The sequence below is a fragment of the Pan paniscus genome, chromosome 22, assembly GCF_029289425.2.
Source record: "Pan paniscus chromosome 22, NHGRI_mPanPan1-v2.0_pri, whole genome shotgun sequence".
NCBI classification, from domain to species: Eukaryota; Metazoa; Chordata; class Mammalia; order Primates; family Hominidae; genus Pan; species Pan paniscus.
The window spans coordinates 9,895,797-10,039,975 of NC_073271.2; the positions used below are offsets into that span (position 1 = coordinate 9,895,797).

The following is a 144,179-nucleotide window of genomic DNA, read 5'->3' on the forward strand; positions in this document are numbered from 1 at the left end:
ATATGGAACAATTCGAGATAGACATGGAAGTAAAGCATAATGAACTTTGGGAGGCCGAGGTGGGCAGATCATGAGCTCAGGAGATCAAGACCATTCTGGCTAACACGGTGAAACCCCGTCTCTACTAAAAATATAAAAAATTAGCTGGGCGTGGTGGCGGGCGCCTATAGTCCCAGCTACTCGGGAGGCTGAGGCAGGAGAATGGCGTGAACCTGGGAGGCGGAGCTTGCAGTGAGCCGAGATCGCGCCACGGCACTCCAGCCTGGGCTACAGAGCCAGACTCCTCCGTCTCAAAAAAAAAAACAAAAAACAAAAAAACAAAAAACAGAAGTAAAGCATAATGAAATAAACATGTGATCTCTGTAGCTCATGGTGTTGTTGGCGTGGTGCTTAGCAACAGGGATTTTCCTACACTACACTCCAGTACAGAGCACAGAGCAGAAACTTTATCGCTAAATTTACCGCACAGCAGAGGCAGAACAGAATTCATTTTCACTGCAGGCTGGGACATCCTAAAGAGAAAAAACGTGGAATGGGTGATATGAGCTACCCTAGTTTATTTCTTTCTTCCAATATCTCCAGTCACCTCCACTATTGATCTAGTGAACACAGGCGCAGGAACAGTGCCCTAAACCACATTCGATGTCCTTCAATATCTTTGTCAGTCGAAATTCAAAGGAAATATTTTAACTCAAGTAAAAAGAAGACTACAAAAGAAAGATAACCCACATGGGGATAGCAGAATTTTTTGTTTTTGTTTTAAAATCTCTTGTTTTGGCCACAGGCACTCTGAGCTAGAAGAAAATATTTAGGAGAAGGATGAGAAATCCTTCTGTATTGAATAAGGGAATTACTTCCAGATGGCAGTGGTATAAATCTACCATGATAACAACTATATATATATATATATATATATATATATGTATATATATATATAAAATGAAATATGTTTATAGAAAATGTCTGGAATCTTTTTATAGTCTACAGTCCTTCTCAATGGCCTTAATTTGCACAAATAGCCTCAAACTATTTTATTTAATTAAAAACTGCAAGAGATTAACATTTTCTCCTCATAAGGTCCAGTCAAGTATTTTTCTTTTGAATGAAGAAAAGAATAATACATTGCCTGTAAAAAATTAATTCTTTGATTTAGTAGTTAGCAGTGAACAGTTGATATGGTTTGGATGTTTTATCCCCTCCAAGTCTCATATTAAAATGTGACCTGTATTGTCGGATATGGGGCCTAGTGGGAGGTATTAGGTCATGGGGGCAAATCCCTCATGAATGGTTTGGTTCCCTCCCCTGGGTAATGAGTGGTAAAGAGTTTACAGGAGATCTAGTTGTTTAAAAGAGTGTGGCACCTTCCCTCTCTCTCTTGCTCCCTCTCGTGCCCTATGACACGCTGGCTCCCCTTCAAATTCTGCCATGATTGTAATCTTCCTGAGGGCCTCACCACAAGCAGATGCTGACACTATGCATTGTGTACAATCTGCAGAACCAAGGGCCAAATAAATCTATTTTCTTTATAAATGACCCAGTCTTAGGTATTTGTTTTACAACAACACAAACACACTAACACGCTGGTGAAAATCAACTTAAATACTTAAATACAGATAATAATATAAATTTAAAATGCAAACTAAGAGTTGTAAAATTTATATTTCCCCTTCAAAAATTAGCATTCTAAATTCTCTCCTTACTACTTGTTTTGCTTTATACACTTCCAACTTCCTATGCTCAAGTTTTCAGAAGACATTGAAGAACATCACATCATTAGAGAGAAGAAAAGGAAAAATTGGCTACAAAAATTAACCATACAATATATTGAATTAATAGAGTTTTGCTGAACAATTTTTGTTAATGGAGTTTATATTTTTAGGTATAAATATTTTTCTGCATGATATATTTAGACAAAGTTTTTTTTTAATATAGGATATTTGCAGCAAATGGTCCAAAGGAGCCCAATTATTAAACAAAACACAAATATAAATTGATTACAATATATCAAATATGCCTTAATAATTATTTTGGGTAGCTATAAAAAGTAGAGTTACAAGATTGAGAGGTACTTTGTCTTCTGTGAAGGCTTTAAAAACATGAAGCTACATTTCCCACCATCAAAGATTTACGTGTAAGAGATTTGTCTTCATTTTGTTTTAATTAGACCAAACGATTTGCCCATGGGGCATCTAAACTCAGAATGAGTTTGACATCACAACACAGTCTATATTCTCTGAGGAAAAATGAAAGGAAACTAAAGGATTTTATTTTTCAGACATCAAATCACAAAACAAAACAGTCCAATTTTCTTTGGGTTCTCCGTGGTACATTTATGTCTTCAGGGTTTTAAAAAACCACACCGTTTTGCATGCTTAAAAATAAAAGATTCGGTTCAAGAGTTCATGTTTGTAACATCTTGGCAATTTTTCTTTAAATCTCTAGGTCTAAAACTTTGCTAAAATAAAAAATATTTAGTGAAAAACAAGTTTACATGTGTTGCTTGCTGAAAGAAACTGCTAAAGGGAATGCATTAAGATATGGAACACAATTATGCAAAGTAAATACTCAATTGAACATGCCAGAAGCTTCCTAAATTTAAATTGTTAAATGGCCATCGTGGAAGAATCATTTTAGTTTTAAATTCTATAATAAGCAAAATAACTTTCTTATATAGAAACATTTGTTCCTTTATGTATGAACCAAATCAAATATCATATATAAATTATACATAAGATATGAATCATATATAATGTAGCTTATCCAAACACATTTTAGATGAACCTGTCGGTATTTTTTACGTTATCAACATAGAACTGTTATAAGATAAATAAATCATTTATTCATTTTTCATCTCAATCAATATTTATAAGAGATGACATGTTAGATGATTCAGCTAATCTACACTGAAAGCAGTGGATAAGTCAATTACAGTTTTTGCTCAAATATGGAAAAAATCTGACTGATTATAATCAAAACCATTAACTGTCATTTACTTTTCCTGAAAGCTCTTTATTTAATATAAAATCTAGACATAAAGAAACTAATTTATCCTCTTAAGCGCTATAAACACTTTCTCTCATTTCATTATTTTTTTAGTTGTCAATTTTGCTAGTGTTCAACTAGAAGTCGCCAATAGGCAATCCACTAACATAGGTTCACAGTTCTCATATATTTTTGAAACACTGAAATCAACCTGTCCCCAACTCCACTCCAGAGGCTAATGTTGAAATATCTGCCGAAAGCAATGCCAAACCAATATCTCTGAAATATAGAGAAAGTTGGCTATTATAATTCTCTTCATGATTATATTTATAATTTTATGTATACATGAGAGACAGAGCAAATATTACACATGAAAAATAATACATTTTACTTAAAAACATGCTAAGGTCGGCCGGGCGTGGTGGCTCACGTCTGTAATCCCAGCACTTTGGGAGGCCGAGGCAGGTGGATCACGAGGTCAGGAGATCGAGACCATCCTGGATAATATGGTGAAACCCTGTCTCTACTAAAAACACAAAAAAATTAGCTGAGAGTGGTGGTGGACACCTGTAGTCCCAGCTACTTGGGAGGCTGAGGCAGGAGAATGGCGTGAACCCAGGAGGCAGAGCTTGCAGTGAGCCGAGATCCTGCCACTGCACTCCAGCCTGGGCAACAGAGTGAGATGCCATCTCAAAACGAACAAACAAACAATCAAACCATGTTAAGGTCTACAAGGTCTACAACGTAGTCATTTCTTAACTATACAACGTTGGGTGGGCCACTTACTTAGTTTCTCATTACTTTGGTTTTCTTTCTTGAAAAGTGAAGAATTGTTTTCTTCACAATTATCTCATAATTGTTTTCTAAAAACATAAAACACTAGAAACATTGCCTGGCATTGAGTAAATTATTAGTTTTTAGTATTAGTACTGATTCACATTTTTCCTACTGAAAATTAGATAATGACTCCTCATATTCTGCATGATTTTATAGGATATAAATTTAGATACAAATCACGACATATTTGAAATAACGTTCTATACATTCAACCTCATATTTAGTGGATGAAACCCCACATTTCTCTCTATTTGATAGCGTAGGTGACATTCACATCCTATTTTGCCTCATTATTGAACACTGTCTTACCTAATTTTCTAGATGTCTTAATTTATTTACTGTTGTCTCGTTTTCATGGTGGTGTGTATACTGCATATTTTGAGACACAGTACATTTAATTGAGTTATTTTCTCGCTCAAAAATAAAACTAGTTCCACATCCATTGAATCTTCAGTTTAAACTTAGAATCTAAAATAAAAAAACTCTTCTATGGCAATGATCATAAACTGGCAAACTGATATCTCATGGGTTGGATTAAGGCTGATTGACAGAATGACCTTGCAGGGCCATGTGTGTGCATGTTTACTCACCTTAAAACAAAAGAATTTTCTGTATGGGTTTATTTTACTAAGATTAGTGAGCCTTTTAAATGAGTCAGGTGCTTCTGATTCATCATCTACGTCCCTGCCCAGTCTCTCTGTACTCACAAATCAGTCTGAGTGATGTAATATCGTTTGAAGGTAGACTGTGATAAGTTAAAGCTGCATATTATGAACTATGAAGTAACTACCAAAATAAAAAGTTACAACTAAAACTTAATAAAGAAAAAAATAGGATCATAAAAATCAACATAAAGCAGAAAAAAATATGCACCAGAAAAGCATATGATAAAATAGAAAAGAAATAGTGAGATGTTAGATTTAAAACCAACAATACAATAATTATTTTGGAAGAGTAGATGAAATATAAATTTGAGGCTACCAATTTATTAAGTGGATTTTGAGGACAGTCACTGTATTCTTAAGAAAGTTCTATTAATTTTGCAAATACTTTGAGGGGTATAAAATATGGATATAATAAACTGTACACTAAAGACAATAAGTGATGATTAAGTACTTTATCACAGATGCTACATATTTCCCAAATCCAGTAGAAATGTAATCAATTTGTTTGACAGAATTTTAGTCTTTCTATTAACAGTCTTTCAGATCAAAATTAAAGAAAATCATATTGTGTACTTGAGCGATGTCCTTTATAGAGTCTTCATGCTCGGTCATAGGCTCAATTGCATGTGTCTGATAAGAATTATAAATAATATGACAGTTATTTCAGTTAATATGTTCTGTTAATCTATTTCAATTCAGAAAAAAACTAACCTATTTAGTTTAGGATCTAATATATGTGAACAAATTTGGGAGGATTTCTTTAATAATCTATATGCATTCTTTGTTTTACATTCTTTCAAGCCAACATATGACATGGACAAATATGTGCAAACAGAAAATCACTGCAGTATATTAGAGTGGAAATGCAATGGCAGAATTATTTTTCAGTAAGTTATTGGGTAAAATATTTGAGTCATGCTGAGTACAAAATATTTTGTTAAGGCTAATTAGGTTGCAGATTATAAAATGCCCTAATAGTACCGATAAACTAGACTCACCTTTCTCAAAAGAAAGTGACTAATAATATTTTGTTGCTGAGTTAAACAGAATAAATGTCTAAGAACTTAGCCATAAGGCTGAGATCTTAATTATATATTAAGGTGTTCAGGTTAATGTAAATCAGATTTGCCTTTCTAGATAAAGAATCCAGATTGACAGTGGCATTAACATTGTCATTAAATCTTAAATAAACACTAATTTCCCATTGCTTGCAAGAATCTGACCTGGGAAAAGATGAAAAAAAGGAAATACTATAGAGTTTTTTGTTAATTATCAAGCTCTTCCTTTGTGTTTTGTTTATCAGATATATAACCTTTCAAATTGAAGCTGATAATCACATGAAATAGTTTTTAAAAACTGCTTGTTGGAGTCAAATGACTACTCTTGGCTTTTCTTTCTTTTTTTCCATTTCCATTTACAATAGCCAAAAAAAGTTTCTTGTCACTGTTTCTAAATAACACCATGACCTCCTGCTCACAAATTAAAATGTACTGCAATTTTCTAAATAAGAACAATCTACCCCTTTCTAAAATTTCAAATTAAATGTGCTTTATTTTTAGTATACTGACCTACCCTGCATGTATAAATTAAATGTAAAAAACATTTTATGTTTAGTAGGGTTGAAAATGAGACTATTTTTCCCTTATTTTTTTCTCCTTAAAACTTATTAATTCCTTTTTATATTCTAGATCTATAAATACTAAAATATTCTATTAACTGCTCTAATCTTCATGTAACAGTGTAGGTTCTACCCATGTAACAGATGAGGAAACCAAGGAGCACAGTTATTTACTAACTTGCACAAGGCAAGTTTCAAAATTGTCTTTGAAAATAATGATTGCTTTTAAGGTTTATTCTATAATGGTTTAAGATCATGGGTTACAGAAGTAGAACAACTGTGTCTAATTACTAGTTCTAATAATTCTTATGGAGATTTGTTGAGATTTTATACACACACATACATGTTTGTTTTTGTGTATAAGTATATATATAACAATGTCTTACACATATGGATTAGCTGTTTAATATGTGTGAACTATTATATTCATTACTCGGCATTAATGTTTAGGTTGTTTCAATTTTACCCTCAAAATGTAATGACTTTTTGAGAGCCTGTATCAAATTATTGGAAATACACATGTATTTTTTAAAGGCATTAGGGATTCTTAGTATTTGAATATGAATTGTGAAGATTAGTATTGAAAAAAATCTTGGTAACTTAGTGGGAGTAGTTGCAAAGGTGTTCCTTCTTTTCCTAAATGAATTATAAAGTAACAGTACTAAAGTCTACTTGTTTTTACTGCTAAAGTTATATATAATATGTATATATGTATATATATGTGTATATATGTATATATGTGTATATATGTATATATGTGTATATGTATATATACATAGATACGTGTATATACGTATACACGTATATACACGTATATACATATACACGTGTATATACGTATATACGTGTATATACGTATATATATGTATATATATGTAGAATTTGAAGTTTTAGTTCATCTAACTATGATTCCTGTATCAGAGCCTTTCCTGAGGAAATTTTTTTTTTGATGGAGAGAGTGAAAAGACTAGGTGAACAATGAGCAGCTAAAGGGAGAATTAGGGAGTTCCAATACTGTGAGAATGGGATTCCAGGTGGATTTCCTGAAAATGGCAAGATTCATCAGAAGCCTTTCCTTATTTTGGAATGTTATTTATTTATCATAATATTTAGCTTATTTCTTATTCTGCTGAAGAGTCTCTAGTAATCTGTGGTTTGTACTGACTAGAAATATATATTTCAAGGAAATTGGTGATAAAATATATATAAAGCAAAATATAAACCTTTACTTTTAAAGATTGTGCTATTTGATGCACGAAGAATGGTGCATGTGTTTTCTGAGTGAGATGAGAAACCAGAGAACAGAAGAGTCATACATTCTCACCTCCTTTTGAAAAACTGACAATGGCTCCTGGATTGAACTTAGAGCTGTCAAATCAGAAGTAAGAAAATCTAAAGGTCACTGTGAAAATATATAGTAGAGAAAGGGTGGTGGTGGCAAGAACCAGTTATTGTGGCTACATATAGTGCTAATTGAATTTCCTGTTAGATTCAATACATGGTGTAAGATAAATAGAGGAGTTGATGAAAATTCAAATGTTTTTGACTATGCTAATAGGATAGAGGCTATTTGCAAATATTTTTATATGTTCATTTTTATAAAATATGGAACCCTTGAATAAAAGCACATCTGAAGGGGGTGATCAGAGTATGAAAAGGTTAGACTGAGTTCCGATTGTGGCATATTAATTTGAGATTGTCTACCGTACTATATGTTCAAGGAAAAATGTCAAATTGTTAATTAAACTTGACTCTGGATTTTAAAATAGAGGCCATAACTGGCGATGCATTTTTTTTAATTCTCAGCATCTAAATGATATTTAAAGCCATGAGACAGGATTTAGGAACCAGGAGAGTGAATCTTGATAATAAACGCAGTGGCCTCAAATTCAGCTGTGGAACATTTCAAAGTTATTGGAGATTGGACGATGAGTTTCTGAACAAAGTAAGAAGGACCTGCAAGCAAGACATGAGAGAAGAGGGAAGGTTATGTTGTCCCTGAAATAAAGGAACAGTTTCCAGGTAAATGGTAGTAGGAAGATTCAATGCTGTAGAAAGATCAGGCAGGAAGTAAAAGTTTATATTAGATTTTCAAAGTGGATTTTATTTGTAACACTGGCAATAATAGTTTCATTTTGTTTTTTTGAAGTGTTGGAATGGAATTGATTCAAGTGAGAATGGAATGTAATAAATCAGAGCCTCATGTCCTCATCTGTAAAACTGAACAATACTAATAACTGTTTCAAAGGGTTTGTAAGAACTAAGTTAGATAATTTCATAAATTTTAAAACACATTACCAGGTATATAATAAATAATTGAAAACTGTGTTTAAGTGTTTATTATAATTATTTTTAAAATACTATTATCAAAAAAAGAATTTTAAAATAACAGTATAAAAGGATGGATATATTGCAATATCTGAATTTTTTAAAAATCTAGATAATTTTTATTATTGAAATTGCCAAACATTTTGATAGCCTATTGGAATTTTAAATGGTGTGCATAAATAATTTAGGAAAAAGAACAGAGATTGAAGTTCATTCCTAGGCTTTTGTGTAATTTCACATACTTTCAAGTTAGATATATTACATATACAAAGTAGACTTTAGATAGCTGTAATTTTATATTTAGATTGAGACAGAATTGGAAATATTTTGTAATATACATGTAGTTGGTGTAAGCCTGCTTACCTGAATCAGGGTTGTCTCTGAGAGTTGTCAGAATCACAGGATTGGCAGAGGCTGTATTGCAAATGGGTACTTTTATTTGTATTTATATCAATCCTATATTAGTCCGTTTACACACTGCTATAAAGAACTGCCAGAGACTGGTATTTTATAACAAAAAGAAGTTTAATTGACTCACAGTTCCATGAGCATGGATGCGGAGGCCTCAGGAAACTTACAATCACAGCAGAAGGGGAAGCAGTCATGTCTTACATGGCAGCAGGCAAGAGAGCAAGAATGAGAGAGAGAGAAAAAAAGAGAGAGCGCATAGGAGGAACTGTCAAACACTTATAAAACCATCAGATCTCATGAGAACTCACCCACTATCATGAGAACAGCATGGAGGAAACTGTCCCCATGATCCAATCACCTCCCACCAGGTCCTGTCCACAACAGGTAAGGATTATGGAGCTTACAATTCAAGATGAAATTTGATGGGGACACAGAGCCAAACCATATCAAATCCCCAAAAGCTAAAGCTGCGTGTGAGGGTGATGTGCTCTCTTTGGCCTAAAGCACTATATTAATATTTTCCTGCATATCTGAGTTTTCTTCCTGTATCTCAGATGAGAGTTATTCTTTATCTCGGTTTCTAACTTCCATCTCAACAAGTCCATGAATGTAATAAAAAATAAGAAAACACTTGAATTAATGCTTGGCATCTTTGACTGAAAATGAAAAACAGTTCTTGATGTAAAGAACTTTAATTGTCAGAAGTGGCTGCACGTTGGCAACGATAAGACTTTTTGTATTCACAAGAGAAACATGTTTCTCAATTTGATTTCAATCATGCAATGTATGTAATTATAAAGTAATTGAAAATACATAGCTTCAAGGGCTCCTGTTTTTAAAGAATAGATATGAGATAAGCATTTTGGACTAGACCCTTTGTAATTTCTATGACACTTTAGAAAACTAAGAATTATTCTGAAGCAAAAAATATAGATAAACTGGAAGAGAAGAGTCACAGTCATAATTTTCAATATGATTTATTCTAATTTCCATCATGCATTCATTTGCATTTTTATGAAGTAGATCTCATATCAACACATTTATTCAACAAACTATTGTTGTCATTCACTCATTTGTAAAATGACAAAGCCATAGTGACAAAAAATGTCATGGCCTCTTCCCAGAGTAACCTCTCAAGCATCATGAAAGAGTGATGTTTAATATCAAACTTTACAATGAAATAATGACATACACCTAGTATATAGTAGATTAATGAATTAACAGTCTCAGCAAAACAGGGAGGAATCTTTACGTCTATTTACTAATAGTAATAAAAAGTATTCAGTACCTGTACACATACACACACACACACACACACACAAAATGGAGATTTTTATAATCAGTATTTGGCTACCAGTTGATTATTCATGGTGAGTCAAATAGAAAAGTTTGTAACAACTCCTAGCATTCTAAATTGGACACCTTACTGCACTAACAGAATATGCAAGAATACAATTGACACTTGAACAACTCTAGAGTTGGGAGCACCATCCCTGGAGCAGTTGAAAATCCCCAAAAAGCTTTTGATTCCCCCAAAACTTAACTACTAATAGCCTGCTGTTGACCAGAAGCCTTACCAATAACATATAAAGTCAATTAGCACATATTTTGTATGATATACATATATATATATAACTGTATTTTTAACAATAAAGTAAGCTAAAGAAAACATTAAAATCATAAGGAAGAGAAAATGTATGTATTGTTCATAAAGTGGAAATGGATTATCATAAAGGTCTCAACCACATTGTCTTCACATTGAGTAGGCTAAGAGAAGCAGTTGGCCCTGCTGTCTTAGGGATGACAGAGGCTGAAGAAAATCTACTATAGTGGAGTGGTGTAGTTGAAACCCATGTTATTTAAAGATCAACTGTAATTCAACTGTAATGTATTCAGATGAAAAGCTACTTATTTATCTTCCCCCTCTAACTTTAAGTATTTATTTAGATGGCTTTACAGGTAAAACTTAAAGTGATGGAGTTTAAGCAACAAATAGTTTAGTGTACTTTGTTAGACTAAGATTTTTTTAAAGATACTGCTTTTAAAATTATTTCCTTCTTTGGTCCAAACAAAATATTAGAGAATAGTGAAGTATTTTAGTCATTTATTTGTCTCTTAATAAGTAGATAATATTTCAGTTATAATATTTATGTTAGAAATATTTTTAATCCTGCTCATTGGAATAATTTGTCCTTGATATAACTTTATATACTTTTTGAGTAGCTAAACCATTAAACAGATACCTAAATATACATGGTTATTCAGTGAAAATCATCCTCAGTCCACTCAGTACAACTATTACTCAAAATAAAATCACGTTCTTAGTTTCTTGTCAATCTTTCCAATGGTTTTAGGCATATAGAAGCAAATGTTTTTACAAATATTTTGCTTAAGTTGCAAAACTAATATCATACTATATATATATATATATCAGCACCATTCTTTATTCACATTAAATATATATTGATGATTCTTCTATAAAAAGGGCTAGCTCCTTTTTTTGCTAAATGTCATTCCATTGTACAGGTGTGCTCTAATTTATTTAGGCAGTCTTGATCTGACACTTAAGTTATGTACAACATTTCACTATGAACGGCTCTGTGACAATTCATAATAACTTTAATATACAGTTGACTCTTGAACAACACAAGTTTGAACTGAACAGGCCCACTTATATGTGATTTTTAAAAATTAAAGTTACAACAAGTGTGACTGCCTTTCCTACCTTCCCTCCACTTCATCTACCTCTTCTGCCTCTGCCACTCTTGAGACAGCAAGATCAACCCCTTTTCTTCTTCCTCCTCCTAAGCCTACTCAGCATGAAGATGAGAAAGATGAAGATCACTATGATGATCCACTTCCACTTTATGAATAGTAAATATATTTTGTATATTTTCTCCTCCCAGGTTCATGCCATTCTCCTGCCTTGGCCTCCCGAGTAGCTGGGACTACAGGCACCCGCCACCACACCTGGCTAATTTTTTTGTATTTTTATTAGAGATGGGGTTTCACCATGTTAGCCAGTATGGTCTCAATCTTCTGACCTAGAGATCCGCCTGCCTCGGCCTCCCAAAGTGCTGAGATTAAAGGCGTGAGTCACCGTGCCCGGCCTGATTTTCTTAATAACATTCTGTTATTTAGCTTAATTTTTTGTTAAGAATACAGTGTATAATACAAATTATGTACAAAATATATTTTAATTTACTGTTTATGTTGTTAGTAAGGCTTCTGGTCAGTAGTAGGCTATTAGTGATTGAGTGGTTGTGCTTAAGTAAACTTTATTTTACTTAACAGTAATCCCAAAGCTCAAGATTAATAATACTGGCATACTATCTTAATTTTTTATTGTATTATTAGTTATTGTTATCTCTGCTGTTCCTAATTTATAAATTAAGCTGTATGATAGATATGTATATATAGGAAAAAACTTAGTATACATAGGATATGTTACTACCTGCAATTCCATGCACCCCCGGGGGGTTCTTGGAACAGATCCACTGAGGATAAGGGGGAACTATTATATTAATTAATGGGGCCATTCTTCTTTGCATACCTTAGATTCCAAATGCATATATTCTTTCCACTAGAGCCACAGAGCCATCAAAGGTCTTCTGTTCAATCTATCTGCTGCATCCTAGATGATGAAACACAATTCTCAGAAAGTACTGGCTCCAAACTGACATTTTAGCTGTGCAGGCCTTTTCAACTCTCTCTCCAGCTGACAGCTTCTGGATGGGTAAGTACGTCATCTCATGATCATGGGCCCACTTGCTCTTCTCCTTTGCTATAAACTAGGTCTTGGTCTAATGTAATAATAATGTGTTTTCACGCCAGTGGAACCACGACTCTGAAAGTCCACAGATAGTAATGTTTGCTGTTGCCCTACAGGTAAGAATGGTACCCCCATACTAAGAATGTATATATGGGAGGTAAACATTGAGCACACATGGATATAAACATAGAAATAATAGACACTGTAGACTACTAGGGAAAGGGGAAAGGTGGAAGGAGGGGGACGTGGGTGAAAAAACTACCCCTTGGATGCCATGCTCATTACATGGGTCTAATATACCATGTAACATTTCTACACATATACCCCCGTATTTAAAATAAAAGCGGAATTTTTTAAAGAAAAATTGCTGTAAATAACAGAGAGAAAATGACAGAGCTAATATTTTGGGAATCTTATAAAACAATCATATTAAAATTATATAAGAATAAAGATAGGAGTTATTATCTTAGTCAGTTTTGTGCTTCTACAAAAAAAATACCTGAAATTGGGTAATTGATAAATAACAGAATGTTCTTTTCCTCACAGTTCTGGGGACTGAGAAGTTTAAGATCAAGGCATCAGCAAGTTTGGTGTCTGATAAGGACCCCACCTCTGCTTCTAAGATGCAACCTCCAGAGGGAGGGAACACTGTTCCCCACATGGCAGAACAGAGGAGCTGAAATTCATTTCTGAATGCCCTTTTCAACAGTTGTTTAACCCACCCATGTGGGCAGATCCCTCCTGGCCTAATCACCTCATAAAGGCCTCACTTCTCAATATCATTACACTGATGATTAAATATCAATGTTAAGTTTTGATATAAATATTCAAACCATGGCAGTTGTCTATTTGAATTTTACCTTCAAAAACTCTGTTCACTTACATTATCATGTGGAACACCATACTTCTTTGAGTTTGCTTTTCTTTCTTTCTCTCTCTCTCCCTCTCTGGATATGCCTTCTCAGTTCCTCTTCATTCAATTTATTCTGCCTGTTCTTTACAATATGTCTATTATTTAGAGATCAGTGACAGTTCAAATTGCTTCTTATTTGTAATGCCTTTTATCTCATTTTCATGCCTTTAATTATTATTGATGGACTGATAATTCCCAGGTCTCTTCTGCCAGCTCAGATATCACTAATCATAGCTGGATTTATATATACACTGCTTTTGAGACATCATTCAAATCATGCTTCTCAAAAGATGACCCAAGTTCTTTTATTCTTAGTTGTTGGGGTGTATGTGTGTGTATGTGTATGTGTGTGTGTGTGTGCACATATTTCTATACACAGCACTACTACAATTCACCCACACCCCAAGTCAGACACAAGTTCATTGACATTGTCACAGGCCACAGACAATGATGTCACAGAAACTCTTAGTGAAATTGTGTACTTTTCAGGGTGCGATCCCAGAATCTGAAGCCAGAATCATGCTTTTTAAAAGTAACTGCATGATCTTGGGCAATTAATGCAATAATTCTGTGCCTTAATTCCCACATCTGCCAAATTGAAATTAAAGTAGAACTCAACACAAAGGTTTTTGTGTGGGTTAAATACATTGAGATATACACAGCACCTAACTATATAAACACTCTATGTGGCAGCTACTGCTGTGTTAAGAGTATCATGATTGATAACATCTACTAAATCTCTCCCTCTTGCCTCACTGTTATTTTGCTAATTCAGAATTCTATGATTTTGAAAGTATCACTGAAAAAGCTAACTTCTCTCTGAAAAAGCTAACTTCTCTCCTCAGTGTTGTTGGTTCATAATCCTTTCTATGTATTACAGTGATTTTACTAAAATGGGAATAGGATCAAGTTGCTTCTTTAAATAAAATTCTTTAATAACGTTATACAATATTTTCCTATATGTTCATTCTTGTTCCTCCTGGCTATCCATCTGCCTTATTAGGAATTTTCTGGTTGTTTTATCTTTCTACATAAAATTTGGGCTTGACTTCACAGTGATTGCAGAAAACATTTCTATTTTACTGTTCTTTTAAATTTATATATTAATATTGACAGAATTGTCATCATTATGGTGTTGTGTTTTTATTACAAGACATTACATGCTTACTATTTGTTAACAACTTACTTTAAATCTTCCAATAGTATATAATTTTTCCCTTTAAAAATCGTACACATTGTGAGGTCTGTTTCAAGTTTTTTGCTTTGCAAAATAGGGTGTTTTCTAATTATATAATGTATACATTACAAACGATTTATTTTTGTTTTCTATTCACCTATCATAATAATTTATCATCATGTTTTAAGTCATTTTTTTCAGTCTTGGCTCCTGTATACTGAAAGTGTTGAATCATATCATCTGTAAATGATGACAATTTTGCATCTTTATTTCTCATGCCTCGTCAAATCTTAATAGCTAACACAAGGATATTTACTTCTAGCTATAGTACATGAACTTGAATATGACCATCCCTCTTGCTAGACTAATTAGTAAGGCTGGGTAAAATATGAAAGATAATGTGTTAGAGGGCACCTGAGAGCTACCAAGCAGCAGAGACTTGAGGATGCAAGACTCCAGAAAGAAGGGAAGCACACGAACATAAATTAGATGTTCTGTTCAGATTTTTGCTATGATGCATTTGCCAATTGAAAGGGGCAGAAGAAGGCATCTAAAAATCTTGAAAGTCGAGCTATCTATTCAACATTTTGGACCTGCAGTGCTAAAAAATGAACTCACATTAGATTGAAGGAAAGCATAGGGAGATGTGAATGATATGAGCTGCTGAACAAGCTGTGTCTTCAACACAATCTCCTATTAGGGCAACATTCAAATAAAATAAATATATTGAGATTATACAGAATTATGATGCTGACTGGCCATGAATTCCAGAGGACACAAAAAAAGATTTGCGGAGTCAGAGGAATTGGAAGATAAGTCTATCCGGATAGCCATATCAGGACAGACATGGCTGAGAACAAAGCATTGTCTGTAATAGAACATACAAATTCTTCCTTAGAATGTAGTAAAGGGACTCCTTTATTCATATGCAGTTCCTGCCACAACTCTGAATGCATAGATTCTTTTGACTTGACATAAATGCCACAGATTTGTTTTTATTTTAATGAAGCCCAATGACAGGAGATCCACCAATAAACTGGAGGTAGCAAGTAGCTATTGAAAGTCAAGAAGTTTTTTTTTTTTTTTTTTTTGAGACGGAGTCTCGCTCTGTCGCCCAGGCTGGAGTGCAGTGGCGCGATCTCGGCTCACTGCAAGCTCCGCCTCCCGGGTTCACGCCATTCTCCTGCCTCAGCCTCCCGAGTAGCTGGGACTACAGGTGCCCGCTACCACGCCCGGCCAATTTTTTGTATTTTTAGTAGAGACGGGGTTTCACCGTGTTAGCCAGGATGGTCTTGATCTCCTGACCTCATGATCCGCCCGCCTCGGCCTCCCAAAGTGCTGGGATTACAGGCGTGAGCCACCGCGCCCGGCCGAAAGTCAAGAAGTTTATGAAATTATTAGAAAATGCCTTATTGAAACTTTCTGTTACCCATCTCCTAGCATTCAATATCCACTCTCATCAAATTCTATTAGTAAATTTAATAATCACTTTTTGCACAATCAAATTTTTATTATGCTGGTTGTTAAGTGGGACATACACCATGGTTCCAAATTTTCTATACTTTAAAATTCATTTTCTTCATTTATACTTCATACCATTCTACTAATTTTCGTTAATTGGTTGAATTCATTGCTTCAATTTCTGATTAATTTCTCATATTATATAATCCTTAAGAGAAAATATGTCCTTCAAACTCAAATTGTTTGTTTCCAGTGACATATAGTTAAACATTTCTTTTATTCAGCATGTATTTCAACCTTCCTTGTCTCTCCATAAATCACTATCCTTTCTTCCCTTCACAATTGGTAAATATTTTATTCTGCAAAGAGGATGGTCTAATTAATTTACCAAATATAATAGTTTTGTATAGGAAAATACACTGAAATTCTAAATATCTATTCAAAATGACATATAACAAAACCAATTTTTTTCTTATCAATGGCATAACCAAACAATTTTGAAGAAAATGATGTTACTCAAAGACTTTCCATATGTAATGTTGCTTAAAGTCACAGTTGCCAAGCATTTATCAACAACATCAAGCAAGGACTTCCTGTACTTAATATACAAATAGTTTTTTTAAAAAAACAAAATGTCTCTTTCCTCTGCTGAATGCTGATTGCAGGCATTAAATCTCCAGTTGCTTGATGAATGCATATTCTTTTAAAAAACAAGCTATCATAACCTATTTTGAGTATAGCAATATTAACAATATATTTTTATCTCCTTTGTGATAGATCAGTGAAGCAAGTTTTGAAATGAAGTTAATAATTTTGAATTTAAATCTACAATTTAACTTTTTAAAAATGCTGAAATTTTATGTAATACTTTTCAAAGGTCTTTAGCATAACAAGTTGGTGAGATGAAGTGGTAAAATGTGCCAATTAGCTTCCTATCATAGTTCACTTATATATCACTTGCATTTTAATAAGTATCGTTACAGATTTCTGAAAAGACCATTATCCTTAACAAACTAACACAAGAACAGAAAAGCAAATACCACATGTTCTCATTCTCATTTATAAGTGGGTGCTAAATGATAATGTATAGACACACAGAGACCTAGGAGGGTGGGAGGAGAGAGAGGATCAGGAAAAAATAACTAATGGGTATCAGGCTTAATACCTGGGTGATGAAATAATCTGTACAATGAACCTCCATGACACAAGCTTGCCTATGTAACAAATCTGCACTTGTATCCCTGAAGTTAAAATAAAATAAAATATACAACTAGCAGAGACCAGGCATGGTGACCCAGGCCTATAATCCCAGCAATTTTGGAAGCCGAACCAGGAGGATCGCTTGAGACCAGGAGTTGGAGACCAGGAGTTGGAGACCAACCTGGGGAACATGGTGTGACCCTGTGTCTACTAACAAAAGAAAAAAAAAAAAAAACAGCCAGGAATGGTGGTGGTGCAGAACTGCAGTTCCAGCTACTTGGGAGTCTGGGGTGGGAGGATCCCTTGAGCCTGGGAAGTCTAGGCTGCAGTGAGCCAAGATCATGCCACTGCACTCCAGCAGGGGTGACAGAGTGAGACCCTGTCTCAGAAAAAAAAAGAAAAAGAAAGTGCTAATCTAATTTCCCTACTGGAATCTCCTCTTCACCTGCCCTCTCTGGAACCTCACTTGTCAGTTGTTCCTCCAACTTCCCTGTATCTTTAACCTGTCCCCCACCAATCCTTTTGGTCACTGTGGTGGCCAAAGTAATGCCCCCTACCAATTGCTCACGTCCTAGGTTACACAGCACAGTTTCAGAGGAAGGGGGATATTAAGAGTGCAGATGGAATTAATGTTACTAATCAGCTGTCCTTGAAACAAGATTATCCTGGAGTATCTGGGTGAGCCCATGTAATTACAAGGGTTCTTTAAATATGGAAGAGGGAAGCAGGAAGTTAAGAACCAGACAGAGTGAGCACAGTGGCTCATGCTTGTAATATCAATACTTTGGAAGCCCTAGGCAGGAAAATCCCTTGAGTGCAGGAGTTCAAGGCCAGCCCTGGCAACACAGCCGGGCCCCACCTCTACCGAAAAATTGAAAATTCACTGAGTGTCATGGTGCTCACCTGTAGTCACAGCTACTCGAAAGGCCATGGTAGGATTGCTAGGCTGGGGGGTTGAGGCTACAATGAGCTGTGATTGCACCACTGAACTCCATCCAGGGTGAGAGAGCAAGATCCTGTTTCTGAAGAAAAAAAAAAAAGGACATTGGAATCAGGGCTTCCTCCATCCTAAGGTGCCTACAAGGCATCCCTCTCTGAAAATGAGTAAACATCCTCTAATTCTCCGCAGAGTGGAGCAGCAGGAAAACGCACTCACCTCATTTCTGTGCTGCTTGAGAGTCCTGGACAGCCCAATAACCAGCTCATTCCTGATGAAGAAATCAGGAAATGGCTCGAGTTGAGCTACGGAGAATTTGGTTCCTTCTTTTGGTTCTCAATAGGCAGGGTGGGGGCCAGGCATAGTGGCTCATACTTGTAATTCTTGCACTTTGGGAGGCCTAGGGGAGAGGATCACATGAGGCCAAGAGTTCAAGACCAGCCTGGGAAACATAGCAAGACCCGGGTTGCATGCACCTGTGGTCCCCACTACTTGGTAGGATGAGGTGAGAGGACTGATCACTTGATCAACCCAGGAGTTTCAGGCTGCAGTGATCCATGATCACACCACTGAACTCTGGCCTGTGTGACAGAGCCAGACCATGCCTCAAAAAGTTAGAGAGAGAAAGAGAGAGAGAGAGAGAGAAAAACTATAGGCAGGCACCAGCACATTCAGCTAATTTTTAAATATTCTGTAGAGATGAGGTTTTGCTAGGTTGCCTAGGCTGGTCTAAAACTCCTGGCATCAACCGATCCTCCCACCTCAGCTTCCAATGCCCTGGGATTATATTTTTTGTTTACTATCATTGAAGACACTTGTTCTTATACTGCTTTAAGGTGTAAAAGGAAAAAAAACACAGATAATAACAAATGTTGGTGAAGGCCAGGCACGGGGCCTCAGCTTGTAATTCCAGAACTTTGGGAGGCTAAGGTGGCCAGATCATTGAGGCCAGGAGTATAAGACCAGACTGGGCAACATGGTCAAACCCCATCACTACAAAAAAAAATATATAAATTAGCCAGTCATGGTGCTGTGTACCTGTAATTCCCAGCTACTTAGGAGGCTGAGATGAGAGGATCACTTGTGCCTGGGAGTTCAAGGCTGCAGTGAACTGTAATGACATCACTGCCCTCCAGCCTGAGAGACACAGCAGGTCCCTGTCTAGAAAAAAAAATTAACGTCAGTGAAGATGCAGAGGAATTGGACCCACACACATTACTGGTGGGAACATAAAGTGCCATAACTACTTTAGGAATTTCTTTTCTTATCATTTTAATTGGATTTTTTTTGAAATCAAGACAGGGTCTCGCTATCTTGCCTAGGCTAGTCTTGAACTTGTGGGCTCAAGTCATCCTCCCAACTGAGCCTCCTAAGTAGCTGGGATTATAGGTGTGAACCATCACACCCAACTGATCTAACCACTTTAGAAAATGTCTGGCAGTTTCTCAAGAGCCTAAATGTGCAGTCATCACATAATGCAACAATTTAACTCCTAGGCATATATCCCAGAGGAAAAAAAATATATATGTCCATACAAAAACTTGTATAGGAACCTTCATAGCAGCATTATTCATAATGGCCAATACATGAGAACAACCCAAATGTGCACCAACTGATGAATGGATAAACAAAACGCAGTGTGTTTCTACCATGGAATATTATTCAGCCACAGAAGGAATGAAATACTGATACACGCTACAACACAAAGGAACTCTGAAAACATTTTACTAAGAAGGAAAGCAAGCCAGCCACAAAAGAACACATATTGTACAATTCTATTTGTCCAGATTAGGCAAATCTACAGTGACAGAAAAATCAATCAATGGTTGTCTGAGGCTGGGGGCAAAGGCAGGTGGGGGGAGTAGGAAGCAGTGGCTAAGGGGTGCGGATTTCTCTACAGGGTAAGGAAAGGTTCTAAGAGTGACTGTGGTGATCAGTGCACAACTCTGTGAATATTCTAAAACCCACTGAACTGCAGATTTCAGCAAATAAATTGAATGATATGTGAATTACATTTTAATAAAGCTGTTAAAATAATAATAATAAGGAGCTGGGCACAGGTAGTCATACCTGCCTGTAATCTCAGCACCATGGGAGGGTGAGGCAGGAGGATCGCTTGAGGTCAGGAGTTTGAGACCAGCCTGAGCAACCTAGCAAAATCGTGCCTCTACAATAAAAAACAAAAAAAAATTTAGCTGGGCATGGTGGCACACGTCTGTATTCCCAGCTGTTTGGGAGACTGAGGTGGGAGGATTGCTTGAGACTAGGAGTTTGAGGCTGCAATAAGCCATGATCATGTCACTATACTGCAGCCTGGGCGACAGAGCAAGACTCTGTCTGTAAAAGGGAAAGAAAAGGGCTGGGCGTGGTGGCTCATGCTTGTAATCTCAGCATTTTGGGAAGCCAAGGCAGGCGAATCATCTGAGGTCAGGAGTTCGAGACCAGCCTGGCCAACATGGTGAAACCCTTTCTCTACTAAAAATTACAAAAATTAGCCGGGCATGGTGGCGGATTCTAGTAAATCTACTTGTAAATCCAGACTAGCCTGGCCAACATGGTAAAAACCCGTCTCTACCAAAAACACAAAGAAGTAGCCTGGAGTGGTGGCGTGTGCTTATAATCCCAGCTACTCAGGAGGCTGATGCAGGTGAATCGCATGAACCTGGCAGGTGGAGGTTGCAGTGAGCCGAGATTGTGCCATTGTACTCCAGCCTGGGTGACAAAGTGAGACTCTGTCTCAAAAAAAAAAAATTGATCAGATAAAAAAATTATGAAATGATGGAACAAATAAGATGTTAAAATTTGTTCCAAGGAGAATTCCAAAACCCACACATATCTGAGACCATCAAGTTTGATGAAATATATTTGATTACTATATTTAAAAATAAACCGATTGTACAGTCAACAACAATTGGGCAGGGGTCTCCTCATCCACAGCCACACAAACCCGATCATGTGGCTATGCAGTTGAAAGGCCTGCATAGCCTAGATGGGACTGGTCCAACTTGAGATTTCATTTTATTTGGATTTGTATTTTGAGACGGGGTTCCACTCTGTCACCCAGGCTGGAGTACAGTGGTGTAATCATAGCTCACTGCAGCCTTGACCAACTGGCCTCAAGAGATCCTTCTGCCTCAGCCTCCCTAATACCTGGGAATGCAGGCAGGTTCCACCATGCCAGGCTATTTTTTTTTTTAATTTTTGTTGAGAAAGAAGTCTTGCTATGTTGCCCAAGCTGGCCGCAAACTCCTAGCCTCAAGAGATCTGCCCACCTCAGCCTCCAGAGTAACTGGAACCACAGGAATACACAACCATGCCTGGCTATATTTATTTTCCTAAATGTCTTTCTTCTACTTTTGTAGAGAGGAGGTCTTGCTATTATTGCCCAGGCTGCTCTCTAACTCCTGGCCTTAAAAGATACTCCCATCTCTGCCTCTCAAACTGTTAGAACTACAGGTGTGAGCCACTGCACCTGGCCTGACCTGAGATTTCTTTAATCTAGCATCCTTTACTTAGTAGGATTGGGAAAGGCAGCAGTGGTTTTTTTTAATTACTTAATAATTCAATTTGAATCAAACTCAACCTTGACCCCTGCCTTCTCTCACACCCCATGTCCAGTCTGTCAGGATCCTGTTGACAGTCTTCAACATGTCTCCAGGCTCTGACCATCTCTCACTGCCACCATGACCCTGGTCAGGACCACTATCATCTCCCACCTGGATGTGGTGACAGCTCGGCCTCCCTGCTTCTACCAAAATCTTCCTATAGTCTTTCCCAACTCAGCAGCCAGGGGTGCTTTTAAATAGGGAGACAGATGATGTCACCTGTCTGCTCAGAACCTTCCCGCAGTTCTCATCTCAGTCAGAGTAAAAGTCAAAGCCCCAGCAATAACATCCCAGGGCTTACACAATCTGTACTGATCTCAGCCCAGCTACTCCCTGGCCTCCTCCCCTGCTTCTCTTCCTCCCTCTCTCTGCTGCACCAGACTCCATCCTGAGCCTTAGACACACCAAGGAGTTCCCTCCTAACATCTTCACTCTGTTGCTTCTGCCTGCAATGCTCTTCCCTAAGCACCTTGGCCAGCTCCTTTCCCTCCTTGAAGCCTTTGCTCAATTTTCACTTATGAGGACAACCCTGAACACTCTATTTAATATTGCCATCTGTCCCCACTCCCACCATGCTCACTCATTTGTTCTTTCTTTTTTTTTTTTTTTTTGAGACAAGACCTCCCTCTGTCACCCAGGCTAGAGTGCAGTGGCACAATCACAGCTCACTGCAACTTTGAACTCATATGCTCAAGCAATCCTCCTGCTTCAGTCTCCTTACTAGCTAAAACTACAGGTATGTGCTACCAAGACTGGTTTTTTTGTAGACAGGGTCTCACTATGTTTTGCAGACTGGTTTTGAACTCCTGGGCTCAACTCATCCTCCCACCTCAGCCTCCTAAAATGCTTGGGATCACAGGCATGAGCCACTGTGCCTGGCTTTGTGTTCATTTCTTCTTGCTTCTTTTACACACTACCCTACATTGAGTGGCTTAAAACACCACAAGTCTACTATCTGACAGTTCTGAAGCTCAGAAATCCAAAATAGGCATATCAAGGCTAAAGTCAAGGGGTCAGTAGGGCTGCATTCTCCTGGAGGGCCTAGAGAGAATGTGTTTCCTTGCCTTTTCCAGCTTCATGAAGCCACCCACATTCCTTGGCTCATGGCTCCTAACTCCGTCTTCAAAGCAAGAAGTGGAGCATCTTCAAATATGCCTCTCTCACCTCTGCTTCCATCATCACATCTCGTCCAATTCTGACTCTTCTACCTCCCTCTTGCTATTATAAAGACCCTTGTTATTGCTTGGCATGGTAGCTCACACCTGTAATCCCAACACCCTGGGATGCCAAGGTGGGAGGAATGTTTGAGGCCTGGGGTTCAAGACCAGCCTGGGCAACATAGTGAGACTCCACCTCTACAGACATAGTAGTAATAATGAATATTAGCCAGTCGTTGTGATGCACACCAGTAGTCCAAGCTACATGAGAGGCTGAGATAAAAGAATTGCTTTAGCCCAGGAGTTTGAGACCGGTCTAGGCAACATAAAAAGATGGCATTTTTATAAAAAATAAAAAAAATTATCTGGGCGTAGGTGGCATGCACCTGTAGTCCTGGCTAGTCAGGAGGCTAAGGCGGGAGGATTGCTTGAGCCCAGGTTGAGGCTGCAGTGAGCTATGATCACATCACTGCACTCCAGCCTGGGTCACAGAGTGAGACACTGTCTCAAAAATAGAAAACAAAAGAAGAGAAAGACACATTTGGTCTCTGCCCCTGGTCCTGGCACAGAGCTTCTAAAGCTCTTATAAAGTCCTCAATGATAGAGGTGATAGGAGCATCTTTTGTTTCAATATTTGGTCTTAGTCCTAGGTTTCTAGCACAAGCTCCTCTTGTGGATCACCCTACCCCCTACTTCCTACCCCATCCCCTACAAAACAACCCAATTCTTCTCCTTAATGGAGCTATATTACAAAAAGTTGTACTCATTTATATTTTGAATTTCATTCATTAAAATTTTGTGGAAATTTGTTTTCTCTCTTGTTATACCTACATGCTATTCTTGGTTTTGTCTCTTAGTCTTTGAAGCCTAAAATATTTAGCATCTGGCCCTTTAATTTGTTGACCTTTGGACTAAAGGAACTGGGAGGACTTTGGACTGGAAGAAAGAACACAATATGACAACTGCTCTCAAATATTTGCTGGACTCAACAGGGAGCTGGATCCATCCATCACCAGGGAATCTTTACTACGGAACACTCTCCTACCTATGAAGAAAGAGGTAGCTCTGTCTCTACAAAAACAAACAAACAAAATTAAGCCATGCAGGGTAGTGTGCGCCTGTAAGTCCAGTGACTCAGGAGGCTGAGATGGGAGGACTGTTTGAGCTCAGGAGCTTGAGATTACAGTAAGCTATGATTGTGCCACTGCACTTCCAACCTGAACAGCACAGCAAGAGTCTGTCTCTAAAAAGAAAGAGAACAGACACTCTGCAGAGTGGGATAAAATATTTAAAAATCATATAGCTGACCAGAGTTTATTGTTTAAACTTTTAAATAGGCAAAAGACTTAAATAGTAGGCCAGGCATGGTGGCTCACACCTGTAATTCCAGCACTTTGGGAGGCCAAGGCAGGCGGATCACGAAGTCAAGAGATCAAGGCTATCCTGGCCAGCATGGGGAAACCCTGTCTCTATGAAAAATACAAAAATTAGCTGGGCATGGTGGCACGCACCTGTAGTCCCAGCTCCTCAGCAGGCTGAGGCATGAGAATCACTTGAACCCAGGAGGCGGAGGCTGCAGTGAGCAGAGATCACACCACTGCACTCCAGCCAGGTGGCAGAGCAAGACTCTGTCAAAAAAAAAAAAAAAGACTTGAATAGTAATTCCACCAAAGATATAGAAATGGCCAATAAGCACATAAGATATTCAAAATCACTAGTTATTAGGGAAAGAAAATCAGTCCTAAAATGAGATATCACATCACACCTACTAGAATGGCTATAATAATAATGAAAAGATAACAAGCACTGGTGAAGAAGTGGAGAGATTAGAACCCTTGAATATTCTCTCTAGGAATGTAAAATGGTACAGTCACTGTGAAAAAGTCTGTAAGTTCCTCAAAAAGTTAAACATAGCATTGCCATATGACTAAGCAATTCCACTCCCAGGTGTATAACCAAAAGAATTGAAAAAATGAACTCAGAAACATGCCGAGTGCTGATGTGCAAGTGTTGATGTTGGCTCGGGACAAGAGAAGAAAGGAAAGTCCAAGGACAGTATTTACTGCAGCGTTAATCACAATAACCAAAAGGTGGACAAACCCCAGGTGTCCATCCATAGGTGAAGGGATAAACAAAATGTGACATATACATGCAATGGAATATTATTCAACCACGAAAAAGAATGAAGTTCTGATCAATGCTATCAGATATATTGTTACAACCTGGCTGAACCTTGAAAACATTAGGCTAAGTGAAATAAGCCACACATAAAAGGGCAAGTATTGCATAATTCATTTTATATGAGGTACCCAAATAAGGAAATTCATAGAAACAAAAATTAGATTAAGAAGTTACCAGGGTATCAGGGAGGAGAGAATGGAAAGTTATTGCTTATTTGGTACAGAATTTGTTTGGGATGATGGAAAATTCTGGAAATACATAGTCATGATGGTTGTAAACCTTGTGAATGTAACTAAATGCCACTGAATTTTACACATTTTAAATCAATCCTTTCTAAAAACCAAAGAGAAATGGAATGGTATATATTACCTATCAAATGCTGTGCTGGATACATTATAGCCATTATCTGACTAAGCTTCATGAAAGTCTGTGAGTCATTCAAGGCCAAGTATCTTTCTCAAAGTCTCACAGCTAGGAACGGGCAGTAAATTTTTTCACTAGACAATGGGTACTTTTCTACATAAGGGTCAAGGATCATCTGCCAGGGTTATTTAATACAAAGGAGATTTTCACATTAGAAAGCAGATTATTAATACAACCAATAATAATAGTAACATGGCTTTTGCATACATTATCTCCTTAATCCTCACAAATAGGAAAGAAAGAACCTAAGACATCAGAGAGCCACTTAGGATTAAGAACGCAAGCTGCCCCCAATATGCATCCTCTGTCCTTAAAGACCTGAGCTACGAACATGGAAAAGATTGAAAAACACTGCCTTCAGGTATGAATAAACATACATTAGATCTGAGTAAGAATGCATCACTTAGGGGGAAGGGAAGCAGATGCTTATCTATTTTGTCTTATCTACTGATAACTAAATTCAGACATTGTAATAAAAGTAATACAAATGTTGTAAATATATTTTCTCTTAATTTTTAAAGAGCAACGATTACAGTCTGAAAAACTGTCATTCAGCGACTAGTGCCATACTGAGGCCAAATCTTTTTGGTTTTCAATATCCAGCTTTATCATGTCACAATTACCTTCAGATTCTTTTCCACTTATATTGTAAAAATGCACATGAACTCAAAACTCTAGGTAAATCTATAAACCTATACCTATGAATCAACCTTTAATTCAATAAAAAATACACTTTCTCTACACACACTTTCTTTCCCTTTTTTATGTGCATTATCTTATTTAATCCTCAAAGCAATCCTCTGAGTTAGGAGATTTTTTTTTTAAGGGATACATGTGCAGAACATGCAGGTTTCTTACACAGGTATACACGTGCCATGGTGGTTTGCTGCACCCATCAACCTGTCATCTACATTAGGTATTTCTCCTAATGTTATCCCTCCCGTAGCCTCCCACCTCACACAGGCCCCAGTGTGTGATGTTTCCCTCCCTGTGTCCATGTGTTCTCATTGTTCAACTCCCACCTATGTGTGAGAACATGCAGCGTTTGGTTTCCCGTTCTTGTGTTAATTTGCTGAGAATGATGGTTTCCAGCTTCATACTGCAAAGGACATGAACTCATCCTTTTTATGGCTGCATAGTATTCCATGGTGTATATGTGCCACATTTTCTGGGAGTGTAAATTAGTTATTCCTCTTTTTTTAACTTTAAAATTTGAATTTATGGAGCATTAAGTTCTTGACTGTAAAATCAAAAAGCAAAAAGAGATGTGAGGTCAAAGAAAGGAGAGACAGTGAAAAATGGGCCAGGAGTTAAAAAGTAAAATTTTTCAGTAAAGAAGAACAGTTAAGATGGTTGTTCATGTTGTTATTGAAACAAAAGAGGTTTGGTCTAGGTCCTGCTGCTCACTGCATAGAAACCCAATGACAAGTATTGCTAAGGAAGAAGGCTGTAACCCGGTGCTGCAGCCAAGGAGAGGGAAGCTCAGTCTCAAATCCATCTCCTTCACTGACTAAAACTAGGAGTCTATTTGGCAGGAAGAAATGCAACAATGTATAAGAAAACAGGAATTAGGGAGGAGCAAGGAAGCATCTGGGTACTGTGATATGGTGAATTTCAGATCTTTGATACTTTCTGAAGATCTTTTTTTGAGGAGGGAAGGCAGATAAGTATAGTTTCAAGCTTTAACAGCAGGGTTAAATTTCTACGTTTATCGTCTATGGGACTACCAGGCTAGTTTCAAATTAAGCAGTGATTCTATAGGTCCTTTTTGTTGTTTTAAAATCCGAAACAATTGAATGTATGTTATATGCTAGACCTAAAGAAAATCCATTTCATGTGCTAAAAACCAGAGTAGATCAAAGTAAAACCTGTTACAAATAGCCTATGAGTATCAAGTTTGGGAACACTATGAAAAATTCCAAAAAAGGTAATCAATTCATAAAACTTACAGATGAACAAATGAATATTTCAGAATTCTTATCAGTACTAAGTATGAACATGACCTCATCAATATTTTCATTACTAATTATACAATAAGAACCTGACTTCTGACTATTCTAAGGTATAAATGTGTACTTTACCTTAAATAGGAAAATGTGTTGTATATCCATTTTGAGATTCATTACAAGATTCACAGAAGAGAAAACTGATAGCCCTGTATCGATTAAAAGCATTTTTTTAAGACAGTTTTGCTCTTGTTGCCTGGGCTGGAGTGACATGACAAGATCTTGGCTCACTGTAACCTCCGCCTCCCAGGTTCAAGTGATTCTCCTGCCTCAGTCTCCCGAGTAGCTGGGATTACAGGTGTCTGCCACCATGCTGGGTTTTTTTTGTTTTTTGTTTTGTTTTGTTTTGTTTTTGCATTTTTAGTAGAGACGGGGTTTCACCATGTTGGCCAGGCTGGTCTTAACTCCTGACCTCAGATGATCCACCCACCTCAGCCTCCCAAGAGATGGAATATCACTATGTTGCCCAGGTTGGCCTAGAACTCCCAGGCTCAAGTGATTCTCCCACCTCAGGTTTGAGAGTGGCTGGGACAACAGGGTGCAAACCCAGATGAGGGTAATTTTTGTAACAAAGGGAGTTAGGAAACTTTCTATCAGAGAAACCTCAAGGCCCAGATGGTTTCACTGGCATATTTTACCAACTTACTAAAAAAAAGAATGTAACTAATTCCTAATGTCAAAAGCAGTCAATTACTGAAAACTGACTGCTAAAAACATGAAATTCACTTGGACATGGCCTAACATGTGTATACACATATTCACATAATTATGAGCCAGAAGGTTTACTCAAAACACTTTCAGAGTTCTCTAGACCTGATAAAGCTATCCTCTGAGAGAAAATAAACCTGTTAGGCAATTGCAAATTAAAACCACAATGAGGAACCACTGCATATCAACTTAAGAGGGTAAAAATAAGATTGACCATACAAGTATTCACAAGAATGTCAACCAAAACTCTCATACCCTGCTGACGGAAATGTAAAATAATGCAGGTGCCTTGGAAAACAGTTTGGCATTTCCTTCAAAAGTTATAGATCCCAGCTATTCCATTCCCAGATATCTACTCAAGAGAAATGAAGACCTATGTCCACACAAAAACTTGTACACAAACATTCATAGTAGCTCTACCTGCAGTAGCCCCAACCCCAAACTGGAAGAACCCAAATGGCTATCAACAAACAAAGGGATGAGCAAATTTTGACCCATGTATACAACAGCGTATTTAATCAACAACAAAATAGAATCTCCTGATACATGCAACATTGTGGATGAATTTCAAAACAATCATGTGAAGTAAAGAAGTCACAATAGTCCCTACCCCATGAAAATAGTCCACATTTAATCATATCATATGATATCATATATATGACTTTCTAGAAAATGCAAATTAAGCTAAAACGGAAAATCAGCATGTTGCCTGAATACTGGGCAGGGACATGAATTACAAGGGGACATGAGAAAACTTTTGGGGGTGTGGATATTTCATTATTTCGGTTGCAATGAAGATGGTTTATTAGGTATATACATGTCAAAACTGGATTTTATACTTCAAATGTTTAATTTATTACAATTACACATAGATAAAAAATTAAGCTGACTATATCTGCATTTGCCTAATAGGTTTATTTTGCAACACTAGAAACTGGGATTGAATTCTAAATTGTGCCACAACTTGTGCTTATACTTTTACAAACATGAATGACTATTTTACATATCCCCTGAATTGTGTGAGTTGAGCTTATATCCACATTTTTTAAATGTTTTATCCCAGTGACTTATTTACAAATATAGATGTCCATCAAGAACTAATCAATAAAATACTATTTAAGAAGTTAAAGCAACTGATAAACTTTAATTTTAACCACAAATTTTTTTAATTAAAAAATTGCATTCACCCTTATTACCTTGAATGTGATATAATCATAATCAGGATCTTCTGATTCTTCCTTTACTGTCACAGCTGCCACTTCCAGGGAAATGACTATAAAAGCAAATGAAATTATATGATTGCATGTCAGGGCTTTCAGCTAAACTGTGTAGGGAAATCCTCTCCATGCTCCCTATAAATACAGCAATGAATACCCATTTTAAATAAAGACTTTAAAAGTCTTTGAAAGGACAAAAGTTCACCAGGTAGCAGAGTGTAGGAATCACCTATAGTCCCAATTGAGACAAAGTTTTAACCATTTATTAATATTCTGCAATTATTTGCTGCCAATTTTTTTCTCCAGCAAATTCTTATCTTTAGAATTAAAGAAAATTTAGTCACAATCCATGTTCACTAAATATTAAAACTACTATTATAAACCACTGTTATATACATCAGTTTTAATAACTCAATATTCCAGAGTAAAGATGGTATAATTTTTGGCAATTTCAATAATGAGATACATTGATTTTTTTTTTCCTCCTCATAAATCTCTTCTATTAACAAGAGGACAAAGCACACCTTTCTGCATAAAGGTTTGCCCACAATTAGGACAGGTAATTTGAAGCCACCTTTGTGGCCAGATACAGAAGAGTGCATATTGGGTAATTCCTCTCATTTGAAGGTCAAAATAGACAAATGAAATCTTTGTTATTGAATATGTAGGCTGGGTGTGGTGGCTCATGCCTGCAATTCTAGTACTTTGGGAGGCCAAGGCAAGAAAATCACCTGAGGTCAGGAGTTCAAGACCAGCATGGCCAACATGGTGAAACCCCGTCTCTACAAAAAATACAAAAATGTAGCTGTGTGTGGTGGTGGGCACCTGTAGTTCCAGCTACTCGGGAGGCTGAGGCAGGAGAATGGCGTGAACCCCTAAGGCAGAGCTTGCGGTGAGCCGAGATCGCACCACTGCACTCCAGCCGGGGCGACAGAGCAAGACTGTCTCAAAAAAAAAAAACAAAAACAAAACAAAACAAAACAAAAAAAACTAAAAACATTAATGTAAGCGTAGTAAACTAAGGAATAAATTTTTGTGACAATTGACTGCAGATGAGAATGACTATAGTTAACAACAATGCATTGTACATTCCAAATTAGTTAGAAGAGAGGACTTGAAATCATAAATACTCAAGGTGATGGACACCCCAACTACTCTGACTTCATCATGACACAGATGATACAATAACAAATATCACAGTTACCCTAGAAAAACCTACAAATGTATGAACTAAAAAGGTTAAATCCAAAAAAAGTCTTGTAAGTTGCAGAAAAGTAGACTGTAGCAACTGTACGTATTTTCTTCCTTTCCTGCTATGAATGTGTTTGTATGCAGATTATGTATTTGCATATATTAACTATTCCCTTCTTCTATGCGCAGTATTTTACAGAAGTTTTATTGGAGGTTTCTTTTCCATTTGTCCATTAGACTAGAGATTACTCAAATAGGTTAGGATTGAATTTGAAGAGTAAGTGATATGCCTCATGACTAGATAGTCAGTCTCCCAGAGATGGGTGTGGCTGTTGGAACACTACGTCTCCTCATTTTGAGCAGATGGTAAAAATTGATTTATTTGTAGGAAGTTGCACTCTGTTGGATGGAACAGTTGTGTTGTTATACAGAAAGTCAAATGTGCAGGGAAGGGTGTGTATATTTCCTGAGTAGCCAAAGAGGGTAGCCAGGGCTAGCCATTAAAGCTGATGTCTCTTAGTTGCAAACCCATCCTCTGGGTTTCTGGTGAAGCTTGAGCTCTGCACAGCAACTGGCTTTGTGTGAGTCTCTACCACAAGAACACACTATGTGGAGACAATAGGCTAGAGAAGGGGAAGGGATCTGTGCCTTCTTTTTGTCTCCTTGTCTGCACCCTAATCCCATCAAGGTCACTCCTTGGTACCTTCATTCAGCCTGGTGAATGAAGGCCCTCCAATAACAAGATACATGTCTGGTTGACAATGTCTCTGACACTACCGACAGCTTCACTATGCCCCAAAGCCGCCAGTGCCAACCACACAGTATCCCACCTCCAAAGTCAAAACGAGAGTGGGTGCAGTGGCAGCCATGACCTAGATTTGTTCCTTAGACACCTTAGTGTTCTAATTTTTGGAGGAAGGCCAAGGCAGGTGGATCATTTGAGGTCAGAAGTACAAGACCAGCCTGGCCAACATGGTGAAACCCAGTAGCTACTAAAAATACAAAACTTATCTGGGCGTGGTGGCACTCACCTGTAATCCCAGCTACTCAGGAGGCTGAGGCAGGAGAATCACTTGAACCTGGGAGACGAAGGTTGCAGTGAGCTGAGATCAAACCACTGCACTCTAGCCTGGGCAACAAAGTGAGACTTCATTTCAAAACAAAACAAAAAATAATAATACTTCTATGGTTTCTTGCAGCTCTCCCAAAATACATTTACATACATAAAAGCTCATTCACATACATGCACACACACACATTATCACAGCTCTTCCCCTCTCCCCAACAATTCATTCCAGATGCCATTAGATGGTGCTAAGTGTGGCAGGTGATTGCCCCGGGAAACACAGCAAGATGAGAAGGTTTAGGAGGAGCAGGAGAAGTTGCCAAGGGCCTGGGCAGACAGAGGCAGATGAGGGGCAGGCAAGGTGGTAACAGCCCACCAAAGAGTGTCCCATGTGAGTAAAGGACATGGGCTCAGCAGCGGGAGGCTCAACGGTGGCACTAGTACACAAGATAAATACTGGGTAAATGATGAAATAAATCAATAGGCTGAGAATATCTGGGTGGCATGGTTCTATGAAAGCATTGTAAATAGGAAAAGAAACAAACAAACCAACCCAAGCTCTGGATGTTAAGAACAGAACTGAAGATACAGGTATGAGCTTTTGGCCTTCAACATGTGTAAGTACACAGACAAATACAGATGTAAATGTGTGCATGCACACGATGATTTTCCTTATTGTGCTGACTGTACTGTGGTTACACAGGCCAATGTCCTTGTTTGTAAAAATTACACATGGAAGTAGCTGAGAGATAGGGCATTGTGCTGGCAACTTACTGTCAAATAGTACAGGAAAAAGTTTATTGCACCATATACATGGATGCTTTCTGGGGTCTTTCTGTTAGCTTGAAATTGCTTCAAACTGTAACTGATTTTACAACAAAAATTTTAAAGAATTACAGTATTATTTATCTCTTCTACATCAAGCTTGTCTCTTGTAGTCTATCTTACAGGTACTTCCCTATGAATATAAACAGATCTATCATTTTGTGTTTACTGGCAACATGGATGGAATTTCCAGAATGGAACAGTAGGTTAATTATCTTTTTTATAAGGCAGCAATGGGTTAAAGAATACATGCATCTTAAAATAATAAATATTGTCAAAGTACCATGCACAAGATAGCTACAGTTTATATGCACATAAACAATGTCTTAACCTGCCTGTTTTTCCAAACCCTTTGCTAAGACTGAGCATAAGCAAAATTTACTGTCTGCCAACCTGCTAGGTGTCAAACATTTTCATTCTTAGATTGTTATCCGCACTTCTTTAACGAGATTGAGAATTTCTTGAGTCTCTGCTCATTTATTTTGTGGCTTGCTTCTTTTAAAACAACATATAGATGGGGTCTTCCTTTGTTGCCTAGGCTGGATTCAAACTCCTGAGTGCAAGCAATCCTCCCATCTTGGCCCTTCAATGACTGGGATTGCTGGTGTAAGCCACCATGCCCAGCCTGGATTCGTTCTTCGTAAATCAAACCCTTTGTCATTTTCTTGCAAATAGCCTACCCTTTCTCTTACACGTCCTTTGACACATTTTAGATGGTTTTGCCATACAAAACTTTTCGATTTTTAGTTAAAGGTAGGCTTAGGAAACATTTCAAGAAACTGAAGTGTTTCTTTTTTCACCTGCTTTTAATCTAAAGTCTTATTATATCTGGATTTTAACATTTGTTAAAAGTAATGTCAGATTATAAATGTTTGGATTTTATTCATTTTCTAAATGATTCTGACTGGTTTCCTACATATACAATCATATGACCTGCAAAACAAGATGTGCCCTTTACTTTCTAATTATTTGCAACTAATCTGTACTGGTTTATACATCTAGGAAACTGATGAGCAACTGGTGGGAGTGTGTATCTTTTTCATATGAAGCATGCTTCTAGTGGTTTACTATTAGACAATAATGGGTTGGCATTTGCAATAATATTCCAACCAATTATATTAAGGATTTCTGCTGCTTTTTCATGAGACACACAGATGATACATTATTTCTAGTTAGTTCAATAATATGAGAAAATGAATTAAGATTTTTTATAAAATTATCCTGTGTTTCTGGATAAATCCTAAATATGAAATTCACTGTAGAATATAAATTTTTATATTTTAGAGATAGAATCTTGCTCTGTTGCCCAGGCTGGAGTGCCATGGTATAATCCTAGCTCACTTCAGCCTCCAATTCCTGGACCCAAGCGACCCTCTTGCCTCAGACTCCTAAGTAGCTGAGACTACAGACATGCACCATCACACCTGTGTAATTTTTGTATTTTGATAGAGGTGGGGTTTTGCCATGTTGCCCAGGCTGGTCTCTAACTCCTTGTCTCCAGCAATCCACATGCCACAGCCTGCCAAAGTGCTGAGACTATAGGCATGAGTCATCACACTGAGCCATAAGATATTTTTTGAACTCATGTGAAAGCATAGTTAAAAGCCCCACAATGGCAGGATCTGCAACAGTGAGAATTCAGATATAATGCAACTGACAACTGGCTCCCACCCTCTGCAAGAGGTTAAGCCCAGAGACGTTGACTATTTTTCAACAATGTAAAATTGTGTTTCATATGATTAAAATTTTTGGACCCCACATATAACCTAAAGACTGGTTATATAGCTTAAAGGAACATATAAGCTATAAATCCCTTAATACTAGTACCAAACTAGTACCAGGCATGGTGATGCATGCTTGTAATCCTAGCACTTTGGGAGGCCAAGATGAGTGGACTACTTGAGCCCAAGAGTTGATTTTTGAAAAAGGTTTTATGGCAAGTAAGCAGAGAAGGAATGGTCTTTTCAACAGATGCTGCTGGTAAATCACATGCAAAATGGTGACTTTAAACTCTTACCTCACAATATGTGCAAAAAATAACTCACAATGGATCTTACCCCTAAACATAAGAGCTAAAACTATAAATTTCAGGAAGAAGATCTAAGTCTAAACCTTTGTGACCTTAGGTTGGACAAAGATTCTTTAGATACAACACCAAGAGCATAGTAATAAAAGGAAAACTTGAAAAACTGAATTTCACCAAAACAAAAGCTTTTGAGCAATAAGGGACACCACCAAGAAAATGAAACAACTAGCCAGACAGAAGCAGTATGTGCAGAATCTTACTTCTGATAAAAGACTTGTATCCAGAGCATATCGAGAACTCCTGTAACTCGTAAAAGAAGAAAAACACAATTTTTAAATGGGCAGACACTTACATAGACATGTCACCAAAAAAAAAAAAAAGTAAAACAAAATAAAATCTTCATGCCTTTGGGTTAGGCAATGGTTTCTTAAATATGAAGTCAAGGCTGGATGCAGTGGCTTATGCCTGTAATTCCACCACTTTGGGAGGCTGAGGCAGGTGGATCACGATGTCAGGAGATAGAGACCATCCTGGCTAATACAGTGAAACCCTGTCTCTACTAGAAATACAAAAACTTAGCTGGGTGTGGTGGCACGCTCCTGTAGTCCCAGCTACTCAGGAGGCTGAGGCAGGAGAATCGCTTGAACCCAGGAGGTGGAGGTTGTGGTGAGCCGAGATCATGCCACTGCACTCCAGCCTGGGTGACAGAGCGAAACTGTCTCAAAAAAAAAAAAAAAAAAAATGAAGTCAAAGGCACAAGTGCCAAGAGAATAATCTGGTTTCTGTCAAAATTAAAAACTTTCCTGCCTCAAAACGATACTACCAAGCAAGGGAGAAGACAACTTATATATTAAGAGTAATGTAGAATTATTAGAATTGGAGAAAATATTTCCAAATCCTACACTACAGCCTGCATGAAAGTGTGACATCCTGTCTCACATGCAAATTTTTTCAAAATCATCAATCAATTAGGGACTTATATTGAGGCTATGTAAAAAACTCTTATGACTCAACAAAAGACAAACCCAATTTTAAAATGGGAAGAGGATCTAAGTAGACATTACTGCAAAAAAATTTGTAAATGACCAATAAGCGCATTGAAAGATAACACAAACCTGTAATCCCAGCACTTTGGGAAGCCTAGGCAGGTGGATTGCTTGAGCCCAGGAGTTTGACACCAGCCTGGGCAATGTGAGGAAACCCCATCTCTACAAAAAAAAAAAAATCAAAAATTAGCCAGGTATGATGGTGCACACCTGTAGTCCTAGCTACTCAAGACATGAGGCAGGAGGATCACCTGAGCCAGGAAGGTTGAGGCTGCACTCAGCCCAGATCATGCCACTGGACTCTAACCTGAGTGACAGAGTGAGACCCTGTCTCAAAAAAAAAAAGTAAAAGGTAACACAACATCAATAGTCACTAGAGAAATATAAAACAAAACAAAACAAAATACCAAAATGAGATACCACTTCACACCTATTATGATGGCTAACATCAAGAAGACAGTAAGTTGGCAGCAATGTGGAGAATCTGAACCCTCATAATGTGCTACTGGAATATACAATGGTACAGCCACTTGGGAAAACAACCGGTCAGTTTCTTAAAAGTTCAGTGTAAATGTACCCTATTCCTAGTAATTATACCCCTAGGTATATATACAAGAGATACTAAGGTATATGTCCAGACAAAAACTTGCTCAAGTATGGTCACTGTAGCATTATTCATAACAGCAAAAAATGAAAACAACAGAATCATCAAGTGATGATTAAACAGTTGGTATGTTCATAGAATACTTAATGTTCAGCAATAAAAAGGAGCTACTGATCCACGCAACAAGCCCACTGAGCCTGAGGTGAATTACGCTCAGTGAAAAAAAACTAATTTCAATAGGAAACACACTATGTACTTAATTTCTATATCATAATTCAGAGATGGGGTCATAAAAGCACCCTAAAATTAGATTGTGATGATTGTTGCAAAATCATTTAAAAAAATGTAAGACTGTAAATTTACTATCAGTGAATTAAATACTTCAGACAGGTGAATTTTATGGTGCATCAATTATACTTCAATAAAGCTGCTAAAAATTAACCTTTTCACCACAATGAGAATAAAACAAAGGTTAACAGAAAACAAAATGTGTGTGTTTATGTGCATATTATTTTCCCTTTTATCCTTACATTGTGAAGAGTATTCCAATGATATTTGTTATTTCAAAAGTCTAAAAAAAAATTGACTCCAAAAGGTACCACTCTATCATTTTTTCTCTTCAAATGAAATGGTTAAACTTCCCTAAAGGAAGCTGAAATCCTTCTCATTCCCCAAGGGCTCATGTAAATGCCCTCTTCCTCATGAAATTCTTCCTGAACTATAAAGGAATCCAACCCCTAATGAACATTCGCAGCACTTTCTCTGAACCAGTCTTACAGCAGGGATGTGAGACTCTTGCCATGGCCATTTTACAAACTTTTCTCTCTTCCACGAGACTCCGAGCCCTCCAAAGCCATAATGCTTATACACAGCTGTGCATCCCCTCCCCACCCAAAGCTGTGCCCAAAAATGCCATGCCTATTCAGTGACATTAGGTCATTAATCCTACTCGTGATGCTTGGAAGTGGGCGCAGATCTATGATCTTATGTAGAAAACAAGTAGCTGATCTGAAAACAAAAAACAAGTCTCTACTTTTTCAGCTCAATGAACTTTTCTTGGATTATATAAATATCTAAGCAGCCCATAGGAAAATGTCTTACATCATATTCTCAAAGAAAATAAAAAAGAAACCATTAAAGTGTATTTAGATCTAGCAAAACGGGATTAGGAAGCCAGCCAGCGATCAAGGAAGCAAAGCAATCACTAATCTAGATGCTTCTTTGGCTCTAAGAAAGATCTGCAATAAAACAAATCTAATAAAACTACACATGAATACATAAAATTAATGACAGCATGAATTTAAATGAATTGTCTTAACCAAGAATTTTTAAACTATATTAACATAAGCTGAATATTCAAATTTATATGAATAAACCATTGATGGGCACGAAGGGAGAAAGCACTTCACCTCTTAATAATAAATGAAATCCCAGCTGTGTTCTCCAAAATCCATTTCAGGGTTGCAAGATCATAATTCTCAGGGTGTTTAAAGGCAACACCTTCTGGAAGCCCCTGTACTATCAAAGCTGACTGGTCTTGTAGCATCTTCTCATATGGTACAGGTACCTCTGTGGGTTTTTGTAAAGCTTTCCCTGGGAGAGGCAAAAAGCAGATAAATGTCATTAAATTTTAAGATTAAAGAACAAAATCATCACTACCTTATTGTGGCTTAATAAAGGCATACGTGATCTTTTGTAACATGTGGTTTTAAAATTACTTAACACTACAGCACCCTATTCACATGTAAGAAGTTCTAAACCTGACACCGATCCAAAGGGCCAAAATGTAAAGTATATTAAATATCTGACTTTAAAAACTACACAAAAGGAGAGAGAAATGTCTGATTTCTTGCATTATTGTCTTTAAGATGGTCCTACCCTGGCATATTTCTTGGGTTCCTCCTAAAAGGAAGTGGAAAGTAAGGTTATTCCTCATCCATTCAGCTTGTGAAAATGTTGTTATATGACTGTTAAGTCAATGACATAACATAGTCTACCCTTTAAAAACTCTATTATATCAGGTATCTTTTATAAAATTTAAGTGTGTTGCTTTTAAGACAGCAAAAGCAGAAACAGTCCTCAACTGTTTTTTTCCGAGTGTTGCCATTTCTACAACATCTACACTCATCTGATTCACCTGGGTTGTAGACCTTATTTTACACATCTCTGCAACCTTTTCTTCTTCTTCAACACCTGTAAAAAATATTAACGTGCATATCTATTTTCTTAATATTTATTTGGCTTTTAGTAAAAATAGTTTTTCCTGTATTCCAATATTTATGATCTGTTATACAAACAAAAAATAGGTCAAGTGAAGTGGCTCACACTTATAATCCCACCACCTTGGGAGGCTGAGGCAGAATTGCTTGAGCCCAGGATTTCAAGACCAGCTTGAGCAACATAGAAACAACCTATCCCTATAAAAAAAGATTAATAAAATTAAGTGTGGTGGTGCATATCTGTAGTCCTAGCTACTTTGGAGGCTGAAGCAAGAGGATTGCTTGAGTCCAGGAATTTAAGGTTACGATGAGCTATAATTTTACCACTACACACGAGTCTGGGTCACAAAAAGAGACCCTGTGTTTAAAAAAAAAAAGGCAGGGGGAAGATCTTAAAGGGAGCTTTTAAAATACAAACATAAAATAAGAGTAATTTATTGGCTATAAATTTAAATATGGGAAGATTATCATCAGGAAACAAATTCTAGGCTTACGAAGTCCAGCACAATAACCACTAGACATATGTAACACTTGAAATGTGGCCAGTCCAAATTCAGATGTGCTGTAGGTGAACAATACACATTGACTTTTGAAAACTCAGCACAAAAAGTATTCCAAATATCCCATTAATAATTTCTATATTGATCACACATTGAAATATTTTAAAGTATTACCACTAAATGATTTTCACTTGTTTCCCTGTATTTTTTAATGTTATAACTAGAAAGTTTTAAATCATGTGAATGACTCGCATTATATTTAGTTCTATGTAATAGCACTTCACTAAATCCTAGAAAAGGGCTCAGAATTCTCCTGAAGAATTTCTACAACTTCCTCATGAAACTATTGATTATGTTTCAGAAGAACACTATTGCAAACAAATAAAAGGTACTTGAGAATTAGGTACAAAAACCATTCTCCATGGTATCAAATTAGTAGCAATGTAAACAAACTATAAATACCAATAGGCGGGGACTACAACTCGCAACGAGGACAACTCTCCTAAGGCTTAGTTCAAATCAGTGGAGAACCATGTAAGCCACGGAGCACAGGGAGGGGAGAATAAACACAGCTGCCTGCGAGATTGTGGTATTTGTGGGTCAGAGGGCAGGTGACACACACACAATCAAAACAGCATTATTAGTATAAAGAAACACACAATCAAGGACTTAACATTTCTCAAAATTAAAATATTGGCAAAATTTAAAAAATGGGTTACTACCATAAAGCTTGGAAGATTATAACACAGGTGGTGAGGGGAGGGATACAGTGGCGAGGATAGTTTTTTTAAGAAACTAAAAATACTACTGGGAATAGGAATTAGTGAATTAGCAAAATTTTTAATTCACTAGTAATGTGCTCAATTTATCATGAATTGAATCTAATCTGACAACGCAAATTTAAGTTTAAAGCTTAGTGGCATACAGACATCTGTGGGAGATACTGTAGGTTCAATTCCAGACCCCCATAATCATGGAAGCATAAAGTGAAGTTACACAAATGTCTTCGTTTCCCAATGCATTTAAAAGTTAGTTGAATCTTTCTTTCACAAAAGATCTCTGGGAGGTATGATGCTATTGGATAGCATTTTACACACAGTGGAACTTCTTTCCAAATCGGAATCAATCCTCTGAAAGCCTGCCATTGCTTTATGAAGTAAATTTATGGAATATTCTAAATCTTTTGTCATTTCAACAATATTCACGACATCTACACCAGGAGTAGATTCCATTTCAGAGACCCCTTTCTTTGCTCATTGTAAGAAGCAACTCCTTATCTGTTCATGTTTGATCATGAAATTGCAGCAGTTCAGTCCCATCTGCAGGCTTTTTTTTTTTTTTTTTTTTTTGAGACAGAGTTTCACTCTTGTTGCCCAGGCTGGGGTGCAATGACAGGATCTCCACTCACTGCAACCTCTGCCCCCTGGGTTCAAGTAATTCTCCTGCCCCAGCCTCACAAGTAGCTGGGATTACAGGCGTGCACCACCATGCCTGGCTAATTTTGTATTTTTAGTAGAGATGGGCTTTCTCCATGTTGGTCAGGCTAGTCTCAAACTCCTGACCTCAGGTGATCCCACCTCGACCTCCCAAAGTGCTGGGATTATAGGCATGAGCCACTGTGCCCAGCCAGCAGGCTCCACTTCTAATTCTAGTTCACATGCTATTTCCACCACATCTGCAGTTCCTTCGTCCTCTAAAATCCCGAACCCCTTAAAGTCACCTATGAGAGATGGAATCAACTTCTTCCACCAGTCTTGTTAATGTTAATTTTGTTCTCTTCCCTTGAATCACAAATGTTCTTAATGGCACCTAGAACAGTAAATCTTTCCCAGAAGGTTTTTAATTTACTTTGCCCAGATCCATCAGAGGAATCACTATCTCTGGCAGCTATGGCCTTACAAAATGTAATTATTTCTTTTTTTGAGATGGAATCTTGCTCTGTTGCCAGGCTGGAGTGCAGTGGTGCGATCTTGGCTCACTGGAACCTCTGACTTCCTGGTTCAAGTGATTCTCCTGCCTCAGACACCTGAGTAGCTGGGATTACAGGCACACACCACCACGCCCAGCTAATTTTTGTGTTTTTAGTAGAGATGGGGTTGCACCATGTTGATCAGGCTGGTCTCGATCTCCTGACCTTGTGATCTGCCTGCCTTGGCCTCCCAAATCGCTGGGATTACAGGCATGAGACACCACGCCTGGCCTACAAAATATATTTCTTAAAGAATAAAACTTGAAGGTTGAGTGCAGTGGCTCACACCTGTAATCCCAAGCTCTAAAGAAGGCCAAGGTGGGCAGATTGCTTGAACCCAGAAGTTTGAAACCAGCCTAGACAACATGGAAACAAAACATCTCTACAAAAAAACCCTACAAAAATTAGCCAGGCATGCTGGTACACCACCTGTGGTCCCAGCTATTCAGCAGGCTGTAGTGGGAGGATCACCTGAGCCTCAGAAGACTGAGGCTGTAGTGAGCTGTGAATGTGCCATTACACTCAAGCCTGAACAACAGTAAGATGACCTTCTCAAAAAAGAAAATAATAATAATCATAAGACTTGAAATTACTCCTAAATCCATGGGCTGCAGAATGGATGTTGCATTAGCAGGCATTAAAATGATATTCATGTCTTTGTACAACCTCCATCAGGGCTCTCAGAGGGACTGGGTGCAGTGTTAATGAGCAGTAATATTTTGAAAGGAACTTTTTTTTCTGGGCAGTCGGTCTCAAAAGTAGGCTTAAAATATTCAGTGAACAATGCTATAAAGAGATATGCTGTCATCCAGGCTTTACTGTTCCACTGAGAGAGCACATGCAGAGCAGATTTAGCATAGCTCTTAAGGGCCCTAGAATTTTTGGAATGGTAAATGAGCACTGGCTTCAGTTAAAGTCATCAGCTGCATTAGCCCCTAACAAGAGTCTCAGCCTGCCCTTTGAAGCTTTGAAGCCAGTAATGGAATTCTCTCTAGCTAGCAAAGTCCCAGAAGGCATCTTCCAATATAAAGCTGTTTTGTCTACATTAAAAATCTGTTTTTTGAGTGTAGCCATCTTCATGAATTATCTCAGCGAGATCTTCTGAAGAACTTGCAGTTCCTACATCAAGCACTTGCTGCTTCACTTTGCACTTTTATATTATACAGACTATGTGTTTCTTTAAACCTTATGAGCCAACCTCTGCTAGATTTCAGCTTTTCTTTTGCAGCTTACTCACCTCCTCTCAGCCACCACAGAATTGAAGAGAGTTAGGGCTTTGTTCTGGATTAAGCTTTGACTTACAGGAATGTTGTGGCCAGTTTGAACTTCTATCCAGACCACTCAAAGTTTCTCCATATCAGCAATAAGGCTGTTTTGCTTTCTTATCATTTGTGGGTTCACTAGAGCAGCACTTCTCATTTCCTTCGATAACTTTTCCTGTGCATTCACCACCTGGCAAACTGTTTGGCCTAGCTTTCAGCTGCCAACATGTCTTCCTCACTAAGCTTCATCATTTTTAACTTCATTTAAAGTGAGCAGACTGCAACTCTTTCTTTTACATGAACACTTAGAGGCCACTGGAGGGCTGTTAACTGGCCTCATTTCAATATTGTGTCTCAGGGACTAGGGAGGCGTTAGGAGAGGAAGCGATGGGAAACCACCTGATTGGTGGATCAGTCAGAGCACACAACATTTGCCAATGAGGTTTGCCATCTTATATGGGTGCATTCATGGAGTCCAAAACAATTACAACAGTAACATCAACGCTCACTGATCGCAGGTCACCACAGCACATATAATAATCATGAAGAAGTTTGAAATATTCTAAGAGTAACTAAATGTGACACAGAGAACCAAAGAGAGCACATGCTGTTGGAAAAATGGCCCAAAAGACTTGCTTGACACAAGATTCCCACAAATCTTCAATTTGTAAAAACTGCAGTATCTGCAGGGTTCAAAAAAATGAGTTATGCCTGTATGTATTCTGTGCCTATAGACGCCCTGCCTTTTTTTGTTCCCTTTCAGTGTTTCACTCAGTTAACATGAAACCTATCGACAGTGTTAGGTTACATACAGATATGAAAATTGCCATACTGTGAAAGGCCATAAGTATTAACACCCTATAGTAAATTTTAATACTGTATTCCAATGTCAAATAAGCTCATTGCTCTAAACGAGGATTACAAAACCCACTGAAGATTCAGATAAGGTGATTCCACTCAGCAAGTTGAGAACTGTTTAATTCTGCATCGTGCTTAAACAAACTCCTTTGCACAGTGAATTTCTTGTTTTCAGTTCACCACCTTTATCTAGAACTCCATATCTGAGTAAGAACGTTTAATGTATTCAAAATTTCTCTCCCTTCATTATCTTCTCTCTAATGCATCTCATTAATCCAGAGTGAAGCCAAGCAAGGAGCCCTGTACAATCAACACTTGCCATTGTTCTTAACTCTTCAGTATCTACCCTGACATATCACCACTTCAGTGATTCCTTTTAAGCATTTTGAAATGTCTTCATAAACATTTCAGAAAATCATTCATAGTTTAGGCCGTGCACAGTGGCTCACACCTGTAATCCCAGCACTTTGAGAGGCCGAGGTGAGTGGATCATTTGAAGTCAGGAGTTCAGTAGCAGCTTGACCAACATGGTGAAACCCCATCTCCACTAAAAATAGAAAAAAAAAAATTAGCTGGGTGTGGTGCCACGTGCCTGTAATCCCAGCTACTCAGGAGGCTGAGGCAGGGGATTTGCTTGAACTCAGGAAGCAGAGGTGGCAGTGAGCCGAGACCTCACCACTGCACTCTGCCTAGACAACAGAATGAGACTCCACCTCAAAAAAAAATTTTTTTTTTTACAGTTTAAACCTCATTCTGCTTTAGAAGCAAATATGACTAGTGTTATCTATAAATATTTAGGTTTAAAAACAATGAAATAAAAATGATAACAATACAACGCTTACAATATTTCACAAAATCGGCTTGAAAATCCTTTCTGGTATTGAAAAAATTGTGTCCTCTGTCCTTCAGTTCTGAAGGCAAAGAGATCTGCTTTATACTCTGTGATGCAGGCCACTTTGGCCTTAAACTTGGCCAGTTCTTTAAACTATAATAAGAACAGCAAATATTATGTTAAAGGCAGACATTTAAAAGCACCATTTCTGCTAGATGAATTAAAAAATCTAACACAAGCCTGGGCACAGCACCTCATGCCTTGTAGTTTCAGCACTTTGGGAGGCCAAGGCGGGTGGATCACGAGGTCAGGAGTTTGAGAAAAGGCTGGCCAACACAGTGAAACCCCATCTGTACTAAAAATCCAAATAATAATAATGATAACAAATAAATAAATAAAAGGCTGGGTGTGGTGGCTCACGCCTGTAATCCCAGCTACTTGGGAGGCTGAGGCAGGAGAATCGCTTGAACCTGGGAGGCAGAGGTTGCAGTGAGTCGAGATCATGCCAATGCACTCCAGACTGGGCAACAGTGCAAGACTCTGTCTCAAAAAAAAAAAGAAAGAAACTAACACCATTTTTTAAAGTTACTACTCTTTCTAAATAGATTTTTGCCTGATTTTAAGCAAAAGACAACACAAAATTTATAAGAAAAAAATGCAGAAATCCCTTGTAATCTATTATAGGTCAGATTCTCCAAGAAAGAGACTGATATTTCACACAGGCTTGCTGGGGAGCACTGTCAATAACAGCACCCAGGAGGTGGGAGGCAGGCATGGCTGAACAGGCAAAGTGCTGAACAGGGATGCAGCTGCACCAAGAGCTCAGAAGCCAGTGTGGCCCTCCCCAGGGAAAAGGTGGACAAGGTGACTCGAACACTTGTAGCAGCTGGGGAAATTAGTGCCATCAGAATTGAAAGAAGGGACTGAAACCCACACTACAGTATTCAGTACATAATCCCCTCCTCCAGAAGTATTACCCCATCTACACATAGCCAGAATCACATTTAGGTGATTACTTACTGACTTTCACTAAGAATATTTCTATGAGAGTCAAATTATTTAAAAACGTTATAGAGTACATAGTATTCCATTTTATGGATACACCATAATTCATTTAGTGCTAACATCATTTCAAAGGTCAGTGATTCCAATTTTCCCTCCTAAAAATAACACTACTGTAATAACCTGGGAAGCAAATATTTATGTACATCTTCAATGACTTTCTCAAAAAAGACATGAGAGTCAAGAAAAACAACCATTAAGAGTCAATACTCCAAATACTCAAAATCTACTAAAATTTGCTTTCTAATAAGGTTCATAACATCCTAGCAAATGTTACCATGTGACTTTTCCAGAAACCTTGAAAAAGGGTATCTTAGTGTCATAAACATACTCCACTGATTGGTGTTAAAATTAAAGAGTATCATAGCATAATTCTCTGCACATTACCATATCCTTTGTCTATTTATCAAATGTGTTAGTGTATCTCCGACTGACCCATAGAGGTACATCACTTATTTTAGGCATAGAAAAGCCATTTATGGAATTAAATAATTATACAATAATTACATATATTTTGTTTTGGTTTTAAAATTTGTCCAGTATAACTATTTTTGCTCATCTAGAATTTAACTCATCACATGATGAAGACTATACATTGAAGCTTGTTTTTACCACAATTTTTACTTTTTACCAAATAGCCTATTTTCTCAGTATCATTTGTTGAAAACTGTAAGCTTTCCAGTATTTGTTTTTGATTTGTACAATAAATGCCCTCTAATTTCTTAAATGGAGATTATTTCGGCATAATATTGCTTTAAAATGTTATCTTCAGTAACTAATTTAGCAGCTAGTGAGGTGATCAGAAATCTTTTGAGCTATAATAAAGCCATGGTAGCGAACTTCTGACTTGGAGGTGGGACAACTGCCCCAGCAAGAAGAATGATGGGCCTCAGTAATTTCCTTCCATTGCACTTACATGACATGTGCTGTGGCTACTCTCCTGTAAGGAACTATTATTTACTTACCTTGTGGTAAATGAGGGTACATTCTTGCTTCAGTATCCACACTCTAAAACAATCCTGTCAACAAAGGCAATGTTTATGAAAGAGGAAGCAAGATTCATGTACTATCCGTAGATTAGATAAAAGAAGTCTACCAGCCAAGGAAGAGATAAAGTCAGCCTGGATCTGCTTAGCACTCTGACAAGCCAGTGAAAAACTCAGCAGTTTCTACAACTTTAATTATACCATGTAATATACAACTAGGAATCGGAGGAGAAATGGTCTTACTAATGCTGGGAAGGAAGACATAAAGGCTGAGAATAGTGAAATGACTATGCCAAAGATGAGGGAACTGTTAAGAAACTCTAAGGAAGTGAATGGGTCTTACGTGGCCTTATGGTATTCTTTGCAGAGATCAATATTTTAAAAAAACATTTTATTATAAACAGAACAGCATTTCATCTCTAAATTTTTATTTAACATTAAAGTCACAAATTTTGCCTGGTTTTATGATCACAAGGCAGAAACAAGTCATTCATAAAATAACAATATATAACCACCAACCATTCTAAAATTTCTTTAAGGGGATAATTTTATAAAGTTCTTAAAACATTTTTTTAAATGCGCTAAGAAAACAAAACAGATGGCCAAGCACAGTTGCTCAAGCCTGTAATCTGAGCCCTTTGGGAGGCTGAGGCAGGAAGGTCACTTGAACCCAAGAGGTCAAGGCTGCACTGAGCTATGATCATGCCACTGCCCTCCATCTTAAAAGAGTCAGATCCTGTCTCAAAAAAATGAAAAAAAAGTATCCACAAACATTGTCACACAGAGTTCTGTGAGGTTAAGCACCACCTAAATACTTTTCAACCACTTAAGAGGAGGAAAATGCATACTCCTGCTTAAAACATTTACATTTAATATGTCAGAAAACACCTAAGGCCATGCATGGTGGCTCATACCTGTAATCCCAACACTTTGGGAAGCCAAGACAGGACAATTGCTTGAACCCAGGAGTTTAAGACAAACCTGGGCAACATAAAGAAACCCTGTCTCTACAAAAAAGCTTAAAAATTAGCTAGGCCAGGAACAGTGGCTCATGCCTGTAATCTCAGGACTTTGAAAGGCAGAGGTGGAATTGATTGAGCTCCAGAGTTACAGACCAGCCTGGGCAATATATTAAGACCTCATCTCCACTAAAAAGCAAAACAAAGTAGCCAGATGTGGTAGCACATGCCTACAGTCCCAGCTACTCTGAGGCTGAGGTAGGAAGACCACTTGAACCCAGTATGTCCAGGCTGCAGTGAGCCATGATTACACCACTTCATTCCAGTCTGGACAACAGAGTAAGATCCTTTCTCAAAAAAAAAAAAAAAAAAAAGGTTAAAAAAAAAAGATAATACCTAAGTCTGATACTTTTTCTTTTTTTTTTGAGACAGAGTCTCACTCTGTCACCCAGACTGGAGTGCAGTGGCATGATCTCGGCTCACTGTAAGCTCCACCTCCTGGGTTCATGCCATTCTCCTGCCTCAGCCTCCTGAGTAGCTGGAACTACAGGCATCCGCCACCACACCCAGCTAATTTTTTTTATATTTTTAGTAGAGACGGGGTTTCACCCTGTTAGCCAGGATGGTCTCAATCTCCTGACCTCGTGATCCACCCGCCTTGGCCTCTCAAAGTGCTGTGATTACTGGCGTGAGCCACCGTGCCCAGCCACCTGATACTTTTTATAATAAATACTATTTCCAACTACATACCCATAAAAATATAAATTAATTGTATAACCACCATGATAGTAATATAAAAATACAAAACTACATAATCAGTACTCAATATTTCACTGTAATTATGCATATTATAGGCTTTATTTTTTTAAGTAAAGAGCTGGCCAGGTGTGGTGGCTCTCACCTGTAATCCCAGCAATTTGGGAGGCCAAGGCAGACAGATCACTTGAGCTCGGGAGTTTAAGACAAGCCTTGCCAACATTGTGAAACCCCATCTTTAGCAAAAATACAAAAATTAGCTGAGTGTGATGGCACATATCTGCAGTCCCAGCTACTGGAAAGGCTGTCAGGAGAATCACTTGAGCCTGGGAGTCGGAGGTTGCAGTGAGCTAAGATCGCACCACTGCACTCCACCTTGGGTGACAGAGTGAGATTCCGGAAAAAAAAAACAAAAAAAAAAACCATAAACAGCTAACACTAAACAATTTAGAAAGAGGTGGTTAATGCAATAGTGAATGTGTAAGCAGAAGAAATATAGATACACAATAGTAAAGATGCCCTCATGACCCCAAATTCTGGGAATCTTCTACATATTGATACAATAAAACTCCAGCCCCATACTCTAGTATACAAACTCATTCTGAGTAACCACAAATATTATACATAATTTCAAAATTCACACTTACAAAACAAAAGACTGCCTAAAATAATGGTAGAAAATTATTTGAGATTCAAAGTAAAAATTAAACATTCTGAAGCATGGTAATAAAATGTGATTTGAAAGGCATAACTGCTACTCAAGAAAAAAAAACTACTCCTTAAAACTAAAAAGACATAAAATTATATCTTCTACAAAAACAAATCAACCTTATCTACAGCCCAGTTCTACCCAACTATGGAATGTCAGAATAGAAGGTCTCACCATGGACTCAAGAGCTAACATGAGGAATGTCACTACCATCCTGCTGAGGACTCCTCATCTTCAACGGCCAGGGTGGACACTGTTACTTGGGCCATGATCTTTGTGCAAGACAAGTAATAAGAAAATCAGTGGTAGAAATGTGGTGTTCCAAATCCACATTTGGAGCTCTGAGGATCTCCCACTGGCTGCCTAATTTACTGTTTTCTTACCTAAGAGAAAAAACAAGACTAAAAAATTAAGTATGTGATTTGCCCAAAACGCTCATCAGATAGAGAATCTATCCCCTAACTTCCTATCTAGTGTTATTTCAATAACATTGGGTTAATATCACACCAAAAATAAATGCAGATGGCACTCAGAATCAGTGAAATTTCTCCCAAGAAGGAGGAGGAGGAGAGGTGCTTTACAACCCAGTGATGGACTACCACAGACCAATGCAGGACAGAGCTGCCAAGCTCCCTCTCTCCCCTGAACATCCTGACACAGCAAAGGGTGGGTGCAGTGGACTGAGGATGGGCAGAGAGAAGTTTCTCTTCTTACTGTGAAAACAGATCACGGGCATCAAGAAGCAAGTAAGATGATTTATATTACAGCATATTGCTCTATTTGAAAAACTTTTTATAATATTTTGGTAATAAGAAAGACCCTCAAATGAATTTCAAACACTTTAAATATTCAACACATAAACAGAAAATATTAAATGTCAGCAAGGATATCGAAAAACTGGACCCTTTATGCACTGCTTTTTGGAATGTAACTGGTGCAGCCCCTGTGGAAAATGGTTTGGCAGCCCCTTAAAATATTAAGCACAGAATTATCACATAATCCAACAACTCCCTTTCAGGGTATATACCCAAAAGCACCGAGAGCAAGGACAGGAGAGCAAACAGGTATTTGTACACTCATGTTCATAGCAACACTATTCACAATGGCCAAAAGGTACAACCAACCCTAATGCCCATCAACAGGTAAATAGATAAGCAAAATGTGATATACACACATACATGAAATATTATTCAGCTGTATAAAGAAAAAACAATTCTGGCCAGGTTCAGTGACTTACCCCTGTAATCTCAGCACTCTGGGAGGCAGAGGCAGGCAGATCACTTGAGCCCAGGAATTCCAGATCAGCCTGGGCAAAATAGCAAGACCTCATCTCTGTAAGTTTTTTCAAAAAAAAATTCTGATACTGCTATAGATGAACCTTGATAGCACTATGCAATCTATGCGTGTAACGAAATTGCACTTACACTCCACAAATGTATGTAAAGTTGTTTTAAAATGGGGAATTCATCAAGGAAGAAATGTGAACCACAGAGAGCAGAGAGGAGTGAGACAGAAAAGCCACCCACCCAGAATTGGTGTGGATCCCAGGGGGGCTCCCCACGGCAGGAAAATAGTGAGAAAGAGCCACTGGTGACTCACCCTTCTGCCATCGACTTTTGAAATCCTGGGCACAGAAAATCCCCCGACACCCTCCCCTCAGGGCTCCCCAACTGACACAGAGAGCTGCATGGAGTCTGGGCAGAGCCTCCAGTCAGGCCCACATGGAACCCTAAGGGCCTTGGACCCCTGAGCACCACAGTGCCAGCTGCTATAGCTCTGCCACCAAAAGAGGCCAGACTCTCTCACATGCCCCCAGGATAGAGGCCATATCTACAGTGCTGAGGAGGAGACAGACTCACCTCCTGTCTCTACTCTACCTCCTGTAGCGGCCTCACCTCCACTACATCTCGCCTGGTAGTGCCCACTGGCCTGGGTCCCAGTGCAGCTACTTACCCTCTGCCTGAGCACTCAGGCTAATTGCAACTCTGCAGACTGACCTCCCAGAGGTAACTGTCAGGCGTACTGTTTTTGCAACTGCCATGGTCCCTGCCTCTACCTCTCCTAGGCTAGGGAGGGACTGAAGAGCCCAAGAACTATCATAGGCTTCTTAGCACGCCACAGCTGCCTTTCAGAAAGTGGGCAAACTGTATCCACGTGGATCCCCCTCCCTGCTATGCCTCACTGGGTAGGGTCTCCTGACCTGGGCCCCCAGCACAGCCATCCTGCACCCCCACCCTGAAGGATTGCTTCAGTCAGTGGCATCTCTGCATCTCTCTGAGATAGAGCTTTCAGAGGTAATCCATGGGCTCTCTGCCATTGCCACTGTAGCAGTACCACCACTGCTGCCTTTGGCCTGGGGAAAGAATAAAGACCCTGACTGCTTTGCCAGCACCTCCAGCCACCAGATGGAGAGAAGCCCAGTTTCTCTTCTCTGTGAGCTTCCGGCAACCTGCTCTTCACCAGAGGGAGGCCCAGGTTTAAGCCCACAGTTCAGCCACCTCACCCTTGGCTGAACATTCTCATTGGCAGTGGCTCTGCGTCTCTCTGGGGTGGAGTTCCCGGAGGCAACTGAGAGCCCTTTTGCCATTACTGCTGCAGTGATACTGCCCTTGCTGCCCTCAGGCTGGGGAAGAAACAAAGTGCCTGAGTGCTTTGCTCACACCTCCAGCAGGCCACAGGCACCATATGGAGGGAAGCCCAGTCTCTTTTCCCTGTTGGCCGCAAATCCCCTGCTCTTCACTAGGCAGGGGGCCCAGCTTGGGCCCACAACGCAGCTGCTCCATTTCTGACTGATCATTCTGATTGGCAGAGCTCTGCACGTCTCTGAGGTGGTACCCCAAGAGACAAGTGAAAGGCTTTCTGCCATTGCCATTGCCAAGGTCCCCAACCCTGCTGCTCCCAAGCTGGGGAGAAAATGAAAAGCCTGAGTTCACCCCAGAGCTATGGTGCACAGGGCTATGGGATGGGAGTGCCAAGCCAAGACCTATGGCTAGTACTCAAGTGGAGGACCAGCATAAAATCACTGAAATGACAGACAGAGAATTCAGAACCTGGATGCCAATGAAGATCATCAAGATTGAGGAGAAAGCTGAAACCCATTTCAAGGAATCTAAAAAATTCAGCAAAACTATTCAAGAGATGAGAGATGAAATAGCCTTCTTAAGAAGGAACAAAACTGATCTGACAAAGCTGAAAAAGTCACAAAAAGAATTTTGTAATACAATCAGAAATATTAACACCAGATGAGACCAAGCTGAGGGAAGAATCTCAGAGCTCAAAGACTAGTTCTTTGAATTAATTCAGTCAGACAAAAATAACTGAAAAAGATTGTTTTTCATGAACAAAACCTTTGAGAAATATGGGATTATGTGAAGACGCCAAATCTACAACTCATTGGCATCTCTAAGAGAAAGGAAGACAGAATGAGTAACTTGGAAAACACTTTTTAGGATACTGTCCATAAGAATTTTCTTAACTTTCCTAGAGAGGTTGAAATTCAAATTTGGAAAATTCAGGGGACCCCTGGGAGATAGTACACGAGATAACCATCCCCAAGACATGTAGTCATCAGATTCTCCAAGATCTGTGTGAAAGAAAAAACATTAAAGGTAGCTGGAGACAAGGTGCAGGTCACTTATAAAGGGAACTCCATTAGGCTATCTGTAGACCTTCCAGCAGAAACTGTACAAGACAAAAGCAATTGGGGGGCCTATATTCAGCATTCTCAAAGAAAACAAACTCCAACCAAGAATCTAATCACACCAAACTAAACTTCATAAACAAAAGATAAAAGATATCCTTTCAGACAAGCAAATCCTAAGAGAATTCATTACCACCAAACCTGCCTTAAAAGAGATTCTTAAGGGTATGTTAAACATGGAAAAGAAAGACTATTACTGGCCACCACAAAAAACACACTGAAGTACATGCGCTATTTATACTATAATGTAAATACACAATGAAGTTTACATAACAAACAGCTAACAACACAATGTCAGGATCAAATCTGCACATATCAATATTAACCTCGAAAAAGAATGTGCTGAATACCCCACTGAAAAGGCGCAGAGTGACAAGTTAAATAAAGAAGCAAGACCCAACTGTATGCTGTCTTCAAGAGACCCATCTCACATGCAAGGACATCCACAGGCTCAAAGAAAACAGATGGAGAAAGACCTACCAAGCAAATAGAAAACAAAAAACAGCAGAAGTTACTATTCTTTTATCAGACAAAACAGACTTTAAGTTAACAATGATCAAAAAAGACAAAGAAGGGCATTTCATGATAATGGGTTCAATTCAGTAAGAAGACTTAACTATCCTAAATGTTAATTATAGGCACCCAACACTGGAGTACCTAGATTCATAAATCAAGTTCCTAGAGACTTATGAAGAGACTTAGATAACCACACGATAATACTGGGAGACTTTAAAACCCCACTGAAAGTACTAGACAGATCACCAAGGCAGAATATATTTAGGACCTAAACTTGACACTTAACCAAATGGACCTAACAGTCATCTACAGAACACTCCAGCCAGCAAAACCAGAATATATATTCTTCTCACCTGTACATGACACATACTCTACAACTGACCACCACACACTTGGCCATAAGGCAACTCACAGCATATTCTAAAGAATCAAAATCATACCAACCACACTATCTATCGGACCACAGTGCAATAAAAATAGGTATCAATACCAAGAAGATCTCTTAAAACCATACAATTTAATAAAAAATTAAATAAGCAGCTGCTGGTGACTTTTGGGTAAAGAATAAAATTAAGGCTGGAATCAATAAATTATGTGAAACTAACAGAAACAAAGATGCAACATACCTATATCACTGAGAAACTGTTTAAAAGAAGTGTTAAAGGGAAAGTTTGTAGCACTAAACACCCACATTAAAAAGTTAGAAAGATCAAATTGAGAACTTAATATTGTATCTTTTTATTTTATTTATTTTTGAGACAGAGTCTTGCCCTGTCACACAGGCTGGAGTGCAGTGGAGCAATCTCAGCTCATTGCAACCTCCATCTCCCAGGTTCAAGCAACTCTCCTGTCTCAGCCTAGCTGAGACTACAGGTGTGTGCCACCATGCCCAGCTAATTATTTTCTTTTTAGTAGACACGGGGTTTCACCATATTGGTCAGGATGGTCTCAAAACTCCTGACCTCAGATGATCCACCCACCTCGGCCTCTCAAAGTGCTGGGATTACAGGCATGAGCCACTGTGCCAGGCGATATCTAGAGGAAGTATAAATGTAACAGCAAATCAACCCCAAAGCTAGAAGACAAGAAATATCAAAGCTGAACTGAATGAAACAGAGATCAAAAAAAAAAACACTGCACAAAAATCCAGTGAAACTTATTTCTGAAAGAATAAATAAGATTGATAGACTGCTAGCTAAAGAAAAAAGATGATCTACCTAAACATGATAAAAAGTGACAAAGGAAATATTATCACTGATGCCACAGAAATACATGAAACCATTAGAGACTATCATGAACACCTTTATGCACACAAACTAGAAAACACAGAAGAAATGGATAAATACCTGGAAACATATAAACTCTCAAGACTGAATCAGGAAGAAATTAAAATCCTGAACAGACCAATACTGACTTCTAAAATTCAATCAATAATAAAAAGCTTACCAGAAAAAACTCTGGACCAGATGGATTCACAGCCAAATTCTACCACACATATAAAGAAGAGGGGGTAACAGTTTTACTGAAACTATTCCAAAAAAAGGAGGAGGAAAGACTTCTTCCTAACTCATTCTATGAGGACAGCATCATTCTGAAACCAAAACCTAGCAGATATGGGGGAAAAAAAAAAAAAGCACATTGGGCTAGGCATGGTGGCTCACGCTTATAATCCCAGCATTTTGGGAGGCAGAGGCAAGCAGATCACCTGAGGTCAGGAGTTCAAGACCAGCCCAGCTAACATGGTGAAACTCCGTTTCTACTAAAAATAGAAAAAATTAGCTGGGCTTGGTGGTACAGGGCTGTAGTCCCAGCTACTTGGGAGGCTGAGACAGGAGAATCCCTTGAACATGGGAGGTGGAGGTTACAGTGAGCTGAGATCACGCCACTGCACTCCAGCCTGGGCAACAAGAGTGAAACTCCATCTCAAAAATATATATATATTTATTTATATATTATATATATAATTTATATATATATAAAATAATTTATATATATTATATATAATATATAAATTATATATATAAATTATATATAATATATAATTTATATAATATATTTATATATAATATATAATTTATATATATTTATATATTTATATATTATATATAAGTATATAAATATATATTATTTTTATTTATATAAATATAATACATATTTATATAAGTATATATGTAAACATACATATAAATAAAAATAAAAATATACATATTTACATATAAATATAAATATATTTACCAAACTGAATCCAGCATCACATCAGAAAAGCTAATCCACCATGATCAGGTAGGCTTTATTCCTGGGATGCATAGTTAAACACCCTCAAAAACTAGGCATCAAAGGTACGTACCTCAAGATAATAACAGCCATCTATAACAAACCCACAGTCAAGATCATACTGAAAGGGCAAAAGCTTGAAACATTCCTTTTGAGAAGCAGAACAAAACAAGGATACCCACGCTCACTATTCCTATTAAATAAAATACCGGATGTCCCAGCCAAAGCCATCAGGCAGTGGAAATAAATAAAAGGCATCCAAATAGAAGAGTGGAAGTCAAATGATTTCATTTCACAAATGATATAATTCTATACTTAGAAAAGCCCACAGTCTCTGCCCAAAGGCTCCTAGATCTGAAAAAAAACTTCAGTAAAGTTTCAGCATACAAAATAAATGTATGAAAATCAGTAACATTTCTATACACCAATAACATCCAATTGAAAATACAATTCTATTCACAATAGCCACCAAAAGAATAAAATACCTGCAAACACAGCTAACCAAGAAGGCAAATGTTCTCTACAATGAGAATTATGAACCATTGTTAAAAAAAAATTAGAGATGACAAAAACAAACAGAAAAACATTCCTTGCTCTTGGATAGGAAGAATCAATACTGCTAAAATGGCCATACTACTGAAATAAATTTACTTTTGAATTCAATGTTATTCCTATTAAACTACCAACAGCATTTTTTGCAGAATTTTTTAAAAATGAAAAAACTTATTTGAAACAAAAAAAGAGCCTGAATACTCAAAGCTATTCTATGCAAAGGAACAAAGCTAGACTCATACTACCACCCAACTTCAAACCACACTACAAGACTACAATACCTAAAAGAGCATGGATACTGGTACAAAAATAGACACATAGACCAAAGGAACAGGCTAGAGAACCCAGAAATAAAGCCACACATCTAAAACCATCTAATTTTTTCACAAAGCCAAGACTAACATACAATAAGGAAAGGACTCCCCCTCAGGCACGGTGGCTCATGCCTGTAATCCCAGCACTTTCAGAGGCCAAGGCGGGTGGATCACCTGAGGTCAGGAGTTTTGAGACCAGCTTGGCCAATATGGTAAAACCCCATCTATACTAAAATTACAAAAATTAGCTGGGCGTGGTGGAGGACGCTTGTAATCTCAGCTACTCTGGAGGCTGAGGCAGGAGAATCACTTGAACCTGGGAGGTGGAGGTTGCAGTGAGCTGAGATCGTGGCACTGCACTCCAGCCTAGGCAATTACTCGAATCCATCTCAAAAAAAAAAAAAAAAAGGAAGGAAGGAAAAGACTCCCTATTCAATAAATAGTGCTGGGATAACTGGCTAGTCATATGCAGAAGATTGAAGCTGGACCACTTCATTTATACCATATACAAAAATTAACTCAAGATGGATTAAAGACTTAATATAAAACCTAAAAGTGTAAGAACCCTAGAAGAAAACCTAGGAAATACCATGCTGTACATTGGCCCTGGCAAAGACTTCAAGACTCTAAAAGCAACTGAAACACAACAAGTTGACAAATGATACCGGATTAAGCTAAAGAGCTTCAGCACAGCAAGAGAAACTATCAACAGAGTAAACACACAACCAACAGAATGAGAAAAAAAAAATTTGCAAACTGTATTTTTCATCAAAGGTTTAATATATAGAATCTATTTAAAAAAATTGTAATTCACCAAACAAAAAACAAACCTTATTAAAAATGAAAAAAGAACACAAACATACACTTCTCAAAAGAAGACAGACATGCATCCAACAAGCATATTAAAATGCTCAATATCACTAATCATTAGAAAAATGCAAATCGAAACCACTGGATACTATCTCACATCAGTCACAGTAGCCATATTAAAAAAGGCAAAGAATAATAGATGCTGGTGGGTAGTGAAGAGAAAGCTTATACACTGCTAGAGGGAATGTAAATTTTTCAGCCACTTAGAAAGTACTCTGGAGAATTCTTAAAGAATTTAAAACCAAACTACCATTTGACCCACCAATTCCATTATTTGGTATATACCCCCAAAACAGAAATCATTCAACTGTAAAGACACATGCATGCTTATGTTCATCACAGTACTATTACAATACTATTTACAATCATACTAAGTACCAGTACTATTGTACTAGTACACAGTACTATTTAAAATAGCAAAGACATGGAATCATCTGATGTCCTTCAATAAATAAATGGATTTTACAAATGTGGTGTGTGTGTATATATATATAATTTCATTGTGTATATATATATATATACACAATGTAATATATATTACACAATAATGTAAATACACAATCGTATTTCGTTGTATAGATATCTATATCTATCTATACCTATCTATAGATATAGATATCTATATCTATCTATACCTATCTATATAGATATCTATATCTATCTATACCTATCTATATAGATATCTATATCTATCTATACCTATCTATAGATATAGATATCTATATCTATCTATACCTATCTATAGATATAGATATCTATATCTATCTATACCTATCTATAGATATAGATATCTATATCTATCTATACCTATCTATAGATATAGATATCTATATCTATCTATACCTATCTATAGATATAGATATCTATATCTATCTATATCTATAGATATAGATATCTATATAGATATGTAGATATAGATATCTATATAGATATGTAGATATAGATATCTATATAGATATGTAGATATAGATATCTATATAGATATGTAGATATAGATATCTATATAGACATATAGATAGATATAGGTACATAGGTACATAGATATATATATCTATATATAGATAGATACATATATATCTATAGATATACAGATATAGATATATACAATGAAATACGATTGTGTATTTACATTATTGTGTAATATATATCTATATTACATTGTGTATATATATACAATGAAATTATATATATATATATACACACACACACCACATTTGTAAAATCCATTTGTTTATTGAAGGACATCAGATGATTCCATGTCTTTGCTATATATATATAAATATATATATGTCTATATATATCTATATCTATATAATATCTATCTATATATAGATATCTATATATAGATAGATATATACACACACACACAATGAAATAGTATTCAGCCATAAAAAGATAAAATTCCGTTCTTTGCAGCAAGAGGGATGAACCTGGAGGACACCGTGTTAAGTAAAATAAGCCAGGCATAAAAAAAAATACTGCACATTCTCACTAATATAGAGAATCTAATAAAGTTGATCTCATAGGAGTAGAGAGTAGAATGGTGGTTACTAGAAGCTAGGGTGTGCAAGAGAGTGCAAAATGAGGAGAAAATGGTCAATGGGCAATAAGTTACGGTTAATAGGAGGAATATATTCTAGTGCACAGTAGGGTGACTATGGTGAACAATTTTGTATTGAATATTTCATATGGCTAGAAAAGACAGTTTTGAATGTTCTCACCACAAAGAAATAATAAATGAGATGTTGGATATGCTAAATCCCCTAATTTGATTATTACATATATAAACACGTATCTAAAGCTCACATTGTACCCCATCTATATGTAAAATTATTGTGTCAATTAAAAACAAAATTAAAGGCTGAGTGTGGTGCTCACGCCTGTACAAATCCCAGCACTTTGGGAGGCTGAGGTGGGCTGATCACCTGAGGTCAGGAGTTCAAGAACAGCCTTGCCAACATGGTGAAACCCCGTCTCTACTAAAAACACAAAAATTAGCTGAGCATGGTGGTGGGTGCCTGCAATACCAGCTACCCAGGAGGCTGAGGCATAAGAATTGCTTGAATCCAGGAGGCGGAGGTTGCAGTGAGCCATGATCACGCCACTGCACCCCAATCTGGGCAACAGAGTGAGACTCTGTCTCAAAAAAAAAAGAATTAAAAACGGAAAAATGAGGTCATGAGCTAAACATCTGCCCCCAAACTGTATGGAAAGGTATATGAATAAAGATCATCACGACTTACCAGAAGAGAAACCGGTAAGAAAAAACTTCAGTAGCAATTAGTACTATGGTAGGAAACCTGCGCTGTAATTGAGGAATTGCTGAAGCCTGAGCATGGACAATCATGAGAGTTAAAGTCTCCGGGGAGGCCAGTCTTAGTTCCTCCTTCTCACTTTTGAGAGTTTTATTGTCAGAAGCCTTACCAGATTCTTACAGTAGAGGTAGAAAAATCTCGTGTTTCTGGCATAGGGAAAGGAAATGTACCCATTCTAAAAACCACCTAGAACATTCTATTCTTACCAAGCTCTGCCATCAGAAAACTATCTGAGCAAAGCCTAACCTACTGGGGTTTCGTCAGAGTTTATATGACCTAAGTTAAGGGAAATACCCATCACCAGACTGCTGTAGTCTTCAGCGGGGGAAGAAGAGAAATATTCAACTTCAGATCACTTGAGCCCTTCATGTGAGAGAAAACATCATATGCAACTCCCATTCCCTCTAGCCTTCCTGTTAAACCTAAGGAGGTGGGAAATGTGAAGCATTTTTTAAGATGACAAGACAGAGGCACAGACTCACTACAAGACACAAAACTCAGGGGCTGGAATGGAGATATCCTTCTGTTCTCTATAAATGCATCAGGACAAATTGATGGGAGTGGAAGCAATAAGCAACCTAGGATATCCTCCCCCTGTATCTCATGATCTGTGTCACAGACGTGTCCTCTGGAGGACAGAGCACTTCTCCTATGTAACTCTGAAAGAAGTAACATTTTTCTGACTTCCAAAATACTTTTGCTCTAGCTCAATTCAGAAAACTAAAATCCACTAAGGAACATATTTGAAGAACACTACAAATCACCTGTAGGGAACCCATAGAAACACAGTAGGAAATGTGATATTGTGTTGTGCACATTTTGAAGGCTGGATTATTGGGAGGTATATTTTGTTGAGAAGTTCTGAGAACATACAATCCATTAGGCAGAAGCTACATAGAAAAATGAGCTTTCACATTAAAAAGTTTGGAACCCAGATGGTACAATAAAAGTTTAGAAATTGTACACTCTGTGGCTGTGTTGATGTTTTATATTATTTGATGTGGAAATGAGTGAAGAGGCTAGATTATCCAGAATGTACATGAGATAATCAGAGATAACCAAGGAGAAGGTAAAATTAAAATGATCGTGGTAATTATTTGGAGCACTAAAGAACAAACATTGATAATGTGAGATCTGTTGTTTTTTCCCAGATACATGAAATACATTTCTTTTTTATTAAGATGAACATACTTTAAGCATAATGCTTCTGTTATGCTTAAAAATACCTTTTTTCAGCCAGGTGCAGTGGCTCACGCCTGTAATCCCAGCACTTTGGGAGGCCAAGGCTGGCGGATTACAAGGTCAGGAGATCGAGACCATCCTGGCTAACAGGGTGAAACTTCGTCTCTACTGAAAATACAAAAACTTAGCCGGGCATGGTGGTGGGGGCCTGTAATCCCAGCTACTCGGGACGCTGAGGCAGGAGAATGGCATGACCCCAGAAGGCAGAGCTTGCAGTGAGGTGAGATCACACCACTGCACTCCAGCCTGGGCAACAGAGCAAGACTCCGTCTCAAAAACAAAAAACAAAAAACAAAAAACCTTTTTTCCCAAGCTACCATTGGACTTTTAGCCAACACTTTTTTCCTTTTCTTCAACATCTTCATATTCCTTCAGGATCAGAAATTGAAGCCCCATGACCTCATCAGCTGTAATTCGGCCTTCATTCATGTAGTGATGTTCCTCACTGTGGTGGATGCTTGGCCTCCAGATATGCTTGAATCACTGCACTTAGGGAATGAGTTCAAATTTAAGTCCTTGTCCTACATAAATAGAGTGAGGATGGGCCTATGTATCTGTAACACATGTCTCCTGAGTATACACCAGGCCAGCACCATCAGCCCCAGCAACTTCTGTTTGGCAAGGCTTAAACAGAAATTCACAAATAACAGTATCGTGTCATCTTTTTTCTTTTTTTGTTGGTCCATCAATTTGTCTTTCAGTCATAACATAGTATTCTTTACTGTGGCTTCTTCTAATGTGACCCAGACCAGTCTACCTAAGGGCAGCAAATACTGTTCACTTTCTCCCATGAAGTCCTTCATGAGAAAAGTATTTTTTTACTCTGACATTATCCAGGGATGTCTTCATTATAGGAATTACACTGCATTCAATTGCACACATGGTGATCCTTGTGTCCAGGCATGAGAGGCAACCTCAGCACCTTCACAGCATCAGCATCTCTCCACAAGCCTTCCCAGAGAAAAGGGCTGCTCGGACCATCCCGCTGTTAGTGAGCTACTTTCTGGTCATGTGCTGGGTGGACCTCATCATCTCATCTTCTTCAACCCTGCTGTGGACGTGTAACCCAGTCTTCCTGAGTGTGCAGAATCTTGTGGGCGATGTCTATGCCACTGTTGTTCCACCGGAACAAATCAGCTCTGATAAAAATATAGTTGACATTCTCCAAAATATGCAAAGTGCTATAAAGCTTTAACAAGTTGGCGATGGAAAACATTTCTAAAAAATAGTCTTCTCCTATAGTTAAATTGTTCAAGTAGCCCTGGAGTTCTTTTTATCTTATTTAATAAAATGCATGGAATCATACTTTTATTATATTTATATGCTTTCAAAACTGATGCATCTAAGGACCATGTAATTTCTTTAATTCCAGTGTCTACCATGGGTTGACATTTCTGTATCAAGTTTCTCACATTTTTATTTTCACTTTATCTTGGTAGCAGAAAATGTTTCTCTCAAAGTATACTCTTCCTTTTTTTTTTTTTTTTTCGCTCTGTAGCTGAGGCTGGAGGGCAGTGATGAAATCTCAGCTACTGCAACCTCCACCTCCTGGGTTCAAGCAATTCTCATCCTCAGCTTCCTGAGCAGCTGGGATTATAGGCACGCACCCCCATGCCCAGCAAAGTTTTGTATTTTTAGTAGAGAAGGGATTTCACCATGTTGGTCAGGCTGGTCTTGAACTCCTGACCTCTTGATCCGCCCACCTCAGCCTCCCAAAGTGCTGGGATTACAGACGTAAGCCACCGCAACCTGCCTTGAAGTATACTCTTAACAATATTCTCTTGGTAATCAAATTTCTCAATGTTTTTACTTTTGAAAATATTTTAATTTACTCTTATTTATGAAAGGTACTTTAGCTAAATATCCAATTTTAGCTTTTATACTATGCTTGTTCGTTAGAACCTCCCTGACTGGAAATATGTCAATTTGGATTTTACATTTAATTTAGAATTTATTTTAAAGGGTTTTAAATGAAATTTACATGTAATTAGATACTATATGGTTACACAATATTTTCCCACATGTGCTATAATTGACAAATAAAAATTGCATATATTTAAGGTATACAATGTGGTTTATGTATATGTAAATATATATAATAAAATTACTACAATCAAGCTAAATAACATACTCATCACTTCCCATAGTTACTGTTGGTGTAATAAGAATATTTGAGGTCTTCTTTATTAATAAAATTTACCTATACATTAACTGTAGCCTCCATTCTGTACATTAGGTCTCCAGTACTTATTCATCTTATAAAACAGGTTTGTACCATTTGACCAATATCTCATTCCCCCAAGCCACAGCCCTTGGTCACTACCATTCTACTCTCTGTAACTATAATTCAAGCCCTTTTTTAGATTCCACATATAATTGAGATAATGCAGTGTTCATCTTTCTGTGTCTGGCTTATTTCACTTAGCATAACGCCCTCAAGATGATCCATGTGGTTGCAAATGTCAAGATTTTTTTCAAGGCCTGAATTGTGTCACACACACACACACACACACACACACATACATACAATACGTATATGTAACATTTCATTTTTCTTGTTGTTGTTAGATATAACAACAGGCTGGAGTGCAGTGGCATGATTATAGCTCACTGTAACCTCTAAATTTTGGGTATAAATTATTCTCTCACCTCAGCCTCCAAAGTAGCAAGGACCACAGCAATACACCACCATGCCTAGCTAATTTGTAGGGACATGGTCTTGCTATGTTACCCAGCCTATGGAGTTTCACTCTGTTGCCCAGGCTGGAGTGCAGTGGCAAGTTGGAGGCTCACTGCAACCTCCACCTCCCAGGTTCAGGGAATTCTCCTGCCTCAGCCTGCCGAGTAGCTGGGACTACAGGTGCCTGCTGTCACCCAGCTAATTTTTGTATTTTGAGTAGAGACAGGGTTTCACCATATTGGCCAGGCTGGTCTCAAACTCCTGACCTCGTGATCCACACACCTTGGCCTCCCAAAGTGCTGGGATTACAGGCGTGAGCCACTGCACCCGGCCCCTTATCTATAGTTAATAATGCTTCAATCAACATAGGAGTGAAAATGTCTCTTCAAGATAGTGAATTTATATTGTTTGGATATTTACTTAGATGTGAGATTGCTGAATCACATGATAGTTTTATTTTTAATTATTTGATGAACCTCCATGCCATCTTCCATAACGGCTTACCAATTTACATTCCCGGTGATAGAGTACAAAGGTCCCTTTTCTCTATATTCTTGATAACACTTGCTTTCTTTTGAATTTTTGATAAATATCACCTTAATATGTGTTTGAATGCTAACTCATTGTGGTTTTGATTTGCATTTTTCTCAGAATTTCTAATGGCTTCTTTAAAAAAAAACTAGTTTTTTTGGCTGCTTTTTAAAAGAATGTGTTACGTTTTCTCGTTATTTTTATTTTGGGGGCTTAAGTTTTATGAGTTTCTTGCAGATTTTGAACATTAATCCTTTATCTGATATTTGGCATACAGGTATTTTTCTCCAATTCTGTAGATAGCGTTTTAATGTCTCTGACGGTCTTTTGCTATGCAGTGGAAACTTTTTAGTTTGATGTAGTCCTACTTTTTTTCCTGTGCTTTTGGTGTCAAATACAAAAAAAAACTATTGCTAGGATCAATGCCAAATAATTTTGCTCAGTGTTGTCTTCTAGAAGATTTATGGTTTCAAGTCCAATGTTTAAGTCTTTAATATATTTTAAATTAATTTTATGTACGTTGTAAAGGTTGGGTGCAATTTGTTTTTGCATATGGATATCCCATTTTCCCATCACCATTTATTGAAGAGTTTATTCTTTCACCATTATGTGTTTATATGCCTTTGTTGAAAATTTGTTGACCATACACAGACGGATATATTTTATACATATCTGAGCTCTCTATTTTGTTCCATTGGCTTATGTGTTTGTGTTTATGCCAATATTTTGCAGTTTTGATGACCACAGCTTTGCTATATAGCTTGAAATTAGGCAGCATACTGCTTCTAGCTTTGTCCCTCTTGCTCAAAATTGCTTTATTTGAGATCTTTTGTAATTCCATACAAACTGTGGATTTTTTTAAATTTTTGTTGAAAATGCTATTGAAATTACAATAGAAATTGCTTTAAATATATACACCAATTTCAGTAGTATGAATGTTTTTTTCTGGTTTTGTTTTTTTGAGATGGAGTCTCACTTTACCACCTGGCTGGAGTGCAGTGGCGCAATCTCGGCTCACTGCAAACTCCGCCTCCTGGGCTCAAGCGATTCTCATGCCTCAGCCTCCTGAGTAGCTGGTATTACAGGCATGTGCCACCACACCCAGCTAATTCTTGTACTTTTAGCAGAGACAGGGTTTCACCATTTTGGCCAGGATGGTCTCGATCTCCTGACCTCATGATCCACCCGCCTCGGCCTCCCAAAGTGCTGGGATTACAGGCGTGAGCCACCATGCCTGGCCAGTATGAATGTTTTAATACTAATTTTTCTAATCCATGAACACTAAGTATTTTTAATTTGTCTTTTCTATAATTGCCTCCACTAATATTTTACAGTTTTTGTTGTACAAATCTTTCTCCTTCTTTATTATATTTATTTCTAAGTATTAGATTGGTGCAAATGTAATTGTGATTTTTGCCATTACCAACCTAATATTTTGTTATTTTAGATGTTATAGTATATGTAACTGTCTTCTTGATTTTTCCCAGATATTTGTTGTTGGGGTATAAAAATGCAATTGACTTTTTGTACATTGATATAGTATCCTGCAAACTTACTGACTTTGTTTACTAGTTCTAAAATTTTTTCATGTAATGATGAGCACACTGGCCTGTGTTTACACATTAATTGATCGTTTTTATTAACATATCACAGTGCCTAAAAGTGTGCTCTGTTGTATTTTTGCTGTGACAAATTCTATGGCATCTTTTAGTCCTAATCTTTTTTTAAAATGTTTTTGTTTGGTATTTGATAATAATGTGTCTATGGTTACTTTTCAACTGTGCAACACATTTATCTCCATGCCAAGTCAAACTTTCTAACGAAGTTAATAGTTTTATGTACATAGTTATTGTAAATCAAAACAGTAAATTGTTATGATAGTTTTAAAGTTACTAAGATTGAGAATATGTCAGTTTTTCACTGCTCATGAATCCGTGTGTTCCTTAAACAATTATACATAAGGTCTATATTTATGTGTGTGTGTGTGTGTTACGGCTTAGAATCTTGCCTAACATATTGTATGCACTAAGCAAGTACTACTAAAATTATTCATCAAATTATCATCTTCATACCTTTCTTCAAATGGCATATTGTTTGTTCTAATTAAAAACTATGTTTCTGTCTTATGTTAAGTAGTAACAAAAATTAGAAGGTCTACTTGTTCTGCCCTCTTGAGAAAATCCAAAGTTAAATGGTAGTTTTACTAATTTCCTTTAGATTCAGTACCTTATTTTCCTCACACAAAAATGTAAACATTAAGGATAACATCATATTTAAATGATTCATCCTACAATAGACAGACTTTGGGTCATTCATTGATTGGGCTGAAGTCTCACTCACTCTCTATTATTTGATTGTTTCATGTTAACAGCCTAGAAAATCTACTACACATAGAATGTTATAAATTAGAAATTAACACCTTGGATGTACAAATTATAAATGTAAACTGAAAAGTATAATATAAAATGCATATTTATATATTATGGATTGTTATTCGAGTAAAGCAAAAGCATTCATTTAAAAAATTTTCACAAAGAAACGTCCAGGGCAAAATAACCTATATAAAACATTCTACCAATATTCAATAAATAATTGATACTAATTCTTCAGCAGAAAATACTTCCAAAAAATGAAGAAGAGGGAACATTTTCCAATTCATTCTAGAGGCCAGTATTACTGTAATACTAAGACCAGACACAAGTGTAAACAGAAGGTGTGTGGGCAAATATGCCATATTCATGTAGACACATACAGCCTCAGAAAACTTTAGCACGCTAAATCCAGGCACATAAAATATGAATATACACCAAGAACAAATGTGATTGTTTTGTAAGTGTCGTTGTGACTTAGTATCTAAAATTCAATCAAGATAATGCCCAATATTAGTAAAGAACAAAAAGTGATCCTTTAAATAGGTACAGAGAAAGTTACAAATATCAAGCATCATTCCTGACAAAACCCCCAGCAAACTACTAATAGAAAAAGATTTTGAGACCCACTAAGAGGTATCTATAAAAAACCTACAGCTAACATCCATCATACTTAATGGCGACAGACTTGTGCTTCTTTACCTGAAAGTTTGAGAGACAAGAATTTCCACTTTAACCACTCTATTCAGCATTGTAGTATTAGCCAGGAAAATTCTACAACAGAAAAAAATTGTCCAGATTGTAAAATAAAAGTAGAACTGTCATTATTGCAAATGAAATAATTTTCTGTAAAAAAAAAGGATTCACTAAAATATCACTAGAATTAATACTCAATTTTATCAGGGGTTTTTAAGAACTGTACAGGGTGGGACTCTAGGTGCATAGGTTCAGTGCATAAACATACATCTTTAGGAGGCTGAGGTGGGTAGATTACCTAAGGTGAGGAGTTCGAGACCAGCCTAGCCAACATGGTGAAACCCGGTCTCTACTAATAAAAAATACAAAAAAAAAATTAGCCGGGCGAGGTGGTACACACCTGTAATCCCAGCTACTTTGGGAGGCTGAGGAGGAGAATCACTTGAACCTGGGAGCTGGAGGTTGCAGTGAGCCGAGATGGTGCCCCTGCACCTAAGCCTGGGCAAGAGTAAGATTCTGTCTTAAAAAAAAAAAAAAAAAAAGATCTAAAAGCAACTAGGGGTCACCTGTTCAAGTTTGTGCTGGTTGGAGATCTTATCTCCTTCTGATATCTGGTCAGGGATGGAGAAGCTCTGGTGCTGTTGGGCCATCTGGTTTCTTTATGCAGCTGTGCCTACAAATAAAGAAACTAAAGAAACACAGTAAGAAAAAGAACTTTCCCAGTTATTTCATTAGGGTGGCCCTGGTAATATTTTTATTAATTTTTCATTTATTTATTTATTTTTTTTTTGAAATGGTGTCTTGCTCTGTCACCCAGGCTGGAGTGCAGTGGCATGATCTCGGCTCACTGCAAGCTCTGCCTCTCAGGTTCAAGCGATTCTCCTGCCTCAGCCTCCTGAGTAGCTGGAATTACAGGTGCGTGCCACCACGCCCAGCTAATTTTTGTACTTTTAGTAGAGACAGGGTTTCACCATGTTAGCCAGGATGAGTCTTGATCTCCTGACCTCGTGATCTGCCCACCTCAGCCTCCCAAGATGTTGAAATTACAGGCATGAGCCACTGCACCCGGCCTGTTTTTAAAATCTTTATATAGCTTGGTATCCTTTCTCCTTTCCTTCCTTTTACCCTTTTATGAGTTTTATCTTAGACTAACCTCTGTAATGTTGCTATATGCCAGTATTCAGTTGCTGCATTTGATGAATCATAAAATGGTGTAAAACTTCAATTAATGTTCTTTTTATATAAAATATTTATGAATGCATCCAGCAAAATGCTTATGATTTGGGTATTCACAAAGTATTCAAGAATAGAATGTATTCTGACTTGGAATGTACATAAAATCAGCTGAGTGCAGTGGCCTATGCCTGTAATTCCAGCACTTTGGGAGGCCAACGTAGGTGGATTGCTTGAGGTCAGGAGTTTGAGACCAGCATGGCCAATATGGTGAAACCCTATCTCTAATAAAAATACAAAAGTTAGCCAGGCATGGTGGAGCATGCCTGTAATCCCAACTACTCTGGAGGCTGAGACAGGATAATCACTTGAACCCGAGAGGCAGAGGTTGCAGTTAGCTGAGATTGTGCCACTGCACTCCAGCCTGGGTGACAGAGATTCCATATCAAAATAATAATAATAATAATAATAATAAGAAGAAGAAGAAGAAGAAGAAGAAGAACTATTTCCTGTGACTCCCAAGATAAAATAGCATTACAGAATACCGAATAATCCTGAATTTGGTTTTCTTGGTTTTCTTTTGCTTTTTATTTAGTTTTGTTCACCCTGACCAGTCGGCTGGTGGTTCTTAGGTGCACCTGCGTTTTCATTGCTAGGTTCAAGATTTTCAAACTTTAATATGGTAATTTCTCTAATTTTTTTGACAGTTATTTCTCAGGTTGCAAGTTAAAATAAAATTTCCATTTTACTAAAGTCTTTGGTTTATTAATTATTTTATAATGAGTTAATACATATTTAATGAGTAATGAGGGGTACTACAAAATTTCAGAACTCAAAACTAAAGAACTTATTCATGGAACCAAACACCACCTTTTTCCAAAACACCTATTAAATAAAAAATATTAAAAAAAAATTTTTAAATAAAAACTAAAAATAAAATGAAAATGAAAAAATATATATCCAGGTTAAAAAAAAAAACTATTTCAGTTAAACAACAAACACTTTTTTGGGGGACTCTACTACAAAATTGTTTGTTATTATAATTAATAAGGCAGACGAAAAATCTAAGTTTTTTAAAATAAAAAATAGTAAGTAAAAAAAAAAGATAACAAATATTGGTATATCGGTGAAGGCTATGCTCAGTGGCTGTTTTCCAAAGTGGTTACACCAGTCGGGTTTGATGGCACACACCTGTAATCCCAGCACTTCGGGAGGCTGAAGCAGGCAGATCACTTGAGCTCAGGAGTTTGACACAGACCTGGGCTACATGTCAAAACCCAATCTCTACCAAAAAAATGTAAAAATCAGCCACACATGATGGCATTCACCTGTAAGTCCCAGCTACTTGGGAGGCTGAGGTGAGAGGATCACTTGTGCCTGGGAGATCACGGCTGCACTGGCCATGTTCATGCCACTGCACTCTAGCCTGGGCGACAGGGCAAGGTTTTGTCTCAAAAAAAAAAAAAAAAAGTTGGTGACAACGTGGAAGAATTGGAACCCACATACATTACTGGTGGGAACATAAAATGGTGTAATCAATTTGGGTGTTTCTTTTCTTGTCATTTGATTTTTTTAAAAATCAAGATATTGTCTCCCTATGTTGCCCAGGCTGGTCCTGAACTCCTGGGCTAACGCAATCCTCCAAACTCAGCCTCTCAAATACCTGAGACTAAAGGTGTGAGCCACTGTGCCTGACTGGTGTAACCACTTTGAAAAACAACATGGCCATTTTTCAAAGGCTGAATGTATAGTTATCACATAATGCAACAATTTCACTCCTGGGTGTAAATCCAAGAGAAATAAAAATATATGTTCACACTAAAACTTGCACATGATTGTTCATAGCAGCATTACTCATGATGGCCAATATGCAGAAACAACACAAATGTCCATCAACTGATGAATGGATAAACATAAGCTATTATTCAGCTACAAAAAGAAAAAAATACTGATATACACTATAACATGAAAGAAATTTGAAAACATTGTGCTAAGAGAAAAAAAAGCAAACTACAAAAGATCACATATTGTACAATTCTATTTCCATAAAAGGTCCAGATTAGGCAAAACTACAATGACAGAAAATAAATCAGTGGTCGTCTATGAAGACACAGGAATATGGAGGAAGTAGGAGGTAGCAGTTAATAAGTGAGGGTTTCTCACTCATAAGTGGGTAACTCATAAGTGAGTAATCACTTCTAAAAGTGACTGTGGTGATGGATACACAGCTCTTTGAATATTCTAAAAACCACTGAATTGTATACTTTCTTTTTTTCTTTAGTTATTTAGAGACAAAGTCTCCTTCTGTCACCCACGCTGTAGTGCAGTGGCGCCACCTGGTCTCACTGCAACCTATGCCTTCTGGGCTCAAGTGATCTTCCAGCCTCACGTCCCCGAGTAGTTGAGACTACAGGCATGAGCCACCACGCCCAGCTAATTTTTGTATTTTTAACAGAGATGCTGTTTTGCCTTGCTGCCCAGGCTAGTCTCAAACTCCTGAACTCAAGTGATCCACCTCCCTCAGCCTCCCAAAGTCTCAGCATGATAGGAATTAGCCACTGCGCCCAGCCTGAATTGCACACTTTCACAAATGAATTGTATGATATGTTAATCATGTTTCAATAAAATCATTAAAGGAGCCGGGTGCTGTGGCTCATGCCTGTAATTCCAGCACTTTGGGAGGCTGAGGCGGGCAGATCACCTGAGGTCAGGAGTTCGAGACCAGACTGGCCAACATGGCAAAACCCTGTCTCTATTAAAATACAAAAAATTAGCCAGGCATGGTGGCATGCACTTGTAATGCCAGCTATTCATGATGCTATGACAGGGGAATTGCTTGAACCAGGGAGGTGGAGTTTGCAGTGAGCCAAGATCATGCCACTGCACTCCAGCCTGGGTGACAGAGCAAGACTCTGTCTCCAAAAGAAAAAAAAAGAAAAGAAAGAAAATAGGGGTTGAACACAGGTGGCTCCCACCTGCGTATAATCCCAGCACTTTGGGAAGCTGAGGCAGAAAAAACACTTGAGGCCAGGAGTTTGACACCATCCTGGGCAACATAGTAAGATCCCATCTGTACAATAAAAAACAAAGAAGTCAGCTGGGCATAGGGGCAAATGTCTGTAGTCCCAGCTACTTGGGAGGCTGAGGTGGGAGGATTGTTTGAGCCCAGGGGTTTCCAGCTGCAGTGAGCCATGATCGCACCACTGCACTGCAGCCTGGGTGACACAGCAAGACCCTGTCTCTAGGAAGAAAAAAGAAAAAGAAATGCAAGTTTTTATCACCTTCTGAGAGTAATGGACTTTCAGGAGGAATAGAGTAAAACAAAAGACCACTGAATGGTTGAGGGTGGGTTGCTGGTTAGGCTCAGTTCCCAGCTGAGTAGTATCTGAAAAATTAGTAAAATTATGGTTCTGGCATGAGTCATGCAGTCAAATGATGAATGCTAAATCCATTGCAAATGCCCATGGTCTTTCTTTACATGAATTCCAGTGAAAAATTCCTAAGTTCCTAAATAGCAAGTGAGTAGCTAGAACTATAGGCACATGTCACTGTACCTGGCTAATTTTTACAAAAACTTTCTGTAGAGATGGGTTTTCACCATGTTGCCCAGGCTGGTCTTAAACTCCTGAACTTAAGCGATTCTCCCGCCTCAGTCTCCCAAAGTGCTGAGATTACAGACATAAGCCACTGTGCCCAGCATGTACATCTCTTTCACTGGCTGTTTCTGAGATATATCCTTTACAATGAACCAGTAATAATAAATTGGTGAGACACAGTGGCTCATGTCCACAATCCCAGCATGTTGTGGAGGTTGAGGTGGGAGGATCATGTGAGGTCAGAAATTTGAGACCAGCCTGGGCAACATAACAAGACCCCATCTCTACAAAAAATAAAAGAACATAGCCAGCTATGGTGGTGCAGTCCTATATTAGTCTCAGCTATTTGGGAGGCTGAGGTGGGAGGATCACTTAGGGCCAGGAGTTTGAGGCTACAGTGAGCTTTGATCACACCACTACATTCCAGCCTGGCAACAGAGTGAGACCCTGAATCTCAGGAAAAAAAGGAAAATAACCTGTTTTCTGAGTTCTGCAAGGTGTTTTAGCAAATGATTCAACCCAAGAAGGGGGCCATGAGACCCCGGTTTCTAACTGATTGGTCAAAAGTACATGTAACAACCCAGGGCTTGCAATTGGCATTTGAAGTGAGGGTAGTCTTGTGGGACTGAGCCCTGACCTGTGTGGTCTGCACTAACTCCAGGGAGTGTCAGAATGGAATCGTGGGATACCGAGTTGGTATCCAGATTGTCTGAAAATTGGAGTAGAAACTCTGCACACACATTTGGTTGGAAGTGTTTGACCATAACTACTATTCAAGAAAAAAAAAACTACTCATTAGAACTTAAAAACATAAAATTGTATGTTCTACAAATACAAATCAACCGTATCTACAACCAAGTCCTACTGAACTACTGAATGTTAGAACAGAAGGCCTCACCGTGGACTCAAGAGCTGACATAAGGAACGTCACCACCATCCTGCTCTCGTAGGAGTCCTCATCTTCAATGGACAGGGTAGGCACTAAAACTTGGGCCATGATCCCTGCGCAAGAGAAGTAGTAAGAAAGTGAGTGGTGGGCAGGGTGTGGTGGCTCACACCTGTAATCCTATCATTTTGGGAGGCTGAGGTGGGTGGATCACAAGGTCAGGAGTTTGAGACCAGCCTGGCCAATATGGTGAAACCCCATCTCTACTGAAAATACAAAAAAAATTAGCCGGGCATAGCAGTGCACACCTGTAGTCCCAGCTACTCAGAAGGCTGGGGCAGAAGAATCACTTGAACCCAGGAGGCAGAGGTTGCAGTGAGTGGAGATCGCACCACTGCACTCCAGCCTGGGCAACAGAATGAGACTCCATCTCAAAAACAAACAAACAAAACACACACACACAAAAAGAAAAGAACGTAAGTGGTAAAAATCCAGTGCCCTAAACCCATATCCAGAGCTGTGAGAGTTTTTCACTGGCTAATTTACAGTTTTCTTGCATCAGAGAAAAAATAAGGCTCAGAAACTAGGTATTCGATTTGCCCAAAACTCTCATCAGATAGAAAATCCATCCCCTAACTTTCTAGCTAGTATTATTTCTATAAAGTTAGATCAGTATCACTCCGAAAATAAATACACGTCACCCAGTATATTTCTCCCAAATAAAAGAGGAGGCAAGGCGCTTTACAACCCAGTGATGGGCTACCACATCAACACAGGAAAGAGGTGCCAAGCTCCTTTACTCCCGTCCATAAGCCAACACAGAAAAGAGTGGGTGCAGTGGAATGAGGCTGGGTGGAGAGAAGTTCCTCTTCTTACTGACAAAATAGATCACAGGGCATCACGTAATATGTAAAAGTCTTTATAATACAGCATATTATTTTCTTTGGAAAACCTTTTCTAATATTTTGGTATCAGTAAAAACCCTCAGATGAATTTCAAACACTATAAAAATACAATACATAAACAGAAACTATTAACTGTCAGTAAGCATATAGAGCAATTGGAACCTTTATGCATTGCTGTTTGGAATGTCAGCCCCCTGTGGGAAATGGTTTGGCATTTCCTCAAAATACTAAGCATAGACTTATCATATGATCCAACAACACCCTTTAAGGGTATATGCCCAAAAAACTGACAGCAGAGACTCAAACAGGTATTTGTACACCTGTTTAATAGCAGCATTATTCACAGTGGCCAAAAGGTAAAACCAACCCAAATGCCCATCAGTAGGTGAATGAATAAAGAAAATGTAATACATACATACACAGAATATTATTCAGCCATAAAAAGAAAAAAAATCTGGCCAGGTTTGGTGGCTTACACCTGTAATCCCAGCGCTTTGGGAGGCTAATGTGGGCAGGTCACTTGAGCCCAGAATTTTGAGACCAGGCTGGACAACATGGCAAGACCTCATCTCTACAAATATATATATATATTTTTTAAAGGAAATTCTTTTAGTGTTATAAATGAGCCTTGATAACATTATGCTAAGTGAAATAAACCAGACACAAAAGGAAAAATATTGTACAAGTCCACTTATATAAGGTATCTAAAATTGGCTGGGTGTGATGGTTTACGCCTGTAATCCCAGCACTTTGGGAGGCCAAGGCAGGGAGATCATGAGGTAAGGAGATCAAGACCATTCTGGCTAACACAGTGAAACCCCATCTCCACTAAAAAATACAAAAAATTAGCTGGGCATGGTGGTGGGCACCTGTATTCCCAGCTACTTGGGAGGCTGAGACAGGAGAATGGCGAGAACCCGAGAGGCGGAGCTTGCAGTGAGCCGAGATTGCACCATTGCACTACAGCCTGGGTGACAGAGCAAGACTCCATCTCAAAAAAAAAATAATAATAATATAATCTATAATATAGAATAAGCATACAACAGGCCGGGTGCAGTGGCTCACACCTGTAATCCCAGCACTTTGGGAGGCTGAGGTAGGCAGATCGTGAGGTCAGGAGATCGAGACCATCCTGGCCAACATGGTGAAACCCCGTCTCTACTAAAAATACAAAAATTACCTGAGTGTGGTGGCGTGTGCCTGTAATCCAAGCTACTCAGGAGACTGAGGCAGGAGAATCGCTTGAACCAAGGAGTCGGAAATTGCAGTGAGCTGAGATCATGCCATTGTTCTCCAGCGTGGTGACAGAGTAAGACTCCGTCTCAAAATAAATAAATACAAAAAATACAGTAAAATATAAAATCTCTTTTTCTCCTATCCTTCTGCTGGTACTTCAATTTCTGCTGGTACTGTTCCATCATTGCCCTCTAAATAATAATGGCTTCATAAAATGAAAATAAACAACATATAATAAACCAGTAAAAATTCACATTGAAAGAGAAAAGAGAAGCTAGGTAACAATGCAAACACTTTTAAGACATAATAAACATATAAAAAATGATCCTTTTAACTCAATCCAAACAATGTTTCTAATTCAGAAAAAATATAACAGATATTTGGAAGCTGGAAAACATTATTTTAAAACATGAATACACAGTAGACTCAAGTAGGTTTAGGGATTTAATATTAGTGTATCTACATGATAAAATTACTGGATATTGGAATCTGAAGAAGTACAATTATGGTTCAAGTACCATGCTCATCTGTCACTGACACACACACACAAACAAATTAGCATGAATGCTTGCTTTGCTCAGACAATTAACTCTCTATAAGTTCAGGGTTTGCTGTGGAATGCTTCATGTTTTCCATTTTCACTATGGTGAAAGCTATGGAAAGTCAATCCATGTAATTTAATCCAAGCTGTACATAAAGTAACTTATAAGTAAAGACTGAAGATACTACCTTTAGTGTCAAAAATATTTTAATCCCAGTAATATCTGCCTGCTTCTAAAAACTGGGATATAAAGCAATAGATTAATCAGGCAGTCACAAGGGAAACAGGCTCATCCTACTGGAGCAGAAGTTTTATTCACAAATAGGAAAGAAAGAATCTAAGATATCAGAGGGCCGGTTAGGATTAAGACCACAAGCTGCCCCCACAGGAACAAGATATATTATTTTGTTTTAAGCCATGAAAGTTTAACAGGGCAGTTTGTAATGAAGAAACAATAACAAACGATCTACCAAGCTAGAGAAAGACCCCATGCTCATTTCATTTTGTCTTACTTCACTATATTGCAAAGGGAAAGTGAGAAAGAAAAAGAAAGACAGAGAAGGAGAGAAAGAGAAAATCGAGAGAAAAAGAGAGACTCTCCAAACAAAATGATTATGCCTCAAAAGAAAATAAAATTTTTCATCTATTTGTCTAACACACACACACACACACACACACACACACACACACACACAACTCTACTGCTTGGTATCCCACCCTATTTTGTATCCCTGAGGATTTATTTGAGTCCTTGAGAAAGCCCCTTATGAACATTAGAGCTCCTCTTAGGGTTAGTGGGGAACGGGTATAACTGAGCTTTCCCTACAGACTAGAGTAAATGTGCTAAGCCAGAATGTCTTCTTCCTCCTACTCTTCCTCGTCTTTCTCCTCTCCTCCTCCTCTTCTAAATTTAAATAGTCTACATATGATTTTTATTTCTTATGTAATTGAGTTCCTAAATGTGTCCCAGGCTTAGCTTCTTCACACTCTTAAAAACCTATGCTTTCAGAAATCCTTAGGTTCTGGAGTCCCCTAGTCTTGGTTGGATATCTTCTTGTGCTATTTGCTATTTTCATGGCATTTGTCATTTACTAGCTGAATTAATTCATTTCCTCACTGCTATGAAGAAAAACCAAAAACTGGTAATTTATAAGGAAATTAGATTTAATTGACTCGTAATTCCATCGGCTGTTAAGGAAGCATGATGCTGACATCTGCTCAGCTTTTGGGGAGGCCTCAGGAAATTTACAATCATGGCAGAAGGCGAAGGGGGAACAGCCCTTCACATGGCTGCAGGAAGAGCAAGAGAGAGATGGGAAAGGTGCCACAAACTTTTAAACAACCAAATGTCATGAAAACTCAATCACAAGACAGCATCAAGGGAATGGTGCTATAGCATTCACGAGAACTCCGCCTCCATAATTTAATCACCTCCCACCAGGCCCCACTTCCAGCACTGGGGATTACAATTCAATATGAGATTTGATGGAGTTAAAGATCCAAACCATATCATTAACCTTTTCTATGAATCAGATTTAAAAAAAAATCTGTTAATAATGGCACCTATAATTTGCTGTGAGGATTTGATAAATTAAAATTATTTGTCAATAACAATGTCCATGAAAAACTTGATTGAAAGTTAAATAAGAAAATCCTTCTAAAGCTTCCAGTAAGCATCAGTTAATAATTGGTAGTTTCTGTTTCTCTTATCGTTTTTGTTAAAAACAATTATCTTCTACATGTGAGTAATGGTAAAATGGGACAACAATGTGATTTGTTTCAAATAATTTATTTTTATGCTGGTATTTCCTACTTCAGAATAAATGAAAATATAGATTATTGAATCTGACAATAAATCATATTATTTATAAATGAAAGCAGAATGGAAGATTAATTTGGATTCAGATATTAAGAAGACTGAATAACTGATATGAAATATTCCTACACACTAGTTTTAAAATTATGTTCTACAAGGCAACTTTGAGGGTTTTTTGAAATGACATGTTTATGGTAGACAAACGTATCATACGCTCTTACGAATATTCAATACATCAGCAAAAGATCCAACTCTAAATTTTCATGTTACAGTCAGCTTCCTAAGACCACTCTATGCATAACTGTGTTACACAGGTTTCCTGGAACAGACCTTGAAGTGGAGGATTGCAGGCAGAATCTTTGTTGTGGAATGCTCTTGAGATACACACCTGTAAAGAAGTGAGAAATGCAGGATTAGACAGAGGGGGAAGCTGCCAAACAATAAGGTGACAATGGAGGATTCTGCTGATTCTATAAACAGCTCTGGACTTAAAATAAGCCTTCACATTGTTCCAAATTGAGTTCTAAGAGTTCAACTTTGATATCCCCACCATAGGACAACAATGGACCTCAGGATGCATTCACACAATGGGCATACTCTTGACTATGCAGTTTCCTGTGGTTGAGAGCAATTCCTAATTGAGTGATGAAGCTGTAAATGGTTTTCCTCATAAACTGGGAAATGGTTTTCTTGGAGGCCCCGAAGAGGAAAACTGACAGAGTATCACAATAACAGCTACAATATCCCAGATCTAAAACAATTTAAAAATATTTATTAGGGTGATTCATTTCTTTATTTCTTTCAAAACATGTTTACAAAAACATGTTTTGAAAACATTAAATATCTTTGATATAGTTTAGTAGGAAAATACTCAAAATCAAAATTGTAAAAACAATGTGTTTCTTATACAATTAAACTGCATTTGAAGTAGATGGTAATGTAATACAAATCTTGAAAAGTTTTTCTTTTCTAAAACAAGGTGCCAATGATGTACTACACTGTAATTAACACTGAAATTCTGGGAACTACTTCATTTCCAGTCACTATAGTTGCAAAGCTGGGAAGTAAACATTGTGTATCAGATGATTGTTTTCCCATGGAATACAACAGGCTGAAGTTCCCTTTATTATACAAATTAATAAAATTCAAACTATATAAAATATATATTAGTCATCGATGATTAATTCACCCATATCTGGGTACCAAAGGTCTGGACTACTTAAACCATGTAGATTCAAAATTCTATATTGGGAAAAATTATAAGGAAAACCCGAAGCTTTCATATAGTGTGAAAATTATTCAGCACATATGGATAATTGTTGATTTTTGAAATAAGCAGAAAGATCTCTAATGGAGACGACTTTATGACTTTGTTTAGGAACAGCATAAAAATAAACATTTTAAAGTGCTGTTATATAAAAATAAAACAACAGTTACTTCTCTATGTTTTGAAAGCTAAAACTAAATAAATGATAGTAGGAGCAGAGGTGCTTTGTTACAAGTTCTTTTCAAGCACTTACAATTAATACCTTTAATGGCAGAGGAAAAAAAATACTGCTTCAACAATATAAAGATATAGCAGTTCACAGTGGCAACCAAGCAAGATGTTACTTTGAAATGCCCTGCTTTAACAGTATACCTGGGGACTTTGCATTCTCCTCTAAACTGGGTTTAATATAAAGCAAATCCCACCACAGCTGTCTTCAAGCTTTCTAGTAAAATGGCCCTCCAGAAAGATGATCTCTGGTGTTAACCCCTGTCAAAGTGACAGCTCGCCAAATGGAGAAGTCAAATCCCAGAAAAAAACAATAGAAAGTTTCGTAGAAGTTAGTGAGAAAAATAAAATTTTGAGTGTTAAATGATTCTTACAAATTGAATACCATTTTACTTATTTTCTCTAACAAATCCATTCACCAGTATCATTATAATTTATGACTTTTATTGTGGTACAATGCTATCCTTTCATAAATGTACTTCAATGAAGTAGGATTACTCCTGTATATTATTACTATGGATACTACAGTCATGCTTTCTTTGTGCTCAAGTTGCCATGAGCTAAAGCCTCATTAAAAAAGGTAGATCTGTTTCTAGGTGTGTCTACTCCTATATTTTATCAAGTATGTATGTATGTATGTATGTATCACAATATCTAAATATTAGCAAGCTTATGAGACAGTGATATTGATAACAATATCTTCAGTAGAATTAAGATTTATCTTCTTTGAGATCAGAAAATAAAACCATGTTAGATTTAGCTTAGAACATGCATACCTAAAAAAGATTGCTTAAATTAGCTTATAAGTGAGAACTGTGATAAGTATGTTAAGCAAACAACTTACTGGAAGTTATTTCTTCCATTCTGTATACTCTTAACTACCACATATCATAAAGTCCTAAGAATCTAGTTTGGGAAAGTATAATAGAAGACTGAAGCAATTATTTAGATCATTTAATCTAAAAAAATCCCATCATTGTGCCAATTCTTTGGTATTTCAAGGATAGTAAGATCAATGTTTTCCACGATTATTGTTAGTATTATTTTATCATTAATTTTCATTAATTTATGATTTATTTAATACTTTCTTGACAATATCGGTATATCTTAAAATCCTGCTAAATTTTACACGTGTAAATTCTGGATATTACTAAGCTGACCTAAACTACATATCTCCGAAAAGAAAAACTAAGGTGACAATACAGTTAAAACCAAATTTTAGTTTCAGATTCTAAGGAAATAATGTATAAATTTGAAAAATAGCTATGTTCTTATATAATTATAAAATAAAAATGTTATTTATATCTAAATTAAATAGACAATGTATTAATCTAGATTAATGAACATGCTCCAAATATTTTGAACCAAATTACTATTTCCCATCCATTACAACATACGATTCCCATCTATTACAACATACGATTTTTACTACTTTGTACATAAGTGTATTATTGAAATGTAACTATTATGTCTCCTTATATTTTCTTTGTAACATTTAAAACATTCTCATTGTTTTAAAAAATGTATATGCTAATACTTAGGAAAAGGCTTTTTTGTGCCTGAGATTTCTCTAACTGTGAAAAGCATAAGGGAGAATTTCTTTTCCAAAAACATAGACATTAATTAAGTTGTTTTTGAGGCCTGTTCTTCGTAACTGTTTTCTAGGTGATGGACTATTTATCAACTTGCTCCATAATCCGTTTAAAGAGGACCACAGAAACTGCACCTCCAGGTGTCACAGGTTACAAAACTAATAACTAAAACAAATTAAAAAACTTATCTCAGATTCCCTCCTGGAGTCTACTGCCTTGCTTATACAGTTGGAGGACAAAGTCAGCCGCTGCCTGAATTCATATTCTCCACTATGCGATTCAGGAAACAGTGAGTCCAAGCATTTCTTACTCTTAAAATTGTGTTCAATGTTTGCAGTCACTTTCCTATCCCTGATATTATCACGAAAGGGGCTGCAATTTCCTTTCTACTTCTCTGAGTCAACTGCAAAGTCTGAGATGTTTTCACAGTTGAGACAAGAGAACAAGAAGCACCAATGAAAACCACGGGGTTCTATGGAGGCATCATGGTGTAGTGAGTAGAAGCATGCTGCTCTAGCTGTATCTCACTGGGTTCAAATCCTGACTATACGGCATATGGTGCATTAACACCCAGCTGACCACAAGAATTTCTATGTTGGTAAAATAGGTTTATAATAATGCCCGTTAATCTAAAGATGATTTAAGTGAAGACTATTTGGTATTTTTCAAGGACTCAATAATCATTAACTGTGATCATGATCTTCCCCTTACCTACTTTCAATAAGTAAATAATTTACATTTATTAAACAAAAGAAATTTAATCTTGCTTTTCTGAAACAACACAATTCTATTTCAATTTTCTTTACATAGAGGGAGCATCTCACCGCAGATAAAGATGTATGTGTATTTTTTCTCCACTCAAAATTATGCTGAGACTCAAAAACAGAAATATCTAGTACGATATCAATTCATATATCAGTTATGTTTAGAGGGAGTTGGGCTAAACATACAGCATTCACTTAAAATGAAGGCCTCCCGTCATACTTTGCTGATGGTATTTAAGTATTGAAAGCCAACTTTTTCTACCTGCTTACTATTATGTCATAGTAGCATGATTTCCCAGACTGCAGAAACTTTCTCTTTTTGTGCATAGCTAGGCATTTGATGCTTACAACAGTGACTTCTCAATAATTATGCATTGCCAGGAAAGATAATTACTTTAAAAATTTATTTAGGAAATTATTTAGCAAATAGTAAATAAACAGTATTAGTTGGTTGCTATTATTTCTGAATATCATCAGTTTCCCTCAATTTTCTCATCTGAAAAATGGAGATATGTATTTCACAGCAGCATTGTGAGAGACAATAGAGTCAATATAGATAAAATTCTCCAAAGACCAAAACTTTATCTAGCTCATATGTTCTGCATGAGTATTCATTTTTTTAATTACTGTATCTTTTTAACTCATTATGACTAAAATTAAGTATTTTTTTATCTTTCAAGACCTTATGCTTCTCCTATGTTCCCAATATGCTGGACATCAGGTGTGGGTAATAACAGTACCATGATTTTCCTTTGGAGACTCCAAATCCTCAGTCCAAATGACTTTATTCCACCTATAACTCCATAGATGCCATGAAATCCAGACCTCAGTACAGACAGTGACTTCCATGAACTTAGCTAAAATTTTTGGACAAAGTTTACTCCCTCTGGATTCTAAATGGATAGGATAATGTTGCTGTCTCATGAAGCACCTTCTGAGCCTACTGAAGCAGGAGCCGATGCTGAGGCAGAACTGAAAGATGCAGAGGCAGAGTCCGGATAACACTGTCTGAACACCTGAAAACACGTTGAACACTGATGAATTTTACTGTTCCGTTTTAGCCCAAGGTCAGTAAGCATCTTCTGTATAGGGCTAGATTGCAAATATTTTAGGTTTTATGAAACATAAGGTTTGGGTGCAACTATTAAGCTCCAGTGATGGATATGGCTGTGTTGCAATTAAACTCGATTTACAAAAACAGATGGCAAGATCAATTTAGCCGTGGATCATAGTTTATTGATTCCTGCCTTTTCCTGACAAAGTAGAGTTTCTTTACCTGGCAACCAAAGCAGTTAGTCTTAACTAATACCCCCTGTATCAGGCACTGGATTAACACATTTTTAAGCCAAAAATTTGAAAAATAATCATTTATACCTTTTCTCTGTTCCCTTGCAGCATAAATACAACAACAGAAAGTATGTTTATCTCAAATGTTTCCTTGGTCTATTTACTCTTTCCATTCCCACCTATAACCTGTTATTTCAAATCACAATCATTTCCTGCTTAACATTCTATAAAAACTTTTTACATATTTGCTTTAGTCTAGGATTCCTTTCAATTCTTTTTCACATGGAAGGTCTTATTGTGATATCCTGCCTTGTTTTAACCTGAATTGACTCTCCCTTAGCTGAGAGAGCCACACAAACTCCAGTTTGGCTCCTTCACTTGCAGCCCCTTGCAGCCTCTTACCCACCCCCCTTCCTCAAGGACTTAACTTGTGCAGGCTGACTCCCAGCACATCAAAGAACACGATTAACTGGTAAGACACTGTGGCAAGCTATATCTGCAGTTCCCAGGAATTCCCCTGGTTGATAGGACCCAAAGCCCCCAGGGTTTGTGTCCCGTTGATAGCACCCAAAGCCCCCAGGTCTATCACCTTGTGATGGATTTAAAGCCCCTGCACCTGGAACTGTTTGTTTTCCCTTAACCATTTGTCCTTTTAACTTTTTTGCCTTTTTTACTTAGCTGATTGCTTCAGCTAAGCTCCCCCTCCCCTTTCTAAACCAAAGTATAAAAGAAAATCTAGCCCCTTCTCCGGGGCCAAGAGAATTTCGAGCACTAAGGGTCTCTCGGTTGCCGGCTAATAAAGGACTCCTGAATTCGTCTCATAGTGTGGCATTTCTCTACAACTCGCTCGGTTACAACATTATGATATTTCCACAATACATACATTGGCATGCCATGGTCATATCCAGGGGACTGTTTATGAACCTTTGACATGGATAATGTCTCCTGTCATAAAGTGCATATTATCTGACTTGTTTATTAAATTGTATCTTTTGTATCTAGAATATAAATTATGTGAGGATCAGAGCAATTTTTTTTTGTTTACAGCTTTCTTCAATTGTCTATACATGTGGTTGATATAATGTGAATAACCCATATACATTTCTAAAAAGAAGGCCAAATGACTCAGCAGGGAAAGTAAATATAAAAATAATGCATTTTTTTCTGAATCAATACAGACTTAAACCATATAATAAACTTCTGCATTTAGATAAACCATTAAGGTCTATAGCACATATTTACTATTCTATGGTAATCTCTTAGACTTATCTTGCGCCAACATACTAAAATTTTAACGGAATAAAAACAGAAAAGAGGTTTTCAAAAAATATTATTTTCATATACCTAATTTTCCAATTGTCTTTCTATTCCTGTTGGCTCTTAAAATTTACTTATTATTCAATGTCCAGTTCAAGTACAGATTCTCATTGTCTAATTTATTTCCTGCAGGGCTAGTTTGTTATTTTAGACACAGTTTCTGTATCACACATTTTTATAGTTCATATTGTATGTAAATTAAATTGTTGCAGATTCTTCCTATGTGCATGTCTTTGATGCACATGTACAATGAATGTTCCCAAAAAGTACTAATAAAGAACACATTTTAACTTCTTTTTAAATCACCAATTTCAGTACAAAGCAGTGTGCACAGAAGAGATTCACTAAATTCTTACTAAATAAGTGAATTTCATAGGAAATTGGAAAATGGATGATCATAAAATTACATCTGGAAGGAAATCATGCCCAGAAAATTTATCTGATGACTGCACACACAATTTTTGCTAACATTATGCTGAAGGAAACAAGTGTATGACAGTAACATGAAACACAACAATGGTTGGTTTACACTTCACATCATTCACTTGGTATTCTGGTGTGGAGAAATAATATTTGATCAAAACTTAATAGCATTTAAAATTGTTTATTTGATCTTTATTCTAACTAGTGATATGGATCACACAAAAGGTGTTTAGGCTCTTTCTTCTATGGCATGAGAATATTTTTAAAAATATATTTAGCTACTCAAAAAGTACAATGATATAAACAGAATATGGAAAACTCAGGAGAAAAAACAGGAATTATAATTAATAACATAATATAAACCAAAAATGAAGTGCCAATCTCAAATCATTTTTTAAAATGTGTGGTCTGAAATATTCAAAACTGACTCTAGAAGAAATCAATACTAAAATATTTGTCATACAAATAATTAATGAGAAGGTTATCAAAGAACTTCATCAAAGAATTCCTCTAATAAAGTCCCTGGGCCCAGAATTCATAGTTCAGAAAGGAAAAGAAAGAATGCATAATTTCCTTAGTATATAAATTGATTCAAAACAAAAACACAAAAAAACTAGAAATTACTCATACAAAGCTAGCATAAACTCAAAAATAAGTGTACCTGAGTGTGCTTATGCACACATATGAGGGGGCATATGTGTGCATGTGTGTGTGCACACCTCAGATGTGTATGCACTACACACACAAGGTGAATTCTATTTAAAAACATAAATGCAGTATATCTAGTAACAGAAAATAGCAGAAATTAAATCAACAAGTAATTATCTCAGGGATGTAGGATTTTCACTATTATATACATATCATAGATGTATGTGATCTGTGATCATTTGACTGGGGGCACAAAAACAAATGCTTAAATATTTCAGCATAATACAGCATTTACATATGTGTGGTATAAATAATATTGAATAATATCATTGATTTGAAAGACCAAATTTGGCCGGGCGCAGTGGCTCACACCTGTAATCCCAGCACTTTGGGAGGCCGAGACGGGTGGATCACGAGGTCAGGAGTTACCTGGCTAACACCGTGAAACCCCATCTCTACTAAAAATACAAAAAATTAGCCAGGCATGTGGCGGGCACCTGTAGTCCCAGCTGCTCAGGAGGCTGAGGCAAGAGAATGGCATGAACCCGGGGGGTGGAGCTTGCAGTGAGCCGAGATCGCGCCACTGCACCCTAGCCTGGGTGACAGAGCGAGACTCCGTCTCAAAAAAAAAAAAAAAAAAAAGAAGAAAATCCAAATTTAACAAAATCTGAGCTATAGTACATATATTTAGTCTTCCTCTTTCATTATTTAATTTTGCTATTCCATCATTATTGTCTGGTTTGAATTAACATAATTATCATGTTTAGATAAATATCGTATTTTTATAAGTGTAGGCAGGGATCCTTAAATTGGTAAACCATTTTACTCTTTTTAAATGTTTCTTTGTAATTCCCACTTCCACCCATCTAGTCTTCCATATAAACTTTAGAAAGAAATTATTAGGTTTCAAAAAGTATCCTAGATGGAACAGACTGATATTACTGTGAATTAATAGTAAAGGCCAGGCATGGAGGCTCATGCCTATGATCCCAGCAATTTGGGAGGCTGAGGCAGGTGGATCACTTGAGGTCAGAAGTTTGAAACAATCCTGGCCAAATGGTGGAACACTGTCTCTACTAAAAATACAAAAATTAGCTGGGTTTGGTGGCACGTGCCTGTAGTCTTAGCTACTCGGGAGGATGAGGCAGGAGAATCGCTTGAACCCGGGAGGCGGAGGTTGCAGTGAGCTGAGATGGTGCCACTGCAGGCTAGCCTGGCGATAACAGCGAGACCCTGTCTCAAAAAAAAAAAAAAAAAAAGAGAGAGAGACTGGAAAAAATTGAGGTCTTTAAATATTGACTTATGCCACGCATTAAAAGCAATTCTCTAATTTTTTTCTTTTACATAGTTCAGTAAATTTTAATAGATTATATTCCATATTCCAATGTATTTATTGCTAATTTATTCCTAGGCAATTTGCATGTAGACATAAATTTCCTCTGTAAAATGAATTTCTTATATAATTTTCATTTTTCTTTTGATAATGTATAAGAAAGATGTTATTTGTATTTGTTTTATGCTGACCTTACAATTAACCATGTTCTATACAATCTTATTAGTTTTTTATTTTTATTTTATTTTTTTTGAGACAGAGCCTGGCTGTCGCCCCAGCTAGAGTGCAGTGGCGCGATCTCAGCTCACTGCAACCTCTGCCTCCTGGGTCCAAGCAGTTCTCTGCCTCAGCATCCAGAGTAGCTGGGATTACAAGTACCCACCATCATGCCTGGCTAATTTTTGTATTTTTAGTAAAGACGAGGTTTCACCATCTTGGCCAGGCTAGTCTTGAACTCATGACCTCATGACCCACCAGCCTCGGCCTCCCAAAGTACTGGGATTACAGGTTTGAGCCACCATGCCTGGCCTAGTTATTTTTATCTTAACCATATCATTATGACTCCTGCAATACATAAGAATCTAGATTCTGCTTGATATTCACTCTTTCATGTATTTTCAAGTTTTATTCCTCTTATTTTATCGAAAATCACCTCAAATTTTGCATTTAAAATTAATTATAACAGGCATCCTAGTTTCCAAAATAAAAGATATCTTTCTAATGTTTTGCTTTAAACATAATATACAATATATTTCTCATAGATGTGCTCTATCCAAACAAGAACTTTCAATCTTACGGTTTCTAAGAATTATTATTAAAATTTGGAGTAAATATTTATTTTTTAGTGTATTTTTCTAAAACTGTAGAGATAACTGTATAATCCTCCTTCCTTAATCTTTTAATATGACATGTTTACATAAGTTTTTTAAAGCTGTATTATCCTTGAGTTCCTGATGTAAGTGTTTTTTAATAGAGTAAAAGCCTTACTTAATTTAAAATTTTCATTTTGGCATAATTGCCGACTTACAGAAAAGTTGACTTAATAATACCAATAATTACCATGTATCAAAAGTCCCCAACTGTAACATTGTACTATAATTGTTTATCATTGTCTTTTTCCTTAAAAGACGCAGACATTGTGTTCCTTCAAGGCATTCTCTTAGTTGTACTTGAATCAAACAAAAAATTCACAGGGAAGTTGGAAAACCTTTCATACTGAAAAATAATGATACTACTATATATCACAATTTGTGGGATGCAAACATAGCAGTATTAAAAAATATTTATAGTCTTGTGTATTGATCCTAAAAAAGATAATGCAAAATCAATTTTCTAAACATCCACGATAAGCTACAAAAACAGATTACATTAAAACTAAAGGAGGAAGAACGGCAACAGCAAATATAAAAGTAGAAATTAAGGACAGAGAAAAATACAAGGAAAAATTTGTTCTGCGAAAGACTGATATATTTGTTTGACATATGGTAAGTCTAATAACAAAACACACACACACACCCCCCCCAATATAAGGAATTTTTAAAACATTAGTTACAGAATGTACAGAGGTTTATGGTTTATTTCCCAGATAGCTTGTGTTTCTCTAAGTATCTGATTTTTATTTATTTCTAACTTAATATGCTTGTGATCAGAGAATGTACTTTCTATGATATAAAAAGTTCAAATATATTGAGACAACGTATAACTCATCATATATTCTATCTTGTTAAATGTTTGGTAATATTTACCAATGGAAAAAAATATATATATATATAGTTAATTGGTTATAAATGTCAAATATTTATTTCTGTTTTATTTTTTAACTTTTCTTTTTTCATACTGATATTCATTTGATCAAGTGGTGATGGAAAGGTGTTAAATTGTCTTTATTTTAATAGTTTTTAGGGGAAGAGGTGGTTTTTGGTTACATGATAAGTTATTTAGCAATGGTTTCTGAGATTTTGATGCACCCATCACCCAAGCAGTGTACACTGTACAGAATGTGTGGTCTCCTTCACCCTCCTACCACCCTTCCTTTCAAGTCCCCAAAGTCCATTATATCATTCTTAGGATTTTGTGTCCTCAAAGCTTAGCTCCCATTTATAACTAAGAACATGCAATGTTTGATTTTCCACTCCCGAGTTACTTCACTTAGAATAATAACCTCCAAGTCCATTCAGGTTGCTGCAAATGCCATTATTTCACGTTCTTTTCTTTTCTTTTCTTCTCTTTCTCTCTTCTCTTCTCTTCTTTTCTTTTCTTGAGCCAAAGTTTCACTCTTGTTGCCCAGGCTGGAGCACAATGGCACGATCTTGGCTCACTGCAACCTCTGCCTCCCAGGTTCAAGCAATTCTCCTGCCTCAGCCTCCCAAGTAGCTGGTCTTACACGTGTCTTCCACCACACCCAGCTAATTTTTGTATATTTAGTAGAGATGGGGTTTCACCATGTTGACCGGGCTGGTCTTGAACTCCTGACCTTAGATGATCTGCCTGCTTCGGTCTCCCAAAGTGCTGGGATTACAGGCATAAGCTACCGTGCCCGGCCTATTATTTTATTTCTTTTTATGGCTGGGTAGTATTCCATGCCACATTTTATCTATTCATTGGTTGATGGGTATTTAGACTGGTTCCATATTTTTACAATTGCAAACTGTGCTGCTATAAACATGCATGTGCATGTCTTCTTCATATAATGAAATATTTTCCTCTAGGTAGATACCCAGTAGTGGGATTGCTGAATCAAATGGAGGTTCTACTTTTAGTTCTCTAAGCAATCTCCATACTGTTTTCCACAGTGGTTATAGTAGTTTACATTCCCACCATTAATGCAAGTGTTCCCTTTTCACCACATCCATGTCAGTATCTATTATATTTTGAAAGTATGGCCATTCTTGCAAGAATAAGGTGATATCTCAGTGTGTTTTTACTTTGCATTTCCCTGATAATTAGTGATGCTGAGCATTTTTTTCATATATTTGTTGGCCATTTGTATATCTTCTTTTAAGAATTTTCTATTCATGTCCTTAGCCCACTTTTTGATGGACTTTTTTTTTTGTCTTGCTGATTTGTTTGAGTTCCTTGTGGATTCTGGATATGAGTTTTTGTCGGATGTATAGATTGCAAAGGTTTTCTCCTACTCTATGTGTTGTCTGTTTGCTGATTATTTCCTTTTGCTGTGCAGAAGCTTTTTAGTCTAATTATGTTCAATCTATTTATCTTTGTTTTTGTTGTGTTTGATTTTGGTTTCTTGGTCATGAAGAACCAAGCCGATGTTTTTAATGTTTTTTCCAATCTTATCTTGTAGAATTTTTATGGTTTATGATATTAAAGTCTTTGATCCATCTTGAGTTGATTTTTGTATAAGATGAGAGATGAGAATTCAGTTTCATTCTTCTTCATGTGGCTTTCCAAATATTCCATTCCCATTTGTTGAATAGGGTGTCTTTTCCAAACTTTATGTTTTCATTTGCTTTGATGAAGATCAGTTGGCTCTAAGTGTTTGGTTTCATTTCTGGGTTCTCTATTCTGTTTCATTGGTCTATGTACCTATTTTTATACCAGTACCATGTTGTTTCAGTAAGGATAGCCTTGTAATATAGTTTGAAGTTGGGTAATGTGATACATCCAAATTTATTATTTTTGTTTGGTCTTGCTTTGGCTAGGCAGGCTCTTGTTTTGGTTCTATATGAATTTTAGGATTGTTTTTTCTAGTTTTGTGAAGAATGATGATGGTATTTTGATGAGAATTGCACTGAATCTGTATATTGCTTTGGAGAGTATGGTCATTTTCACAATACTGATTCTACCCATCCATTAGCATGAGATGTGTTATCTATTTGTTTCTGTGGTCAATGATATCTTTCAGCAGTGTTTTGCCGTTTTCCTTGAAGAGATCTTTCACCTCCTTGGCTTTGGATGCTCCTAAGAGATACATATGTATATAATATGTATATATGTATAATACATATACTTACGTACGTATGTATAATACATATACATATGTATATAATATGTATATTATATACATATACATGTATATATTATGTATATTATAATACATATACATGTATATTATAATACATATACGTATGTATATTATAATACATATACGTATGTATATTATAATACATATACGTATGTATATTATAATACATATACGTATGTATATATGTATAATACATATACATATATGTATATTATATACATATACATATGTATATAATATGTATATTATAATACATATACATATGTATATATGTATATCATATGCATATACACATGTATATAATATGTATATCATATGCATATACACATGTATATAATATGTATATCATATGCATATACATATTATATACATATGTATATCATATGCATATACATATGTATATAATATGTATATCATATGCATATACATATGTATATAATATGTATATCATATGCATATACATATGTATATAATATGTATATCATATGCATATACATATGTATATAATATGTATATCATATGCATATACATATGTATATAATATGTATATCATATGCATATACATATGTATATAATATGTATATCATATGCATATACATATGTATATAATATGTATATCATATGCATATACATATGTATATAATATGTATATCATATGCATATACATATGTATATAATATGTATATCATATGCATATACATATGTATATAATATGTATATCATATGCATATACATATGTATATAATATGTATATCATATGCATATACATATGTATATAATATGTATATCATATGCATATACATATGTATATAATATGTATATCATATGCATATACATATGTATATAATATGTATATCATATGCATATACATATGTATATAATATGTATATCATATGCATATACATATGTATATAATATGTATATCATATGCATATACATATATTTATGTGTGTGTTTATATACATATATATGTATATTGCAGTTGTTGTAAAAGGGATTAAGTTCTTGATTTGATTCTCAGCTTGATTGTTGTTGGTGTATAGCAGTGCTAATGATTTGTATATATTGATGTTTTGTGTCCTGAAACTTAAGTGAATTTATCAGATCTAGGAGCTCTTTAGATGAGTCTTTAGAGTTATCTAGATACACAATTATATCATTGGAAATCAGTGACAGTTTGACCTCCTCTTTACTGACTTGCATGCCCTTTCTTTCTTTCATCTGACTGCTCTGGCTAGGACTTCCAGAACTATGGTTAATAGATGTGGTGAGTGGGCATCATATTCTCAGGGGGAATGCTTTTCAACTTTTCCCTGTTCAGTCTGATGTTGTCTGTGGGTTTGTTATAGATGGCTTGTATCATATGCCCCTTCTATGCCAATTTTGCTGAAGATTTTAACCATAAAGGGATTCTGAATTTTGTCAAATGCTTTTTCTGTGTCTATTGAGATGATCATATAATTTTTGTTTTTAATTATGTTTACATGATGTATCACATTTATGACTTGTATATGTTAACCCTTCCCTGCATACCTGGTATAAACCCCACTTGAAATCTTTAGATTATGAATTTGGCTGTTCATTTTTAGCTATGTAAAATTTTACTTTATATAATTTGAAGTTATATTATTAAGAGCATATGCATTTCAAATTGTTTTGTCTTTTAAATGAATCAATTATTTTATCATTATAAAATGTTTCTCTTTCACTTTTGTACTGTTTTTCCTGTGAAGTCTACTTTGGCTGGTATTCACATTAGAATTCATATGTTTTTATAACACTGGAACTTATTCCGGACACATGGCATAATAAGGACTAGGTTTGTACTCTTGCCTTAAATAAACTAAGAAAATTTTGATAAAATATACATATCAATGGTCTTCAGACAGTGAACATCAGATACTATAGGACAGTGACCTTCAGACAGGGAAAATGAAGGTATGAACTAAATCATCCATCCATCTTATTGCCTTTATTGAAAACAGAATAATTTTTCTGAGATTGGATCAATAGAAGTATAATCGCAAATACAAGCAAATGGATATAGCACATTAAAGAGGTATTAAATTTTTTATGCACAAGAAACAGTATCAAAATGAGTTAAATTTACATTCAAGTCTTTAATTCATCCTGAGTCAATTTTTTGTATATGATGTAAAGAAGGGGTCAGTTTCAATTTTCTATATGGCTAGCCTCTTATCCCAGCATCAATTACTTAATAGGGAGTCCTTTCCCCATTGCTTGATTTTGTCTGGTTTGTCAAAGATCAGACGTTTGTAGATGTATGGTCTTATTTCCGAGTTCTCTGTTCTGTTCCACTGGTTTATGTGTCTGTTCTTGTACAAATACCATGCTGTTTGGCTTACTGTAGTCCTGTAGTATAGTTTGAAGTTGGGCAGTGTGATACCTCCAGCTTTGCTCTTTTTGCTTAGGATTGCCTTGGCTATTTGGGCTCTTTTATGGTTCCATATGAATTTTAAAACAGATTTTTCTAGTTCTGCAAAGAATGTCAGTAGTAGTATAATGGGAATAGCATTTAGTCTATACATTGTTTTGGGCAGTACCGCCATTTTAACAATATTGATTCTTCTTATCCATGAACAGGGAATGTTTTTCATACTTGTTTGTGTCATCTCTGATTTCCTTGGGCAGTGGTTTGTTGACTGTAAAAACATCGGAAGACCACCTAGGCTATACCATTCAGAACATAGGCACAGGCAAACATTTCATGGTGAAGACACCAAAAGCAATTGCGACAAAAGCAAAAATTGACAAATGGGATCTAATCAAATTAAAGAGCTTCTGCACAGCAAAAAGAAAAAAATAAACTAACATGAGAACTAACAGACACCTACAGTATGGGATAAAATTTTGGCAAAATATGCATCTGACAAAAGTCTAACATCCAGCATCTACAAGGAACTTAACCAAATTTACAAGAAAAAAACAAGGCCATTAAAAAACAGGCAAAGGACGTGAACAGACACTTCTCAAAAGATGACATACATGTGGTCAACAAGCATATTAAAAAAGTTCAACATCGCTGATCATTAGAGAAATGCAAATCAAAACCACAATAAGATACCAACTCATGCCAGTAAGAAGGACCATTACTAAAAAGTTAAAAAGCAGATGCTGGTGAGATTGTGGGGAAAAGGGAACATTTTACACGGTTGGTGGGAGTGTAAATTAGTTCAACCATTGTGGAAGACAATGTGGTAATTCCTCAAAGACCTAAGGACAGAATTACCATTCGACACAGCAATCCCATTAATGTGTATATGCCTAAAGGATTATAAATTGTTCCATTGCAAAAAGACATGCATGCATATGTTCCTTGCAGCACTATTCACAATAGCAAATACGTGGAATTAATCCAAATGCCCATCAATGATAGACTGGATAAAGAAAATGTGGCACATATACACCATGGAATACCATGCAGCCACAAAAAAAAATGAGATAATGTCCTTTGCAGGGACATGGATGCAGTTGGAGGTCATTATTCTAAGCAAACTAAAGCAGGAACAGAAAACCAAATACTGCATGTTCTCACTTTTAAGCAGAAGCTAAATGATGAGAACATGGACACATAGAGAGGAACAACACGCACTGGGGCCTATCAGAGAGTGGAGGGTTGGGGGAGGGAGAGAAGCTGGAAACATAACTAACAGATACTAGGCTTAATACCTGCGTGATGCAATAATCTGTACAATCAGCCCCCATAATGCACGTTTACTTATGTAACAAACCTGCGTATCTTACACATGTACCCCAGTCAAAAAATAGAAGTTTAAAAAAGAACAAAATGAGTTAAATTATTGGAAAATTATTTCAAATCAAATTACATATAGCAACGTGTTAAGATCTGCTCACTGTAAAGAGCTCTTTTACTCATCTGACAAGCATTTAGTGTAAGTGTTCTATTCGCTAGGCAATAGGAACTAGAGGCTGGAAAAACAATGGTGAAGAAAATGCCCATGCCATTAAGAAATCTGTGTGTGTGTATATATATATATATGTATGTATTTATTAGAACAAATTAAGACATCATTGAACAATGGTGCAAACAGCAATTAACAATAACAAAAGGCTAAAATACAAAATTATTAAAATAATAATAACCCAACAATTTTTAAATTGGGAGTCAATATAAAAAGATATTGAAGGGATCCAAATGTCAAAATGTGTGTGTGTGTTAGGGGGGATAGAGTTACAGGGTAATAAATGTTTATAGCTTTTTGTTTCTCTCCTTTTTGTTCTTTGCAATCAAACTTAAGTTTTCCTCAGTTTAAAACCACTGGTTACAATGATATTCTTTAGCCTCATGGTAACTAGAAAACAAAATTCAGTAACAGACACCGTAAAAATAATAGACACCTAAAAAGCAAAGAATTAAATCACACTCCCAGAGAAAATTACCTCACTATAAATACAGACAAGAAGAAAGGGAAGGAGGGAGAAAAGGAAAGGAATAAAGAAGGAAGGAGAGAGAGAAGAGAAAGAGGAAGAAATGAGGAGAGAAATAACAAAAGAAAAAAGAGAGTAGCAAAATGACCAGAAAACAAGTAAAAGTGGCAGTAGTATGTTTTTACTTGTTAGTAATAGCCTTGAATATAAATGAATTAAATTCTCCAATTAAGACAGAGTGGCTGAATGGATTTAAAGACAAGATCCAACTATATACTGCCTACAAGAAACTCAGTTCACCTATAAAGACATACATAGACTGAAAATGAAGGGATGGTAAAAGATATCCCATACAAATGGAAACAAAAAAGCAAGAGTAGCTATACTTATATTAGATAAAATACAAAGATAATTATATAATGAGAAAGAAATCAATACAGCAATATCACAATTATAAGTGCAAATGCAACCAACACTGAAGCACCTAAACACAGAAGCAAATATTAACAGACCTTAAAGGACAGATGGACTGCAATACAATAATAGAGTACCTCAACACTCAACTATAAGCAACACCCCACTATCATCAATGAACAGATCACCCAAACGACAAAAAATCATCAGTTAAACTGTAATCTCTACTGAATGGACCTAACATTTACACAGCTTTCCACTCTGCAACTGCACAATGCACATTCTACTGAGTAGCACATGGATTATTCTCCAGGACAGACTATGTGTTAGGCCAAATAACAAGTCACAGCCCATTTTTAAACACTGAATTCATATCAAGCATCTTTTCTGATCACAGTGGAATAGTATGAGAAATCAGTAACAGGAGGACCTTTAAAAACTGTACAAACATATGGAAATTAAAATACATGTTCATGAACAATGAATAAAGAAATAAAAAAATTAAAAATTTATTGAAATAAATAAAAATAGAAACACAACATAACAAAACCTGTGGGATGCAGCAAAAGCAGTTGTAAGAGGAAAAGTGCATAGCTATAAATGCCTACATCAGAAAAGTAAAAAGATCTCAAATAGCCAACCTAACAGTACACCTCAAGTAATGAGAAAAACAAAAATATCAAATGTTAAAATTAGTAGAAAGAATATCAGAAAGATTAGAACAGAAATTTTACAAATAGAAACAAAAAATATAAAATACAAAAAAATACAAAGAGCCAATGGAACAAAGAGCTGGGGGGGGGGGGGGTTGAAAAAAAAATCAAAATTGACAAGCTTTAACTAGACTAAGGGAAAGAGAAAGAAAGCCAAAATAAAATCATAGATAAGGCTAGGCATGGTGGCTCACACCTGGCATCCTAGCACTTTGGGAGGCCGAGGCTGTTTGGATCACTCGAGGTCAGGAGTTTGAAACGAGCCTGGCCAACATGGTGAACTCTCTCTACTAAAAACACAAAAAATTACCTGGGTGTAGTGGGAGGTACCTGTAATCCAGCTACTGCGGAGGCTGAGGGGAGAGAATGGCTTGAACCCGGGAGGTGGAGGTTGCAGTGAGTCAAGATCATGCCACTGCACTCCAACCCGGATGACAGAGGGAAACTCTCTATGACATGCTTGAACTTTATGACTTGTCCTATCTTTCCCTATTTCCTAAATAATTAGTCATTCTACTTTAGGACAAGAATTTGCCATACCAGCTCCTCTCTCATGTAACATTTCTTCATAACATTTCTAACCATAAACACATCTTCATATCCACAATTTTCTTTGTATCTCTCCTCCCTACTAATTTCTTATGCCCACCCAAATCAAACAAGATCAGGTAGCAAGGCAAAACAATAGAGCCTTAGATTTTGAGAGGGACCTGTCTGCCTACAGTTCTTAGGATTCCATGAGGAAAAGAGAGGTTTCTCCTAAAAGGGGGTCTGTGGCACCTTCTGTTTTTCCCATGGATTCTCAGGCTGTCAGAAATTATCTCAGGTCCTCTCATGTGGGCGTCGAGAGTGGCAACAAGACAGACTAGGAAAGTAATTCAGACAACTAAGAAGAAAAAGAAAAACTTAGTACTACTTTCATTGTAAAGACAGATAAACTGAGGCACCATGAAGTTTAAAATTTTATGTTCACATAGTGTTAGACTCCACAGCTCTCTCTTTTAACCATCCTGTAATTCTGCTAACTCTATGTCCGTCACTAATTCACTTGTATGGTAGCTCGTGGGCCCCTTAGAGCTTGGAACCTGGGTTTCATTTCCTGCTCTACAGCTATATAATTTAACAATTTTCCTCTGGATTTGTTGGATTCTAATGCTATATATCCCAAATTTTATTAATATTACTGAATATTAACGGAGGCTGTGATATCTTTAGTCTGTAGAAATATTAAACAACCTACGAAGGACTATATGAGGTTAAATAGTATTAATATTTCTATATGCCTTAAAACATTGAGGCAATATATTGAGAAACACACCTAAGAAACAGCAACCAATCCATTCTGGACCAAAATTTAGACACTATCTCTTCAATATAAGCTATCTAGTGGCATTTTTACATATCCTTACACATATCAACAGTATTTTACATGCTCATAACCTTAAAAATAAAAAGTGTCAAAATTATAGACCTTACGCATTTCTGTGGGCTTGAAAAATGATGCAATATAGATTGTTTCTTTAAAGTAGTCAATAAAATGCATAAACTTCTAGAGTACTCACTAAAAAAAAGATTTCATACCAAAGGTAATAATACCAGAAATAAAAAAGGGCTCAACACTGCAGGTTCTTGAAGGCAAAAGTTAATAAAGACTTTGTTTTGGTTGTGAATCTTGGCCTTAAAACATTATACACATGATCCTCCCTTCCTTTTCCTGTTGCAAAGATGTGATGAACCAGATTTGCTCATGCAGATGACAATACTCTTGAAAATGGTGGCAGAGAAATAAAATGAAAGGAATACAGTTCACTTAATGATCTCATAAATTGGAACTAATTACCCCCCTGACTCTTGCATAGCTCCAGACTATGTGAGAGAGATGAAATGGCTGTTTGCTAGCAATATTTTATTTGATGCTTCATTTTTGATTCCTTGAATAACTACTTACAACACATTAACAGGATCATGAAAAGCATAGCTATTCAAGTAACCAAATAATTATGCAATCAATGTTTTTCCTCATCTCTAAAGCATAGTAATGGACTGATTATTTTAAGAATACAACTCGGTGACAAGTAGTTTATGTTTAACTCAGTTTTGGTTTGTTGTTTGTTAAGGCCATTGCTTAGGATAATGAAAACAAGAGGAGGAGAAACAAGAATATAAACAAGAAACAGAAGCAGCAGCATAAGAAAATGAAGAGGAACAAGAAGATGATGATTAGAAGAAGAAAAAACAGACTGAAAGAAAGGAAGAAGAACAGGTGTGGGAATTAGAAAGCCTATTATGATACCTTATTTCCCCTCCTGATTTATGAAATTTGAAAAAATTTCAAGACTTTTCACAACAAAACCAAGCTAAAAGATACACCAATAGTCACCCCCTAAATTTTGTTAAGAATAAGACAATGTTGCCACTCACACCTGGCCCAGGCACCAGCAGGAGGAGGGCACCTCCAGATTCTGCAAGAGAAGGAGGAGGACTCCTCCTTGCCCTGGGTGGGCCTCCACTACTGCCACCTCGGCCCATGGTACAGCACCCGCAGCTGCCTCCCCACTTCAGGCCAGGCTGGGCCCGGTGGGCTCCACAGCATTCCCACTCCCACTTCTCGGATCCCAGACTTGCTGCTGCTGCCACCACTAACACCAACACCAACATGACCACTGCTGCTGTTGCCCTCAATGCATGGGCCCACCCTACAAGCCTCCTACCACCTGGCCCCCGCAGACACTCTCCTACCACTCCACCACTCCGGTCAAGCTGCAGTCTCTGTCTCTGCCACCAACTGCAGCGAGGGGAGCCACAGAACCATGCCATCTGCAGGCTCCAGCCTCCAGCATGCAACAGATGACTCCTCCAGCTCCTGGCTCAAAGCATCTGGGTGGTAAAAGCCAGATGTGCCTAGAACAGGATGGAAGGAGAGGTAGTGTTAGAGGCTCACCTTGTCATGCTGGTCACTGGGTGGCAGGGGCTGGTTTTGGCAAAGGCACAACTGGGACCTGGGGTGGGTGTGACTGCCTTTGCTGAAACTGGCCTCTGGCTAGGTCCAGCTGGCCAGGAACTGCTGGGCCCACCCTGGCTGCACTCCTTGGTGAGCAGGAGAAGCAGAAACTCAGACCCAGCCAGCTCTCTCCAACCAAGTGCCAGTTCCTGTTTCTGATGCCTCCACCCACAGGGCCCTGTTCCCCCGTGATGCCCGCTACTCCGTGCCCAGGAGTCTCAGATTGTCTCTGCAACACAGTGAGAGGGTGCAGGCCCAGGAACCATGGCGGGTGTGGGGGCCTTACCGTGCTCGGTATTCCCAAGGAAACACTGTGCACCTGCCATGCTCCAGCACGAGCAAACAGAGGTTGCCCTCTAGAATCTAGAGTCTGGGAAGAGGAGGACGGCCCCTTCCTTGGAGGCCACAGCTATCGCTGCCACCTCCGTAGCCCATTGCCAGAAGCAGCAGTGCAGTGCAAACCCCAATAGTGCCCCCCCACTGGCATGCCACAGGGCATGTAAACCTGATAGCGCCCCCAAACTGCCCCACTGCCTCCAGCAGTGCAGCCAGGGATAGTGCCCCCAACCAGCCCTTGCTGGGGGTAGTGACAGCCCAGATAGTGCCCCCAACCTGCCCCCCTGTCATGACAGTGCAGGAGCTGATAGCACCCCTAACCCTCCCCCCAGCTGGCGGTCAGCCCCCTGTAGCACACACAACCACCCTCACCACCAGGCAGTATAGCCCCCACCAACTCCGCCAACCCACGCCCCTGATACCCTTACCGGCAATGTGACCTTGATAGTGCTCCTATCCAGGGTAGTGCATCCCTGGATAGCTCACCTACCCTGCCACCTTTCTACCATGCTGGCCAAGCTGCAACCTCCGTCACCTCCACCAACCACAGTGAGGCGAGCCTAGATGCCACAGGCTCAAGCCTCCAGCTCGGGGTATGTGGCTCCCACTTCCTGTTCTCTAAGCTGAGCTCCAAGCTTCGATTCTGATTGGATGAGAGCAAGTCTTAGGACAACCAATCACAGCATGAAAATAAAGTCCAATCAGAATAGGCCTAGAAGTTTTCTCTCATCCAATCAGAATATGTAGTCCAGGAACCTCATTTGCATAACCTCACATATAAAGGATGCAGAAGGGGAGTCAGGCCATTCCAGACTCGTGTGTGGCTGCTTGCGCAGCTGCTCCGTGCCAGGCTTGGAGGACCAGGAGAAGGGGTAGTCACTTGCCACAGCTGGAGGCTGGAGCATGTGGCACCACAGCTCGCCTCGCTGTGGCGGGTGCTGGCAACAGAGACGGCAGCTCGGCTGGACTGGTAGGAGGGGGTAAATAGTTTTTGGGTAGATGGAGGGATAAAGAGGGTGGTTAGCGGCAAAGGGAAAAGAGGATGGCAAGCAGGAGAAGGCATTGCAAAAAGACGGTGGGGAAAAGATGGTTGAAAAAAAGTTTTTGGGTAGCTGGGGGGTAAAAAAGGGTGGCATGTAGAAGGAGGAAAGAGAGGGTGGTGAGGGGGGGAAAACAGGGACAAATAGGAAGGAGAGAAGGTTTACAAAAAGACGGTGGGGAGAAACACGGTGAAGAGAACAGAAAGACATTGGGGAAAGAAAAGATGTGTAAAAAGAGGTGGTGAGTAGGAGGAAGGAGAAGGTTTTGCAAAAAGACGGTGGGAAGAAAAGACAGTGGGGAGAGAAAACTGTGGGAGAAGTTTTTGGGTAGATGGAGGAGAGAAAGGGTGGCAAGCGGGAGAGTGGAAGGACGATTGGGAAAATGACGATGGAAAAATAGTTTTGGGGTAAATGGAGGGCGACAGGAAGGTGGCATGTAAGAGGAGGGGCAGGAATGGGGAAAAGAGGGTGGTGAGCAGAAGGCTTTGCGAAGAGATGGTGAGGGGGGAAAGACAGTGAGGAAGAAAGTTTTTGGGTAGATGGAGGGGGTAAAGAGGGTGGTGAGCAGGAGGGACAAAAGAGGGTGGCAAGTAGAGGGAGACAAGGTTTTGCCAAAAGACCGTAAGGAAAAGACAGTGGGGAGAGAAAAGTTTTTCGGTACGGGGAGGGGGAAAAGAGGGTGGCAAGCAGGAGAGGGGAAGAGAGGGTGGCAAGCGGGAGAACAAAAAAGAGGATGGCGAGTGGGAGGGAGACAAGGTTTTGTGAAAAAGATGGGTAGAAAAGACAGATGATGGGGAAAGAAAAGATAGACGGTGGGTAAAATGTGGGTAGATGCAGCGGGAAAAGAGGGTGGCAATTGGGAGGATAAAAGAGGGTGGCGAGAGGGAGGAGGGAAAGAGTTGGGAAAAAGACGGTGGGGAAAATAGTTTTGGGGTAGATGGAGGGCAAAAGGAGGATGGTAAGGATAGAGGAAAGAAGAGGGCGTTTTTGGGTAGATGGAGGTTGGAAAAGCGGGTGGCGAGCAGCAGGAATGGGGAGAAGGCTTTGGGAAAATATGAGGGAAAAGTTTTTGGGTAGATGGAGGAACAAAAGAGGAATGAGAGCAGAAGGGAGAAAAAGAGGGTATCCAGTGAGGGGGGAAAAGTTTTTGGGTAGATGGAAGGCGAAAAGGGTGGTGAGCAGGAGAGTAGAGAAGGCTTTGCGAAATGACAGTGGGGAAAAATAGTGGGAAAAATGTTTTGGGGTAGATGAAGAAAAAGGGTGTCGAGAGGGAGGGGGCCAAAGGTGGTTGAGAAAAGAAGGTGGGGGACAAAGTTTTTGGGTAGAACTTTTTCTGAGTTTTAAATCAAATTATTTGTATTTTTGCTTTGAGTAGTTTTAGTTTTTTATATATTTTTTGTTGTATTAACCCCTTGCCTGATGCATAGTTTGCAAATACTTTCTTCGGTTCTCTGGATTGTTTTTTCATTCTATTGATTGCTTTCGCTACTTTGCAGAAGCGTTTAAGTTTAATGCAACTGCATTTTGTCTATTTTTGCTTTTTATTGCTTGTGTTTTTGATGTGTATTTGAAAATCCCTTGTAACCAATTTCACGAGGCATTTTCCTATGTTTTCTTCTCTAGTAGTTTAATAGTTTCATGTCCTACATTTAAATCTTTATTTTCAGTAGATGATAAGATAACAGCCTACATGTATTGTGGGTGTTGGGTTTTCCTAGCACAGTTTATTGAAGAGATTGTCCTTCCCGAATGTGTGTTTTTGGTGCCTTTGTTAAAAGAGTTGACTGTAAAAGCTTGAATTTATTTTTGAGTTCTCTATTCTGTTTGATTTGTCTATGTCTGTCAGTCATTGGTCTGTGTATCTCTGTCTCTCTCTCGCTCTGTCTGTCCCCTACCTATTTTTTTTCTTTTGCCACTACCATGCTGTTTTGGTTACTAGGTTTGTGGTATATTTTGAAATCAGGTAGTGTGATGCCGCCAGCTTTTTTCTTTTTATTCAAGATTCTTTTGTCTATCTGAGGTATTTTGCATTTCCATGTGAATTTTAGGATTTTTTTTTTTTTTTTTTGAAACGGAGTCTCGTTCTGTCACCCAGGCTGGAGTGCATTGGCGCGATCTAGGCTCACTGAAGGCACTGCTTCCTGAGTTCAGGCAATTCCCCTGCCTCAGCCTCCTGAGTAGCTGGGATTACAGGCATGCGCCACCACGCCCGGCTAATTTTTGTGTGTGTAGTAGAAACGGGGTTACACCATGTTGTTCAGGCTGGTCTCAAATTCCTGACCACGTGATCCAGGCACTTTGGCCTCCCAAAGTGCTGGGATTACAAGCGTGAGCCACCATGCTCGGCCGTTTGTTTTTTTTTTTCCTATATCTATGAAGAATCTCTTTCCTAATTTAACATGGATTCCATTTATTCTGTAGATCACATAGGGTGATACAGATATTTTAACGATATTCTTCTAGTGCTTGGACATGGGATATCTTTACATTTACTTGTGTCTGCTTTAATATCTTTCGTCTATGTTTTATAATTTTAATTGTGGGATCTTTTGCCTTTTTGTTAAGCTTATCTCTAGGTATCTTTTTTGGGGGGCATTGGGTAACTACTGCAATAAAATAGCTTTCTTGATTTCTTTCTTAGGTGTTTCACTATTGGTACATGGGTGTGCTACTCATTTTTATATATTGATATTGTATCTTGCAACTTTATGAAATGTGTTTATTATTTCTAGTAGGTTTTTTTGTGGAATCTTTAGGGTTCTGCATATGTGTATGATTATGTCACCTGCAAACAGAGACAATTTGACTCCCTTTATTTCCATTTTGGATGCCTTTTATTGCATTCTCCTATCTAATTCCTCTAGCTAGGACTTCTAGTACTGTGATGAATGAAAGTGGTAAAAGCAGCCACACTTGTTCCAGATCTTAGAAGAAGAACTTTTAACTTTTCCCCATTGATTATGATGTTAGCTGTGGATTTCTCATATATGAACTTTATTGTGCTGAGATTAGTTCTACTGTTGAGGCCCTCTCATGCATTTATCTGTTCATCAGTTGCATTTTTCAGCTTTGAGGTTTCTGTCATCTTCTTAAATTACTTCTATCTCTTTGTTAAATTTCTTTGATAAGTTTCTGAATTACTTCTCTATATTTGAATTTCATTGAGTATCCTCAAAACAGCCATTTTTACTCCCCTGTCTGGAGAGTCTTACATCTTTTTTTTTTTTAATTTTTTTTATTTTTTTATTTTATTATACTTTAAGTTTTAGGGTACATGTGCACATTGTGCAGGTTAGTTACATATGTATACATGTGCCATGCTGGTGCGCTGCACCCACTAACTCGTGAGATGGAGTCTTATTCCATCACCCAGCCTGGAGTACAGAGGCACAATCTTGGCTCACTGCAACCTCTGCCTCCCACGTTCAAGAAATTATCCTGTCTCAGCCTCCCAAATAACTGGGACTACAGGCACCTGCCACCACACCCAGCTAATTTTTGTATTTTTAGTAAAGACAGGGTTTCACCTTGTTGGTCAGGCTGGTTTCGAACTCCTGACCTCAGGTAATCCACCCACCTCAGCCTCCCAAAGTTCTGGGATTACAGGTGTGAGCCACCACACCCAGTCGAGTCTCACATCTTTAGCTCTGGTCACTGGTGACTTATTTATTGTTGTTATTTATTTCCTTGAATGTTCTTAACGCTTTTGAGCATATGTTCATGCCGGGGAGTTGAATAAGTGTGTATTTATTCCACTTTTTGCAGTCTGTTCTTGTGTGTGCTTGTCCTTCTTCAGTCTTCCAGAAGTTCCAAGAAATTCAAGACTGTTGAGTTCCCCAAGCCTGTGGTCTCTGCAGCTGTTACAGCAACAGAGGGCACCTTAAGCTCAGGTTCACCATGACTTGCAGACTGAGGTCCCTGGTGGCCGTGACACACTTGGAGAAGATAAGGGAGGGGTTCCCTGGGTTCCCAGACAAAGTTCTTCTTTCACGTCCGTCTTCTTCCCCTTGCAAGGAATCTGGGCACCAAGCTTTGTGAATCTGGGCACTCTCATGTGATTTGGGCACTCTCATGGCCACTGCAGCTGGCGCAACACACCTGAAGCCCACAGCCTCCCAGACCAGAGCAGCACTGGGGTTTATCTGAGTCCTGTGGCCACTATATTGCCTGACTGCTGCTGACTTACTTAGGTTTCTAAGCCAGGTTAGTCTGCTGGTGATGAAGCTGGCCTGGGTTTGGGTCCATCCAGCCAGGGTGGCAGAATCCCTTCTCCCTGCAGGGGGGTCTGTAGGTGTCTGGGAGCTCCTGCCTGGGATCAGGGCCACAGTATTCTGCCTGACACTGTGTCCACTGTAGTAGAGCTGATACTGGGTTCTCCTCTTTCTCGCATAGGGAAGGAATTCTCTCTGCACTGCACTGCCTGGAGTTGGGATTGGGGTAACACAGGCAGCCCTCTGGCCGCTGCAGCTGATATCACATAGGAAGCCCACAGCCTCCCAGACCAGCACATCGTTGGTTGTTGGAGCTCACCCAAGGACCAAAGTGACTCTGGCCTGCCTGCCACTTAAATTTATTTGGGGCCTGAGGCCACTTGAATCAGCTGGTGGTGAAGCAAGACAGGACTCAGGTTTGTCCCACCAGGGTAGTGGATTCCCTTTTAGACCAGGTCATGTCTAAATGCTCTATCTATGGGCACTGGCCTGGAACCAAAGGCCATGGGGTTCTGCCCAGTGCTGTCCTTTACTATAGCAGAGCTGGCACTGGGCTCCAAGGCAAAGTCCCACGGACCCTTCCTTGTCCCTCCTGCAAGAGGTGGACACATTCTCTGCACTGCACTGCCTGGGTTTGAGGGAAGGGCAGTGCAGTCACTGCAAGACTGTCTTTTCACCCTCTTTAATGTGTTTTCTCTTGTTTTTAAGCTAAAACCAGGTTCTGTGATCTGTCACCTGCTTTCTTTAGCTCTTGTGAAGGTATTATCTTGCTTGGATTGTTGGACGGTGGTTCAATTTAATATTCCTGCAGAGACAGAGTCACTGAGATTCTATCCTCCATCTCGCTCCACCTCTTCTCATTTATTTAGTTCTTCTTCAGTTTATTTCAACCATGTTTTGGAGGTTTCAGAGTATTAGTTTTGAGCTGCTCTTGTTAATTTCTAAATTTATTACTTGTTTTGTTGCTATTATAAATGGGATTGTTTCTTTTATATCATTTTAAGGCAGTTCATTGACAGTATATAGAAATAAAATTAATTTTTAGTATTACATTTATATCTGGAAACCATGCCAAATTTATTATTTTGAATACTGTTTTACTGAATTTCTTAGAATTACATATATATGAGATCATGCCATCTGTAAATATAAATAATTTTATTTTTTTTTCAATCAGGATGTTTTCAATTTTCTATTCTTTACTAAATACACCTCGCTAGAATCCACAGTATAATGTTGAGTAGAATTTGCAAGAGTGGACATTCTTGTAACTAACCCTGCCAGGAAAGGATTCACCCTTTCATTGCAGAGTGTAATGATAGCTGTGGGTTTCATAGGTAACTACCACTAGTTTCAGGAAGTTATCTTACTGTCCATAACTGGAGTGTTTTCATGATGAAAATGTGTAATATTTTCTCGAATGCTTTCTGTCTATTGAGATGCTCATATATTTTGGTCTTTTATTCTGTTAATATGGTGTTTGCATTCACTGATTTTCAAATATTAAATCAATGGGGCATTCCTGGGGTCAATCACATCTGCACACAGTGCATAATCTATTTTATAAGTTGGTGGGTTCAGCTTGGCGTATTTTGTTGAAGATTTTTGATTTTATAAAACAATTAAAGGCACTGGTCTATATTGTTTTGTTATTCAGTTTTGGTGTCAGAGTAATCCTGTTTGTAAAATGAATTGGGAAGTGTTCTCTGCCCTTTTATTTTCTGCAAGGGTTGGTGAACAATTGATATTAATTTCTCCGAGTGTTTGATTCACCTGGGAAGCTAGCTGAGATGAGATTTTTATTGTAAGGTTTTAAAATTACAATCCAATGTTTTAACCTTCCATAGATCTACTTATATTTTTAATTTCTCCTTTAGACTGTTTTAGTTTCTGTCATTCTAGGACTTCATTCTGTCTAGGCTATCTTACTTTTTCGGCATAAGATTTTTCATTGCATTCTCTTTTAATCATATTTATTTTGTAATACTGCCAGTGATGTGTTCTCTTTTATTGCCGATTTTAATAATTTGAGTTTCTTCTCTTTTTTTCTTGCTTAGCCTAAGTAAACATTTGCCAATTTTTTTATCTTTCCAAACATTTCATTTTGGTTTATTGATTTTTTCTGTTTCGTATTCCTTATCTTTCTGTTATCCTAACTCTATTTTCCCCCCATCTTTATTTTTTTATTTTTTTTTGAGACGGAGTCTGGCTCTGTCACCAGGCTGCAGTGCAGTGGCATGATCTTGGCTCACTGCAACTTCCCACTCCCTGGTTCAAGTGATTCTCCTGCGTCAGTCTCCCTAGTAGCTGGTATTACAGGCACACACCACTAGGTCCAGATAATTTTTCTATTTTTAGTAGAGACAGGGTTTCTCTGTGTTGGCAAGGTTGGTCTCAAACTCCTGACCTCAAGCAATCCGCCCGCCTCGACCTCCCAAAGTGGTGGGATTACAGGCATGAGCCACCTTGCCTGGCCGGCTTAACTCTAAGGAAATATTTATCTTTAGGAACATTGTATTTGGTTAATTAAAATTTTAGATTCTGGAGCATCAACTGTTCTCTTACATGAAAATAAAAGCATGAATTGGGAAATAATGGGTTCCCCAATTTTTTTGTGGGGGGAACAAAACAACTATCCATGTACATACAGTTTTTGGTTCCCCAGATCATTGAGCCAACTTGGCCAAAATAAGTAATCCCTCATTCCTTATCTCAAGAAGGTGGTCTTGCCTTGCTTGGAGATGTTAAAATGAATTCACTGGATGTAGTCACTTTTAAGACTATTAGTTTACTTCATGTCCCATTTTCAAGCAGTTACTGTACCTGGAATAATAGAATCAAATTCTGTCATGCACAGGTAAATAAGTAAATTCTGTCATTTAATATCTAAATTATGTATATATATTTACATACCTATATTTTACTTGTAATTCGATGAAGATAAGGCTTTGTATGTATGCTCTGTGTAAAATATGCTGTCTATATTCTCATGATTACAAAGAATAGTTTGAGTAATGGAATGTATTTGAATTTTACATATGTCTTTCATTTACTAGCAGAAATAAAATCTTAGCACTTGATTTAGTAAATTCCTCCATTTAAAATAAGATGTTACTTTAGCAGAAACAAAATTTATCTTAATGGGATAATAATTCACTAGTTTACCTCTGATGAGCATCAGCTAATATTTAATCCATTGTGAAATTACACAGCATCAAAATAAAATATAATACAGTTAGTTAAAATAGAAAAATTATCTTATTGATTAATTTAGACACCAGAAGTTAGATTATAAAATCAAGGTATTTTTTGTGTTTGTTTTGTTTTTAGTATATTAGCATATACTACCAAACGTGAACCATAGTAAAAGCTGTTCAGTAACACTTACCATTCCATTTTCAAATAACCCGAGTTTATGTGTCAGGTTGAAAAGCTTTTAGATGAGTGGTTTATGTTACTGTATGTATCCAAATATTTGTATATCATGTAGACAGCCCAAGAACATATGCACGTATGTTAGCTATTGCATAGAATGGTAAAGAATACATTCTTAAAAGAAAGAAGAGAGTAAGATACATTCACTTAATGTTCCAAATAGGTCTCTAGTATCTCAAGTGTACTATTCACCCATTACTTTCAAACATTATATCAGGGCCAGGCACCATGGCTCATGCCTGTAATCTCAGCCCTTTGGGAAATTGACGTGGGTGGATCACTTGAGGCCAAGAGTTCCAGGCCAGCCTGGCCAACATGGCAAACACCTGTCTTGACTAAAAAAAAAAAAAAAAAAAACTAGGCACGGTGGCACCCCCCTGTAATACCAGTTACTTGGGATGTTGAGGCACCGGAATCATTTGAACCTGGGAGGCAGGGGTTGCAGTGAGCTGAGATCATATTACTGACTCCAGCCTGGGCAACAGAGCAAGACTCTGTCTCAAAAAAACAAAACCAAAAACATTATATCATGGTATGTGATTAGTCTGAATTCAAAACATCTTAACATAAACTAAAGGAAAATTATACAAAATTTTGCTTGTTTTATTGCATTCTCCTAATTCCTCTAGCATCTATTTAATTCTATTTGTTTTGAATTTACCAACAATTCAAATCTTGCTGAGAATATTTGCACTGTAAATATTTTTGTGATTATTGATTATATTCAAATGCGCTCTCATTTTCAAAGCAACGTGTATAAAATTATTATTAAAATTGTACATAGCTTGAAATAATGTAATTGTCATGGGATACATTTATATATCATAATTAAAAGCACATTACAACGCTTGTACCTGATCTTAATATTACTTAACCTTAGAAATATAGAATAAATGATAGGAATAATATGGGAGACAAAAGACTGTGTGAAAAGCCACATATTGTATATCTCTATTGTTTTTATTAAACTTTTTTTCCCACTGCACTTACAAGTAAATTTGTCATGGACCATGGTAATTTTTATTGTAATCTTACTGTAGGTACATTCTGTTAGCAGGTTAAATAAAATACATGATCAAAGTCCAAAATATATGCAAGGAAAATATAGAAAATTTAAGTTATAAAAAGCTACTGTTGGTCGCCAGTGGCCGGCAGGCTGGCAGCCCTAACACAGGCAGGGCTGCGAGTGCAGTCACCCAGGTCTGCAGGAGCAGCAGGCCGAGGCCAGCAGAGATGACCCCGATGAGCCCACTTCAGGTCGGGGCTGAGTGTGGGCACATGGTTCCCGGCAGCGTGTGACCCAGTCCTGGCCAGCCGCTGCCCTCTGCGGGCCCCAGGGCTGCAAAGAGGCCTTCTGCCTGGGGCAGTATCAAGGCTGCAGAGTTTTCCTCCAAAGCCACACCTCCACTGGAAGGGGCGAGTTCGAGGACTCTGTGGGTGGTAGCCATGGGCAAATGCAGAGCTGCTGCTGTCACTTTGCAGTGCCTGTAGGACTTAGAGGGTCTGGAGCATCAGTTCCCTGAACAGCACCCAGATCACCCTGTATTGGGGACACAGTTCATTCCCCCCTTCCCTAACTCTGCAGTAAAATCTTGAGGCTGTCATCTGGGGAAGCCACCTTGTCCGTTCAGCCATGAAGACAGAAACAGTGCCATCGTTCCAGGAGACTCCAGCTGGATCCAGCTGTCACCTCAATAACCTGTTGAGTAGGCGGAAGGTGATGGCTGTGGGGGTCTTGCTTGCTGGCTCCTGGTCATACACCTTCTGGTCAGCATGTGGCTGCTGTGCCTTCTGTCTGCATTGCTAGTGGTGCTGGGAGGATGGCTGGGCTCCAGTGTCTCTGGAGTGGCTTCAAGTCCACTGCTCCTGGAAGGCTTCATCCCATTGGCCACCTGTCCTCTATGCCCTGAGGCAGAAAGACAGCTGGAACAGGAGATCAACTGCACCATCCAGATGTGATTATTTGAGATTTTATATTATTCTGAGAGCCAGGAGCCAGCCTTTGCAGAGGAAATGGAGGCAGCCATGAAAGAGTTGGTCCAGGAGCTTCAGAGGAGGATGAGCATGATGGACCATCATGCTCTTGCTCAGAGTGTTCTGACTCTCTGTCGTTTTTCACCTGCAGAGCTACATTCAGGCAAAGGAGGCCACTACAGGGAAGAATGGTCCAGTTGAGCCTTCCCACCTCTGGGAGGCTTACTACCGGGCTACTGCCCCACATCCTGCTGTGCACAGCCCCAATGCTGAAGCCACCTATACATGTGATATTGCGAATTTGTTGCTTCAAGGGCTGGTGCCCAAGTCCCACTTGGAGACTCATACTGGATGCCATGTAGTGGTTGAACTCATCATATGCAGTGTAGTCTTACCACTGATCAGCAGGCTGTCAGATCCTGACTGGATCCACCTTGTCCTCATGGGTATCTTTTCCAAGGCCAGAGATCCAACACCCTGCCCAGCCAGTGGCCCTGAACAGCCCTCAGTGCCCACGTCTCTGCCACTTATTGCTGAGGTACAGCAGCTTCCAGAAGGGAGAGCTCCTTCTCCAGTAGCAGCCCCAGGGTTCCTAAGTAAACAGTGAGCCAGAGATTCCTGCAGGCCCCTCCTCAGAGGTTGAAGGTGGCCAGGAAGCTGTAGAGGGAGATTTGGGTGGAATGTCTGAAAGAAGAAAAGTAGGAAACAACTCATCTCATTTCCTATAGCCAAATACTTGAGGCCCCCTGTTCTTATGTGGAGACTCAGAGCTGGAGTCTCCGCTGTCTGAAGTAGGCTAAGAAACCATCATGCTCATGACTCCAGGCCACTTTCTGTCTGACAGGATTCAGGATGCCCTGTGTGCCCTAGAGGGTTCCCAGGCTCTGGAACCCAAAGGTGGTGAGGGATCTGAAGGAGTAGAGGCTGAGGGTCCAGGGACAGAAACAGAGACAGTCCTGCCTGTCTCCACACTGAACTTCTGCCCAGAGATCCAGATTGACATAGCAGACAAGGAGATAGAACAAGGAGAAGTTACCACCTCTGTTACAGCTTTGCTGGAGGGGCTGGAAAAGACCTGCTCCTCACGGCCCTCATGCTTAGAGAAGGATCTCACCAATGATGTGACCTCCCTTGATCCTAGTCTGCCACCAGTTCTGCTTTCCTCCTCTTCACCTGGTCTTCTCAGCTCAGCCACCTTCAGCTTTAAGCCCCTAAGCAGTCCAGATGGCCCAGTTGTCATCCAGAACCTTCATATCACTGGCACCATTACAGCCCGAGAGCACAGTGGCACCGGATTGCACCCTTGCACACGCTATACTGTGAAGTGTGAGACATCCCTTGATGGTGAAAACAGCAGCCTGCAGCAGCTGGCCTACCACACTGTGAATCACCGCTATTGGGAGTTCTTGAATCTGCAGGCCATCAGGAGAAGAAACCAGATCTATGAAAGTTCATTAAAAATGTGAAGGGTTCTAAAAAGCTCTTTCCAGATCTTCCATTTGGAAAACACAGACAGTGATAGAGTAGAAGCCCGAAAGAGCCTCCTGTAATAATTCCTGAAGCAATTGTGTGCCATTCCGGAGATCGCTAACAGTGAGGAGGTGCAGGAGTTTCTTGCTGTGAACACAGATGCTCACGTTTCCTTTGTCAAGAAACCATTTATGGTCTCTAGAATAGAGAAGATGGTGGTGAGTGCCATTGTGGACAACTTGAAGACAGCATTTCCTTGCTCTGAATCCCAGGGCCCCACAGAGGAGCTGAGTGAGGCCGAGACTGAAAGCAGGTCCCATACAGAAGGCAAGAAGGCTAGCAAGTCCAGGCTGAGGTTCTCATCCAGTAAAATTTCTCCAGCACTAAGTGTGACTGAAGCACAAGACAAGATTCTTTATTGTCTCCAGGAAGGCAATGTGGAGTCCAAGACCCTATCCATGTCTGGGATGGAATCTTTTATTGAAAAACAGACAAAGTTACTGGAGATGCAGCCAACAGAAGCCCCAGAAAAAGATCCTGAACAACTTCCCAAAGGACATGTGGACAGTTGCTTGTCAGATGCAGCTGTGCCAGCCCAAGATCCCAGCAACAGCAATTCAGGAACAGAGACAGAGTTAGCTGACACAGCCCTGAATCTGCTTCTCTTGCTACTAACAGAACAGTGGAAATGGCTGTGTACTGAAAACATGCAGAAGTTTCTTCGTCTTATCTTTGCTACCCTAGTTCAAAGGTGGCTAGAGGTGCAGGTAGCTAATTTAACAAGTCCACAGTGCTGGGTGCAGTACCTCTGGCTTCTTCAGGAGTCTATCTGGCCTGGTGGAGTTTTGCCTAAGTTTCCACGGCCTGTAAGGACCCAGGAGCAGAAACTGGCTGCTGAGAAACAGGCTTTGCAGAGCCTAATGGGAGTCTTCCCAGATCTCATAGTAGAAATTCTTGGGGTGAACAAATGCCAGCTGAGTGTTTAGTCTTGGAGTCACTACAACAACCACTCATCAACAGGCATATGATTTACTGCCTTGGGGACATTATCCTGGAATTCTTGGATCTCAGTGCCTCTGTTGAGGAGTCTGCTGCTACCACCTCTGCTTAAGATACCCCAGGCAGCCCTAAGAGGATGGGTGTCTCCTCATAGCTGGTTATTCCCGCATCCTTCCCAGGTCAGGGAAGTAGAGTTACTCAGCCACCCAGAGACCAGTGAGGAAGTCTGCATCCTCTGGAAGTAGGCTACAGCTCAGAAGGCCTAGGCTCCCAGTGGCTCAATTCTCTCCCACTTCTCCATTTGTAGCAGGTGACACAGGGTATGTGTCCCAGTTGCATGCACATTTATTTCCATGTCCCTTTTGTGGTGTTGGGATTGTTGTTGGTGAGTAGATTCTGTTTCCTTTGGGAAAAGAAGATGTGAGGTAGAGGAACAATCCCCTTTTGCTTCTCCTTTTGCCATCCTCCCTGAGATTGTCTGCCAGAACCCGGCCCTGTGCACAGATGTACTTAATCCACCAGCACACAAGCTCTGGATAGAACAGGAAAAAAGCTATGGCCAGATTTCCTTGGAGGAAAGAACAACCTTCTGAGCTCTCTCTTCCTACCCGGAAACTAAAAATTCATTCCGGGCCATTCTCAAAAACCAGACTCCTGGGTCTTACCTAGTTTCCCAACAGTTCCAGAAGAAGAAGGAGGGAAGAAAATTTTTCAAGGGACTTGTTGCTCATGTGTTGCTATTTCCCAACACATCAGCCTTATGGAAGATGTCATCAGGCTGCTTCCCTGGAAGGCTACACTTTTCCTTTCCAGAAGACTTCAAAGCTGATTGCAAAAGCTTCTGGTAAATCCACCGCACCTTTCACACCCTTTCCTGAAAGGCATTTATACCACACATTTTATTTATTGGCTCTCCTCCCAACCCCCTGCCCTAGAGCAACTGGGTTTTTGAATTTGTGACCCTCTCATTATCTTCAGCAAATTTGCATGACAACTTGCATATTCAGCCTCAGCTTTTCCCAGGAGAAGGTAAAGCACTTGCCTCCTGTCTTAAGAATGCAAAAAGAGTAGGAATAGCAAGCTGGGGGAATGAAATCTCCCTTCATAAGTCTTTGATGGGGAACTTTTATTGCTCTGAACAGATAAGATTAGCAAACTTACAAGGAATAGCTTCTTATTTCCTGTTCCTTATGGTTATAATTAGCCTTTAAAGAACTCCAGCAAAAGGTGTTCTGTTAGGCCACATCTATTAGAAAGGCAAAGAAATTAGGAATTGCTGGAGGAGAAGGATAAATCAGGAGGAATTGCTGGTAGAAGAGGATGCAGACAGTCACAGGGAAGTGGTATATATTAAATACACATGAATAGCTGGCAAAAAGGTGTCAGAGATGTTACTCGGAGCCATTTGGCTTCATACTTGCCTGTTAGTGCCTTGCTTTCACTGAATTACCAGAGCCTACCACTTGGAGGAAGGTCTTGGAGTTAGACTGATGAGAAGGCAATGGGGTGCCAAAAACAGGTGTCAGAGTTCTCTTAGATTCTGAAGTAGGTGGTGAGCACACAACTAAAGTGGTTTGTGGAAGAAAAAAATGCTTCTCTTACTGAATCTCTTGATTATAGTTTATAATCAAAATTATTGTAAAACTTTTCTCCATTTGTAAGTAATTACACATATAAAGTATCTCCCTCATTAGGTAGATTTCATATTTCAGAAATGTATATCAAGTATAAAACGTTTTGAATTCTAAATTGCACTTAAAATTATTCATTGTTGGTTATATAATTATAACCAAGTACATTAATGACTACATACTGTAAACTTTCTTTGCCATGTGGCACAAATAGTTAATTTACCTTTTCTTTCTCTGTTTATCTATCTTCTATGTCCTAGTCTATTTCAGTTTTCTCTCAAGTAGTGGTTTTCATTGAACTACCAAAAAGTTGCAAGGGCAACCACACTTGAAGAAAAACGTGTTAGTAACATATAGTTTAAAGCTTTTTTTATTTATAAAATCATATTCCAAATTGTTAAATTAATTTTATTATGCAGACTTGATGTCTTAAAACTTCTTAAAATAGAGAAGTTCACAATATTAGATACTGTGTCTTTCTTCATATAATGACAAAAGACTTCAGTTCTGAACTTTTAGGAAAAGTTTTGCTTTAAGATTAATTAAAACATAAGATTGCATAAGCAGAGAGCATGTAGGTACAGCTATTCTATGGAAAATTTATTTTATTATTAGAACTGTTAGGAACATCTTTTGAGAATATTCAAGCTATATATGATGCTGCAAATTTATTTTCATAATTGCTATAACTGGCAGGGCAAGCAGATGATATGTTTGTAGCTATCTTGTTGTAAGCACATCTCCAGGAATAAAAAAGGGCCTTAAGAAGAGGGAGGCAGGTGGCACAGTAATCACATCATGAACACAGATGCGGTGGCCCCTGAGAAAGAGTCATGATGACAGCTGCATTCTTTGTTTCTATCTCATATGTAGTCTAATTTCAAGGAAGTATCAAAGTGTCGGGGTGGAGAGAGGATAAGAATCACTAGCATGAAATCTAAAGTGCAGTCATCCAGTTGCCTGATGTCTTCTGAGGTGGTTCACCCAGATTCACAATACAGATAATTAAATTCAGAGCTGCAGAGATAGGGAAAATAAGATGTGGAAATAGGCTTCTTCTGAAGTATTATTCAGGTCTCCTTTTCTTCCAAATGCCATCCCCATCAGTATACTCAAGGCATCTGATGGCATTGATGAGCAACTGAAAAATCATTTAATTAATCATCAGGTTCTTTATTCTTAGTTAAAAATGTAGAGGCACAAAAGTCATGTGTCAAAATATGCTCTTTTTTAGTAGAGTATGGTCCACTACCCACTGTGTGTCCTCTTAACCTTTCCAGAGTAGGTGTCCTTACAGCATAAATTTAGCATAAAATTAGACACGTTCCAGTATAAAATAAAATGAAGACATAATAAGCCAATACTGAATTCTTTAGTGAATCTAGAAAATTCACTTTAATTTTTTTTCTAGAAAATGGATTTATTTTAGTGTATTTATTTGTTTTTGCATTTGCCTCATGGTTCTGCATGGCTAACTTGTTAAAGTCACAAGATATCGTATATTGGGTGGATTTGCAAGCGATGTTTAGTGTTTTCTTCCCTGATGAACCAACATAACCATCATTCTGCTATGAGTCTATGTTATGAAATATGTCTATGTCCTGCTATTCTCAGGCTTCATTTTTGCCTCTAAATCTTCCAGGTACTGTTGTTTTTGACAATGTAATGGATATTATTTCTTTCTGTGCCTTCAAAATTTCAGTAAGGAAATAAACTGGTTACCAAAAACACCTGTTTGTTAAAATTGGAGTCAAACTTTTTAAAGAAGAGATGTACTTTGTTTTCTTTCCTAAATATTTAAAAATTAATAGGATTTATCCATAGTATAACATGGTTTTAAAAAGTAATTTAACTTTAGTTTTATTGAATACCTATTTGTGTAGTATATTACATTTATTTTTGTTAATATTAAATTTTTTAAAATTTAGGTATAAATTGTGCATTTTATATGATATTTATACCATTATTTTACTTTGGGTTCTCTCATTTAAAGTTATAACCAAAGTTACACTGTTATTCATTTTTTGTTCTATGCATTTAATATTTTCATGGATTCCTTTTTTTTCTATTTTCAGCTAGTATATATTGCATTATATTTAAAACCACCACAACAGGTAGGAAATGGGGAGTTGTTACTTGATGGCTATAGAGTTACAGTTTTGTGAGATGGAAAATTTCTGCAGCTCTGTTGCACAGAAATGTGAATATAGTTAATACTTATGATATCTACACTTAACATGATTAAGATAGTCAATTTTATGTGTATATTTTTGCTGTAATTAAAAAATACCATCACAAGTTTGAATGATAAATAACTTATTTTGTATAATATTGAGTGTGTTCACATCAATAAGAAAAGCCTAATATACCAATAAGAAAGAGTTAATTGGACCAGGCATGGTGGCACACACATGTAATCCCAGCACTTTGGGAGGCCGGGGCAGGTGGATCAACTGAGGTCAACAGTTCAAGACCAGCCTGGGCAACATGATGAAATCCCATCTCTACTAAAAATACAAAAATTAGCTGGGCACTGTGGCCTGTGCCTGTAATCCCAGCTACTCTGGAGGCTGGGGCAGGAGAATCGCTTGAGCCTGGGATGCAGAGTTTGCAGTGTACAGAGATTGTGCCATTGCACTCCAGCCTGGGCAACAGAACGAGACTCTGTCTCAAATGCATACATACATACATACATACATCATACATACATCTGTCCTTTACAATATTTTAGAGATGTGAAAAAAAGTTGCATAACTGGTGACTTGAATATCTTATGTTTTTTGTAAGCTCTACTAATACATTGAGAGTAGTTATTCAAGGAATAAAACAATGAAGAGTTAATGCTAATTTTATGTTCACATAGAAAGTATTAGTAGCAGAAAGCAATTTCATCTCAGAGAAAAAGGAAATTCTTACATAACATAATGAATGATGCAACCAGGATACAAGAAATTATAACATTATTTTTGTATTTGTCCAAACGTTATTTGAAAATCCTCAGTGCACATACTTTAAGAATTAGGGTTAAGGCCGGGCTTAGTGGCTCACGCCTGTAATCCCAGCACTTTGAGAGACTGAGGTGGGTGAATCACTTTACTTTGAGCCTATTGGTGTCATTACATGTGTGATGGGTCTTTTGAAGGCAACAGAAGGTTGTATCTTGTTTTCTTTCCAATTTGCCACTCTATCTTTTAAATGGAGCAATTAAGCTGTTTACATTCAAGGTTAATATTTATATGTAAGAGTTTGTTCTGTTGTAGTGTCGTTAGGTAGTTTCTTTGTAATCTTGATTGTGTAGTTGCTTTATAGGGTCTGTTAGCTTTATATTTATGTGTGCTTTTATGATAACAAGTATCATTCTTTCGTTTCCATTTTTAGAACTCTTTTAAAAATTTTCGTAGGACTGATTTGGTGGTAACAAATTCCCTTAGCATTTGCTTGTCTAGAAAAGACATTAGTTCTTCTTTGTTTATAAAGCTTAGTTTGGTGGGATGTATAATTCTTTGTTGGCATTTATGTTTTCTTTCAAAATGCTAAAAATAGACCCCCAATCTCTTCTGGCTTATAAGGTTTCTGCTGAGATGTCCACCATTAGTCTGATGGTATTCCCTTTATGGGTAATTTGGCCCTTTTCTCTAGCTTCCTTTGAGATTTTTTTTATTTCACATTAATCATGAATAGTCTGATGACTATTTGCCTTGGGAATGGTCATATTGTTTAGTATCTCTCAGTAGTTTTCTTAATTTCATATATCTGGATGGCAATGTCTCTAACAAGATTGGGGAAATTTTATTTAATTATTTCCTGAAATATGTTTTCCAATTTGCTTACTCTTTCTTCTTCTTTCTCAGGAATGCCAGTAAGCCATAGGTTTTTATTGTTTAACATAATATCATATAATATTTCTTGAAGACTTTGTTCATTTTTTAAATTCTTTCCCTCTCTTTTTGTCTGACTGAGTTAATTTGAAACGTGGTCTTTGAGCTCTGGCATTCTCTATTCTGCTTGTCTAGTCTGCAATTAAGTCTTCTGATTGTATTTTGAAATTCCTGTAGTAAATTTTTCAATTTCAGAAATTCTGTTTGGGTTTTCATTAATATACCTATGTCATCTTTCATATCCTGAATCATTTTCCTGTTTTTTTTTCTATTGGATTTCAACATCCTCTTGAATATTGAGTTTCCTTACAACCCATACTTGGAAATTTTTAATTTGTCATTTCAGACATTTCAATCTGGCTAGGTTTCAGTGCTAAAGAGCTAGTGCAATCCTTTGGAGATGTTGAAACACTGTGATTTTTTGTACTGCTGGAGTTCTTATGCTGATTTTTCTCATCTAAGGAAAGTGTTGTTTCTTATTTTTGAATTTGTATTGTTTGGATGGGGCTCTTTATTTTTTTTCCGTTGAGGGTGTAACTGTGGTGGATGTTATGTATTATCTTTTGGCTTAGTTTCTGAATGCTTTTGGTGGGCGACAAGGCTCTACATGTTGGTTGTGGATATGTGGATACGTTTTGTGTGGTGGCTTTATCAGATATTGTTTGGTATAGCCATGTATTTTTTATTTGATGGTGCATTTCAGGCTGTAGTCCAGTATATAGCACTTAGGAGTATGATATGGCAGGTAAGCTGCTGCCCTTTGGATGAATTTGCACTGATGAGCATGGTGGGAAGAGATCATGATGGAGTGCCCTGAAGCCTCCAGGAAAGAGATGGAGGGGTGCACCAGCTCTTCATCCTGAACTAGAAGAAATGCAGTCTACTTCCCTATCATATCCCTGTCACAGGTCTCATGACCTTGTTTGTAAAATCTTCATCCTTTAGTTCCCAGCACAGTGCCTTTGTGGGCCATGGATCTGCCTCTCTGATGGCTACCACTATAACGAGGGTCAGGGTAGAACCTCTTCCTCCAGTACAGGACAGACAACTTTGTAGTCTATTCTCTGTTGTCAGGGTGCTGCCACTCTGTGTTGGAAGGGGGAGTTGGACCCCACCCCTTGTGAAAGCCAGAGCAGGCACAGTCTCATTTTCAGCAGGGATGGATCCACCACCCCTGCTGAAAGCACAAAGAATCACTTTCTTTCAGTGCACACTCACCAGCTCTTGCAGGAAGAACTGCTACTGCATTCATAACAGTGTACGGTGGATGAAAGGTGGGAGAGATCCTCTTCTTCATAATTATTCCTGGATATTGATGCTGTCTCATTCCTCAGTTGGTGCCACATCTGTATTTCCTTTGTCCCAGGGAGTACTTTCGCAGGCTGTGCTCCCCAGCTCCTTAAAGGGTGGCTCCATGCTGAGAGTAAGATCTCCAGAGAACCTACAATACCCCAGGCACCCACTGGTCCCCTGTGCTTGCCAAAGTCAGAGCAGGTTGTGGAGTATATTTGCTGGTGGTCTGGTGGTGCAATGACTTAAGGGCAGAGGATCCTTGGGAAGGAAAGTGACACACTGGTGCACAACCAGTATGGTGCCCACCATCTCAGTTCAGGTCCAAGGGGAGAGTGGGTATGGCTGTGCGAGCTGGCCACTGGTTCTGTGTTCTCAGGAAATTCTCTAATCATCACTGATTGTGTTGCCCCGGCTAGCAAGCGCAAAGGGGCTCCCCAGCCGTTTAGCACTCGGCAGGTCGTCAGAGGGGTGTAGAAAGAAGCAACTTCTACCTACCATTTTGGCTGAGCTCTGAGTTGCTCAGAGGTTGATATCAGCCAGAGTCTTGCTGCATTCTTCTTCTGGGCTTCAACTTCTTCGCGTGGTTACTCCAACAGGTCCTCACTTCTCTATATTTTCCATTCAAAACTTGTTCATTCACTGGTAACTTTGATCTTTCTGAGAAGAGCTGGCATGTAATTTCCCCAGTCAGCTTGAAAAAAAAAAACTTTTTGTTTTCAGAATGTATACATTTATCACTATACATTTTCTCCTTAGTACTGCTTTTGCTGTATCCCATTAGTTTTGGTATGCTGTGTTGTCATTTTCATTAGTCTGTAAATATTTTCTGATTTCTACTGTGGTTTCTTCTTTAATCAACTGATGGTGTAAGAGTGTGTTTAATTTCCACGATTTTGTCAGTTTTCCAGTTTTACTTCTGTTATTGATTTCTCACTTTAATTCATTGTGTTCAGAAAAGATATTTTGTGTGATAGCTATCTTTTAATTCTCCTGAGACCTAATTTGGGCCTAACATATTTTCTGTCTTGGAAAATATCCCATATACACTTGAGAAGGATGTGTATGCTGTTGTTGGGTAAATATTCTGTATATGTTAGAACAATTTGGTTTATTCTAAGTCCTCTATTTTCCTTACCTATCTTCTGTCTGGTTGTTTTATCCATATTGAAAGTAGGGTATTGAAGTCTTAAACTGTTATTGTAGAATTGCTTATTTCTCCCTTCCATTATGTCAGTTTTTGCTTCAAATATTTTGATGGTTTGTAAGCGTTTATGATTGTTATATCTTCTTACTATATTTAACCCTTCATCAGTATATAATGTCCTTTTATGTCTCTTGTAAACATTTTTATTTAAATCCGATTTTTTCTGATATTAGTATAGCCACCCCTGTTGTCTTTTGACACAACACCCTACTCTCTTGACTTACCTAGCCAGGTTTTAGTGAAAAATCCTGTTAAGTCAGTTTGGTAAGAATCCCTGCAACCTTGAAATCAAATTCGTTTTTTTACTGCCAACCTTTGATAGCTAAGTTCTTGGCCAGCCTTTAACAAGAATCCTTCTAAGCCAACCAGTGATCTCTGACTGCTGTTCAGAAGAAACGAGGGATGGATAATGTAAAAATCTGAATCAATATTTATAATTCTGGGCACATATTGGAATCGGCTAGTAATCTCATATTGGCTTGGTTCCAACAACTGCCCAGCTCACGGAAAGCCTTCTAATTTAGTTTACTTCAGATATTTTTACTTACTTTGCTCTACTCTTGTGGAATATATTGCTGTTGTACTCTCTGTGTAGGAACGTAGGATAAACTTATTCAATGTTTCCTTAAATTAAACACTTACTAATGTCCCAGATATCACCTTTTGTCAGAACTCAGAGTTAGGAATGGCCTTCACCATACTGATGCTTTCTGACTGAGCTCCTCTCTACCCCAAATACAGGGGACCCTAATAATTAGGCAGGAATATCATTACCCCTATTCAGCCTGAAGAAGTTTCAGAAGATGGATCTTCATCCCTTTGCAGCCCTTGGTATTAAGGATTCTCTTATAAAAGTGAGGGGGAAATGTCAGAGGTGTTTGAACCAGAGCAACTCCATCTTAAACAGGAGCTAGGTAAAATAAGGCTGAGATCTACTGGACTGCATTTCTAGAAGGTTAAGGCATTCTAAGTCACAGGATGAGATAGGAAGTCGGCACAAGATACAAGTCCCTGATGAAACAGGTTGCAGCAAAGAAGTCAGCCAAAACCCACCAAAATCAAGATGGTGACAAGAGTGACCTCTGGTTGTCCTCACTACTACACTTCTGCCAGCGCCATGACACTTTACAAATGCCATGGCAACATCAGGAGTTTACCTTATATGGTCTAAAAAGGGGAGGCATGAATAATCCACTCCTTGTTTAGCATATACTCAAGAAATAACCATAAAAAATGGGCAACCAGCATCCGTAGGGATGACTCTTGTCTATGGAGTAGCCATTCTTTTATTCCTCTACTTTATTAATAAACTTGCTTTCTCTTTACTCTGTGTACTCACTCTGAATTCTCTCTTGCATGAGATCCAAGAACCCTCTCTTGGAGTCTGGATCCAGACACCTTTCCTGTAATGACCATGTATGAATTGAAAAAATGATTAGACAGAGTGAAAAACAGATTAAAAAATTAGTTCTTAGTGTATGATTTCAATTTTCTAAAACTCTACAAAATTCAAACTAATCTAAAGTGACAAAAAGTAGGCCAGTGGTTCTCTGGGGGGAGGAGAGTGGACAGGATCTCCATAGTATTACAAGGGATCCCTTGGGAGTGATTTATATGTTATAGGTAGTGATGTTTTCTTGTTAGTTTAGCACTTACTTATTGTTTGTTTGCTTGTTTACTTGCTTTCTGTGTCCCCTACTATAATTGATTATCTGTAGCCAGGGTTGGCAAATTATGGCTCCATGGGCCAAATCTCACTCATAGTCTGTTTATGTATGGCCCACAAGCTAAGAAGTGTTTTTATATTTTTGAAGGGATGTAAAAAAGAAAAAAATGCAACAGTAAGGAACAATATGCAACAGAGACTATGCACCTCATAAAGTCTAAATATTTAATATCTGGCCTGTTACAGAAGAAATTTGCCAATCTCTGCTCTATATGATCAATTATCTCCTATTCTATTCACATATACATGGTAGCCTGTATATTACAAAATAGCTAGAAGAGAGTGTTGGAAATAAATTTTTGGTGCCGCAAAAGAAATAGCACTCGAACATGAATTTTCTCAGCAAGGCAATTTTACTTCTATAGAAGCGTATGTCTCATGGATGGAGCAACGGTGAGAGCACACCCGAACAAGGGAGGGGAAGGGGTTCTTATCCCTCACCACCCCTACTGCTGTGTCATTCCCCTATTGGCTAGGGTCAGACCGCACATCTAAGCTAATTCAGATTGGCTATTTTAAAGAGAACAGAGGTACGAGCCAGAGTGGCAGGATGAGTAGTTTGGTGGGAAGGACAGTTACAGAAAAGGTGACTCAGGATGACTAAGAACAGAGCAGGTGACCAAGGATGACTAAGAACAGAGCAGGTGACCAAGGATGACCAAGATCAGAGCAGGTGAACAAGGATGACCAAGATCAGAGCAGGTGAACAAGGGTGACTAAGATCAGAGCAGGTGATAGAGGGTAGGAGGAGGTTGTTTACTGAAACTAGGGGCAAGGAGACATAAAGAACAAGGAAATTCAACTTTAAAATGAAGAGCAAAGAACAGGGAGCCAAACATATACTGATACATTGGTTCTTTGGAGAGGATCTCAGAACTCATTGTATTTAACAATTTACAGGCTAAAACTTTTGAGGAGGAATTTATGATATCCTACAATTTTCTTCCTTTCAATTTTCATAGTATTTCCTCTTCAAACTTTTTTTAACATATCTTGGCTTTGCTGCTCAACTTAATCCTCTAAAAGAAAAAGCTGATCTGAATAAGGTGAAGGAGAGCTAAGGGAGGTTTTAGTAAATGCTGCATCTATAAGTCTTTGCACTAGCCCGTAGATGCATGGTATGACACAACACTGGACAAGAATGAGTACACCTACTACAGCTGCAAGAGAAGTAAGAATTGAGGCTATGATTCCTTTCCATTTAATGAGCCATTTTTCTAGCCACCCTGTGAAGGGGTCATTCACTCTTGAGTTTTTGGCTAACTCATTGGACAGGGCAGTTAGACCTTGCAATGCCTTTGTTGTACTTCCATCAGGGGGTGGTGTTGTTTGGGATGAAGGTACAACATTGAGTTTTAATCATGATGCAGACTCCTCCTCTTTCTGCTAATATTATGTCTAAGGCTATTCTATTTCCCCAAGCCATCTGGCTAGTAGGCCCTAATTGCTCAGCTATTCCTTTAACAGCATCTCTAGTGTAGTTAATAAACCGCTGTTGGTTGTAATAAATGTAATTTATCCAATCTATGTTTTTTTTCATTGTCACCTACCAAAATATTGACTCAAATCCTGCAGCTATTTGATCTCTGGCTTTAAATTTATCTGGTACTCCTCATGGGACCCCAATTACATCTAAATAAATGCGAGAGTCAGAAGACACATAAAGGGCTTCCCTTGTTTTATGATGTTGTATTTTTCCTCTCTCTGGTTGGTGAAATGCCAGGGTGAAAGGGATAGCCTACTGGACTAGAGTACAAGCGCCACTCCAGTTACTTGGCAGAGAGTCCAGTAAAGGTCCACCACAATACCACCATACATCTGCTCAGGGATGAACAAGGGCTGACTGATTGGTAAGCTCTTGGAAAGTCTTAAGCTCATTGCATCCTTTCAGGTCTCCAAGAAACACCAAGTTTCCTCCCTGTCATGAGAGACAAGAAGTGAAATTAATGTGGGGAGATGGAAGCTGGATGGCCTTCAGGGGCTGACCTGCAGGGTGTTGAACTTCGAGATATAGCAGAGAGAGAACTTGACATGACTTGTTACCCCAGGCTGTGTAATCCTGGAAAAGAGCTACCATGCAGCCCATGCCTGGTCGACTGGAGGACCACCCTAGTGGAAAGGGGTCAATCTGGGCCTCTGGCCTGCCATGCACTCAAGCATAACAATTGCTTTTGTTTCACCTGCAGATGGAATATTTGATCCATTCCAACCAGGCATTTGCATCTTGATATCCTGTCTCTATTGCTAAAGTTTGTTTTAAATCATTTACTTCTACAGTGTCTACTTTGGTCCTATCATTAGATGGAGGAGTAACAACTGTTTCATTGTGAGAGGTTTTGGAAGAAGGCTTAGGGGAAGATGTAGGTGGTGGGGGATCAATGAAACATATTTCAAAGTATCTGATAGGGTCTGTTCCTGAAACCTCATCCCCCATACCATAAAAACCAGCTTAAAGAAGGGAACCAGCTTAGAGGAGGGGAAGACCTTTGAGGGTTTGGGGTAATAACCTGTATTGGATTGCACTGGTTTAGCTGACAGCTAAGTGAAGCTGTTCCTTTAGTAAAATGAATGTATGGCTTTAGGAGATTACAACTACTGGTTGAGGCAGTCCATCCTTGCTCTTTAGTGGTCCACAGAACGTTGGACCAACTGCAGCATAAAAGCTCTATGGGGGACAAGACTCCCAGCTGATGCCGGGGTCCTCATTGAAATCTTCCCAGACTAAATGATCCCAATTCAATAATGTCCAGTCTGAGAAGAGCCAGGAAGGACAGAGGTACTTTTCTGAAGTGGAGAGCTGTCTTTGACTTAAAAAGTCTCCATAGGATCTAACAAGGCAAGCATCAAATTTAATAGTTTGAGGTGAAATTGACTTGGTTACATTAATAACTAGGTGGTCAGCAATAGAGTGAGGAAAGAAGAAGGAGTAACAGAATAGATGAAAGGAAGTTAAATTTTTCTTGGCTTTAGTTTGGTAGGGTTTTCCCCTGGGACTATGGCCCATGACTCTGGAGGGGGTGGCGCTTTCTTGACTCAGGTGTAACAGGTCCATCCTTTTTCTGCTATTCGGACTGCGGTTTCAGTAGTTAGGAGCATTAGGTAAGGTCCTTCCCAGGCCAGTTCCAGCTTTTCCTTCTCTCCAAATTTTGATGGGGACGTGGTCCCCAGGCTGATGTTGGTGTACTGGAAACTCTAGAGGTGGCACCTGTGCTAAAAGACCTTTAGTTCTGAGGGAAGATAAAATGGAAGATAAACCAAGTATATAATTTCTGAGAAACTGATCTTTTGTTTCAAATGTAGGAAGATCAGTAGTAGAATGCAGATAAGGTGATCCATAAAGCATCTCTTAAGGGGATAGGCCTGTGTCTTTTGGGGGAGCAGTTCAGACTCTTAACAGGTTAATAGGCCTTTCTACTTTCCCTAATGAAGATGAGTGCCAGGGAGTATGATAATCCCATGTTACATCCAGTACCTGGGATAATTTCTTAATGACATGTGCCGTGAAATGAGTCCTATTATCTGAATTAATGTTTTCTATTAATCTAAACCTGGGTATAATATTTTCAACTAATGCCTTGACTACATTATTAGCAGTTGTACTTGAAAAGGGAATAGCTTCTACCCAATGCGTAAGGTGATCTACTATTACTAATAAATATTTCAGATGACCAATTTGGAGGCATCTGTATGTAATCAATCTGGATACTTTGGAATGGCCTTAAGCCTGGACTCCTTCCCCCAAAGGGTAATCTTTTACTAAGCAACTGTCTGTAACCTGCTTGGCCAGAGTATAAATTCCTATGCACCCATAAACTCTGAGGACTGCATCACACATGGCTTGGGACCCACAATCGGTCCCTTGATGCAGTTGGAACAAGAACTCCCTTATAAGGGGCTTGGATAACATTTCTCTCTGGTCTAGCAATATCCATTTTCCTTCTAAATTCTCTTTAGCACCTATTTTTATTAGTTTTTAGACCAAAGAAAGCCAAACACCATTTTATATTTGACAATGCTTCCTGTGTGATTTTATACCAGATAAGCTAAATTTCACCTTTATATTAGTGTGCCATTAATGTTAAACTCAATTTTAATAAAACCTTGTAGGCATATTTATCCAATTTTAATGTCTGACCGTAAGGTAAGATTTTTATAGACTCTTTTTAAGCCTTTATAATTTTTGTTAAAGAACAGGTTAGTGCTTTAAGAAAAACCCGTCGTGCTTTTATTTTAATGTCCAGTTTACAGAAAAACTGTACCAGTCAGCCGGAGCTCTTGTTATTTGAGTAACTTTGCAAGGAACTTGGGTACCCTCTTTAGTGAAAAACATAATATTCGGAGACATTTTTGCATACTAGGAATAGGAAAAAGTGTGTGAGAGGATAACCAGAGAATCATATTTTCTGGACAAGGCACACTGTACTCCAACTATAATACACAGTAAATGTACTACTATAAGCAGTAATACATTTAAAAAGTGTGCCATCTGGGTCAAAGAAACCAAAAAAACAAAACACCACAAAACCTGCGTAGGAAATCCATTCTGCTATTTTCTAGCTTTATAATATTGCACCGTATTCTTAATGCTTCTTTATCTTATTTTTATCATATGTAAAATGAAAGGAATGAATATATCCTAGAGATATTTTAAAGCTTAAAAAGATGTAAAACTACTACTACATTTCTTGTTGTTCAATGTCAACTCAGTTGTAATTAGTACTAGTACCACAAGATATCATTTATTTTATGCATAAAATTAGAATATGCAAAAATATTGTAAAATTTTGGAAGTGTTGTATTATTGTAAAAAGTTTTACTATGTTTTTATACTTACTTTTTTTACTTATACTTTTTTGTATTTAATTTTTTTCTTAAATGCTAATGCACATTTGTTTTCTTTTTATTTTGTTATTTCTTAAATAACTCGGAATGCTTTGGCTCAGAAACATGTTTTTCCCTTCACTAATAGGAATTATTGAATCCCTTTAGGAGACTCTAAAGACTGAGTCTGGAAAACAATTGGTTAACATTATACCAGACTGTGACTAGAACCCAGTAAAAAAATATAGAAATAGCCTTGAATGCTATAAAAGAGGAAAAGCCTAAAATAGCCTGTAGTGGTGAATCCCCAAAAGTCTTGGCCTTGTAAGTGATCAAGGAGGGGTAAATTTATGATGAAATCTAAGGTCTTGAAATAGGGTTTTGTCATTTTCAGAGCTTACTTGGGCAATTTAAAAATGAAACGTCAACTGAATTAAAAAGTCCACATAGAAAAAATTATAATATCTACCAAGTACTAATATAAAAATACTCTAAGAAGATCATAAAAATCTAGGGGGGAAATATTTTATACTAAGATTCAGACTCCTACTATCATGAAGATAGGCGGTAGAGAATTATAACTCATCTCTGGTTCCCCAGATTATTTTATCAGTATTAAACAGAAGTTAACATAGGCCAATACATAACACACCAGTAAATAATTTGTTCAGGTGGTTGTTTTTCATGAACAACATATATTAAGCAGCCACTGTGACGAAGGGTTTGTGAAAGTGTTGAATGTAAATGCCTTCTGCTGGTTAGTCATGCCCTTTTACATTTTACTGTATCTTTCACACCATTCATAGACGTGTCTTCATGTGCTGTCAGATATATAGTGCAGTATAAAATGCATTCGTATCTAGATCTATCACATGCCGTATATCACGTATCATATACTTATAAATAGATCTGTTATCTCTGTGGCTTGGAGATATGCACCTATCATTACTCCAAAGTTGGTGTGAGTAGTACTGTTTTCAAAGGGAGAGATAATAGTATATTAACCATTTATTTATAAGGCAATGTCATTTTCTCAATGTCATCAAAGTCTATATCTTAAGTTTTAAAATAAAGAATACAAAGTAGGAAATTAAAAAAAATATACAATGGGGAAAGAATACTTAAAATCACTAAAGTTTATTTCATGAGTTTTTATTATCATTACAGTTTGCTTCGAATCAATCAACTGACCTTTCCCACAGGCCAAGTTGATTTGCTTTAAGATTACAGTGAATCCACTTGTAAGTGTATGGAGACAGGGCTAAAGTGGTAACAGTCTCATAAGTTTACTTTGTTTCTAGGAAAAGAACATTTCTTATGACTACAGAAACCTGACCAGGCTTCTGATACCGACTCTTCAGTTTTGACATAGCTGCCTTCACTTCTTTGTTTCTTAGCATGTAGATTACAGGGTTTAAAATAGATGTGAAGATGGTGTAGAATACAGCAAGAACCAACTGAGTAACTGCTGAAGGGCCACACATAGATGAAAATGCACGGTCCAAAGAATAAAGTGACCACAGTGATGTGAGCAGTCAATGTGGAGCGGGCCTTCACCATGCTTGCAGAGGAGCGATTCCTAACTGTAACAGGTATTACAGTGTAGGAGACAACCAAGAGGAGAAAGGAACTCAGAGAAAGCAAGCCACTACCTGCAACTATTAGTAGGCTGACAACATAAGTGTCTATGCAGGCTAACTTGGTCACTAGAGGAAGGTCACAGAAAAAAACTATCTACCTTATTAGGACCACAAAATAGCAGATTAACAGTGAATGCCAACTGGCTGGTGGTATGGATGAAGCCCACAAACCAGGAAATGAGGACGAGCACAACACATACACAGCAGCTCATGATTGTCATGTAGTGGGGAGGTTTGCATATAGCAACATAACGGTCATAGGCCATGGAAACTAGGAGCACCATTTCACTGCCAGTGAAGAGATGAACAAAGAAAATCTGGGCCAGGCGGGCATCAAAAGAAATAGTCTTGTGCTCAACCAGAAAGTCTGCAATCATTTTAGGGGTAGCAGAAGAGGCAACACATACGTCTATAAATGACAGGTTTGCAAGCAGAAAGTACATGGGGGTGTGAAGGCGGGAATCTGAGGTCACAGTGAGGATGATGAGAAAGTTGCCCAACAGAATTGCTAGATAAAGTAGTGAAAATATAAGAAACAAGAAAGGTTGGAGCTCCCTTGAACTAGACAGTCCCAGCAACACAAATTCTGTCACCCAAGAATGATTTGTCTCATTCATTGAATTTTGGAAGGGACTTAATTTCAGCTACATGAATAGGAGAGAAACAGAGATCAGTTAATGAAGTGAGCATGGGTTTGGTTTTCCAATTACACTTAAACTTTTCAGAATTCCAATTCCTATTCCTATGTATGTGTCTGGGTTTTCATGAGTTATTACAAGTTATACAGCTAAGTGTGGAAGATTGGGTTAAAGGGGAGACTTGTCAAGGAGATGTTCAACCAACTGGGATATCTAAATACATTAATTTAAGAAATAAAATCGACAATTTAAAAATGAATTTGAGCATCTGAAGTTTTTGTGACACTACAGAAATCCAGTCTAAAAGTCTACAGAGACAAAATCTAAACCAATTTTTCTAAAGTAAATGATAGTAAAAATTTTTTGAACATCTGCCACAGAGGAAGATAATTTCACAAACTTGATGACTAAAAAAGTTAGACACAAAAGAGTATACACTGTATTGGTCTATTTAAATGAAGTTCAAAAATGGCAAAACTAAGGTGTAGAAAAACCTCATAGCAGTTATCCTTAAGGGACAGGAAGTGGTCATGGGAGGGGTTTCTGAAGTGCTGGTAATATTCTTTCTTGATGTGGTTGATAGTTACATGGGAGTGTCTACTTTATGAAAACTTACTGAAATATGAACTTTTGCTTTTTTCTCTTTTCTATACATAAGTTGCATAATTATGAAAATTAGAGAGAAAGAGAGACAGCATTAGATTTGTGTAAGAGAGCTCACAGGAGAAATCATTGCCTTAAGTGATTATATCTTATTTCTTCTCTACAGTTAAACATTATGTAAACTAAAGTACAGAACCCTGGCAAAATTGAAAGGCCCCAATATTATTGGAACTCTTTTATGATTCAGCTTTTCATGGAGTTCTACTTTATCATGAAATCTAGCACACTGGTTCCTTTCAATTAATCCCTGAAGGTATGAAGCGTCTTTAAACTTAGCCATTGGTGTTACTAACCATAGACAGTTTATTGAGCTATGATTGATATTTCATTTGATGTGATGTGGCTTAAAAACTTATAAGTTATATTGCTTACTATAAATACTAATATAACTAATGAGTTATATTACTTATTACTAAGGAAATCAGAGCAGGAAAAAAAGATTTTTCTTTTCTACTCAGTTACTCTATATTCTATGTTATCAGAACTTTCTTCCTTTTATGTCATTTTTATTTGTAGAAGCTATTTAGAACTTAGAAAAGTTTTATGGTAAATAAGAAAAAATAAAATGTGAATTTTAAAGGAGCATTACATTATCTGATTTTGAAGAATCTTTCTCTACATCTTAATCAGCTCTTGGGAGAGGATGTCTTTTATTTTACTCATTTCTAACCACTTGCAATTTTTGATATTAATGTCTTCTTAGATCATAGCTGCAAATTGCTAAGTCTCTCTTTGGGTTAGACTGGAGGGTTTATTTATAAGAACAGAACGTGTGATAAATAATTTTAACTCCCAGAAACCAAATTTAGACTCACTTCTGTATTTCAAATCTCCAATTCTCCCAAAAAAATACAAATTTTCTCCCTTATTTGCAAATGATGTGTTCCAAGACCTCCAGTGGATGCTTGAAACCACTGATAGTACTGATTCCTATATAAGCTATATTTTTCCTATACATGCATACCTAAGATAAAGTTTAATTTATAAATCGGGCACAGTGAGAGATGAACAGTAATAACTAACAATAAAATAAGTATAACAAGATACTGAAATAGCATTTATGTGAATGTGTTTCTTTTTTTCCTCTGTCTCGCTCTCAAAATAGGTTAATATTTTTGGACCACAGTTGACCTGAGGTAACTGAAACTGCTGAAAACAAAATCATGGATAAGGGAGGACTCTTGTATTATCACAGATTATCACATATCAAAACTATGGCTCTAGGCTTTTTAGAAGAGTTTAACAAGTGGAGCTTGAAGGTAAAGCAGGCTACCGAAAAAAATTATACAAATCTCTCTTTCTTCTCACTTCCCAGAAGTCCTGACCCTTCAATCCTGTGACGTAAATACTGCATTGAATCCCTAAGGCATGAATAGAAGTAAAATCTAACAAAATCAGCGAATAGGAGTTCATAGGTACTCCATCAGAAAGAGCAAAGCCATAAGCACAAGGAATGAGTGTCCTATGGAGACCCTCCGGGTGCTGCAGCAGAGAGGGGCATCAGGAGGCATTTCTGAGCACAGAAACTTCCTGGTGTCTTTAGGCTAAGACACACAATCCAACTGTGTGAAAGACAGTCATAAGAATCATCCTCCCGATAGCTTTTCTGACTCTTCTGCAGAGCTCTATTGTTCCATTTTCATTGGCTTCTTCAGGTGCTCAGAAAAAGAAAAGACCCTGTTTTTCATGGAGAAAACATTGGGCAAATTGATTCAATCAAGAACTTTCTTAGTATATAAGATGAAAGTGGTGGAACACATGAACTCTGAACCTGTTTCTTACCTAAATCCATTCTTTTTTGGTTCATTTACTTTATATAAATTTAAATGCCTGCTTTTCCCCAGGCACTGTGCTATGCACTGGTGATGAGGCAGTTAGGTTTATAACTTGTCTCCCTAAAAATTATTTGCTAATATTAATAACCCTTTCCTTATTTAGACAAGCTGACGAATTCACTTCCCTTTACCCCTAGTACATTCCCTATTAGATAAAATGGACTGTATTTTTGTTCCCAATAAAATCGCTGTACTGTAGTCAAAACAAAGCTATTATTTTAAAATGTTCTATGTTGTATCATTGGGTAACTGTGTGACGCTGAGCAGTTCCTTTAGCCATTCAGGGATTATTATCATCAAATATTAAATCTTGAGACTATTAACCTCAAAGAGACACTAAAAATATTTCTTAAAAGATTATATAAATGAAAATTCTTTAACCAACTGCAGTGACTAAGTATATGTATGCATTCTTAATAATGTATTATTTTAGATCAGAAGAAGTATTTTCTCATAATTTTACATTATGTGGTCTGACTCACACAAGAATGAGTTTCCAATAAGTAGATGTTTTATGTAAAGGCGTTTTTTAAAAAAAATTCTTGAAAATTTGAAGATGGATTAATGTATGTATACAGGGCTGTGCTCAGCAAATCTCAGTTCCCTCCTATTTTAAATTCTGTCAAATGAATCTTGCCTCAATATTTCTATCTCAGATATTATGACTGATAGATGAAGTGAAATAAATAGGTATCGTTTACAGGGGCCACCAAACTCTACAAGTTCAAATAGGTATCTTTCACAAACTTGCCAATATTGCTGTTCCCCTGACCCCCCTCCCACTCCAAATGCAGATCAGAGAAATAGCAGTCTCTCTATTATAGACTATATTGGAGACAAATGCTGGTGCATGGTCTTCAGAAGGATGCTGACAAAACACTTTTACTTACCTAAGATGAAATGGAAAGTGTGGAGCTATCCTATAATCTATAGTCATTAATGCTTGGGAAGAATTTCGTTGTTACTTCCACATCTCCTAAGAAAACAGAACAATCCCTCAGGAGATAAGTCATAAAGAATTTACTTCTAAACAAGACAGAAGTGGATTCAGGGTGTCTGTAGCTGAGTTGTTTTCAAGGAGGTGAGACAGGTCTGGATGCTGTATCTTAATCTAAGTCTTAGGCAACTAGAGGAGCATTTGGAGCAGTCGGGAATCTGAAAGGAGAAAAAGAGTAGACTGAAAAGAAGAAATGCTGAAAACAAAATCTTCTGCTTCACAATTTTGCAAAGGATTCAGCCTCACTGGATCTATAAAACTGGAGAATGTTTTAGGAAGTACCATCAATAATAGTGATTTTTATATGATTTGGGATCTGTAAAGACTCTGAAGTAGTAAGATATTGCATTATTTTATCAAAAATTTCATCAGGGAAGATTTAGGGTTTTCTTCCTTTCATCTGACTTTCCCTTGATTCAAAGTGTAGGTGACTTTTTACTTGCTTCTGACAGATATATATAATCATTATATAACTAAATCAAACATCTTGTGCAGTAGTGATATAATGAATTTACCATAATAGTAATATTTTAAAATATATTTTAAGGAATTATATATGGGATATGCTTTTGTTCACAAATAGAATATATATCCAGCAAGAAATGTTAAATTTCATTAGTGGTTTATATTACTACTTTCTAGTCATAGATTAACAAGGACCATTCTAAACTATAAGCTTTAAAAACCTGAAGTTCAAATCAATGGATGCTGGCCAAAGACATTATGGACTATCAAAAATGTATTAGCCATCTTGAGTACAATGTACACTACTTGTGTTTGTGGGTGATAGGTGAACTAAAAATCTTATACTTCACTACTATATAATTTAACAGTGTAACCAAAAACTGCTTGTATCCTAAAAGTTATTGAGATAAAAGAATATATTAATTTTTAAAAATTAAATACATGTATTAGCCTAGGATATAGAAAATATATTTTCCAATTCTATCTTTCACTCAATAACTTTATAGTTGTAAGCAAATTACATACCCTCCCAGGTGCTCTGTGTTTCCTCAAAAAAAGAGTAGAATTCCCTCTCCCAAATGCAGTCTCCGGTTTTTGAAAAACATGATCCAAAATGAGTAAGTCAATTCAAAGATAAGAATAATTATAAAATATTATATTGAAATTAAGGTATATCCAATCAAAAGCGTAAAACACCTGGTTTTAGTAAAGTGATGGCAGCAGTCACTCTTCAGAGTTAGGTATTGGGACAATGGTAAATAGGTAAAATGGGCATAGAATATTCAAAGATTAATTTAAAACAATACGGAGGATAATTGACTGTCTCCGGTCTCTGTTCTGTTCTGACTCAGTCTCTGTCCCTGGCCTTAAAATATCAGCACCTACCCAGGAAAACAAAATTCACCAGGAGCCATTGGATGAGGGACAAAGATAGAGAACCCATGTCTTTCCAGACTTCAGTCTTCACCTTTTACACTCTGCAGTATCAGTATATTCAGCACACTGATATAAGAAAAGCCATCACGATTATTACAAGCTCATTAGGAATTTGACGTCACTGGACTGTAGTGACCAAGAGACCCAGAGGAGAGTTGTGATAGCAGAAATACCTTAATCAGGGATAATTACGTGAGACAATTTGTTTGCCCACAATAATTATGGTGCATCACCTTGAGGATTTCACAAATGGAAGAAGCAGCAGGCCTAATGGAAATGCTTTGTTCTGTAAGAGATGTAACACTTTTTTTAAAAAGCAATGAGTAATTTTGTTAGCTAATTCTTTATGCTTCCGAAGAGCTTTAGAAAAGCACTATTGGGAGTGTCAAAAATTGATGGGGAGTCATCATGTGACTGTGCATATTACACGGCAAACACCTTGGCATTTTGACAGCTTCACAAGAGCCATGTGCTTGGTTTCTAGGGCAAGGATTTTAGAGTAAAAAAGTGAAAGCTGCTTTATTAATACAATAGAGATACTGTATCCTACAGAGTAGATTCTAGTAAAGAGACTCCAAATAATTTTGCAAACATTTATACTTCTGAGTTCAAATAAAGAATTTGAGCATTAATGGGACTCTAGGTTCATAATACAAAACTCAAGACTCTAGTACCATACAGTCTAGATGTGTCATGATCAAAACTCCCCTGTGCACCCCTTTACAGATAACCACTTCCCCTCCTCAAACACCTGGAAACCATTCTTCTGTTTTCCATGCCCACAGATGTGCCTTTTCCAGAACATGAGACAAATGAAATTGTACAAAGTGTAGCCTTTTCAACTGTCTTCTTTCATTTAGCAATATACATTCAAGATTCATTCTTGTTGTTGCATGGATTAATAGCTCTTTCTTTGTTATATGGAATAGTATCCCATTGTATTTCCACCACAGTTGGTGTATCCATTTGTATATTGAAGGACTTCTTGGTTGCTTTATCTCTGTTTTTGGTGATTATGAATAAAACTGCTATAAACATTTTTTGTAGGTTTTTATGTTTATGTTATTTTTCAAGTCAGGTGGAGGATTTGATTTGATAAGAAATATTTGATTCTATCTATTTTAAACTCTGAAATTAGGTGCAAACAGATTAGGATTGGTGTGTCTTCATGATTGATTAAGCCCCTTATCATATGACATGCTTCTCTTTACTTTTGATTATATTTTTTCTTCTGAAATCTACAGAGTCAGATATTGATGTGACTGCTTTAGCTCCTTTATAATTACTATTTGCATTGTATTGTATATCTTTGTTCATCTTTTTATGTTTTAAGTAGTCTGTGTCTTTATATTTAAAGTGGATTCAAGGTAGGCAGCAAATAGTTGGCTCTTGCTTGTATTGTTCATTCTAGCAATGTCTGCCTTTTAGTAGACTTCTTATACTATTTACATATAATGTAAATGATATGTTGGGTTTATATCTACTACCTTGCTACTTTTTTTTAATTTGGGACTTCCTTTACTTTCCGTTTTTGTGGTAGAATAATATCAACCATGATATGTCTTGCTTTTGTTTGACTTACAAAGTCTTCATTTCACTTTCATTTTGAAGGATATTTTTCATACTTAAATGATTGTGTTAACTCTGTTGTTTTCATTCAGTTTTTTTAACAATTCGAATCCTGTTTTATAATAAGTATTCAGTTATTCAAATCCTGGTTTTTCAGTATATGGTTGTTCTTTTATCCATGGCTACTGTAAGATATTTTCTGTATGACAAGTTTCCCATATGAATTGTGATATGTCTTCTTGTGATTTTCTTTTGATTTATCTCGCTTGAGGTTGGTAGAACTTCTTGACTTTTTTTATTATAACTTTCAATCAAATTCAGAACATTTTGGTCCCCATTTTATCCTTTCCTCTGGAACTCCAGTTACATATGTGTTAGGCCACTTGGCATTCTCTTGCATATTGCTGTGACTCTGTTCAGTTTTTCCTTTCATATTTTTGTCTCTGTACTTTGGTTTAGAGATTTTCTATTGCTGTGTCTTCTAGTTTACTGATAATTTCCTTTGTGGTGTCTAACATTTTTCACCTCACAAAATCTTGATGTTGTTAATATATTCCATTCCTCTCTTCATTCTGTTTATATATTTGATTTATATACTTGAGCATATTTATGACAGCTCTCTTAAAGTTATTTTATTCTAATTTCCACATCTTGGTAATTTCTGAGCTTATTTGAATCAGTTTCCAATTCTACTCATTACGATGTATATTTTTATGCTTTATTACATTTATCAATGGTGGACACTAAAAATATTTCTGAGTGCTGGATTCTTTTTTTATTCAAAAGTAGTAGTCTTTGTTCAGTCGCAAATTTACTTGTGGGCTAGGCTAATTATGTCATTTTATTTTTAAATATTTTAGGATGGGTTTAGAGTAGGCTTCTCTAAGCTACTTTAACCTTAGTATTAAGGAAGTATCTGGTATTTAAGGAATTGCCCAGGGTCGACTAGGGTCTTGGGTATTTTTATTTTGTTTTATTTTATATTTTATTTTATATTTTATTTTACTTTATATTTTATTTTATTTTATATGTTATGTTATGTTATGTTATGTTATGCTATGTTATGTTATTTTTTATTGAGATGGAGTTTTCACTCTTGTTGCCCAGGCTGGAGTGCAATGGCATGATCTCGGCTCACCGCAACCTCCACCTCCCAGGTTGAACCCATTCTTGGGCCTCAGCCTCCCAAGTAGCTGGGATTACAGGCATCCGCCACCAAGCCTGGCTAATTTTGTATTTTTAGTAGAGACGGGGTTTCTTTATGTTGGTCATGCTGGTCTCGAACTCCCGATCTCAGGTAATCCACCCGCCTCGGCCTCCCAAAGTGCTAGGATTATAGGCATGAGCCACCGCACCCATCCAGTCTTGGGTATTTTTAAAAGACTGTCTTCTCTGGCTGATCAGACATCATACGTCTCCTGAGTAAACTCACACAGTTCAGCTTATAGCTCTACAAAATTTTTCCTTGATTTTAGAAGATTTAGCCTTTGTGTATTCATCTTACTATTCAATAACAACTCGAGTGGGCCCCATAGAAACTTCTGGAGAGTTTTTCTGTTTTTTTTTTTTTTGTTGTTGTTGTTGTTGTTGTCGTCCTGGATGTAGATTTTGGCCATCGCCAGCTCTCTGAACTCCATTTTCTGTTTCTAACTCATCAGGTCAACTGTACTCTGCTTTGAATTGCCTTTGCTGCCCTGAAATGTAGAAAGTACCTCCAAGGAGGAAACTAGGTTGATCATAATATTAATCTTATATTTTATTCCCTCAAGGATCTTAGTCTTGTGTTGCATGTAGACTAATGCTTAAACACAATGTAGTGGTATATTTTATCCAGTTTTCTTGTTGATTATGAAGGGAAATTAAATCCAGTAGTACCTCATGGCTGGAAGTGGAAGTTAATACTGTTTTCTTTTAAAGAAAAAAATCATGAATATTGTTTACTTCTCTTTTAAAATGATTTATAATTCATTTGCCATGAAATTTATCCTTTTAAAGTGTACAATTCAGTAAATTTTATCATGTTAACAAGGTTATGCAGCTATCACTACTGTCTAACTCTAAAACATTTTCCACAACCCCAAAAGAAACCCTGCAACCATTAGCATTTACTTCCCATTCTCCCTAAATGCAGCCTTTGGATACCATTAAACTATTTTCTGACTCTTTGGAATTGCCTATTCTGGACATTTCTAATAAGTGATATGACATAATAATAATGTGTCTGGCTTCCTTAACTTGGCATATTGTTTTTAAGTTTCATCCATGTTATGGCATGTATGAATACTGTATTCCCTCTTATAGCTATGTAATATTTCATTGTAAGGATATAGAAATTTTGTTTATTCATTCATCAGTTGATGGGAATTTAGGTTATTTTCAGTTTTGATTGTCGATAGTACTGCTGCTATGAATACTTGTGTACAAGTTTTTGGATAAACATCTTATTTCTCTGAAATGAAATAAAAACCTATGAACTCTGACTAGAATTGGAATTTCTGGGGCATATGTTTCACTTTTTGGGGAACTATCAAACAGATTTCCAGAGTGGCTATACCAATTTACATTCTTACAAGCAATAGATGAGGAATTTAATTTCTTGACAATTTTGACAGCATTTGTTATCTTCCATTTTTTAAATTACTTACAGCTATCCTAATGGTTGTGAATTGGTATATCATTGTAGTTTAAATTTGCATTTTATTAATGACTAATGGTGTTGAGCAATATTATGTGGTTAAGGTTATGTGCATGTCTTGTTTGGAGAAAAGTTTATTCAAATCCATTGCCCATTTTTAAGTAGGTTATTTGTCTTTAGTTATTATTTTTGAGAGTTCTTTATATATTCTGGATACAAGACCCATGTCAGATATAACTTCACAATTTTTTTTTTCATTTGGTGAGTTTTCTTTGAACTTTCTAGATTGTGTCATTTAAACCTCAACAGTTTTTAATTTTGATAAAATTAAATATCTATTTTTCTTTGGTTACTTGTGTTTCAGGTGTCAAATCAGATAAATTATTGCCTAATCCAAAGTCACAAAGATTTACTTATGTTTTGGTATGCTGTGTTTTCATTTTCATTTTAAAGCATTTTATAATTTGCCTTGTAATTCTTTCTTTGGTCCAATGGATATTAGGAATATGTTGTTGAACTTCCACTATTTGTTAATTTTTCAAGTTTTATTGTGTTATTGATCTCTAATTTGATTCCATTGTAATCAGAAAACATAGTTTGCATGATTCTAATCCTTTTAAATTTAGTGAGACTTGGTTTAGGGCCTAATACATGGTCTATCCTGGAGAATGTTCTATGTGCACTTGAGGAAATTGTATTCTACTGTTGTTTGGTGGAGTGTTTTATAAATACATTAAGTCTAGGTGACTTACAAAGTTTTTCAAGTCTTTTATTTCCTTGCTGATCTTCTATCTTAGTGTTCTACTTAAAAGTATTAAAATTTTTGTCTATTATTGTGAAACTGTCTATTTCTCCCTTGAATTACGTAAGTTTTTTCTTTATGTATTTTAGGACTCTGTTGCCATTTAATGAAATAAATAAACACATACACACATGTGTACAAAATTGTTTAATCTTCTTGATGGGTTTATGCTTGTATCATTACACAATGTCCTTCTCTCCCTATTAAACTATCACAAGGACGAAAAACCAAATACCGCATGTTCTCACTCATAGGTGGGAATTGAACAATGAGAACACATGGACACAGGAAGGGGAACATCACACACTGGGGCCTGTTGTGGGGTGGGGAGAGGGGGGAGGGATAGCATTAGGAGATATACCTAATGTTAAATGATGAGTTAATGGGTGCCAACATGGCACATGTATACATATTTAACCTGCACGTTGTGCACATGTACCCTAAAACTGAAAGTATTATATATATATGTGTATATATATATATATATGTAAAGATGTTTTGTTATAAAGTCCATTTTATCTGATGTTGATATATCCACTCCAACTCTCTTTTGCTTATGGCTGTTGGCATACTGTATATTTTTTTCATGAATCTTCTGTCAACCTATTTGTATGTTTGAATCAAAAGTGAGTTTTTTATAGGCGTCATATAGATAAGTCATGTTTTCAATCCATTCTGCTTATATCTGCCTTTTAATTGAAGTATTTAATCTATTTACATTTAGTCATTAATAATAAGGTAGGGCATCCGCTACTCTGTTATTTGTTTCTATATGTCTTGTATCTTTTCTGTTTTTCTTTCTTATTATAGTCTTCTTTCATGTTAAACATATGTTTGCTAGTATATCGTTTTAATTATCTTGTATTAGTGGTTTCCCTGGGGCTTAGAATTATCACCTTAACTTATAACAATCAAGTTTGGATTAATATCTATTTAATTTCAATAATATTTTTAAAACTTTGCTTCCATATAGCTCTGTTTTTACCCTTTCTCCAGGCTGTTATTGTCATACAAATTACATCTTTATACATGTTGCGCTGAACAACAAGTGGATTTGTAGGTGTTTCTTTGTGAAGTTATCTTCTAAATCAGGTAGGAGAAAAAAGTATTACAAATAAAATACATATTTATGTATTTTACATTTACATATGCATTTACCTTTATTAGTCCTCTTTATTTCTTCATATGTATTCAAGTTACTGTCTAGGACTTTTACTTCAACCTAACGGGCTCTTTTTAGTATTTACTGTTAAGAACCAAACTACTTTTCTTTAATAAATGTTCCCTGGGTTGCTGTAAGCCTTTCCTTAATCTCCGGGATATGGAAACAGTGGCTCTGTAAATTTTTGTCAATTTTTCATTTCTTTATGGAAGAGGGATTTTAGATTAGCTCCTTACTTTATCATTTTTGGTGGCATAACACTCTATTTTGTAGGGTGTTTTTTCTTTTACCATTTTTACTGGATATATATTCAGTAGAAAATAAATCATTCTACCAAAAACACACATGGACTTGTATGCTCATTACTGCACTATTCACAATAGCAAAGACATGGAATCAACCCAGATGTCCATCAGTGGTATAATAGTTTGGATTTATAAAAATGGTAAATATACACCATGGAATACTATGCAGCTATAAAAAAGAATAAAATAATGTTGTTTGCAGCAACATGGGTAGAGCTGAAGGCCATAATCCTAAGCAAATTAACTCAGGAACAGAAAACCAAGTACTGCATGTTCTTACTTATAACTAGGAGTTAAACATTGAGCTCATACAAATATAAATATGGTAACAATAGACACTGTGGACTACTAGAGGGTGAAAAGGGAGCTTGGTTTAAAAACCACCTATCAGGTACTATGCTCACTACCTGTGAGATCCATACTCAGTATGTGAGGTTTAGAGTATGGATCCCATCACATGTGTGAGCATCACACAAGATTCCCCTGTAACAAATCTACACATTTATCCCCTGTATCTAAAATAAAAGTTGAAAAGGAAAAAAAATTTCTAGGGATTTTGATGATCAGATGAATCTGATAACCACTCAACTAGTTGGCCTCTAAAGTCCTTTTGAATTAGATGTGCTGTAAACCTCACCTCCTCACCTCATGTGCTGTGAACCTCACCTCCTTCTACTTTATGTTTACATTTTTGGCTTTTTTGTTAAAATTATTTTTACCTTCAGTGTTGATATTTCAAATAAGTGGAGTAGATAACAGTGTCATTCCTAGATAGCATTGTGTGCTTATGGCTGATATTAAACTTTTCAGCCATATATACTTTTTATATTCTTTATGAAAGTTTTCTTAACAACAATAATTATTATTTTTAAACAGTTTTTGCACCTATTGAAGTAACTATATATATATTATATATACAGTTTTTCTTTTATTCTGTTAATACAGTGAATTGTATTAAATTATTATCAAATGTTCATTCAGTTCATCATCAACATTGCATTGCTGTGTGATCTCAAATGGATACTATTTTATTATTCTATTTTCCTGAATTTGTATTGCTCTGTGTTTAAAGGAATTTTGTATTTTTGTTTTTGAGCGAGATTGGCCTATAATTTTTCCTTCTTATATGACCCTATTCAAATTTTGAAATCAGAATTATTCTAGCTCATTATGTGAGTGGAGCAACGTTTTCTCAGAACGAGGAAACAATGTCAGTCTGTTTCAGATGACACTTTATTAATTTTTTAATTTTAATTTTCAGTTTTTGTGGGTATAGTAGGTGTTCAGATGACACTCTTGCACTGAGAAAATCAACAGTTTATTTTCTCCTTATGACTTGCTTTACCCATTTCTTCATGAGGCTGTATTTTCTACAGTTCATTTCTAATGTACATATATATATATATATGCATTTAATTTTATGTTACAGAATTAGGGAAGAAATTGTTCAAGATAGACTCCTAGAAATACAATTATCAGCTCGTGAATATGGACATAATTTGATGAATACAGCAAATCGCTTTCTAAAAGTTGTTCAGAAATTTTTGACCAAATAGAGCTTCCATGTTTTCAAATTTTCTGTCTTATTTAGTAATATCCTTTTGTTTTACTCTTTATTAATCTAATAGGGGTCCATTTTTATTATCTATTAGATCAATTTTTTTGCTACGTTTGTTTCCTATTTGTATATCTTTAGAAAATATTCTCATTATATTTGACTCACAAAACTTTATAGGTAATAAAATAAGTCTGACAGAGAGGGTTAAGTTCTAAAAACATGTATAATGGGTAAGAGAACATATGCGAATGCATGATGAGATTGATTTAGTTATCTTGCAGTGATATGTAACCAGTAATTACCTTATTATCCTTACAATACTATAAAGTAGATATTATTATAATCCTAACTTTGTGTTAGAAGCAGCTACAATTTAGTGCTAAAGTTAGCATCACAAGGCACACTGGTAGTCTGAAGGTTTGAATGCACAAAGAACATACGTTTAACTGCTATATATTGCTTAAATAAGGATCTGATTGCGGAAAACCTCTATCTAAGGATGTCTACCTGGTCTTTAAAATAAATTTTTATTAGTATTATTACTATTTTAAGAGACAGGGTCTTGCTCTATCACTCAGGCTGTAGTGCAACTATGTGATCATGGCCCACGGCAGCCTTGACCTCCTGGCCTCAAGTGATCCTCCTACCTCTAAAATAACAAAGTTGTGCCCAATTATATTCTCTGCTCTTTCTGAACTATACATCAGCATGCTCACTTTTATCTTGCTACTTCAATCCCATGCTTGTGTTAGCAGTAACAATAATCAGCAATAATTCACTATTTTGTTTTATATTAGGCTCTCACACCCAAACCCCAAGTCCTCATGCTCAAAAACCCAGGTTGCCTTGATTTGGTAATAACTTTAGCCCAGAATCCCTTTATCTCTCTGAATGGCAACATGTATAGTAGCTTTTAAGCTTGATGCGATTAAATTCCACATACCAATTTTGAGATAAATCTCAGGAAAGTAACAAAAGGGTGAAGAGGAGAAGCTTCCAAAACTTTTTAAAAAATAATTTAAAAAAGGGAATCACAGGAGCCTATAAAGGAACTATTTAAATATCATGATACTCCCCAAAGTCTCAGATAGCCAATCTCATGAATTGCAAAAGCCAATTAAAAAACAAACTTCGTTAAGTGAATTCATCTTGCTATGGTAGTTATTAACACTATTTTGGTTGCTTCTCCCCCATATCAAGATGGTAAGAACTTTTAAATTGTTTGCCCATAATTGCAAATGAGAACATGTCATGAGACAGAAATGTAGTGACCTCAAAGTTTGCAGCAACTACATTTACCCTCATTTAATGTTCTGCCTCTATGCTTTCTTTGTCCTTATCTAAAGTGACTGTGCCAGTAAGCACTAGCACACATGCACAGGGCCTGAAGAAAACTAGATCCAAAGAAATATAAATCCAGCAATGGGTCTAAGAAAATTAGAATTTTGTTTTCTCTAATCTTACACTTCTTCCTTTTCTTGAAAATTTTTATGTCAAGGTTTTCAAATTCCATACAACACAATATTTTGCCAAAATTATCCAATATTTTAATTATCACTACACAGTACTTGACCATACAACAGACATAAGTGGGTAAAACTGCCCAGATATAAAAATAGCTTGCTTTGGGATGGTATGGAAACATATCCCATTAGAGCTGTAGAAAGACTTAGGAAATCTACAGAGAAGAGCAGGCGACAAAGACAAAAGTAAATGTTGTGGCACAGAGTGAGTGCCCAGGAAATTTGATGAGCTTAATTGAGGAAAGGAGCCCAATCGTTAGCCCAGACTGATAGACCACGTTTCTTCTTCACATCTTCTGTTTAATTTTCACAGGCATTTTGGTTCTTCTGTTTCCAAATCTAGTCCTCCTTTAGTCTCCCTTAACCCAGGTAACGGCATTTGTATTCCCGCAGTGGCTTCAGCCAGAAACTTCGCTCCTTCCATTTTCTCACTCCCACTTCCATCAAAGCTTTCTATTACAATTTCCCTTGTCTAAACCTTCCCTTTCTTTCTCCTTAAATGTTTCGAAGGGCTTCTAGTAATCTCCAACTCTCTGCACTGATTTTTTTTCCAGTCAATTTCTCCTGAATGCTCAGAGCAGTCTTTAAAAATAAGATAAATCTTTAAAAATAAGATAAATAAGTCAAACAACTTTAAAATGATAAACATGCAGTCATTCCTCTGTATACATGGGTTCTGTGTCTATGGATTCAATCAATCACAGATCAAAACAATTCCACAAATCTTCAAAATCAAAACTGAAATTTGCAACACACCAAGTACTACATTGAATTCACTTAAATGAAGTGATATGTAGACATTGTATTAGATATTATAAGTAATTTAGAGATGATTTAAAAGTATACGGGAGAATGTGCATAGGTTATATGCAAATGCTACACCACTTTATACCAGGGACTGAAGCATCCATGGGTTTTGGTATCTGCGGGGATCTTGGAACCAATTCCCCATAGACACCAAGGGACCATCATAGTCCCCATTGCTCTAGAAATATAATCCAGTCTCCATAATGAGCCCTTGATATCCTGTATTTTACATATTAACCTTCAGCTTCATCTCTTCTCACTCATTGGTCATTCACTAAATTCCTGCTTTCATTTTCTGAAACACATAATCCATTTCCACTTCAGGGAGTTTCCATTTCTCTCTTGCCTGCCTGAATATTGTTTCCTTCGGCTCTTCTATTGTATATCCTTCTCACTGGAATTAAATAAAAGATTATTCATTACACAGAGCAGACAGAGGCTTTTTCTGAGCACCATTCCCCCCTCTTCACTCCTTTGTTTTTTCTCATCTCACATTATTTACTACCTTCGTAACACTCATTAAACTTTTAATTTGCTCATTTGATTTTCTTACATGTTTTTGTTTCT

At 37.5% G+C, this 144,179-nt stretch overlaps 3 pseudogenes; 1 reads left to right on the plus strand and 2 right to left on the minus strand.

Annotated features, from left to right (window-relative positions):
• Positions 1-17,522: 17,522 nt before the first annotated feature.
• LOC129393749 (general transcription factor II-I-like) lies at positions 17,523-96,929 on the minus strand (annotated as a pseudogene).
• Positions 96,930-108,577: 11,648 nt separating this feature from the next.
• On the plus strand, positions 108,578-111,682 carry LOC117977328 (sorting nexin-19-like; annotated as a pseudogene).
• A 15,681-nt stretch (positions 111,683-127,363) lies between these two features.
• Positions 127,364-128,407, minus strand: LOC134729749 (olfactory receptor 4K15-like; annotated as a pseudogene).
• Between the last annotated feature and the right edge of the window lie 15,772 nt (positions 128,408-144,179).